Source organism: Callospermophilus lateralis, chromosome 5, assembly GCF_048772815.1.
Source record: "Callospermophilus lateralis isolate mCalLat2 chromosome 5, mCalLat2.hap1, whole genome shotgun sequence".
Classification (NCBI taxonomy): domain Eukaryota; kingdom Metazoa; phylum Chordata; class Mammalia; order Rodentia; family Sciuridae; genus Callospermophilus; species Callospermophilus lateralis.
Genome location: NC_135309.1, coordinates 48,346,987 through 48,491,165, shown reverse-complemented (window position 1 = coordinate 48,491,165; position 144,179 = coordinate 48,346,987). Strand labels below are relative to the sequence as shown.

The window sequence follows — 144,179 nt, the reverse complement described above, 5'->3', positions numbered from 1 at the left end:
CATCCTTACTGTGTAATAGCACTCCAGAACTTCTTACCCTAACCATAATTTAGTCCCCATCCCCACCCCTCTCCATTCTCCGCAGCCTCTGTTAATCTCCATTCTACTCTCAACTTCTATGAGATCAACTGTTTTAGATTCCACAAATGAGATCATGTAATAATTATCTTTCTGTGCGTGGCTTATTTCACTAAGCACAATGATCTCCACAAAGGACAGGACTTCATCCTTTTTTTTTTTTTTACGTCTGAACAGTATACCATGATGTTAGGGACTGAATTTGGGGGGTTGATCTACTCCTTTTAAAAAACTTTTGGAAAATACAAAATCTTGATGATCTTTGCATGCTGGTATAGGATACTTAATACATGCCACATAATATTCACTGTTATGAATGTATCACATGATTATACCATAATTCAATCACTCTCATGATGAATATCTTATCTATATTCTTTGTGGATGTATGTATTTTCTTCCCTAGGGAAGATATATGAAATAGAATTCTTGGTTGAAGACCATGCATATAAAGCTGTTGATGCATTGCCTCAAATAAGTCAGAAATTCCCAATAGTCAGTATGTCTCATTTTCCTGGATCTGGATCCAAGGTGTCTAAGCTTAGACCACCTAACAGAACATCTCCCATCTCTGCAGCAGTACTTTGCAATAGTGTCTTGAGCTGTGGTTTCCTCTATAATCTAATCTTATTCTCTTTCTATTGAAGAATTTTCAAAATTTCTACAAAATTAATGGCAATCATTATGTTTTCCAGCAGTATTATATATTTATTTAGCTTAAAAACATGTATCTTAAGCTGGTATGGTGTCACATAACTACAGACCCAGCTACAGGGGAGGATGAGGCAGGAGGATCACTTGACCTCAAGAGTTCAAGACCAGTCTAGACAATGAAATCCTATCTCAAAAAAATACACATACAAAGCTGGGGTTGTAGCTCAATGGTAGAACGCTTGCCTAACACATATGAGGCACTGGGTTCAAACCTCAGCACCACATAAAAATAAACAAATAAAATAAAGGTATTGTACCTATCTACATCTTAAAAATTGTTTAAAAATACATATATATATATATATATATATATATATATATATGTATATATATATATATATATATGTCTCCTGGTAATTGAAAGGCTTTGGAGAGGAAGGCAGATGTGTTCAGTCTGACATTCTCTTCTAATCTCTTTCAGCTCTACAAAAAAGAAAAGGGAAGATGAGTGTTACAGAATAGTCCAAAGAGAGATACTGACCAAGAATCTTTATATAGAGACTCTCTAGGAAATTTTCCTCTTTAGGGAATTTCTGACCCTGAATTCTGCCTGTGGGTTCTTGTGAAACATCATCTATGATGTTAGTTTTTCTATTGAATGCCTCCTATTATAGGTCAAGGGGCAGAAGCCATAGATTTTTATATAGTTTTAATGGATTAATGGCTCAAAATCAAATCTTGGCAGAATATCAAAGACTCACATCAGAAACACAAGGGTGAAAGTTCCCTCTCTTGAAAATGTATAACTCGGGTTTTTTCGTGTTGAATATATTTATCATAATCTTTTAATCTATATAACCAAAAGAAAACTACATGGTGCCAAAGAAAGCAAGCTTGCAAAGAACACAAACTGGTTTTGAAAGCAATAAAATCTATTTTAAATGATTTGCCTGTTTTAAGAAGTGGATAGATGTCCTAGGCTCCCTAGCAAATTCTCTGATCTGAGCATTCCCGTTGTGTTTTCTATTTAAAGTCCTGTCCAAGAGCTCAGACAAATGCTTTGTCTCCTGGTTTGTGCCTTGAGCTGCCTCTGCTCTGACAAGCTTTCACTTGGCTTGAATCAAACATGAAGGTTTCTGGCCACAAAATCGACACCAGAGGCTGGAGCTCAGAGATGTTGTGAAGTTGCGAGTTTAATTTAATTTATTTGCCCCCTGGTTGCCTCAAATGGGCAAACTTTTGCTTATTTCTCCACAGTTTCTTCTTTCTCCCCACTATTAAATGAATGTTTCAGGATCCTTAGATCTTGGTGCAAATGACTTATGACAGCTTAAACTTTAATTTTTTTAAAATGTACCTGCATTTTAACATAGACTCTGTCTGGAATCCTAGTGTTAGTAAGCAATGGGGACAAGTGAGGTGGGACTGTTTGGGCACCTGAGCTTACCAAGAACTCTTCTCGTTGGGGCACTGATTTTGTCTTCTCAGGACAACTCTCCAGGAGGATAACTGTTGTGTGCCTCTTTGGATCAGAGCCAAGATAAGAGTGAGCAGGGCTTCATGCAGGCACTGCATACCTGTCAGTCTCCCAGGGCCTCCAGGAGTGGGACTGACTCCTCCCCACCCTGTCCTATCAAAACAATTTATTGTTTTTTTTTTTCCACTTGTTTAGTATAAAATGTTTGAAAAAAATAAAGGAGAGAAGGGTTGTGGCCAAAATGAATATGGAAAACAATGGCGACAGATATAAAACTTTCTAGAGTGTCCAAGATCTTGCTTCTAATTTCTGCTTCCTGAGGCTCTGGTAACTCAATATGTAGTGGCTTGCTAAGCCTCAGTGCCACACCTGCCAGAGAGCATTGGATCCTACAGCTGCCTCCTAGCTTGGGATGCACATTTGTAAGAGACAGACCTGTCCATTCCATCCTCAAGACAAGAAAGGTAATGTAAATGAGAGAGGCTTTTTCAGTGAACAGGGAAAATCAGACTGTTGCAAATGACATGGTGTATTCTAACTATGCCTCAGTTTTCTGGTCTGTGAAATGGAAATGCTGACAGTAACCTCATAAGGTTATAGTGAGGATTGAATGAGTAACGTGTGCAAGCCTCTCTACCCAGTGACTCACCCAGAATCAGTAAGTGCCACCCATTTTCATTAAACACATGCCCTTCTGTCCACTCTCTAGGCTTTTCATGTATAATTCACTTATTTCCCAGATGGACAGGAAGCGCTTGGAAGGCATTTTAAATTCTAATCTTCCACAGCACCCACTACAGTGTCTGGCATATGTAAGTTTTCAGCAAATACTTATTAATTAAGTCATAAATACTGCAGCTGATTATGGACCTTTTCTGTAGTCCATGAAACTATGTCACCCGTTGTCCTCATTTCTGTTTGCTCTTTATATAGACACTTCCTTTACTTCTAAGCATGTTTTGATTTTTTTAAAAAAAAAGATATTTCTGAGATCAATCTTTTTAGCTTCCTACATAAAAAATGTAAAGGAAAAGAAAGGACAAAAACCCACTTGCTTTGTGGGTTTTCAGATTTTCTTTTGAGACAACCCAGTTAGAGCCCTTATTTTTATGCTCTTCACTAGTGGACATTGAAAGAATCTTTTGGTTTCACTTTGCTTTTTATTTTCTATTTATGAAAGTATTCTGAATACCCCTAGAATGTTATGAAGACCATATTGTTTTTGTAAAATTAAAGAGGTAAATCAGGATTTCTACTATTAAAAAAAAAAAAAAAAAAAGCTGTTCCTTAACCTGAATGTAAAAAGCTCAAGTTGGAAATTACATGGGACAGTGCTTGATTTCAATATATGATGCTGTCTCTGTGACTTTGTTAAGCCAATTATTTTGTTAAATTCTCTCTGAAGCCCTGAAGAATATGAAGTCCATCTCTGTTTAAAAGTTTCTTTAAAAATAACAAGATCATGGCAGGGAAATGGGTGGCATTAGAGCAGATTATGCTAAGTGAAGTTAGCCAATCCCTAAAAAAACAGAGGCCAAATGTCTTCTCTGATATAAGGGCGGTGACTCAAAATGGGATAGAGAGGAAGAGCATGAGAAGAAGACTACCACTAAATAGGGCAGAGAGGTGGGAGGGAAAGGGAAGGAGAAGGGGAATTGCACGGAAGAAGGAAGGAGACCCTCATCGTTATACAGAATATATGTATGATGATGTGAGGGGAAAAAAAAAAAGAGGTGTGTCACATTAGATTGGGTAGAGAGAAGTGATGGGAGGGGAGGGAAGGGGAAGGAGGGATAGAAAGGCAGCAGAATAAAATAGACACTAGTATTGCTGTTTGTATATACGTGTCTGTATGACCAATGTGATTCTGCAACCTGTACACTCAGAATAATGAGAAATTATACCCCATTTGATTCAAATATATAATATGTCAAGATCATTGTACTGGCATGTATAACTAATTAAAACAAATTTTTTTAAAAAAAGTTTAAAAAATAAATAAATAAAATTAAAGAGGTAAAAAATCAATAAAGATCAAGCACATGAAGTGTGTTCCAGAGTGGAGGAACATAAAAAGAATTAATTCTCTTACAACACTCAGTTGATTTAAACTTAAAAATAGACCCCAGCTTGGTTGTTAAAGAACACACACAAACTCATATTTTTAGAAAAAGAAAACAAGGCATAAATTGCTCACTGTATGTACACTATGTGCTACAGAATTTTTGTTATCCCAGAAATTCTTAATTCTCTACACTTTTCTGTATCTTTCCCATTCCATTGGATCCTCACAATAATTACGTGAAGCATGTAGGGAAAACAAAAAAATTCTTAGCCTGACAATGCTATCACTCTCGTATGAAAAGTCAAGGCCATCCCTCATGCCCAGTCACAGATGTCTCCACTAGCCCAAAGACTCTCAAATATGCCACAAGGACTTTAAAATGTGGAGTGATGTGACAACGCCTCCAAAGCACCCTGCTGACAATAGCACCGTATGGTTGTTTCATTTCATTCCCCAACATTTGATTCTCCCCCAACAATCCTCTAAGGTAGGCATTTTTAGAGCATAAAAATCAAAACAAAACAAAACAGAAAAACCTATAAAATCGTATTGGCGTGGCCTTGGCCCAGGCATCCTTTCAGCGAGTCTGTGCTCAGCTCTGAGAGCCACACTGTGTGGGTGGAACCTCAGCTCTACGCGTCTAGGTTACACCATTCAGAGCCAATTACAAGATCATTCTCTGTCACAGGTTCCTCCCCTGCAATTCAAGGTGATTTGGAGGATCAAATAAATTAACACTTGTCAGTTATAGAGATCAAGAGTCATCAGAATATGTCTTGTGGACCAAATCTAGCCCACTGTCTATTTTGGGAAATAAAGTTTCAATGGAACACAGCCTTACTCATTATATATATATATATATATATTATATGTAGCTGCTTTCTCACTACAACAGCAGAGTTGAATACTTGTCATAGAGACCATATGGCCCACAGCACTGAAAATATTTACTATCTGGTCCTTTGCAGAAAAAGTTTGCCAAGGCCTGATTTAGATGAGTGCTTGGCAAAACCGAAGTGCTCAGCAAGTGTTGAGTATGGTTGTTATTGTTATTATTAAAGTTTGCTCTGATGTCTTGAAGAACAGATCTGTTCCATCCACTAAAAACCTAATACAGTTTGTGCTTAAAATAGTTTATGCTTCAATTATAATTCCAAAGTCCATAAAATTGGTCAATGAGGCCTGTGGCAAGAGGTCAGTAGCCTCACAGAATAAACTTTCTACTTTCAGAGAAAACAAGCCACTATAATTAATCATGTACAGCTTACCTGTCCAAAAGTCTTGGCTTTTGGCATAATTGCAACATGGCTTTTCCAGGTCAGAAAAACAAATGTGTTCATCAGGAAAGAAGGAAGCAATGGTCTGATTTTCTCTGTATCCTAGGTCATTATGAGCATATTCTCTGGGGATGGGAAAGATTATTATCTAAAAAGACCCTGCTATTTCTGTAGGTCAAATCTAAAGAGGAGGAAAAATAATGAAAGAGATCTTACTCATCTGAATTTTCAAAAAATTGAAAATAATATTTCTTGCATGGACCTAGGTAGAACTTCTGGATGAATTGATGATGGCCCAAAGTATAAGGCTAAAATGAACCCATTGTCCAGACAGCATACAGAGTGATCTTTGAAAACACCAATCAGATGATGCTCTTCCTTTGACTAAAATATTCCAATAGCCTATCACTTTAACATAAAAATCAAAATTCCACAATCCTACTCTGTCTACTTCTCTGACCTTAATCTGCTGCCATCTCTCCCTTACTCACTTGGGCCAACCACATAAATCTTCTTTCATTCTGAGTGTGTGCCAAGTGTGCTTCAGCCTTTGGGTGTTTGCACTTGTGTTCTTCTCGGCCTCGAACACTGTTTCCCCACATCGTTACAGGTTCCTTCACAGGTTCCCCACATCTTCATGGTTCCTGCTTATGTACTCAATCTTGACTTACATGGTACTTCCCCAACCAACTTTTACCCAAAGTTACCTATTCACATTCTCCATCACATCTTCCTGTTTTACTTCATTCATGGCCCCCATCATTAACTAAAATTATCTTGCTTCTTTATTTGCTTATTTGATAATTGTCTATCTGCCTTCTTAGAACATAAGTTCTGATAAAGCTTGGAATTTCCCCTTGTATATAATAGAGAGTCAATAAACTGCTGAACAGAAAATGAATGAACTAGCAATATTTGTAACCTACAACTAAAAAAATTTTTTTGCTAAGGTTGAGGAAAAAAATAACTCTTTAGTTTCAGTCAAGGAGCAATGTGTAGTTGTAGTGCAATAAGGTGACAAAACAATTAGTAGAACTATCCAGAATGTACTTCCCAAATGCATTCTTCCACCTGGGTAGAAGCAAAATCTATGGAGGTGTATTTTAACTAGAAATTGTGTTCTTCCTTGTACAGTAGCTAGAAGGTCAGTGGGAGAGCTCAATTTGAATTTAGTTTGACTCTGGAGTCCATAAGCAGTCAACCACCACACTAAGTAAGTCCTCTTTTGATTGAGACATGTCATTTCAATTTGAATCAAGAAGGTGTTATGGTCCATTTGGCTCTTTCCTAAAGAGAAGTGTTTGACTCTTTTGGACAAACTCCAGGGCATTTGAAGATCTCATTTTGAGAGTGCCCAGCAAAGATATTTGTTTAGTGTTTGTTTGTTTGTTTTTGTTGTTGTTTTACTGTGACTCTTAATGCAAATGAAGTAATTGAAGAATGCTTTCTGCATCGAAGGAGGGCTTTTAAGCAAAGTTTTGAGGAATTTAGGCTAAGGAATTGTCTAATTTAAAAGTTTAATAAATAAAAAAATAAAAAGATTTGAGAAATAATATAACACATGCCTATAACCACCTCCAAAATTAAGGAGATGCTAACTGTTGAGGTGAAGTGGGGTTTCATTGCATGTACTCCTGAGATTTCCTTCCCTGTAAAGGGACCTCAGCTATGAATACAGTCCTGTCTTTTGGAGCTGTGTAATTCACTGTGCTCATAGAAGATAGTAGGTCTTCCGTTACTGGCAAGTACGGAAACAGGATCTACTCATGCTTCAGGCTGTCGCCTGATCTCCTCTTCCTCTGAGAGCAAGTTTTAAAAAAAAATTTTTTTTTTTTAGTTGTTGATCGATCTTTATTTTATTTATTTATATGTGGTGCTGAGAATGGGACACAGTGCCTCACACATGCCAGTCAAGTGAGCTATTGCTGAGCCACAGCCTCAGCCTCTCTGAGAGCAAGTTTGCCTGCAGGAAATATATGCTCCAGATTGCTTTCTGCCATGTGACAAGCTAAGTTTCGAAGCTCTTATAGGAGAGGACCATGGGAAGCCTAGTCCTGTTTGTGACTGGACGAGCAGTCCTGTCTTTCTATATCTCCAGGATTTGAAATTCCAGATTTGAGTCATATTTTTTTTTATCTCTAGAATTTGTGTATTGGTATTTTATTACCCATATTTCTGATTCTGACTTCATTTGTTCCAGAACCTAGAAGGGAAGAGGGGTGCTATTTTGAGACACTCCTCAAACCCTAACATTAAAATTTAACCATGCCCAGAGCCTGCCTCTAAAAAATGAACAAAAGTTACGATTTTGCTAACTTTTCCCCTCACTCACCACCCCACCCATTTTCTTCCCTAGTGTCAACAACTAGCTAGAATATATCTTTACCATATGTGTTTCGGTAATTTTACTATGTAGGTATATGTATATAAACAATATTATATGGTTTCAGGTATTTTAAAACATTTAAATGGCATCAGCCTGTGCATATCCTTTTTAACCCACCTGTTTCTCTCAGTTATTTTTGAGACTTTTCCATTTTGATACATTGTAGACCTACACATTTTCTGCATAGTATTTCATTATTTGAATAAACCATATTCCATTTTTCCCTCAGAATGAACAATACTATCTATCATTGGTTTTCTTATATTGTATGTTTCTTTATACCAGAGTTATTCTATGATAGATACCTATATGAGTTAACAAATGCTAGCTGATATAACAGATAAACCCTAAAGTCTTTGTGGCTTAACATAGTGAAAGTTTAGTTCTTGCTTATATAAAGTTCCAGTAGATGGGAGAGGGAGCAACAGCTCTGTTCCACAGATCTATTCAGAGACCCAGGCAAAAGGAGGTTTTGCCTTTTCTCAGAATCAGCCTGTTTGTTGGAGTCTAGTCAGAAGTTGGAGAAAAAGTGAAGGAGAAACACCAGCCTTATAATCTCTCTGGCTCACATACATTACCTCCACTCAACTACTACTGATAAGAATCAGTATACCTAAATGCAACCAGTTAAGAAATATTGATGCTAATTGGGCAGCCTCTGCCCCCAAACTATTCTACCTATGGAAGGGAAAGATACATTTTGGAAGGCAATTGACCATCTCTGCCACAATGCCTAAAAGTGATATTGTTGGTTCTTTCAAGGAAGAGTTATTCGTGGTTAAGATTTTTATCCTTTTGGCTCACTCTTTTGTGAAGGATGGTGTTACAAGCTTGTGAGGTTTGGTAGTAGCAGAAACGAGTAGAATTTCTACTAGTTTCTCCTTCTTGCCATCATATCTAGCGGTAAGATGAGAGTGAGCCATTGTAGGTTGTTGATTGGTGGTGGTGGGATGGAACTCAGGGCCTCACCCTTGCTCTGTAGGGGCAACACAGCAGATTCCATTTGTTGTCACTTTGTGACTTTAACAGAGCTCTCAATTGCTGCAATGCCTAGTGACCCCATTAGGAAAAAATCTTATCAACTTTAAAGGAATGACCAGAAGATAAGATTGGTTTACCTATATGTGATGCCAACAGAGATTCCAAGCTTAGATTTTATGAGGGAAAGACGCTCTTAGAGCAGGATGAAGATACAGCTTGGCTTCTACTTAGTCTACCTTCAGACCTTTGTGTTTTCCTTGTCACCTAGCCCTGACTGAGACTAGGAAACAGAATTCCATCAAAAGAACTTGGGAATAATGTAAAACCACCCCTTACAGATTGACATGTAGAAAGTATCAGTGCCAAGCGGACAAAAAGTATTTGAGGGAAGTAGGGTATTAAGTCTTCCTTTAAAAAAAAATGGTCTTAAGAATAGGGTAGAACCTCAAGAAAACAAAACTATTTTTGCTTTTTGCAAAGTACCCTTCAGTCCCCTAAGTGGAATTTTCAATGGAAAGGTAAAGCTATCTGTGTAATATTAAATACTATCCCATCCTCATAATTACTTTTTAGTTGACAATTATATGAGACTAGGGAAAACTACAGTAATTAGAATTTAGTTGAGAGATTATCAATTTCTCTAATACAAACATTACACATTCACTAAAAAAGAATAATTGTATGCTGATGTAGAATTATCTCTAAGATATTTGTTAAACTTTTAAAATCCAGGCATCATGGTGCAACCCTGTAAACCCAGCTACTTGTGAGGTTGAGACAAGAAGATGGCAATTTTGAGGCTGGTATGGGTAATGGAGTGAGGTGCTATCTCAAAAGAAAATGTAAAGGGTTAGATAGGTAGAGCACTTCCAGAGCAAGGGTGAAGCCCTGAGTTCCATCCCTAGAACTGTTTAAAAAATATGAGTAAACAATGTACATAATACAGAAATATTTGTAAAGAGAGAATACACAAACACACACACACACACACACACACACACACAATAACAATACTTATAATAGCTGCTCTATAGAGCAGGAATGAGGGATTAAGAGAGTGGGTACCAAGAGTGGGATGCCAACTGACTCATCACCACATGCTCTTTGATGTTTGGATTTGCTATATGAATGTTTGTGTTTAAGTGGGAGAAAAAGAAAGATACAGTAGTCGGTTCCACTACCCACTGAAAATGAGGTTTTAAATTAAGGCTTAGATTCCAGTGAAAGTAGACTTGCAATATCATTCAATATTAAATAAAAAAAAAAGTAAAGCCAGATACTACAAGACCTATCCTGTTTTTTTCAGACTGAATTTTTTTTAAGCATTAGATCAGAACATTAAGGAATAGATCTATCCAATTAAAGAACAGCCATGCCTCCTAAAGATGTTTCCCAGTGGGGCGGGGGAGGGGAGGAGCTCGTCTCTATAGACCAGGACAAGTAGCCTTGATCTTGTTCAAGGCACCATTGACAGAGTGGGATGGGAGAAACAATGGGAGGAGCAGAGCATTCCAGAAATGAAATAGTTAGCTTTAAAGAAACAAATCCTTATAAAACTATTAAACATGAATTTACAAGTATGATTAGCTTATATTACCCTTTTGTGATGAATAAAGGTTATTTTTAAAATAAATATTTCTACATGTTCTGTTTGGGGCAGATTTTGGAACTACTTAGGACCATCTTTCCAGCTAATGCATTTTGCATTAAATTGTTTCTGATCAGCTACACCTAAACCTAACACAGAGCTCTGTTTCTTTGCTAGCCTCACCTAAAGGGTAGCATATGATGAATCTGGAGGAGGATAGTAGTAGTGCTGATACCAAACACCACTTAGCACCCACCTTCACTCAGTAACTTACTCATTGGCTCACTCAGCCATCCTTGGTGAATAAATAGTTCCAAATCAAAAATCAAATTGGTGGCCCATTGACCATTATGACCTTCCACTCTAGGGAAATTACAATGAGTGAAAGGAAAGTTCCACCAGATTCTTTTTAATTGCTGAAAGGAAAAAAAAAAAAAACATAAACATTTCAGTAATTTGCGGTCCTGGTATAATAATACATTTGCTACAAACCAGGAACATAAATGGACCCTTTAAGGAGTTACATTTTCTGAAGATTCTTATGGGCTTTGACTTAAATATTTGGTGTTTCCTACAAATTTGCTAATTAATCTTATCACGAGGAACTTCGTGACATAGCTCAATGCTAAGAGATCAGAGAGTAAAATAAGGGCTGGAAATAGTGACCTCATTTCCCTTGAAATTGCGAGAAAGTACTGGTTTATAGGTCACTGTTTTTTTTGTACCAGAAGTGTCTGACTAAATTAGGTTATAGCCTGCAGGTCCTTCACCTGTCTCTCACATAAATAAAATTTCCCAAAAGTGCCCTTTTGGCCCTACTCATTGAATGACTGACACAAAGACATCTCAGCCCAAATAAATGACTTCTTTTTCTAGTTTCAGTAGAAACTTGGTTCCCTCAAAAAGATGTAATATGAAAATTTGCTCAAAGACAAAGGAAGTGATAAAATAAAACGGGCTCTGAAGGGATACTCCTTTGATTAAGATATTAGAACCCCATGATTCTAGGAATGTGGTATAGAAATTAATGTGTGTTTCACATAGACAAACAGATCGAGGATTAGAAATATGGCATAATTTGAAAACAACTCAAAATTTATTTTTAGATTATGTGAATCTTTCAGAGTTCTTGATTAAAGATCCCCCCCTCAAAAAAATAAAACGTACTCTAGTTAGTTTAAGCAGAAAAATAATTTTACTACAGGTTGTCAGTAGTTATCAGAATCTCATCAAAAGGTAGAAAGCAAACCATGGATGCTCTGAGACCAGGAGCCAGGTGTGAGTCACACAACTGGACGGCTCCAGGGGCAAATGAGTAAGTTAGTGAGTGAATGTGGGTGCTAACTATTACCATCCCTGAGCATATGCAGCTCAGCCCTTGTCCTCCCTCCCCCATACCAGGATAGACACTAAAGGCTACTCATAGAACCTCTGACCATAGTCTGGGGGCGGGGGCACTGCTCTCTCTACCTGTCATGATGGATTCTGTGAGATGCCACATACATGTCCATAAGGAAATCTCAATCCAGTGGGACTGATTGGCAGCACCTGGACTATATACCTTCACATATAAGATGTTAAGAGAGCTTTTGACTTCCTCTCTGGAGAGCAAACTCTGAGAAATTAGAACATTGACCAAATATAAAATGGGCTTGAAGGTAATGAATGGTCCAAAAATATGACATGTTCATTTCGCCTAGATTGCCTTGAGAATTTGGGTCACACTTTTCCAGGGAAGTTAATATGCCCTATAGGCTGACTCTTGACCAGTGAGATACAGGAAATGGGAGGGAGAGGCAGATAAATTGGCTTTCCTTTCCTTTCTCCCTTTGGTCTGCCTTGAGATGCAATAGTTCATTTTGCCTTGCTGATCATATCCATGAGATAGAGTACTAAAATTATATTCATACAACCCAGAGGCTGATTTAAGCCTCCCTCATATTTGGCCATGTGTCACTTGCCGGTCCCCTACTCTTGCTTCCCTGGGATTGCACCTTCCCTCCAAAGTGGCAGCACAGATGCTTTTCCCTTAGGCTCTGGTTTCTAAGGGAAACAGGCGACAATAGCATCATATTGCAGATTCAATGTTTCCTTGCTAGCATCTTTGTCTGGTCTCTATGACCAGCTTCACTTAATTTCCTTTGGAAACTGGAAATAGAAGTTCATGCTGATTTGTAAGACTGTTTTTGCCGTAACTGTCACTCATGCTGGGAACTTCTTTCCTACTATCTCTAAATTATTTTTGCCTATGTGCAAAAAAGGAATTATTCATTGGGGGATTGGGTTTTGAGAGTGGGGGTGGATAAATTAAGTTGTCAGCTCTGTCAGATTCACTGTGACTCTCCAGCTTCCACATCAAATGACTTCATGCTTTGCTTTAGCCAGGCTGAATTTTCTCTAGTTCCTTAAACAAGTTATTCTGTCTTGTTTCTCTGTGTTGTCCCTCCGGTTATTTTCTAAGAAGCTATTTTCTCTTCCCTTATTACTACAATGAATTGTTTCTGGTCTTTGAAAAAAAGCTTGAATGTCACACACCTCTTTAAGGAAGCTCTACGGAGGACTCTCTACCTCAACTCTACTTTATGTCTAGCTGTATATTTCTGTAATACCCTGTGAATCATATTTATACAAACCACCCTGGATTTCAGCTGTTGGCTCTGTTGGCCTGTCTTTCCAACTAAGATAGTAAGCTTCCTGAGGGCAAGGATCATATCTCATTTTGCTTTGCAGCCCTAGCATTTAGAATTTAACTAGCACATAATGATCATTCAACATAAAAACTATTAAATGAATGAATGAAGTTTGTGGTCCCTTTGCCTTGTTGTGGCAGTACTTGGAAAAATCCCCTACCCAAGCCCCTTCCCTGGGTGGAAGAGCTAATCCATGCTTCCACCCACCTGTGAAAACTGTCAATAATGCTACTGTAGGGCTGGGGATGTGGCTCAAGCGGTAGCGCCTTCGCCTGGCATGCGTGCGGCCCGGGTTCGATCCTCAGCACCACATACAAAGATGTTGTGTGCGCCAAGAACTAAAAAATAAATATTAAAAAACTCTCTCTCTCTCTCTCTCTCTCTCTCTAAAATAATAATAATAATAATAATAATGCTACTGTATCATCCCAGATAAAATCCCTAAGAAGGATGAACACCGTATGAAAGGGTTCAAGATCATGTTTTTATTGGTTCCTGAACGAGTGAATAAGGGTGATAAGAAAATAAATTGCCACTTTTAAAAAAGAGTGAAATGTCATTTCTCCTAGGACTTGCCTAATAGATAAGCAGTGTTCTTGTCATTTCCATTCCCCTTCCCCAGTGGACAAAGGTAGTTAAGACATTTAACTGCTGCCATGTTTGGAGCTTCTGTATTTGAAGCTATCCTCTATCTGACATTTCTAAAGTTAGTTCCCATTTCAAATACTTGTCCAAATATGAAAATATATACTCATTTATTTATTCATGCATTTATCTAACAAATATTAATTGGTGACTAGGATGAGCCTGTTTCAGGCATGGAGATGCAACAGTGAACAGACCAAATCTCATCCCTTGCTGAGCCTGCACTCTAATAGAGGGAGGAGCATAAACATTACAATCTGTGTTCAGTAGTATTTTCCTTCAACAAACATTTATTGGGCCTTATGATGGACTAAGTGCTGGGTAGTAGAGACATGGAAGTGCACCATGGAGGTTACTCTTGAAGGGAATGGACATGAATGAAATCATCACACAAAGAGATAACAAAAGGTAACAAGGATTGTGAAGGAAAAAAAAAAGTAGAGTAGAAGGGATACAAATCTAGATGGGGGTGGAGATGACTAAAGAAGTCTTCTTCCCTGCGAACTAACTTTCAACTGTCTCTAAAAGATCAAGATCATGATGATTAAGATAAAGAAAGGGCTAAAGGCTCATTCCTGATAAAGCTCTAACAAAGGAGAACTGACACATTCTGGAGGCTGGAAGAAGTATAGAGTAGCTGGAGGATCAGGAGAGAAAGATAAGGAGGTAGAAAACATGGTCAGGAACCAGACCATGCAATTTACAGGTATTCAGACATATTAGGGGATAAATGATTACAGAACACCAATGTTGCTAGTCTCTGTTCTTTTGGATTACATTCTGGTATAAATAATAGAGCTTTTTTTAAAAAAAATTTTTTTAGCTGTAGATGGACACAATACCTTTATTTTATTTGCGTATTTTTATGTGATGCCGGGGATCAAACTCAGTGCCTCATGCATGCTAGGCAAGCGCTCTGAGCCACAACTCTGGCCCCTAGAGTTTTTTTTTTTTAACTCTTTGTATAATGTAAAAATTTATATAATTGAAAACTATTTTATTAGTTTATATTAAAAACTATTCTATTAGTCTCACCCTGATGCCCAAACTTGTCTTAAACTCACAGTCCTCCTGCCTTTGACATCTGAGTATCTAGAATTACAGGTGGGCTGGGATATAGGTATAAAAAATAATTCTTAGATTAAGTATCAAATTTTGGAAACTGAACCTATTTAAGAGACTGTCAGTAGATTGTATTTGGGAATCTAAATACAAGAGTAAATGTTTTTTATTTATCTTCCAGGGTTTTAACCTTTATGTTTCTTCCTATTTATATTACTGATATAACAAGAACATTCTATTTTTTTTTTTCATAAAAGATGAAAAAAAAGTCTTTAATTTGCCAAAAAAAAAAAAAAAAAAAAAAAGCATATAGTCCATACTTTTTAAAAAACTATTTCTCAGGCGACATCTGGTGGATAAAAACTGAAATGCAATTTTATATAGTTAAAGAAAGGATTCTCAGAGAAATCTTTAGACTAGGAGCTGAATTGGTTTAAGATTAATTTTGCTCATATTTTTGACATTCTATTATTCACAGTAAATAGGCATCATGGAACAAAATTTGACAGAGAGAATATCCTAGTGCTCAAGTAGATTTGGCAGGCTCTGAGTCCTGCTCAAGCCTCTGGCAGTAAGTTGTTAAATGACTTGATTTTATTTTGTTTTTCACAGAACTTCCAAAATGAAGAAAGATTAGCCAAAGCTGGATAAGAATCAGATTCACACTGGATTTCTTGGTGGCAATAATAGAAGAAACAAGCAAACAATATCTTCAGTGTTCTAAGCAGAATTTTCTTTCTGTATAACGTTCACAATTGAGCCAAACTCTCCTGGTCTAAGTTAAATAAAAGCATTTTTAGACATGCATGGATATGAAAATTAACCTTTCAGATGTCTTTGCTGAAAAAAGTAACTAACTTAAAATAATTTTTTAAAGAATAACTTACTTAAAGTATCATCTTTAGCATATATTAAATTTGTATTTGTTTCCATTTATGATATGTGTGTGTGTTCCAATGAATATTTGGTAGAATGTGTTCCTATCATCATTAATTTTCTTCCTGAAAATTTCTGAGTATTTTTGTTTATTTTTTCATACAAGTTACAGATCTGCTGTTCTATTTAAAATTTGTATTTTGGGCTGGGATATAGGTCAGCGGTAGAGTGTTTGCCTAGCATGTGGGAAGTCTTGAGTTCATTATCCAGCACTACAATAAATAAATAAGTAAATAAATAAATTTAATGTTTATATTTTCATTATATTCTTTTATTTATTCTAAAAAAATAGTGAACAGGCATACAAGTTCCTTTCTAGAATGGAGGTTATGTTTTAATTTATTTTTAGGCATTTTCTTTTTTGCTACGTCAAATTGGACCTTGAGTCTCATTATTTTCTAACTGGTTATTTGTATAGGTAAAAGTAATGGATTTGGGGGCTGGGGATGTGGCTGAAGCGGTAGCACACTTGCCTGGCATGTGTGGGGCACTGGGTTTGATCCTCAACACCACATAAAAATAAAGAATAAAGAAATTGTGTCCACCTAAAAAAAAAAAAAAAAACTAAAAAATAAATATAAAAAAAAGTAACGGATTTTTTTTTTTTAAGGTAGGTAGATTTGATTGACAAATAGAATTTACATTGAGGACCCCAGCAGCAAGGGAACCTGGGAAATAAAGATCCTGAACATTCCCACCTCTATAGCATAGCATGGTACACTAATAAGACTGTAATAGATGCTGAGTAAGCCAGTTAGCCTCATTAACCTCTTACTCAAAGTGCTAAATCATTGTGCAGATCCTGGGCCGGGGATGATGACACATTTTCTCAATTCTTTTAAGGTGCTGCTGCATTTAGTTTGCTAAAACTTTAGTAAACATTTTTTACATCAATACTGGGAAGTGATTTTTGTCAATAATTTTCTATCTTTTTTTGCTATTGCTGTCAGTATTGGTTAACAAGAATATGTTGCTTTATTATAATTTGGAAGTTTTCCTCTTTTGCTTCTGCTCTGGAAAAATTTAAAAAGCATCAGAGCCTATTTATCTCATAAAGATCTGGTAAGATTAGCCTGTGAAGCCCTCTAAATTGGATATTCTTTGGGAATCTACCTCTTTGACAACTTTTTCTTAGGTTTTTAATAGCTTATATTTAGATTTTTAATTTATTAATTTTAGTAAATTGGACTTTCCTAGAAAAATTATTTATTTCATCTGGACATTAGAATTTATTTACAGATGATTGAGCAAAATCGTGTCCTATGATTCCATTATTTTCCTTTGTATTTTTGATTATGTAGATTTATTCTCTCTTAATTTTAATTCTTGATCAGGTTAACTAGTAGTTTACCTTCATTGGGACCATCATTTTTAACTTTTATTTTATTATTTTCTTTCACATTTCTTAATATATTTTTTCTTCTCTACTTTTTAACTGTGAAGCTCTGGAGCTCAGTTTCCTTTTTGGTTGTTGATTTTTTTTTCCTTATATTTTTGAGCTGGGTGGTTAATTCACTTATTCTTTTTTAACATAATTATTGAAAAGTGATTAATTTCTTCTGAGCATTAATTTAGATATATCCCATGAATACTAGTATGTAATGTTATCAATGTCTCCAAATTAAACTATAATTTTAGTTTTTTACATTCTCTTTGACTCTAGAGTTTAAAAATTCCAGGTAATAGTATTTTTTATTTTCAGTTGATATGCTTTGTGATCAGAAAATTATATATGTATTTTTCCTGCCTTTTGGCATTTATTGATGGGTTTGTGGCCTAAATATAAGGTCAGTTTGGGTAAATACTTCATATTAAGAAGAAGGAAGATTATACTAAGTGAAATAAGCCAAACTCAGAAACTCCCAGTTCAAATGTTTTTTCTCATATGTGGAAGTTAGAGAAAAATTAAGGAGCAGGGGGAAGGATAGGATAACATAAAGAACCAATCAAATATAAATTAATAGATGAGTGAAAGGAAATCAAGTAGACTAGAGGAATGAGAATGGGAGAGGGGAAGGAAGATGGGAAGGAAAGGGAAGAATCATGAACTGAAGTAGAATTGCATGCATAAGTGAATTTGTCAAAATGAACCCAATTACTATGCATAACTAAAGTTTTAATGAAGAGAGGGACGAGTAGGAGGAGGAAGAAAAAGAAGAGGAAGAGGAGGAGGGAGTGGAGGAGGAAGAAAGGAGGCAGTCTCAATTTGAATGCATAGAGTCAGTATTCATCAGTCCACTTTCTACGACAGTTACTAATAGGGCATTATGTAAAATTGTGGATGTGTAACTGATGTGATTCTGCAATCTGTATGGGGTAAAAATGGGAGTTCATAACCCACTTGAATCTAATGTATGAAATATGATATGTCAAGAGCTTTGTAATGTTTTGAACAACCAATAAAAAAAAGAACTGAAAAAAAAAAAGAAACCACAAAAAAATAAAAATAAAAAATAAAACACAGGTTGAGTATCCCTTATCCAAAATGCTTGGGACCAGAAGTCTTTCAGATTTGGAGTTTTTCAGATTTGGGAATATTTGCATAGACTTTACCAGTTGAGCATCCCTAAAAAAAAAATAAAACAAAAACAAACAAACAAAAAAAACCTAAAATACTCGGAAATCTGAAGTTTTTTGGAGTATTTCATGTTTTGGGTTTTCAGATGGGGTACTCAATCTGTATAATATTTAGTCTATACTGAAAACCTCTATTCTTTACACATTTATCTAATTAGCCCCTCCTCCCACTATGTGACAGTCTTAAAGGAGAAAAACAGCAATTCTGTTATAGATCTCTGATAGCTACAGTTTCAAACTCTGCCATGGTAGTGAACACCATTTCCTCCCATATTAAAAACCAGTCCTTGCAGAAATATTGATAGGGAAAGGAAGTAAATAAACAGGAACCTTTCATTATCTTTCATTCATTTACACTGACCAGCAGTCAGATCAAACACATGCTAGTATTTACATATTTGTAGCAATACCAAAAAACCTTTCCCATTGATTCCACTAAGGTTTTGCGTTAGTCAGCTTTTTGTCACTGTGACCAAACTACATGACCAGAACAACCTAGAGGAGGAAAAGTATATTTTGAGCTCACAGTTTCAGAGGTTCAGTCCATGGTTGTCTGAGTCCAAGACTCTGGGCCCAAATGAGGCAAAGTATCATGGCAGAAGGATGTTGCGGAGGAAAGCTGCTCATCTCATGGTATCCAGGAAGGAGAGAGAGAGAGAGAGGAGAAAACAGTCAGGGACCCACAGGCAGCCCCCAGTGATCTACTTCCTCCAGCTACCTCATTGGTCCATTCAAAATACTAATCCATCAAGAGGATTAATCCACTAGTTAAGTTACAGCTAACCTAACCATCTCCCTTCCTTCATTAACACAGGAGCTTTAGTTGGGGGTACCTCATTTCCAAACCATAACAGGTTTTTACCAGGTACTTTCCTCAGACTCATCTATAACACCTCCTGAGTAATGTATCTATACTGGCTCCTTGCATGTCCAAATCAGGTGGGACATCCACTTCCACTTTCCTTCTCTTGATTCTCTGTCTCAGCAACCTGTTTTGGTATCTGCAGTCTTTCCCTGGTGAACAAAACTCACAATTGCTGATTTCCTACCAATGACAGTAAGCCCTATAATGTTTCTGGGCTCCAAATTATGTCCATCACTATATGTTTACTTTCTGTCGTATTTTATAGACCTAGTTAGTATTAAATGAACAGTATCTGTAAGCATTATCTGAGTTTATACGTAACAAAAATCCAAAAGTAGTGATTTTTAAAATAATTGATTGTTTTTTTCCTAATCAAAAGAAGCTCATACCAAAGAGGAATTTCAGGATGAATGGAATGCTCCAGCTCCTGAATTCACTGCTACACAACCTAAGGTCACGGGCCAGTCTGAAGGCAGGCAGGTGGGCTCCTTGCCTATGCATTGTGTCCCTACTCAAGACCCATCTATAGCTCCCACTGATGAGGATACTTTGTGGGAACAACAACTGGATGAGATTAAGGTGTTCTTGCACAGGCTCCTAAGCAAAGTGAGAATAAGGTTGTCTGACAATAAACATTTCTTTCTTAAAAGGAGAAGCAGCTAGTATAGCCACTCATATAAATAAACAATAATTATAAAAAATTTCCTTCATTACTGAAGTCCCTACAGCTCTCTAGTGTTTTGTCATTTCCTTGATATATGATTTCTTAACTTCTACATTTCTATACAGATCTGGTTTTGATTTAAAATTCTCAAACAAGAATAAATATTTAATTAGAAAATTCTTTGGTACGTAAGAGTTAGACGTTTCTGAGAAATTTCCCCTAAATCCAGGGAACAATATAGATGATATATGAGTTTAATTTTCTATCTAACTATAAAATAAAATGACCCTACAATAACTTTTCTGAAATTAATTTTGAAATGATGGGTTCATGTTCATCATATGGGAAAAGTACTATATTGGAATTGAGTGATGTAGTCATAAAACTATCATCCACCCTGAAGATTTTTCATTTTTCTAAGTCTGATCTGAGGAATATAAACTTGGAACTAACAGAAAAGAGTAACCAACAACCTTCAAACACACTTTATTGTCTTCTTTTATTTCTACTGGTTTCCAATGAATTATTATTTTTCAAAAGAAGGAAAATAGACTTGGAGGTTTTGTAGTTGAGAAAAATAAGTATTAACCATAAAATCACATTCGGGCTTGATTTTTGGTTTTGCCCTGTGCTAGCTATTTGAGCTTAGAAAGTTTACTAACAAAGGCCCTCAAACTTAGTATATTAATTTATACCAAATATGATTTATTAACACTGATAAAAATGTTTGCACAATATGAACAATGAGATGGTAGAGATTATTATTTTTTAAATAAATGTGCATTTTTTCCCTTTGTTCAGACCTGCCTTCAAACTGTTTTGTCAGCTACTTTTGGAGCAAAGATTCCCTATTGTTGCTGTGGCTGTTGTAGTTGTTATTGAACAATAAATCTCTTTGGCCCACCCTGGGGGAACTTTAGTCTGTTAGAGTGTCTGGTTAGAAAACTCTGACTTTACCAAGGATCTATAAAATCAAAGTTGAAAGAATGGCAACTCTCTAAATTACTTTCTCTTTTTAGTGTTCAGAAATATAGTTTGGCCTAAACAATTAAATGCCTTGTATGGAAACAGTGAGTAAAAGGTTGATAGAGGAGCTCAATTGTCCTTATTTGAGAGAGAAAATTGCAGAGGGGGTTATTGCCTCATATGTAAGTAATATTGATTAACTTGTAGTCTGTCCTCAAAAGTCAGTATAAAGCAATTTATTACTGCCTTGACAATTTATAATGGTGAATTCTGGAGGGCACGACAAAATCATTCATTAATTGGTGTATATGCAAGAGTAATACAAATATTTTGTTGAAAATTAAGACTTATTCTAAAAAATAGACCCAGTGTCCAGGCATAAGAATATATCTGATTTTTGCATAACTCTCTAGAACAATATCACCCATTTCAGCATATTATTTTGTGACCTTGTTGGATTGATCCTTCAGTAAAACACTTCAAGTCACTACTTAACAACACTATGTAACAGATTCATTAATTGGACTAAGCTTATTTGGTTATAATTGGAAATAGCCTTTTTTTCTCCTCCTCCTGATGGTTCTTTAAGCTTCATTAGTTGGCCATCTCTTTCCTGTCCCTAGATAATATCTTTGATGGAGCTCATACATTTTCTGGTTATTTTGGGTATTACTTGTTTTCAGGTATTGAAAAATCAATGTTGCCCAAATTGAAATGATCATATCTGATTTGAAAGCTTTTCTTCATTCCTGGATCAAAAACAGTAACCAGCAGTAGAGAAAATGGTTAAAGTTTCTTCTTTCACTTTCCTTGACCTACCTCCCTGCTGCACTCATTACCCTCCTACTGGATACTTCAGCTCCAAGGCAGGTTTGAGGAGCTAAGGGAAAGTCAGGGATTGGTGACAGTACATATGGAATTGTTTGTTTTTCAAAAAAAATTGACAGTAAGCCAGATGTATAATTTTTTATTTAAAATTATATTCAAGTCAAGGCTATGACTTGACAAACACATTGGTCATGAAGCAACGTTCAATAATACGCTCCATATGAGAGACAGGCCAAGCAAAGTGATTTTAAAATGTTGAGGTGGTTGGAAAAGGTGTGCCAGAAATATGCAGTTAAGGGGCTGGGGATGTGGCTCAATCAGTAGCATGCTAGCCTGGCACGCGCGGGGTGCTGGATTCAATCCTCAGCACCACATTAAAATAAAATAAAGATGTTGTGTCCACCAAAAACTAAAAAATAAATATTAAAGAATTCTCTCTCTCTAAAAAAAAAAAAAAAAGAAGAGATATATGCAGATAAAAAGGGTCATCAGTTAACTACCAGATCTATTCAGATAAGGGGACATTCAGAGCAAACAACAGACAAAAAACAAACCCAAAAGAACAGTTACCATCCACAATGAAGATCCAAGTTATAAATTCTATACACTAAATAACAGAGCATCAACATACATAAGAATTACAGGAGATACATGAAAAAAAGACAAAGAAACATAAATAGAAGGAGACAATGACAGATCAAAAATCAAAAAAATAAGTAAGGATTGGTAAGAAATACACTGATGGGGAGTAAAATTGGCTATAAAATAAACTATTATTTTCAAATAATATTTTAGTGAAAAGTAGACTTGATCAGAGGAAAAACAGGCTTGTACTTAAAGACCAAGCCAAGGAACATAAGAACAATTAAAAAGACCAACAGGCAATGCTGGCACCCATTCATCCTCCTTACATTCTAGAGAAATTTTCAGGATGCCTTGAGCTAGGGGTGGCCATGTGACTCAGCTACAGTTAATAATATCTAAGTGGAAGACACTGGGGAGAACTCCTAGGAAAGCTTTTAAGGGGGACAGATTAGCTGTCACACTCCTTTTGCTCTCTGCTTTTTTAGCAGACACTATAGGTGTCCTGCCTCCACCTGTACCCAAGCTTCTTTCCCTACTTCTTGATCTAACAGCTTTCCCTGGGAGCCTGTTTGGCCATGTGTGGAACAGCCTGTAAATGCTGTGCTTAATGTCCCCACAGCAACCTTTGATCAAGGAGGCTTGGAATTTGACAGGTAAATCGTTCAGCTTCCCATCTCTTAGGGGGACTGTTATGAGGAATGTTCTGTAAGATTCCCCAGAATATCTGCAGCCAGAGTGAGCCCTAGTTGCCCACCCCTCTCTTTATTGATTTTTTCCCTCTTTGCTATTTCCTTTTCCTTCTCTATCATTTATTCGGCTTCCTGAGATCACTTTCCAAATAATTTACCCCCTCTAACCAATCCTTGTCTCATGATCCAATCTCAGGGCTACCCAAAGTTTGACAGCCTTCTTTCTGTCTAGAATGTAATAATGGAATTGGATAGAAAAAGATAACATGATCTCCATTTGCAGATAATATATAACCCTAAAAGAATTATTATAGAAATAATACCATAATTAAGACAATTTATTTAATAACAATTTATAGAATAACAATACAACAATTTAATAAATAAAAAACAATTGTCTTAATGTAGTCAAAGAATAACCAGATAGAAGATATAAGGGAAGGAGAAAACACACTTAGAGCTGCAATACAAAAGATTTTTAAAATTTAATAATAAATGAAATGTTTAATATTTGAAAAATGCAAAAGTAGATTTAAAAAAATGTACAAGGCATGCCTTGCTTATCAATAGAACAACTGTACCTCATACATACATGTTAAATATTTCCAAGTTAACAAATAAATTTAATGAGAATCTAATCAAAAGTGTCCATTTTTTCCCCTGAAGTTGACTATGGATTATGAAGTTCTTATGAAATATGATCAAACAGGAAAAGTAGTAAAACCTGGAAAAGCAGAACAATGAGAGGAACTAGTCTTATAAACTATTAGAACATTTATAAAATCCCTATAATTTTAAAATGTATGCATTCATCAATACATAGACACAAAGAATGATAGACTAGAAAATTCAGAAGTAAAACAATTATATGTGACAACTTCAATGAAACCAAAAATGATAAATGAACATAAATGAACATTTTTTAATAAATGTTGTTGGGATATCCATTTGGGAAAAAGTAAAATTGGATCAATATTTCACAATGGATACCAGAATGTAATCCAAATAATCTAGATATGTAAATATTATGGCTTGGATCTAGGAAGCTTCCCCAAAGAGTTCATGTGTTAGGCAATGCAACAATGTTCACAAGGGAGAAAATTTGAATGATGAGAACTATAACCTCATCAATGGATGAATCCATTTGTTGGGTTAATACTTTGAATGGACTACTGTAGGCAGGCAGGGTGTGGCTGGAGGGCATGGCTTCAGAGACTGTAAATACGTCCCCAGACCCTCCCTCCCTCTCTGTCTCTCTCTCTCCTTCCTGGCTGCCATGAGCTGAGCAATTTTCCTCTACCATACCCTTCTGCCATGTTATTCTGCTTCACCTCAGACCCAGAGCAATGAAGTCAACTGATCATGGACTGAGACCTCTGAAACCATGAGTCAAAATAAACTTTTCCTCCTCTAAGTTATTATTGACAGGTATTTTGTTCACGGCAATGAAAAGCTGACCAATACAATAAATGTGAAAAGTGAAACCCACAAGAAAACAAAAATTCATTAAGAATACATAATAATACACGTTGGAGAGAATGTGGAGAAAAAGGAACACTTTGACACGGTTTATGGGATTGTAAATTAGTACAACCACTATGGAAATTAGTATAGAAGTTCCTCATAAGACTAGGCATGGAATCACCATATGATTCAGCTGTACCACTCCGTGGTATTTATCCTAAAGAATTAAAGTCATCTTATTACGGAGATATGTGCATACCCATGTTTATAGCAACACAATTCACAATAGTCAAACTATGGAACCAACCTAAGTGTCCATCAATAGGTGAATGGATAAAGAAAACATAGCATACATACACAATGGAGTTTTATTCAGCCAAAATAAATAAATAAATAAAATTATGTCATTTGCAGGTAAATGGTTGGAACTAGAGACCATTATATTAAATGAAATAAGTGAAACTCAAAAAGTAAAGAGTCATATGTTTTCTGTCATATGTGGAAGCTAGAGAGGAAAAGGAAAAGAAAGGTGGAGGGTTGGGGATCCCATGAAAATTGAAGAGAGATGAGTAGAAGAAAGGGAGCAAGGGGGAGGAGGTGGGAAGGGAGGGGGAAAGACTGAGGAGTGATATTAGCCAAATTACATTGCTATATTGTATACATGTATGAATATGTAACAACAACAAGTACCATCATTATGTACAACTATAATGTACCAATAAAAAATATGGAAAAAGAGAAAAATTTCCTGCCTTAAAATTTTTTTAAAATAGTTCAGCACCTATGGAGAGGAGTTTAGCAGTATCTGACCTGTTGCATTTACAGTCATCCTTTGACCGGCAATTCCACCAAAGACAAATTTTTCCAAATATAAAATACTTATGAATTGCAACAGCAAACGGTTGGAAATAGCCCTAACATCTATTAGAAAACTAATTGAAAAAAAAAAGAATATTACACTTCTGTTTTTTAAAAAATTGAGGAAAAGTTCTGTGAAAGATAGTAAATGAGCTCCAGGATACATTGTTAAATAAAAAATGTAAGATGTGGCACATTTTATATATAATAAGTGCTCTTGGTTGAATTGTGTCCCCCAAAGAACTGTGCTGAAGACCTAACCCCTGATACCTATAAGTGTGACCTTAATGGCAGGCATAATCAAGTTAAATTCATATTGGATAATAATGGTGTCATTATAAGAAGAAGAAAATATGAACAGAAAGACACACAAAGAGAAGTCATGCAAAAATGGAGACAGAGATTGCAGTGATTGCTCCACAAGCCAAGTAACATCTAGGATTGTTGGCAATCTTCAGAAGCTGGGACACAAACATGGCACAGATCTTCCTTCTAAGCCTCCAGGAAGAAATCATATGGCTGACACCTTGGTTTTGGACTTCTGGCCCCATGAGTTATGGGGTGTTGAGAGCCACAGCCGAAGGGGCCCCAGCAAACTTTCAGACTGCCAGCTGATGATTGGCTCACAGCCGCCCCAGCAACATCTAGCTGATTGGCTCCTCTGCGGTGATGCTCATTGGGCTGTTTCCCTGCCCTTTCAGACCACGGAGCTGCTCATTGGGGAACTTTTTTGGCTCCGCCCATGCGACCCAGCCAATCGGCCTCAAGAGCAGGAGGATTGTGGGAGGAAGAGGTTGTTGGGGTGTGTGGCTTGTGGGAAGCCGGTGGTGGCAGTTGGGCTCTGAGGGTTTTTTCCTGAGGAGCTGTTTTGTTTATCGTGTGTGGTTCTAAAAATAAAGTTAGTTTCTTTTGACAAGTGGCTCCTGAATTGTGCCCAGCCAGACTGCGGCAATGGGGATCAATGTCTTCTGTTCTAAGCCACCTGGTTTATGGTACTTTATTACAGCATCACTAGGAAATTAACACAACGGGCTACTTTTTCCCCTCATCTCTTTTGTATGGCAAATTGAACCCAGGGCCACTGAGTTACATCCCCAGGATTTTTTATTTTTTGAGACAGGTTACCCAGGCTAGTCTTGAACCTTTAATCCACTTGCTCCAGCCTCCTGAGTCACTGGGATTGTAGGTGTGCACCACTGAGCCTGGCTATGCTACATTTTTGTAAGAAAAATAAGAAAATTTTTTTTTTTTTTTGCAAAAAGAAGTCTAACAGAATGAGCCAGAAATGAATAAAAATGGTTACTCATAGAGAATTAGCTTAAGTGATGTGGAGAGAATGAGTTTAGGAGCAAGACTTCTTTAAACATAGTATCTTTTGGGGCTTTTGGGGCTGGGGCTCAGTGGTAGTGCACTTGCCTGGCGTGAGAGAGGCACTGGTTCTGATTCTCAATAACTTAAAAACAAAATGATACCTTGTTGTATAGTTTTGACTTTATATATGTGATATATTTTTATTTATTTTAAAGGTAAATAAAAAAGAAAACAACAACAAAAAAAGATAAATCACTGAAATCAAACAAAAACATAATCAAAAGAACTGAGCTGCTTATCTAATTGGTTCCCTAGCTATGTAAAGAGAAGACCAGTATCAAAAAACGTTAAAACACAATACTTGGACTGCCCATCCTGTACAGGATACATCCTAAGGACAAAAAGAACTGTGAACAGATCTTAAGGTTCACTTAGTAGATTTAGTAGTGGTAATATTCATCTGAAACTACATGATTGTTGCAAGATAAAGGGAACAAATGTACTTGTTGATATTCTAAGTAATCAGAATTTTCAGTGTAAGAAGAAAAGAATGCAAATCTATAAACAGTCAGGGAAGCCGGGTGTGGTGGTGAATGCCTGTAATCCCAGTGGATCAAGAGGCTGAGGCAGGAGGACTGCAAGTTCAAAACCAGCCTCAGCAATTTAGAGAGGCCCTAAGCAACTTAGTGAGACCTGTCTCTAAATAATATAAAAAAGGGCTGAGGGTATGGCTAGTGGTTAAGCACCCCTGGATTCAATCCCTGGTACAAAAAACAACAAAAGACTTCAAAGCATGAGAGTTCAAACAGGTGCCATGTATATAGGCAGATTACCGAAGGCTAATGTATTCATGAGAGGCCTGTAGGTAAAGATGTTCAGTAACAAGTGACCTACATATACCTTATGGCTTTTCTTCCAAATATCAAATATAAGAGAAAGTCCATTTTAAAAGTCTTTTAGGTATTTTCAACAAAGTTTCTGAATTATCTGTAGGAAGCTCTGACTTAGTTGTATATAGTTTGATGTATGTGTCTACCGTTAAATCCAGATCATGTTTTATATCAAAATTTATGTTAAGCAAAGCCAAGTTACTTGACCTTTGGTCTGTCAAAGTGTTCCTCAAGTATGCTTTAAGATGCTTTCGTCCACTTTCATAGCATTCATTATCAATCTTCATTACAAGAAGAATACGCAGGACCTTCAGCAAGGCATATACATTAGGAAAAAAAACTTGATACCAGGCAAATGGAGGTCTTCATAAATGGTGGATGGAAGCTCTATATCTTTCCCTCAGTGTTTCCATTTGATTCTCCAACAGTGAAGCTCTGCTGAAAGTGTGTGGGGATTAGGCAAGTCACTTCTGTACATGTCAGCGTGCTGCTCCTCTGATGTATTGAATTTGAGCTGTCCTATGACTGAGGGTACCAGAGATAAGCATTTAAGACCTTTGAGGTGCTGTTCTGAATATATATCTTTAAGTCCCTCAATGATGTGCTCCACTGTTGGAACACTGAGGGTTTCTTTATAGTAACTTTCAGAGGTTAGTTGAGATTCCAGGTTACCCTGCTGAGCCCTACGAAATTTCCCAGGGAGTTTCATCTGAATATCAAGTTTTGTTGCCAATTTGTTGCTTCCTCAAACCAAAACTCATGATAAACTTCAATATTTTCCATTACTTTATTGAGTGAATGCAATACTGCAGTTAAGCTGCTGATGGCAAATAAGACATTAGAAGTTTGTCCCTGGAGATTTTTCCCAAAGGCTCTTGTAAAAGATAAGACATTTTTAAGAACAACAATTGTAACAATGAAATCAAAATCTATTACTGTATTACAGAGTACAAATGCTCAACCAGATATACAACTACTCCATCTAACAGTTGTGTCACTATTTATTCCATCTAAACCTAAAACAAGTGCTTGCAGGAGATCCTCCAAAATTTCAAAAGCATCATGCCTGCCTGACCCCTGAGAATGGTAAATTTCCTTCAGTTCTTTACCAATTTCTCCTCTGTTCTGAAAAAGAAGAGAAATTACATTGTTAAGTTCTAATAGCAGTTGTGGTGCTTGATGGAAAAAAGAATAAACTTTCTTAATTGTTCCTAATGCAATAGACACCCTAAACACAGGCACTGATTCTGCCAATGATTTAAGGCACAGGAAGAGCAGAGGGTGTAGATAGCTTGGGGATGTTTCTCTAAAAGTCTAGAAGCAACAACTTTCATTTTGGAAGAGAATCCGCTAGACAAAATGTAAGCCTGGCCACAACAATATTCTATATTTAGTCCCCACTTCTCAGTTATGGTAGTGTGAAATTTCACAGCCAAAATTTCTGCATCAGCTTCATAAAGCAGGAAGCCCACAAATTCCTCTCTCAGGTTTGAGATTCATCTACAAACCTCACCAACAGGGGAAGGTGCTCCTCCCCTGCTATATCCACCCCATCATCAGTGATAATGGAAAAGAAGTGCAAGTCTCTCACTTCCCTGAGAATTTCTTCCCAAAAGCAACTATCACAGATCTCCAGCATCTGCTTCTGCTGTGTTTTTGAACAGAACAATGTGTTAACTGCTGTGGTCTCAAAGCGTTTTCTCGGGACCTCTTCACCAGAATGTATCCGGCACTCCAACAGGGCCTGAAAGTTTTCAGGAGTGAAGATACCTTCTGGGATTTCATCAGCCTCATGCCCATCCAGTGGTATATTTTGTTTTCCCATAAGAATCAAAATTTCAAATAAATACTTTAAATATTCTTTGTTTTCCTTCTCTTCAAGGGTTAAAGGCAAAATATCTTCATCTTGTTCATCACCCCTTCTTCTGCACTGGGGTTCTCAGCATTGCTATTATTTATTTCTTTATGTTTTTGTTCCTGTTCAGAAGTTTTGTCAATTTTTTTCTGTTTCAGTGTCCTGATTCCATCTTCACTCAATTCTTTTATTCCTTTTCTGTGTCTATTATGTGGATTGTTCAAATGACTGGTAAGATCAAATATTATTGGTATTGCATTATCTTGAAGAACTATCCTATGAAGATGCACCCAATGACTTCACAAGTATCTTCTACAATTAATTTTGAGAAATAAAATAACCCAGTCATTCTTTAGTTTTATGATACTTCTGCAAAATGTTTAGTTCTACAGATCATAGAGGTCTCGAAGTGCTTGGCACATAATCGATAATGTTTATTTAGTTGATCAGCCTCTCATGAATACATTAGCCATTGGTAATCTACCTATGTACACGGCACCTGTTTGAGCTCTCATGTTTTGAAAACTTGTCTGTTCTTCTAGAAGACCCCATTGGAAGTACCACATTTCTTCCAGAAGACCCCATTGAAAGTACCTCTGCTAGTAGTACTCTGGAATTGTTTCAGTTAAGTCTTTTAGATTATAAAATGTATTATTACCATGGATCCAGTTGTCAGGCATTATTATCAATTTTGAAGAAGTAAATTTTGAGGAGGTATAAGAAAAGAATGCATTTTATGAAATGTTACGATGAAGCCTATTGTTGACCTTTAACTATTAGGAGTTTTAAGTGTGTTAAAATCTGTAATGGACAATTAAGGGAATTAACCAGAGTTGTGAGCTCACCAAACAGATTTCAGTATAGATTCTGTCTTTATCAAGAACTTAAAGAACACATTACAGTTAAAGTTTGAATGGAAGAGCTTGCCGTGGTTGTTGCACATCTGGTTGTTGCTATTTACGTTCCTTTATTGAGCCTACATCTTCATCAGCCTACACTTTCATTTTAGCAAGTAAATAAATGTTGAGCACTTCTGCTTCATGGTCAAGACAGAATCAGAGGATGTTGATAAGGGCAACTTGTCTGTTTTCTTTTTCCATGATTACATCTACTGCATCATCTTGATTTATAAGCAAAACCTATAAAATAAATGTTTTGCAGTTTATCTAGAAATAATACAGAAAATATTGCTATTATTTTGGTGAAGAAAATCAATTTTGTATAGTTTATTTTAATCTAAGTAAAATGTGAATTTTGTTTTAAAAAAAATCAAACAAACAACAAACCTGTCATGTGAAATTAGAATTTGGTACAAAATGCAAAAAAAAAAAAAAGGAACTATACAGTAAAAATATATTTATAGCTATGACCACTGAGAGGATCTGCAAGTGAGGACACAGGAAGCTGTCTAGTCTGCTCGTCACAAAAGCCTGCTCTGGTTTTCTGCGTAGGAGATTCATTAATTTTTAAAATTTTACATCTTAATATATCATTAATAACCTTAAACTCAGAGAGTATCTTCGAGTTTTTTTCTGTTTTCCTTATACTATCCAGTTCAATGTTGTCCTCACAAACATCACTTGATTCAAATTGCTGATTGATTTATTTTCCCCTAAGGTTGCAAGATTTTCTGGACTAACAAATACAGAAATTTGGACAGTGTACAAAGCTCTCTTCCCTAACCACTATCAGGAAGAGTCCCTGACCCTATCAAAAATCAAAACTTTTGCTTGTGCTCTAGACTTGTCTTGGAGAGGTCTAAATCACCTTTCTTTTCTGTGGCATCAAATTTTTGTTCCCTGCTGGGTCATTCCCAACAGCAGAAAAATACACTGAACCAATCCCCTACATGGGAGTACAAAAATAGCCACAACAAAGACCCTCCTCTGATTGCACATCTTCTTCCAGCTATTACCTCATTAAAAAAAATATTTTATTTATTTATTCTTTTTAGATTTACATGACAATAGAGGATATTTTGACATACATACATGGAACATAACTACTCATTCTTGTGGTTGTAAATGTTGTGGAGTTACAGTGGTCACGTATTCATATGTGAGCATAGGAAAGTTATGTCGAATTCATTCACTGTCTTTCCTATTCCCCTCCCCTGCCCTTCATTCCCCTTTGTCTAATTCAGTGAACTTCTGTTCTTTCCTACCCTCCTTATTGTATATTAGCATCTGCATACCAGAGATATTTGGCCTTTGGTTTAGGGGGAACATTGGCTTATTTCACTTAGTATGACAGTCTCCAGTTCCATCCATTTACTGGCAAATGCCATAATTTCATTCTTCTTTATGACTGAGTAATATTTCATTGTTTATATATACCACATTGTCTTTAGCCACTCATCTATTGAAGAGTACCTAGGTTGGTTCCATAGTTTAGCTATTGTGGATTGAGCTGCTATAAACATTCATGTGGCTGCGTCATGGTAGTACGCTGATTTTAAGTCCTTTGGGTGTATAACAAGAGTGAAATAACTGAATCAAACGATGGTTCCATTCCAAGTTTTCTGAGGAATCTCCACACTGCTTTCCATAGTGGTTGGACTAATTTGCAGTCCCATCAGCAATATATGAGTGTACCTTTTTTTTTTCCAGATCCTCACCAACATTCTTATATTCTTTTTTTATTTTTTATTTTCAGTTGTAGATGGACATAATACCTTTATTTTATTTATTTTATAGATGGTGATGAGGATTGAACCTAGTGACTCAAATGTGCTAGGCAAGTGCTTTACCACTGAGCCACAAGCCCAGCCCCTGCTATGTATATTCTTGATAATTGCCATTTTGATTGGAGTGAGATGGAATCTCAGTTTTTGTTTGGTTTGATACTGGGGATTGAACCCAGAGACACTGTACCACTGAGTGAGCTGCATCCCCAGCACTTTTTTTTTTTTTTTTGTAATTGTAGGTGGACAGTCTGCCTTTATTATATTTGTTCATTTTTATGAGGTGCTAAGGATCTAATCCAGGCAAGTGCTCTGCCACTGAGCTACAGTCCCAGCTCCTCAGTGTAGTTTTAATTTGCATTTCTCTAATTGAGAGAGGTTGAACTTTTTTTTTCATATATTTATTGACCGTATTTCTTCTTCTGTGAAGTATCTGTTCAGTTCCTTTTTTCCATTTATTGATTGGGTTATTTGTTTTGGGGGTGTTAAAATTTTAGTTCTTTGTACATTCTGAAGATTAATGCTGCACCTGGGTGCAGGTGGCAAAGATTTTCTCCCATTTTGTAGGCTCTCTCTTCATATTCTTGATTATTTCCTTTGCTGTGAAGAAGCTTTTTAGTTTAATACCATTCCATTTATTGATTCTTGACTTTACTTCTTCTGCTTTAGGAATATTGTTAGGGAAGTCAGTTCCTAAGCAGGCATGATGAAGAGTTGGGCCTACATTTTCTTCTAGTAGGCACAGTGTTTGTGGTCAAATGCCTAGGTCTTTGATCCACTTGGTGTTGAATTTTGGGCAGGGCAAAAGACAGGGGTTTAATTCAATTTTGTTATGAATGGATTTCCAGTTTTCACAGCACCATTTGTTGAAGAGGTTATTTTTTTCTCCAATGTATGTTGATAGTGCCTTTGTCTAGCATGAGATAACTGTGTTTAGGTGGGTTTGTCTCCTATAACCTAATTTCTCTGATCCCCTATACCTCAAATCCATCAAAACAGTTGTCAATACACAACATTTCTACCACCTCTCCTCCACTATTTCCTCAACCCACTCAGCCAGGCCTTGGTCCTCATCACCCAGTGGGCCCTGCTCTTGGCACACCAAACAATGGCCTCTTTATTGCCAACCCCAACTCTTATTTCTCTGTTCTCTTCTCAGAGAAGTAGACCACACAGTTGACCCTTCTCTCCTTGAAACACTTTCTTCCAGAGACAGGTTTCCTTCTTCCTCACAGGCTTCTTCTAGATCTTCTCCTCCAGCCTGTCGACATCTACACTAGATGGACCTAGATTCAGTTATCAGATTTTAGTTTATATACTCCTTGGAGTACTCTCTATCTTATTTTAAGTATCTCCTATATGAAGATGAAGGCCAAATTCATATCTGGCTTAATCTCTCTCCTGGGATCCAGAAGTATTTATATAACTGCTATAATATGTATAAAAGGGTTCTCTGGAGTCAGGCTAACTTCCTCCTGTGTGGTCTTGATTATCCACTTATTTGTGAAAAAGATAATCAACATTATATAACTAGGTTATTTGTGAGGATTAAATGGGAAAGCACTCGAAGCATTTATAACAGGCTGGCTCAAAATAACTGCTCAGCAAAGACCCAATTTGTTTACTTGTTTCAAATTTTTTCCTAGAAGTCATGACAGAAGAAATCTTGTATGTGTCATTGAGGAATGAATTCCCAAGGCCTGGAACCATTGATAAATGGATTCATTTAAACCAGGAAAAGGTAGAACCTATAGAAACTAGATGCACTGCCACAGGTTGCCTTAATTAAAGGAGTCATTCAGGACTTCTTTTTTTTCAGCTTCCCAGTACAGTGTCTTTGGAATCTCTTTTCATTGACCAACTCCGAGAAATGCAACATAGCATTTCTGCCTCTGATATCTGCTCTGAGGGGCATTCTTTATTTTTGCTTAGAAAATGTAAAATATATTGCTAGAACCCATCTGCAGTGTTTTTTCATTTGCATTCATTTTCATCAGCATTTATTGTAGTAGAAAACTAAAAAGCAGCTTTGCCTTGTGAAAAAAATATATATTGGGCATGGCATGAATAAAATTCAAGGAATACAATGCAATACAATAGACTTTCTTGGCAGGTATAGGGTTGAACGGGCACTGCCAGATACCAGCATCTGAAAAGGTTATACAAACCGCAAGAGGGCAGAACGATCCCACCCCCACAGTATACTACACTCTGGCCCCACCTCTCCACGGTCCCCGCCCTTCACCCCGCCCCTTCTACCATAAACCACGCCCACACTCCCGCCCCACACCTCGGCCCCGCCCTACACCGCTCCTCCGCCCCGTGTCTCGCCCCACCCTGCCCCGGGCCCTGCCCAGCGCCTCGGCCCCGCACTGAATTCCGCCCATCCCAGTGGCTGCTCTAGGAAAAGTCTGCGGAGACTAGAACCCCCAGCCCCCAGCAGCTCCGGGAGGAAATATGGCGGCCCTGACTACGGTCGTGGCGGCTGCGGCGGCCACCGCGGTAGCTGGGGCGGTTGCGGGGGCGGGCGCGGCCACCGGGACCAGCGTGGGAGCGGCTCCCGCGCCGCAACAGGTAAATTGAGGACGGCTGGAAGCCGCTCTGGTGGCGGGCGTGGGGCTCTGGGATGTAGGCCCCGGGGGCGGACCACGTCTCTGGCCCCGGCAGAACAGGTGTCCTCTGCAGCGCCACCCGGGAGGTGCCGTGTTCACGTCCCTTGGTGGAGGCCTGGTACGCCCGGCGGCGTTGCTCTTTGTTGTTATGGGCGTCTAACAGCCTTTATAAGCCGCCTCCCTGCAGTTTTGAAGTCGAGGAACACCGGGTTGGAAGCCCAGGGCTTTGCCGCTTCCTAGATGTATGATAGGAAAATGTCTGGGCTGCTCAGTTTTCTCTCTAAAAATGGGTACTAATAAATAATACGCTTCTCCCTGAGCTGTGGGCATTCTGTCTGGGGAGACCCTGACATGAAGCTTGGTTGGAGGGAGACTCGGCATCCAGTAATCATCGCCAGCTCTTACTGTGCAGGTGCTAGGAACACAAAAGAGGAATAAAATGTGGGAGGATAAGAGACAGAGGTGTTTCCTAGAATGGGCTTAAGGACCATTTTCTCCACAGCGAAGACAACCGTACCTTTCAATTGCCATCAGCTTAACGAGACTATTCCTTATCCCTCTAAACTAGATATCCCCCTTATACCCACTACACCCAACGTCCTTTCCCGGTTTTATGTTTTTCTCTGTAGCACTGATTACCATATGATGTATATTTTTTCATTCTCTCCCCCCGCCCGCCTCCTTGAGAATGTAAGCTCCATGAAGGCAGAAATTTTTGAAATCACTATTATATTCCCAGCACCTAAAACGTGCTCACTTTATAGTGCCTAGGACATAGTAGGCGCTTCCCAAATATTTGTAGATCAGTGCAAACCTGGAGGAAAGCTGTTGTGAACTGAGGACAGGCTCTATAGTTTTAATCCTCAAAGGAAATACGGTGTCTTTTCAGCTTTGCAATTCAGGAAATCCACCTCAGGCAAATTTTCTCCCATGTTCTATGTGATTCTATTATTCTAACTCCGGATCAAGTGCATCAGGAAAAATATAAAAATGCAAAATAGAGCAAATGTTTTTAAATATGGACTAAAACATGTATGGTCCTGTTAGTTTGTCTATGTTGCTGGCTTTCTCCATGAAAACTTTTCAGTTCAATGTGATTTGTTCTCTAAATTCTCATAGCTTGTTTTACCTCCTGATTTACATTTTTTACAAGCTACCTAATATCCTTGTTGACAAAGCCCATGAGTCTACTATAGTGATTCTCAGAGGTGGTGTTTGTTTGCCCCAGAGACTACATCAGAATCATATAACCTATAGAGTTATTTCAAACATTATATTAGTTCTCAGAGAGCACTTAGCAATTTCTGGAGACTTAGTTGTGACAAAAGGGAAGAAGTTTTGAGGTGCTGCTAACATATAATAGGTAGAGGCCAGAAGACATCCTCCCCCCCCAACAGTTATCTGGTTCAAAATGTTAGTAGTACTGAGGTTGAAAAACCTTGCTTTATAAACCTTTCCACCACTTTATTAGGGAAGGCAGAGTTTCATAACTGAGAATCATAGCAGGAATATAGAAATCGTCAAGTATGTTTGGCTTAAAAAAATTAGAATCACTGCTGTACTAATTCCAAACTTGAATATTTGTCATTAATGAATATTCCTGCTCACTAATACTGACACCAATTAATGTTTCTTGAGATTTTTTTTTCTGATAATCTTATGATATTAGAAGTATCTAAAAGATATCTGAAACCTAGGGTTTCCATAACAGAGTATCACAGATTGTGTGACAAAAACAACAGAAATTGTCTCACAGTTCTAGAGGCTAGAAGTCTAAGAACAAGGTGTATTAAGATTGAATTCTGGTGAGGCATCTTGTCCTAACTTGTGGACAACTGTCTTCCTGCAGTATCCTCACAGGGCCTTTCCTCTGTGGGCCTGCAGAGGGAGAGAGGAAGGGAGAGAAAAAGAGTGAGAGAGAGATATATCTGAGGTCTCTTCCTCTTAAAAGGGTATGGGTCCTTTTGGACTAGGGTTCTCTTTTATCACCTCATTTAACTAATTATCTCTGGAAAGTTGCTCTCCAAATATAGTCACTGTGGAGCTAGAAGTTCAACATTTAAATTTTGGGAGGAAATAATTCAGTCTATCACAGTTCTCTTAAATTATTCTGGAATAATTATCTCTGAAGTTTCAGAACTATTGTATCTTGTATTTTGTAATCTCCTTGGTGTGTGGAATGTCATAAATTTCTCACCTATTATGAAAAGTAATAAGGTACCCTATCTATGCTTTTTGATGCTTGCATATGATTCAGCCACTGCCTTTCAAGACTGAAGGCCACAAATCTTTTAACCTTCTCTTAAGTGCCATTTCTCTCTTAATCCTGGAACTTGTTCACTTGATCATTTTAGTTTTGAATTATGAGTTTTTTGGAAGTACCTCTAACTACGATGTTGCTGGTTTTATACCAAGATAGGTATAAAATGAATCACTTTATTTCTAGTGATCTTTTCTCTAATGACCTGAATCTTTGCCTAGATTAGGCTTTCAATAATAACTACATTTCTTCTCAAACTTTAAATGGTCATTCAAAACGGACTTTCTCTAAAAGGTCATGCGTATGCATTGGGCTATGTGTATGTTCAGGTGTAGTAGGCTGAATAATGTTTCCCCAGGGCATACATCATAAGGGTCTTTGCTGATGTGATTAATATCTTAAAATAGGGAGATTTTCATGGACCTTCTGATAGGACCCATTGCGATCACATAGGTCTTTCTAAGATGGAGGCAGGGGAATCGGTCAGTAATAGGAGATGTGATAATGGAAGCAAGGGGATAAGGTGATTTGAGGAAGGGGTCATGAGCCAAGGAGTAAAGGTAGACCCAAGAAGTTTAAAAAAAAAAAAAACGGTAAGGAAATAGGTCCTCCCTTAAAGCCTCCAGAAGAAATGTAGCCTTGCCCATACCTTGATTTTATTTATCTTTTATTAAGATTATTTTTAATGAACAAATCATTATGTTGTAGACTTACAGTATACATTGTGATGTTTTGATATGTGTATACAATCTGGAAGTAAATCTGGATTAAATTGAGCCCATTTACATATGACCTCACTTCATTTTTTGTGGCAATACATTTGAAAATGTATTCTTTTTTTAAAAAAATATGTATTTATTTTTAGTTGTAGATGGGCACAATACTTTTATGTTACTCATTTTTATGTGGTGCTGAGGATTGAATCCAGGGTCTCACACGTGCTAGGCAAGCAGTCTACCACTGAGCTACAACCCAGCCCTGAAAAATGCATTCTTAATAGTTATTTTGAAGTATACATTTTTATTGACTGAAATTACTTTGCTGTGTAATAGGTCTCAAAACTTATTTCTCATTTTCCCTCCTGACTTTGTACCTTTTGACCAACCACTTCTCATGCCTTTCTCCCCAGTTCCTTCCAATCTGTGGTAACCATTATTTTGCTCTTTACTTCCATGAGATCAACTCTTTTTTTTAAGATTATACATTTGAGTAAAATCATGAGGTGTTTTTCTTTCTGTCTGGTTTATGTCACTTAGCATAATGTCCTCTAGTTTCACATCATGAAATTGAAAGAGAATAAATTTGTAATGTTTAAACTAGTAAATTGGTGGTAGATATGATAAATTTATTATAGAGGCAAAGGAAGCATAAGGATAGATCTGAGATTTTCTGTTTCTTTAGAGGGTATCGGGGATTGAACTTAGGGGCGCTTGACCACTGAGCCACATCTCAGCCCTATTTTGTATTTTATTTAAAGACAGAGTCTGACTGAGTTGCTTAGTGACTCATTTTTGCTGAGGCTGACTTTGAACTCATGATCCTCCTGCCTGTGCCTCCCGAGCCACTGGGATTATAGGCCTGCACCATCACACTGGGAAGGATAGACCTGAGAAAGTCCTGGTCCTCATCTTTAACTGACCTTGAAGTTCTATGTAGAAAGAAAGTAAAGGCTGAGGTAAAGTTGTAAACTTCCTGCCTGAGTATTGAAGGTGTGCCCCAGAATGCAAACAGATCCCCTCACCCAAAGATAGCAAAGACTAGGACTTATTGTTTAAAAGCATTTCAGGAAATTTATGACCACTTATTATTGACAACTCGCTAACCAAACAAATTTAAGTGCTATACCCAACAAAGAATATATAATTCAGAATAGTGAGTAAACAAACAGAAACAAAACAAATCCTAGGAATCTTGTTTTCAGAGTTGCCACATTTAATTATTGTAAATGTCCAATTTTTAACAACAACAAAAATATGAAACATGCAAAGAAATAAGGAAGTATAGTTCACACAGGGGAATAAAGCAGAAAAGTGGAGGACTAAATGCTGGATATACTAGATAAAGACTTCATATCAATTTCTTTATTATTTTTCCATATTTAGTTATTTTATCTTTTTATTAATTTGTTTATTTAGATAGCATTTCAGTGTTCAGTGTTGCCTAGGCTCATCTCAAACTATGGCTCCAGTGATTCTTCACCTTAGCATCCCAAGTAGCTGGGACTTCAGGTGGTGTGCCAATGCACCTGACTCAAATAATTTATTTTAAATTTATTCACAGAACTAAAGGAAACTAAAAGAAAATATGAGAATAATATGTCACCAAATACAAAATATCTATAAAGAGATAAAAATTACAAAGAAAAATCATATAGAAATCTTGGGGTTAAAGTACAAGAACTTGAATGAAAACGACTAGAGAAACTCAACACCAGGTTTACTTGGCAAATAAAAGAATCAGCAAACTTGAAGATAGGTCAGTTCAGATTATCCAGACTGAAGAATAGGAAAAATAAATAAATAGATAGATAGATAGATAGAAGAAGAAAAATAAAGACTCAGAGATCTGTGGAATACCATTAAGCATACTAATATGAATAATGAGAATTTTGGAAACAGAGAAGCAAAATATACACAAAGAAATGGATATTTGGGTGATGTCAGAAAACTTCCCAGATTTGATGAAAAACATTAACCAACACATTGTTGGAGCTCATCAAAACTTTCAAATATAAACAAGAAAAATTTTGAAAACTCCAAGAAGCAATTGAATACTTAAAGGGATCCTCAATAAGATAACATCAAAAACCCCAGGCATATTATTCTGTTTCTGTTGCCATTAACAAAATGCCTGAGGCTAGGTACTTATTGAATAAAATATTTATAATTAATTCACTATTTTGGAGGCTGAAAGTTCAAGATAAGTCATCCCCAGCCTCTCCTAAGGGCCTGCCAGCCTGTGTCACAGTGTGGTAGATGGCATCATGACAGCATGTATGAGAGGGAGAGAACAGTCACATATTGAGACAGGAAGTAAGGGAATGACCGAAAATACAATAATATCACAAAGAGTAAAATACACAAAAATGAATTTAATGAAAGAAGTATAAACTTTAAACATTTTTGAAAGAAATTAAAGGAGACCTACATAAAGAGATATTTCATGTTTATGAATCTGAAGACTTTATTCTGTTAAGAATGGTATAGTCTCCAGAGAATCCAACCCATCTGCCCTTTTTTTGCAAAAAAAAAAAAAAAAAAAAAAAAAAAATTTACAAGTTGATCCTAAATTTCATACAGAAAATGCAGGATATTATTTACCAAATAGTAAAAACAGCTTAGAAGAAAGAACAGAGTTGGAGTGCTCACACTTTGTAGTTTTGAAACTTATTTCAAAGCTACAGTAACCAATGTGTACTGCATAGACATAAAGATCAGTGAGAGTCAAGAAATAAACCTACCTTTGTGGGCATGAAAAATGATTTTCAACAACACAATTCAGTAAGAAAAGAATAGTCTTTTCAACAAATGATACTAGGACAATTGGATATCTGCATACATAAGTAGAGCTCCTACCTCACACCATACATGAAAAATAACCCAAAATAGAGACCAACATGTGAGATATAACTCTTAGGAGAAAACATAGGCATGAATCTTCATGACCTTTGAATAGGCAGTGGTTTCTTCTATAGAAATCTGAAGCACAAACCAAACTTAAGTAAGATAAATTGTACTTCATTAAAATTTTAAAATTGGTGCCTTAAAGGACATTATCAGGAAAGTGAAGAGGCATGGGGGTGCAGCTCAATGATAGAGCGTGTGCTCAGCATGCACATGGTCCTTAGTTTAGTTTCTAGTACCAAAAAAGAAAAGACAAATCAGAGAATGTGAGAAAATACTTGCAAATTTGTAAAGGTTTTATGTCTACAATATAGGTTTAAAAACAAAATTGCACAACTAGTTTAAAGATCATATTGACTTATTTGCAATTCATGAATTGGAGCAGTATCTTGTTCTATAAAACAAAATAAGAACTCTTACAGGGCTTCACAGAACAGTGTTCCATTGTTGTTGTTATTGTTTTTCTTTTAAGGTGGGAACTAGAAAACAAGAGAAAAAAAGCATATTAGTTAACATCAGGTTGCTTCAGTTTACTTTTCTTGTGAGAGTTAAAGAGGACTCACTTATTTGACTCCCTGAAGACTGGTAAAGCCTTTCTGATTGGTTGCTGTGAATATTAGGAAAAAATAGTCTGTTTGAGGATCTACTGCCTTCCTTAGAATTTCAGTTTGATTATGCAGCACTTAGCATAAATGACTCCATTTTGTTTTGGTCTGGTCTTTGGGGACTTAGTGTAGGAGCTCAATCTAAAATAGTGCCCTCCCATAAAAATGAACATACATAAGCAGCTCTAACAGTTCAACAATAAAATGACATGTAGCCTATTTTTTTTAAAACGAGAAAAGGCAGAAGCCATTAGATTCTTTGTTTTTTTTTTTTAGACTCTATGCCACTATTTATTTATTTATTTATTTAAGTTGTAGTTGGGCACAATACCTTTATTTAATTTATTTATTTTTATGTGGTGCTGAGGATCGAACCAGGGCCTTGCATGTGCTAGGTGAGTGCTCTACCTCTGAGCCACAACCCAGGCTCCCCACCCCCCCCCACCCCGCCACTTTGCATATGTAATGCTGCATGAAAGCCAAAGTCACACTTCTCATGTGGCCCTTCAGCCAGGGGACCCCTCAGAAGAGAGCTGCTCCCTAGGTGGCACCAGCAGCTTTGCTACCAGCAACATTGACTTCCCAGCTGCTGCACCTCCCGGCAAAGTCTGATGCCATCTGGTAACTGCAGCTTGGTGAGGCCATGTACATTGCTGTCCAGCACACATAGGGCCAACCATCATTAAGGACTATAGTGGAAGAAATAATGCTGGGCCCTCAGAGTGTGACCTTATTTACCAGGAGTCCAGGGAACTGAGCAAGCACAACAGCAACAATTTGGTGGCATTTGCTTTTATGAGATAAAATAGTTAGGGAATTATTCCTAGAACCAAGGTAATGTTAAGCCATTGTAATGATTTCAGTGAGGTATTGAGGCAGTGCAGACTTGCAATAGACTAATCTAATCGAGATTCAAATTGAAGAGATAGAAAATCAGCTCTGATGACCAAATTACTTTAGCTTAAAAATGTAACTGGTAGTGAAAATATGAAGTTTTCAGAATGGCAATGGAAGAGGATGTTCCAAATGTATAGAGCTCATTGAGATGGTATAAAATTGGGGACTGGGCAAATGTTTGTGTGGCCTCAAACCAATCATGATATTATTGTTTATGAGTTAGTTAAAGTTATTTTCTTCTAAAACAATGAGAAAAGATTTAAGAAGATAGATATTCCTCAAGAGCAGTGACCCATAAGCATATGAAAAAGATGTGAAACATCATTAGTCATTAGGAACTAATCAAAGATTAACCACTGTGAAATGCTATTTCACAGGCATTAAAATGGCTAAAATAAAACAGACAGATAATAGCAAGAGTTAGTGAGGGTACAGAGAAATTGGAACCCTTATGCCGTGTTAGTGGGAATGTAAAAGATACAGCCATTGTGGAAAACAGTTTGGCAGTTTTTCAGAAAACTAAAACCTTGTGCATCAGAGGCATTTCTAAAGACATGAATAGATAACTCAGAGAAAAATATCTGCCAATTACATATATAGTAAGATATACATTCAGAAATAAAAATAATGCTTCCAACTCAACAATAAAAGGGCAACCTGTTTGTTGTCGTTGTTGTTGTCTTTTTGTGGTGCTGGGGATTGAACCCAGGGCCTTGTGCGTGCAAGGCAAGCACTCTGCCAACTGAGCTATATCCCCAGCCTTCAACCCAGACTTTTAAATGGGAAATTAAAAAATAGAGCTACCTTATGAGCCAGAAATCCTGCTATTTACCCAAGAGAATTGAAAGGGTTGGTTGTGTAGCTCAGTGATAGAGTGCTTACCTAGCATGATTGAGGCCCTGGGATTAATCCCCGGTACTACAAAAATAGGCAAGTTAAATTCACATACAGATGGTCATGGTCCCATTATTTGTATTGGCCAAATATTAGAAAGAAACCAATTGTCCATCAGCTGATGTCCAATGAGTTGGTAAACAAAATATGGTGGATCTGTATAAAGCATCACATTTCAGCCACAAAAAGGAATGGAGCACAGATTCATGGTACCACATGGATGAATCTTGAAAACAATGTGCTAAGCGAAAGAAGCCAGACAGAAAAGGCTACATGTTGTATGAGTCCATTTAGCCAGAATAGGTAAATTCATAGTTAGAAAATAAGTTAATGCTTGCCTGGAGCTGGGAGAAGGGAGATGGGGAGTGACTGTTAATGGGTATAGTACTTCATTTTGGCATGATGAAAATATCTCAGAACCACATAGTGATAATGGTTGCACAACTTTGTGAATATACTAAAAACCACCGAATTGTATGTCTTAAATGGATATTTATGGCATGTGAATTATATCTCAACTTTTAAAATATTTCCTAAATTCTTTACTTTGTTCTTGCTCTTAGAGATATAGAACCTATATTTCCCTTTTTCTTCATCTCTCACATCCCATTATTCAACAATCCCTTTTGGTTATACTTCAAAATAAATCTAAGGTTCTTAATTTCTTTTAATTTCTGTCACCTGGGTAGTCCTGGACACTCATTCCAAGCCTGTGTTGCTTTAACAGCTACTCCACTGGTCTTGCTTCCATTCATGCCTCACCCACCCTCACACTTCCCACCGATTTATTCCCCCAAAACAGCCAGAATTTTTTTCTTAAAGAATTAAATTTACCATGCATTTCTTTGTTTAAAACCCTGCAGTAAAATCCACTCAGTGACCTAACCCATCTGTGTGTTTGGCGTGTACCTCCCTGTTGACTTTCATCTCCTATCAAGCCCCCTACCTTTACTAATCTCATGTCATATTGCCTTTTCTGTGCTTGAACTGCCCAAAGTCTTTACTGCTCTTGCAAGTTTGTACAGCTGATCTGTAGACCTGGCACACCATTCCATGCTGCTTCTGGCATGGCTGATTCCATTCTTTCTTAAATGTCACCCCCTCAAATAGAACCCTGCAGCTATTCTAACTGAAAAGCAAGCCTAGGTTAATTTTTTTCCATGTTAACACTAGTTCCTTAACAGCACTTATCACAGTTGGTGCATTTTTATTTGTTTTTATTGCTTGTTTCATATTTTCTCTATAAATCTGTTTCCCTTCAATAGACTTTAAGGAGGGGCCATATTAGGATGGATCATTATTGTCTCCCTAGTGTCTAATGCTGCCCCTGTCATAGCATACATAGTGTTCAGTCTATAGGTGACAAATGACTGGTAAATGAATTAGATCTTTTTTGTAAATAATCTCTGGATGATGATGATGATGATGATGATGATGATGATGATTAATTTATCATTTTAAGATAAAAATTCCTTTTTCCACAAAATATATTTTTTTTAAAAAATTAGATTAGCCTTAAAACGAACTCAGTAAACCCCAGTATTTGATGTTTTAGTGTCGAAAAATAATTTCACGTTATTTCTTACTACTTTCATTATGGATGATAACTTCTTGTTATTTTTTATACAGAATGATGGCTGTTTTAGTACTTCGGGTGGGATTCGTCCTTTTCAGCTTCAAAATTGGAAGCAGAAAGTTAGTCGGACTAAGAAAGCAGAGTTCATACGCACAGCAGAAAAATTTAAAAATCAGTAAGTATGTTTTGTCCAAATAACAGTACTAGTCAATTTATTATGAACAATATAAAATTAATTCAATTTCACCTACTAAATCCCATATTATTAGAAAATTTTAGTCACTCACCAGTTAAATAGAACAAAGAAAGTGGCAGATATGAATGGACAAATGGTAATACAATATTTAACATAAAAATTATAAGTGGAAATGTTTTATCTTTTTTTACCACTTTCAATTTTTATTTTAATGAAAACAAAACAGCTGCTTCTTTAAATTTTGCATATTAGATAAACAGATTGAGTACCTTTTCAATTTACAACTGCAGGTAAACATTCAGTAAACATTTTTGAATAAGTGAATAATTTGAGGGGGTTTAAAATATATATGTATGAAAGTGCTTTATAAATAAACATCATGTATTTAAATTGCTATTTTTCCTATTTTGCAAACAAGGGTGATTATAGAGAGTAAATATCTTCCCATAGGTTATCTAGTAGGTAAATGTTTGATTTAGTGACTCTTATGGGTGGCTTCAGCCACTCTGAAAGCCACTGTTCTTTTTACTAACCAGTGCCGTTCTTCAGGAAAACCTGTTTGAGTTGTCAATGTATCTCACTGAGGAAAGTAGTGGCTAGTTTTCATGAAAAATCTAAACTCTTCAGTTAACTTTTTTTAAAAAAATAACTTGTGTTCTCTGTTCCTCTCAGATCTATTCTGTACATTATGATGAAATTGAGAAGTTTCTGTTTATGTTTCTTTTTAAATGTTAGTATATACTATATGTATTTATTCTTTGAAGAAGCAGTGATATTCATTGAATATTCATTGTTGTCTGCAGCATCATGATGTAACTATGAAGAATGGTAATAATTAGAACTCAAAGTGCCCCATTCTACCCTATTATTTTTTATAAACATACTGCTTTGAATTTAGACACTATCCATTTACCAAAGAACTCAAGAAAAGGAAACTATTGTAAGGAATAGACTCTGGAACAGAATTAGTGACAGTTCTCTTCAGAAATTCTACCAGTGAAAAAAATGTACTATTTGAATTTTGAAAAGTTACACCATCTGTAGCTTTGGAAGATTGAATTCTTACTACCCTTATATAATACTTGTCTGCCCCCCAGCTTTATAATTGACAAAAATAGTATATGTTTAACGTATACAACATGATGTTTTGATATATGTATACATTGTGAAATGATTATCACCATCAAGCTAATTAACATATTCCTCACCTCACATAGTTACTGTGCACTTGCATGTAAGATCTGTTCTTTCAGCATATTATACTAAATGAAACAAGTCAAATTCTGAAAGATGTACATGGCATGATCTCGTTTATGTGTGGAATCTAAAAGAGTTGAACTTATAAAAACACAGACCAGAGGGGTAGATAACAGAGGTGGGCGTGAAGGTTAGGGGTAAAGATAATGGGAAAATGTTGTTCAAACACTATGTGTGTCAGATGGATATGTTCTGAAAACCTAATATATAGCATGTTCACATTGGTTAATGATAATATAATTTATTATTATACTATAAAATAAAATATATTTGAAAAATGTAAATACCATCTCTGTAATGCCAAGAATTCAAGAAAATACAATTTATTTATTTATTTATATTTTTTTTCTAAAATGCATTACTCTAGGTAGAATTGGACTCTAGTTAGAGTCTCTGGTTTGTATTTATCTCTAGATGGCATAATGTCCACTAAAAGGTTAAGGTCTATAATACAGCAACTCAATGTATTTCTATTCAATTCTTCTTGAATACTGAGGAAAAACAATTTGTTTCATCATTCTGTTATTTTTAGAGTAAGAAATAAACTCACATGTCTCAGAACTCTAAACAATATCAAAAGGTACTCAATAGAAAGTCTCAGTTGCACCCCTAGTTCCTCTCCCCTCAGACAACCAGTAGTACTAGTTTTTTTGTTTATTCTTCCACAGATTTTATGTGTTTATTAGGAAATGTAAATATATATTCACATTTGTCCCTTTTTATGTAAATGGTAGCATACTCTACATACTGATTTGCATCTTGGTTTTTTTAACTTCAAAGTATATCTTAGACACAAAGTAGTTGTTGATTTTGTCAGGTTCTGTAATGGCATGGTAGTTATATATATCAAATATCCTTAATTTATAGAGATGCACATGGTAGTATGTTGGAGAAAAACTGCATAGAGGATTTACTTCAAAATACTTGAGCAAAGGAAAGAAAGAATAGATGAAAGGAGAGGTAAAATTACTGAGTCAGAGTGCTATGAGGGGCACATCATGAGTGTAAATGAGGGATCAATTTACTCTTCTCTACTTGTGGGCATGTTTGACATTTTTATATAAAAACATTGTTATAAAGAGTGTCTTCTTGGAGAGGTTTCCTATTCTGTACATGGGACATCTGCAGCATTATATACTGTCATTTGAGTGTAACATGACTTATTTAGCCTGTCCTAAATTTTTGGATGTGTAAGTTGTAACAAACAATGCCGCAATTAATTGCAGCATCCTCATAGTTCCACATTATTTTGCACATGTGTGAGTATATCTTCAGGATAAATTCCTAGGAGAAAATGCTGGGTCAAAGGTATATGAATTCATGAATGTGGTAAATATTGTTGCATTGCCATCCATAGGCAATTTACAATGTATGAGAAGATCTGTCTCCCCACAGTTTTAACCATTAGAATATATTATTTAAACTTGTGATTTTTTTGGCCAATCTGATAGATATGCAGTGTTCTTATGATACAGTTTTAATTGCATTTCTCCTAATTTGAGTTTAAACATCTTTTCATATGTTTAGCAATCTGTCGCCATTACTACATTACACGGTAGTATTTCTAGTCTAGCAATAGCAACATGTAACTCACTATCATATTGTATCCTATGTCCTTGGCAGACGTTTCTATTTGATCATAATATTATCCCTGCTCCCCATCCAGAGCTTTCATGGGATTCCCAGTTCTTAACACACAGGACTTCAGTAGTTACCCTCAATCTGTTAGAAATGCCATGTGGAATGAGTCTGTTCAACTTCTCTGTTCCACCTCTTGCCTCCTCTCACAAACAGCACAAGCTTCCTAAACACACATGCTGAGATATAATCCCCTCTGCCTTTAGGGCCTGGGGCAGTCTCCTGTTGTGCCCCATAAATAGTAAATTTTTCTCTGTGTAGCAAGGTGGAAAAGACTGATAGTTGCCCCTCAAGTTATATGAAATTAGTCAATGGCCAGAGATACCCCAACATTCATTAAATCCAGGATTAAGGAAGAGATATTCATATTCCACTTTGTAAGAAAGAAAACTAACATTAACAAAATTCATTTTTTTGCCCAATCAAAAAAAAATTTCTTAATAGTATATCTTTTGTTTTGTTTTATCCAAGGGCTCAAATTAGCAATTAGAACTCCTTACTGATAGATGGACTAAGTCCAAAGAGCAATAATGAGATGAAAGAAGCTTTGTGATGAATGAAGACAATATCCTTGAAATATACTAAATTTCCTGTCTTTGTAGATTGTTTACCTCTTGAAGTTTAGTATTAATATCAGTAACTTGAATTTCCATAGTACATATTTATGTATTGTTCAAAAATCCCTCACATTATCTCATTTGATGTTAATTATAGCCCTGTTAGGTAGTAAAGAGCTGTTATTAATCCTGTTAGCCATGAGATGAGTCACATCAAATGAGGTTAATGACTTGGCTAAGGTTACAGAGTTAACAGTATCTACTACTAAAAGCAGTAACAGCCCTTTTCAGACCCCAGGAAGATTGAAATGGAATCCATAGCCAAAGTCTTGTGTATTTTCAAAGGAAATTCATATATCCACATTTTCTTAAATTATCATTTTTTATAATTTAAGTAACAATTCAATACAGTTGATTTTGGTTGAACTTATTTCTATCTACTCTTTTGACTCCTTAATCTCATTAATCTAAGTAATTACATTCTTTTTAAATGAATTAATCTATTTTGAGTGTCTTCATATTTTAAACAGTTAAAATATATTTAAATCATATTTATACCATTTGTTTCTTTTCCTAAAGAGTTATTATCATAGAAAAAGATAAACACAGTCATTTCTACAACCAGAGAAGTGACTTCAGAATTGAGCATAGTATGCTGGAAGAATTGGAAAATAAATTGATTAACAGCAGGAAAACAGAAAGTAAGTTGAGTTCATGATAAACTAAAGACTGTTGAGTGAAATAAAGTTATAGTTTTTCCCTGTCTTTGTCTTTGTGCATTGACTGTATTGGTAGTAAGTTTGTCTTTTTAAGGACGTGTTTATTCTCTGAGGTCACTGTTTAGTCATTCTAATCGGATTGTTTTCTAAGCATATTTCTTCAATTTGATAGGAAAGAGAGGGTTTTGGTGTTTTGGTTGACAAATTAGTAAATGCTATTAAAATTTCCTGAAAAGAAAAAAAAAATTGGTTCCTGAGCTATCTGATCTTAGCTCATCACCCTGGCATTATAATCTGACCTCTGGACTCAGTAAGTATTAGCAAATTTACAATCTGTACTTTATGAGGAGAGCATGTCACATAGTTATTTAAACCTGAGTTTCCTCATCTGCACTTTGAAACCTACCATTTCTACCTTGATAGAGATAATATGTAAGAAAGTGCCTTATAGATTATGGTGAATATGTTCTATTGTTGGTTATGAAAATTAATCATTTCAACTGTATAGTAAATGCTAGGCTTAAAGAATTATATGAGAATACCCTGTAAAGTTAAATTTTTTATGTTGAGAAATCTATTTAATAGAAAAGCTATTTAGCATTGCTTATAGGAAAAATAATGGTTATCAATCAATTAGCTAAGATTTATAACATGTTAACTTACTATGTAGAGATTAGATTATTCATGGTACTCTCTTATCACCAATTAAAATAAATTCCCAATAACTAACTTTTCTCTTCCACAATACAAAATTATACTATTTTTAGAAGTCATCTTTTGTCAGGTAGTGACAAATCATTCCCTTTCTTCTATTGGAATGACAACAGAATCTAATATTGAGAGCACTTTTCCAGTTCTCTCTTCTTTGAGTCATACAGAAATTTAGACTTTGCTGATTTAATATTCATTAATATTTCTTAGTTTTTTTTGCAGGCAAGTGGGAAGCTAATCTTTCATGTCTTGGTTATATTCTTTTTTAAAAAATTTATTTTATTCATTTTAGTTATTGATGGACCTTTATTTTTTATTTATATGTGGTGCTGAGAATTGAACCCAGTGCCTCACACATTCGAGGCAAGCACTGTACCGCTGAGCCACAACCCCAGCCCCTTGATTATGTTCTTAAGTAGAGTATCTCAATTTGTGCATTTTAAAAGGCCACTTGGTTTTCTCTTTTTAAAGACAACTTTGTTTTTATCTTTTTATTTTCCCTTTTTCTATAGTTTTGCCTTTTGTTATTAAGACTTTATACATACCTAAGAGAGGAAGGAATGGGTTGTTTTAGTATAAAGATTTAGAAACTTCCACTTTATAGATCATAGCTCAGAAATACCTGTTCCTTATTACAAATATCCATGCCTCAGTTTTAGCCTGAATTTATATTTTGTTGTTTTTTGGCTATGCAGAGTATCAGTTCCAAATGGATAAATAAAATAAAGTTGTTTGCCCTGTAATGATTTTTGCTATAGTTGATCAAGCTAATAAAACAACAAAAAATTCTTTTCTAATTATTTAAACTTACTAGAGAAGTTTCTTGACTTAAAGTTTCAATAGTGATCAAGACTATATAAAATAAATTCGATAAGATGTCTTTTATGGAACACTCAAATGTTAACTAAAAAATAGAACAAAGCCATATAAATATTCGGAGCCTTGTTCTGGATATTGGCCCTGGCTCTAAGACTGTAGATAAACTTAAAAATTAATAATATTAATAATAATAATAATTGCCAGGGCTAGGGGCATAGCTCAATTATAGTGTGCTTGCCTTGCATATATAAGTCCTGAGTTCCATCCCAACATTGCAAATATATAAAATAGAGTGCCTTTAAGGACAGAGCCTTTTGATATTTCATGCTCATTTATCAAAAGTTGCAAAAACAGCTAGGCACAATGGTGCACACCTATAATCCCAGTGGCCATGGAGGCTGAGGCAGGAGGATCACGAGTTCAAAACCAGTCTCAGCAAAAGTGAGACTCGGAGCAATTCAGTGAGACCCTTTCTCTAAATAAAATACAAAATAGGGCTGGGATGTTGCTCACTGGTCGAGTGTCCCTGAATTTAATCCCTGGTACCCACCCCCCCAAAAGTTGTAAAAACAAAAAGAGGAGGGTGCATAAAGTACCCAATGCTGATAAAATAATAATATTACTGTTATATGAATATGTACCCATGAATATGAATATTTACAACATAAACCTACTAAAAAATAAGTATTAAAGAAAATTACTACTTCAGAAAAGAATATGAAAAAAGAATCTAGTCTTTCTACTACTGATCAAGACCATTTGAAAATGGTCTTAACCTGTTTTCCAGACTTTTATTCTGGGCCTAACATTTTACTTCAGAATATTCCTTTGGTTGAGCTTGGCACCTGAATCATAGATACCACTTAATGGCACCTGAGGGACCTCTTCAGGGGCATGACAGTGACACCACTAGGTATCACTCACCTTTGTCTTAGAAAATGCATTTAGATGAATTTAAACCTCAATGGGGAGTTTGTCAGTATCCATAGAATTAATACTGGCTAGACAGTTTTAATATTCCCACAGTATAATTAAGAGCAAATTCTATTTCCATAAATTACAATAAGTTAAAAAAATGCTTTTAGCCAGGCCCAGTGGTGTTGTCTGTAATCCCAGCAACTTGGGAGACTGAGGCAAGAGTATTGCAAGTTTGAGGCCAGCCTCAGCAATTTAGGCCCTCAGCAACTGAGCAAGACACTATCTCAAAATAAAAAATAGAAAGGACTAGACATATAGCTCAGTGGTAAAGTGCCCTTAGGTTCAATCACCACTACCAAAAAAAGAAAGAAAGAAAAATTATTTTAAAGGACAAAACATGCTAAGCTTAAGCTTCTAATCTTGCATTTAAAACAATGTGCAATAACTCAGTCTCCACAGAAGGAAAAAAAAAAGACATTTCCTTGGCACACGTGTATAATAAAATGTAACACACTATGCTTTTAAATATTGGAGAAAATTAAGAGATACTTTATTTAGAGAAAAGGTATCTAAAGTATTCAGATGACTTTGATATAAACATCTTTTATTCTTTAATTGTTCTTCACTATCTTTTGCTAAATGATTATGATCAGTCTTATGTGTAGAATCCTAATGCAACTACATTTGTCACAAAGTAATTTTGCAATATGTATTTCTTCCTTACAGGAGCAAAAATCCAGCAACAATTGGCCAAAATACATAACAATGTGAAGAAACTTCAGTATCAGTTAAAAGATGTGAAGCCTACACCTGATTGTAAGTAAATTCAAATGTTAGAGGTTTTTACATATTAATATTTTCCTCTTGCTCATTAGAAAAATTTATACTTTTCTAATATGAAATGTCTATTTTCCTACTTGGCATTAATGAAGCTATACCTACTTTATTGGTTGGGAATTGATAAGGCCATTTTGGAGAACTGTAGTATCTGGCATTTATATAGGCTTTTTATTTTTTTAATCCTTAGAGTGCTATCAAATCCTTAAAAATTATAAGGTAGAATACCTTATATTATTGTCATTTGTAAGGTAGAGAACTTATAGTACAGATAGTTTAGATTGAGTTAATTAAGGGGGAAAAATAAAGCTGACTTCTGATTTCTGGTTTAGTGCTTTTTCTGTCATTTGCTTTTTGAAATAATTACCTTTCAGAGGCATTTCAAATATGTAAGAAAAGGTTCAATTGTATTGGAGCAAATGCTAGTTTTAGGGGAAAAAGTTGTATCCTTGTCTCTTTCTTTATATCAACATTGATTTCCAAAGGTTCAAAGCAATAAAGGAAAGTGCTCAAGATTATGGACTAAGACAGATGTTGATCAAACCCTTGATCTGTTATCTGTTAAGTAATTTTAAATTTTAGGAAAATTACTCAAACTTTCATTTTTTTCAGTTCTTATGGTGTTATGAAGAGTGTAACTATTATTCATTAAATTTAATAAAACCAAAAATATTAGAATAGAACATGGTTTAACATATTTATAATCATATTATGTTTAGAAGGATAAGAACAGAATATAAAGAAAAAAGTACTTAAAAAAAACTTAAACCTATAAGCAAATGTGATAAACAAATTAGAAAATTATTAACAATATATAATTTAAAAAGCCAACATCCATAATGTAGAATGCCAGAATTAGAGCAACCAGGATAAACAACCTAATAGAAAAATTAGCATAAGATTATAAGGTATACAGGAATTCAAAATACATATAAAAATGCTCAGGCTTATTAATGATCACAAAAATGACAGCTAAATGAGTGATGATAAATTTTTGCTTCATTTTGGAAATGGCTAAAAGTATATAGGAAGGGGCTCTCTCAGAAACAATGAATTGGTATAGCATCTTTGAAGAACAAGATGACAGTATCTAGCATATTGTAAACTTTTCTGTTTAGCATTTCAAGTTTTATCAGTTGTTCTCTAAGAGCACTTATTTGAGCGTGCTAAAATATATATGCAAGGATTTTTACTATGGGATTGTATATATTTAAAAGAATATCAATTGTAGAGTGGATTAAATGAATTACAATAGATGTAGCCATATATAGACACAGAAAAAATGAGATAGTAATGTGTGTGAAAAGTTAATCACAATATTTTGTTAACTGAAAAATTTTATTAAATGAAAACTGCAAGTCAAACAACAGTATGTTTTGAAATTTTTTTGTAAAAACTAATATTAATTACAACATTTAATGCTATGGATGCATAGGAAAATTATTTGTAATAAAAAATTGCAATCATAAAAGTTTACTTTTAAGCAAAGGTTTATTAATGCCTTAGGCTAAAAAGTATCTTTAAATTAGGGAAACACTCTACTTTTTTGTCTTAATTTTTAAGACAAAATTCTTAATTTTTAGCTAAACTGAAATATAACAAAATAATTTGTTCATGGCTTTATTTTGTTTTTCTTTTCACAGTTGTTGAAAAGCTCAGAGAAATGATGGAAGAAATTGAAAATGCAATTAATACTTTTAAAGAAGAACAGAGACTTATGTATGTTTTAAGCTCATTTTAATATAAAATCACGGACCTTTAGTTTACAGTAACTCACCACTAGTTTGTTGTATACAACCATATTATTGTTTGTATTTGAATCTTACACAAAAGCAATATAACACCTCTCTTTTTGTCTTAGGGTTTATTTAGGAAATTTTCATTCATATTTAGACACTATAAAATGTCAAATAAGAATCGAAAGATTGTTTTTATCTTTGAGGAAACTTAAGGCTTAGATTTGTAAATGTTAAGTCAATTAGGGAAGACGATATGAAGAATCAGGAATAATTGAATTTGAGGGAAACTGGAATATTAAAATGGTTTGATTTTTATCTTCAAACTTTTTAAAATTTTAGATATGAAGAGCTTATTAAAGAAGAGAAAACAACGAATAATGAGTTGAATGCCATATCAAGAAAAATTGACTTATGGGCTTTGGGTAATTCAGAAACAGAGAAAGCTTTCAGAGCAATCTCAAGCAAAGTTCCTGTAGACAAAGTGATACCAAGTACTCTTCCAGAAGAAGTGGTAGATTTTGAAAAATTCCTTCAGCAAACAGGAGGGCGACAAGGGGGTTGGGATGTCTATGATCACCAAAACTTTGTAAAGGTGAGAAACAAACATAAAGGGAAGCCAACATTTGTGGAAGAGGTTCTTGAATACCTTCCAGGAAGAACACAGGATGAAGTTCAACAGCATGAGAATTGGTATCAAAAATTTCTGGCTTTAGAGGAAAGAAAAAAAGAGGTAATAATAATAGCTGTTATTCATTGTATGTTTCTCTGTTCTAGGCACTGTTCTAAACTTAACTGTCATTAACTATTATTAACTTTATAGCAACCCTGTTAAGTATGTTTGTAGTTGTTTTTACCCTATCTTACAGAAGATGAAACTGAGCCAATAAGAAGTAATTTTACCTAAGTAATGGAACTACAGTTGGGCTTCCTCAAGGCCAAACATTTCTACCCCTAAGAAACTACACAAGGGGCATTAAAACTAATAACTGTAGGCAAAACACTTTGTGTCCATTTCCTAGAACTGTATAATTCAGATCTACCCAGACTTTTGAAAATCATCTTACCAGCAAAGGCCACATTATCTTGGATAGAAAGTCAAGAAGCAGAGGAGAAAGTACTTTTAAGTATTAAAAGTTTCTTTGAAGTTTTTTGTTTGTTTTTGCAGCCTTCAGCTCTGATGAACATTAACTTGTTTTGTTTAACAAAAAAATGCATGTCTGTTCAACAGATGACACACCTAAGGAGCAGCAAGGAAATATTGATTCATATAGCTACATTTTTCATTGTTGTTGTCATTGTCCCCCCACCCTTTAAATTAAATGCATGTAGGGAGATAGATTCAGGGAGTTTAAGAAATATTTTTGAATTGTAAGTCATTTTTAGAGACTCAAGAGAAGATTAACCCTTCTATCTTCCACTTCCTTTAGTATAGCCTGTGTTTTGTGTGAATGAAGATAACTTACCATTTTCAGACATGCTCTGAACTTTTTCAGTGCCCTCCAGTACCTTGTTCTTACTTTATGTGCCTCTATTCTTTTGTCCTCAATGCTCAGCTTATCAAAATCTGCGCAGAGCAGATGCTGCTTTCTCCTTGTCCACCCAAACATAGTCATCCTCCTCACACTTTCACTAATACGGTGTTTATACTTTTTTTTTTTTTAATGATGTGCTTTGGCATGCTCATGTTGTATCTCCCCAAGAATAATGCTGCTCAAACTTGGTCCATGAACTGGATATTAGTTTGTAAACTTACTGGTTTACAATGAGATAAGGTGATTGCATGAAAATCAGTTACCCAGTAAGCACATTATTTAATTTAGTTGATTTTTTTTCCATAAAAAAATTTGCTCGTTGAAGACAGAAGTGAATTGATTTACATTGTCATGAATCCTGGATATTTTTTTGGATTGTCACTTTGAGTGCATTGTACTAAATGGTATTTGGTATTGTCTAATCATCTATGGATACTGTCCCATTGCCTTGTATATAATATACATTCCATATGGATTTAATGAATGAATGGTACATGATGAGATGACAATGGTTTCCTGACTTGGGGGGAAGGTAATGCAGCAGTTATGTCCTATGTGGCATTGAGAAGGCCATTAGAATTTTAAATAATCTTTCCATAACCAATATGTACAGATATTGAACTATTTTATTATTTGTTTTTTTACACTTATGAGGCACTGTGGTTCCAGATACTGCCTTATTTAGTCTACACGATAGCCATGCATAATAAATACCATCTGCTACTTTACTGATGAGCAAAATGAAAACAGAGTAGTTTAGTGATTTATCCAAGGTCACATCTAGTAAATGGCAAAGACAAGATTTGATTCCAGGTAGTCTGACTTCATGGCTCTTTACTCTTAAACTACCTCATTTTTATTCCTCTTCTGATATTTGACCAGGGAAAAAATCACTCAGAATGTAGGCTAATTCTAGAAAAAAGAATTTGTAAGCAGAAGTGAAATGATTAGCGGAAAGGGATGTTGCCCATGAAAACAGAGCAGGTAAAGAGGAGAATAAGTACAGTCCTTGTGAACCTAAGGATACAGACAGGAAAAGGAAGGCCAAAAGAATGACCTACTAGTCAGAGTTTTAAAATGGTAATATTTTTAAATGGAAGTAGAAAAAAATTTTTATTGGTTCAAATAAAACAGAACTTAAAACCCTAAGCACTCAGCATCCTATAATTGTTATTCTTTCTAGGAAGATGGAATTGTAGTTGTATTTTAAATTACTTTAAACATTTTTCTTTTGCTGTCTTTTTTTTTTTTTATCTAGTCTATTCAGAATTGGAAAAGTAAAAAGCAGCAAAAAAAGGAGGAAATTTTCAAGTTAAAAGAAAAGGTAGACAACATACCTGTGCCTTTTCATAATAAACCAGACGATAATCAAAAGCAAAAAGAAGAACAAAGAAAGAAACAGAAATTGGCAGTTGAAGCTTGGAAAAAACAGAAAAGTATAGAAATGTCAATGAAATGTGCTTCTTCCCAATTAAAAGAAGAGGAAGAGAAAGAGAAAAAGCAGCTGAAAGAACGCCAACGCCAGTTTAAACTAAAATTACTACTAGAAAGTTATACCCAGCAGAAGAAAGAACAGGAAGAAGTTTTGAAGCTTGAAAAGGAGATAAGAGAAAAGGCAGAAAAGGCAGAAAAAAGGAAAACTGCTGCTGATGAAATTTCCAGGTTTCAAGAAAGAGTGAGTATATTTCCTAAATAATACATGGAAGTATTATTTCAAGATTCAATTAAGCAAAAGTTGAGAAAGTCTTATATATCAAACCTGTGCTTCACATTACCATTCTAAAATAAGTAAGCCATGCTACCTAACATCTAGTGAGTTAGGAGATTCCACTATCAAGTGATAAATAGTGCAATGATTGAGGTGTGGACAGAGAACTTTAGGAGGTGGATACAGGGATGTTTCCCACAGCTATGAAAGAAGGTGATGCTTGGGTTGATTCTAGAGGGCGAAATCTTTCCTAGTAGAGGGAATACCATGAATAGCATTTTGGAAGAGTGTAACAGCATGGTGTACTAGAGATACTTGATATATACTTATTCTATTTTGTCTCATCATCCCAGATGTGAAACGCCTATAAAACTTAAATTAAGCAGCAAATATACCACTTATGGTAACTTTGAAATTATATTTGCAGAATTGAAACCTTGGGACTTAATGGGTTAAAGTACTCTTAGGTTATTGCTAGTTAATAGGACTGTAGGTAGTTTTCAACAAATATATACCAGAAAAAATGTTAGTAAAGACAAAGTAGAATTCAGTCCAAAAAGTATGAAGACAAAGCAGGGTTTTTAAAATGCAAAAGGGTGCAAGTAAGGTACAACTTATGCATGTAACTTATGCATTATTATGTGCATCAAAATATATAGCAGCAACATTAATAAAGCAAAAAATAGTGGAAGTATAAAGATAAATAATAGACAAATACATTCATATTAGAAATTTTAGTTCATTTTTTTAGTCTACCTATAAAATTCTTTCTGAATAATAAAAGATTTCATGCCTTCTCACTCCCCAAAAAGTTAAGTAGGGCACATAATGAAAGACTTAGAAAAAAGAAAACTAATAATCTAAAACTAGACATATCTGTATCGATAAATGAAAATGGGCTTAACTTATGTATTATAAGAAAAGGAATTTGAGCTGGGGTTGTAGCTCAATTGGTAGAGCATTTTGCCTTGCATGTGTGTGAGAGGCACTGGGTTCCATCCTCAGCACCACATAAAAACAAATAAAATAAAGGTATTGTGTTTGTCTCCAACTAAATATGTGTGTGTGTGTGTGTGTGTGTGTGTGTGTGTGTGTATAGAGAGAGAGAGAGAAGGAATTTTAGGTTGAACCTTAAAGTGAAACAAGTTAAAGTGACACCTAAAAATATACGTAAAGGATGTACATGTTACAGTTATGTTTAGAACAAATAAAGTTTTTAGCCTTTGTTGGAAAAGGTTAATATTGAAAGAGTATTGATAGTTAAGGTAATTTATTTTTATTTTCCAACAACTAAATTGTAAACAAATTCAGGTTAATTTCATTTTCTTAATATAATCTTTTTTTTTTAGGATTTACATAAACTTGAATTGAAAATTCTAGACAGACAGGCAAAGGAAAATGAAAAGGCAGAAAAACAAAGAAGAATGGCAAAATTAAAAGAAAAGGTACTCTGTACTGAGGTTAATTTCTTTTTAAAGAAACTACATGAAAATGTAAAAATTATACGTATTAATGGGGTGCCACGTGCTATTTCAGTACATATATACATTCTGTAAAGTTAAATCAGGTTAAACAGCGATCTCAAGCATTTTCATTTCTTTATTACAAAACTACTGAAAAATTCGAAAACAGTGCCTCATATGTTAGGCAAGTGCTGTGTCACTGAGCAACAACCCCAGCCTGAAAATCCTTTCTTTTAACTTTTTGAAATGTACAGTTATTAACAGTTACTCTACTGTGCACAGAGCTTGCTCCTAACTATAACTTGGCATTCATTGATCAATCTTTCCCCTCCCACTCCTATCTTAATTCCTTGGTTTATAAGCATACTGACATCATATGTATTTTCTTCTTATGGTTTTTATACTTAAATATTTTAAATTTCCTGTTTATATATTAGAAAACATAGGCATATGATTTTAAAACTATCATTTGAATTCTATCATTTTACATTCTTTTTAAAAAAATATTTATTTATTTTAGTTTTAGGTGGATACAATATTTTTATTGTATCCACCTAAAACTGAGGATCGAACCCAGTGCCTCACATGTGCTAGGCGAGCACTCTACCATTTGAGCCTCAACCCCAGCCCTCTAAGTAACCTTTTCTTTCACCCTGAAATCTCTCTCTTCCTACTTGCTGTTCTTTTAATCCTTTCTATATGAACCTGTTTTTTATACTTGTGGCAGCTGTGAGCATTTTGAATCTCAATGGTAATACTCAGGACTAAAGACATTGATGACCCCTAAGGATTAAGCAGAGGATTCACTTTATCATAAATTTATTGTCTGGCTATATCAATATTAAACTTAGCTATATAAAAATTATATTTTTTCTCATAGTAGAAAGAGAAAAAATAGAAAAAGAACAAAATAATAGAACTAAAAAAATAGACTAATGTTTTATTAGTAAATTGCTGTAGTCTAAATTTTATTTTAGAAGTTTAAATTAGAAGTTTACTGAACAGGTTAACAGTTTTATTACCATTTAGCTGATATCAAGTATGTTTTTTAAAACTGCTTTATGTTATGTTACTAAGGATCTTACTCATTGAAATACAAACTTAGTTCATGTAAGTTAACTGGCATTATTTTGCTTTTGATTACAGGTTGAAAATAATGTTAGTAGAGATCCCTCTAGACTTTACAAACCTACCAAAGGTTGGAAAGAACGAACCAAAAAGATAGGACCAACAGGCTCTGGGCCACTTCTACATATCCCACATAGGTAAAAAGGAGTTAGAAGGGATGGTCACTTTAGAGAAATTTCATAGCTGCATGTTTATATTTTATACAATTTCTATATTATATTTAGTTACGAGGTTGATAAAATAAACTATACACATTTTTAGCAATTAACATATAATTAGATGTGTTTAGGTCTTTAAATTTTTTTCTTGTATTTGTAATTGCTTTTCTCTTTTTTTTTCATAGGGCTATTCCAACCTGGAGACAAGGAATATAGAAAATGTGAGATAACTGAATTGCTATTTATGTTTTGAGGATATTAGCATATTCAGTTATACTAAGAGAATAACTAACCATATTCTTTAAATATTACTAGCTTAGCCAGATTGATTATTGTGCTGTACGTGAATTGAGAGATATTTTTAAGTTTCATGCAGCATTGTCAATAGTATTTCGTTCTTCTACTAAGAGGACGTTTAAGGTGTATGTTGGCCTATTATTGATGTAAAAGTTATTTAAATTAGTTTATGTTCAATCTTTATTCCATTTAAATACTCAAAACATTTCAAAGATATTTTGTTTTTTTGTCATGTGTAGCAAAATAAATTGGGGGTAATCATAGAAAGACATTTTTTAAACCAAAATTTTGTAATTTTTATAACTTTGAAGTAAGTTAGCTTAAGTAACAAAAATATAAAGTGTCTTTTTTAAGAGTTATGAAATAACTTAGTATTTTTTTCTAAGTTTAACAGATTGGTAGTTTGTCAGTTATTACATTTTTGTGTAATAAACATTTTGTATTTGTTTGAAGCATGCATTGTTTTATATAGAGAATACTTTTAAAATATACCTTGCACCTCAAATTCCCTATTAATTGTATTATTGCTATCATCCTTTTGATTTCCTTTAGCTATTTCCAATTGCCATTCACTCTTTCTGGACTTCATATGTTTATAAAATCTTTGTGTCTTTCACATCTTACTGGTTAATGCAGTTTTATTTCTGTTCTGTTTGCCTCAAAATAGAAACTTTTTGTTCTGAAATATCATCTGAAATAAGCCAGCTTTAAAATACTTTTTTTCCCTTAGGTAGCTTTTAAAATGTTTCAAAATTGCTAGGCAAATATATTGGTCCAAAGAGTTTATTTTTAAATTTCTAAGCTTTTATAAATGAAAACACAATTTTACTGAATTCAACTTTTCATATTATAAAATCTTAGATCCTAACCCTAATTAGTTTTCATCTTATAGGAAACCTACTGTATTCATAAAACTACCAAAAATTTGTTTCTTATAATTTTATCTTAAGGTATCTTTTTTTTTTAATATTTATTTTTTTAGTTTTAGGTGGACACAATATCTTTATTTTATTTTTATGTGGTGTTGAGGTTGGAACCCAGCACCCCGTGCATGCCAGACGAGCGTGCCCCCTCTTGAGCTACATCCCCAGCCCTTAAAGTATCTTTTAATTTTAATTTATTACAGATGGGCTAAATGACTCATAGTGGTCAAAATCTTTTCCACTATAACAGTTAATATTTCAAAGTATGTAGATTCCAAATTTTAGAAATAGAATTCTAATTGTATAGTTATTGGTATTTATGAGAAAACCAATTCAAACAATCTTTAATTGGAAATGTCCATTGTACTTATATTATTTGTTCCACATAAGTCTTTGAGATGATTTGAAGTAGTTCAAAAATAAAATGTGAAAGATAGGGAATTTAACAACAGAACTGAACCAGCTACAAGATACATAAAAGTAAATCTTTCTTCCATTGTTTTTTGTTGTACACAAATGCAGCATTCAGTTTCCTACATCTAAGCTAAGCATTCTGATTGATGTGTTTCTTGTGGCTTTTGTTTATTTTGGGGTGTTTTGTTTCAGCGCTGGAGATTGAACTCAAGGCCTCAACCATGCTAAGCACATGCTTCCCTACTGAGCTATACTCCCAACCTGTTCTATTTTATTTACCTATTTATTTACTTATTTTTAATAAAGTATGGATGTTTCTCTGAAGAAAATCAGTCTTTCTGACTGAATTTGAAGTAAATGAGGAATTTGTTACATAGATCCCTTCGTAAAGAACGTAGGATGGCAGAGTGCTTGCCTAGCACACACAAGGCTCTGAGTTCAGTCCTCAGACTGGGGAAAAAAAGAATGTAGATAAACATAATCTAAAATGTATTTAGTTATAGGTTCATTGATGAGATGTCAAATATACATTTCTTACACTGGTTTAAAAGTATATTAATAATAAATGGATGGAGTTAGAATATCATGCTAAGCAAAGTAAGCCAATCCCAAAAAAACAAAGGGCGAATGTTTTCTCTGATGAGTGGATGCTAATCCATAATGGGGGGTGGAGCATGGGATGAGTGGAGGAATTTTGGATGGGGCAAAGGGGAGCAAGAGAGAGGCATGGGAATAGGAAGGATGGTGGAATGAGACTGATTGCACGAATGGTGTGACTCTACTTTGGGTACAACCAGAGAAGTGAAAAATTCTCCATTTGTGTACAACGAATTGAAGAGCATTCTGCTGTCATGTATAACTGATTAGAATAAATAAATAAATAGTATATTAATAAGAAGTTTAGAAAGAAAACACTAATGAAATGTTACAAAGCATCTATAATTCCAAGACAACAGTTTTCTAAACTATGTATTTTACAACAGATACATGGAGGCACATATCACTTAATACATTATACATATTTTCCACATAATTTTAACTTTTTTTTTTTGGTGCTGGGATTTTTGAACCCAGGGACGTTCTGCCACTTAGCTACATTCCTAGCCCTTTTTTATTTTTAATTTTGAAACAGGGTCTCTCTTAGTCATCTAGGCCAGCCTCAAACTTGTGATCCTTCTGCCTCAGACTACCAACTCTCTGGGTATGCACTGACACCCTACCAGACTTCAACATTATCATTTAATGGCTAAATAATTTGATTTATAGATACTGTGTCATAAGATTTGGGCTATCTATACTTAGCTAATTATGTACAGTGGCATTTTATGTGGAAGTTAAATTCTGTCGTGCATATACCAAACATTTTGTATAGTCAGAGTCACTCATGAAAAGGCTTTTACTTACTTAGGAGATGTATTATATCTTTCAGTGAGTCCAGCATAGCAACCTTTTACTTCAGTTTCATACTAAATTGCTAGCTCTTGAGCTTAAGAACAAGATGAAATATTTGGCTTCCCTAAATTAAGGACTATATTGATGAGAATTGCCAATCATGTATAGAGCATGCACAGTTGATTCTGTTATGATTCAGTTTTTAACATCTTCAGGTATCTATGTATGTGTTGTATGTCATGTGTGTGAGAGATCTTAATTGTAATACCAGTGAAAACTCCTGTCATAACTGAAGGACAAGGACTGTGAGCTCTATATTTGTAGCAAAGCACCAAGGTCAACACTGGGACCATCATGCTGTTTGTCAATGCATTATTTATTAAAGAAATGCAGGAATGCCTGTGAATAAGTAGTTAATAGTAGCAAAAATCATTCAAGGAGCCTTCAATTGTTGAATAAATAAAACACCAGCCATTAGGCACATTTTTTAAATAAAATATTTTCTAAGAAAGCAAACAAAAGTATACCCAAATTTCTAATAAGAAAGTTAATTTTAAAGAAGCTGTTTAGACTTGATCCTTCTCTTCCCCAAGAATGTCTCATGAATGAATCATATATATATATATATATATATATATACATATACATATATATATAAAATATATATATATTAGGAGGACACAATACCTTTATTTAATTTTTATGTGGTGCTCAAGACCAAACCCAGTGCCTTACACATGCTAGGTGAGCACTCTACCACTGAGCCAACAACCCCAGCCTCTGCCTCATGAATCTTTAAAGGAAAAAGTACATAGTAGAGGTAACTTAAACCCCCATTTTTTTGAAAAATGAACCACCTTATTTCTGTCTTTAGTATATGGTTGATTGGAGAATATGTTAAGTTTATTTTGCTCTTGGGAATTGATGCAACAATGACTCCTGATGACACTTGGACACAGGTGTTAAATATGTAAGATTTGTGAAAGAAAAAAGCAGTCTCACAAATGATTATGTAAGTTATGTGTAAGGTATGTATAATGCATATATATAAGTGCTCTATGATAGGATTACATTCCAATAAACCTTTTTTAATGCAATTAATACACCCAATTTGATACATACAAGCTTGGCACTACTATGAATATTACACTATGTATTTTAATACCCTAAGAGTGTTGGTTGGTCCTGACTGACTATGCTTCCCAACCCTAGGCCCAGCCTTAGGAGAGTATCCTATTACATATTGCTAAGCTGGGTTGTGGAGAGGTGGTGTCAGAATTTAAAGTATGATTTCTATTGAAAAATCACTACGTCAGACTTTGGTAAGTTGAAGATTATACATTTACTTATTTTTTTTTTTTTTTTTAGTTGTAGATGGACACAATATTCATTTATTTTTAAATGATTCTGGTCATTCCAAAGAAAGTTAGGTAAATCTGAACTTCTGTAGTGCTCACAATTACATAAAAAGCAAGTTTATATCCACCATTTTAATTAGGTTTAGTTTCCCTATTAAGCTTAAAAATGTGTTAACCCCCACCCTGCACCCCCCAAAAACGACTCTATTAGCAAATTTATGCTGATCCATCCCTATTTTCAGATCTACCTCTTAACATTCTCTAGGGCCTGTACCTTGGCAAAACGAACTTGAAGCTCTTGTACTTGCCCTTCCTCCCAAATGTCCCACTAGGACCACAGTTTTAACGAATTTACAGGCTGGATTCTACAAGACCTAACTATTTGGGAACCTCTGGGCGCTCAAAGTAGAAAATGCTGTACATTTGCAGTCAAAAGTATATGGCTCCCATCATCTAGTTGGTCTGCGACCCAGTACATCCGGGTCATTAGTGAGGGTTTGATAACCCTTTACGAATATTGCTTCCTGGTCGCGGTGGACATCACTTCCGGGGCAGCATGGCGGCCACGGAGGATGAGCGGCTTCCTGGTAGCGGTGAGGGAGAGCGGCTGGATTTCCTGCGGGACAGGCACGTGCGGTTCTTCCAGCGCTGCCTTCAGGTCTTGCCGGAGCGCTACTCTTCGCTGGAGACCAGCAGGTAATTCGTGGTCACAGTCTGGAGGGCGTACAGCGCAGCCCGGCCCCTTCGGAAAGACGCAGAGGAGGGGCTGGAATGAGAACTAGGCGTCTGCAGGGGGCTGCACTGCAGTCCAGCGACTCTGACCGCTCCCACCAGTCTCAGGCGGAATTGCAGTCATCCTTGCACCCCGAAGTATGGCTGAAAGATTTGGAAAGCTCTAAGTGGAAGGTTTTTTGGGAATCCTAAATTTCCGTCTTGTTACACAGCCATTTTTTGTTTATTCTGAGCTTCCTTCTCACTCGTTTCCCAGATCCCTTGATTCAGTTTGCTTCGTTATTTATGGTATAAAAGGAAAACACAAAGCTCCTATGCTTCTCTTTCTTCTATAGTCAGTAACGCGTAATTGAAAGTAAATGTAGTTTTGGTGTGTAGGAGCAGTGGCGAGCCTATAAGGTATGAGTAGAAATTTACTTTCCAGGAATTGTAAATCCAATGGTAAACAAAAGAGGTGCAGTGTTGCGTAAAACATTTCGTTAAAGTGAATTTGCAATTGCCTTTGGTAAAGTTAGAGTTAGCTAAGGAATGTGATTCATAGTAAAGCTGGGGTTGAGAAAGCGAAAGGAAGAGGTGATACTTGGCTCCGCATTGCTGCGTTTTAAAGTGAGGCTTCAGAACTGCATGGGACTGGATGAGAAGAAACAGATTGATATTTTGAGTACTGTACTACTAGGTTAGTTTGGGGAATTACAGATTGCTTCTGCACACGTGGTCAAAAATATATTTATTATGGTAGGTATTGTAATACAGCTAAATAAGACAAGTTCCAGTAAAATTGTATATTAGTGTAGAGTTCATGGGAGCATATAGAAGGGCATGTTATCTAATCCATGTTTTCTTAAGAGAGGCCTCTGTGATCACCACTTGACATGTATTTATTAGTTGATTTATTTACTAACTTTGGGTCACACCAAATTGTAAATTCATGAAGGCAGGATTTTTTTCTATCTTGTTTACCTCTGTAACACTTTGGGACTGCCCTGTCCCATAAGGGATCCACTAGACACATTTTACTGTTTTGTTTTGAGTCAGTTAAGTCAAAGTTAAAAATCAGTTCCCCTATTCCAGTAACCACCACATTTCAAGTGCTCGGTCACCATATTTGCCATTGGCTGTTGTTTCTTTCTGTTTGAGCAATTTGCATAGTCTTACCAAGACCTGTGAGACTGCATTGCACTGGTGCCTTGAATGGTGTCTGACATATAATAAGCAGTAAAGAAATATTTGTTGAATATGTGAGCTGAGCCTAGAAGGATAAACACATTCTTGAAAAGGTATAATGTCATTTATGTTATTTTCTCCATCTGCAGGACTGGCTAGCAGAGCCCATATCTACACCTTAAAAATTAAGATTTCAAGGGCTGGGTTCAATGGTAAGGGTGCTTGCCTAGCATGCATAGGACTCTGGATTCAATCCCCAACACCATGCACAAAAGGAAAGAAATCCAAAACTTAGTCCATTTGGTAGTGATATGAAATGTTTTAAAATGTTAATAGATCAAATTTATGGGGATTGATCTTATGAAAACTCTAGAGAATTTGGATAAAAAAATTATATCCTTTTGTTACATTGTGACTTAAATAGTCCAGCTTTGCTTACATTTTCAAGATGCCACTATGTTTGAGCTATAAAATTCCACCTTATCCAAAACCATGCATGTTGGCATTAAGTTGTGTAATTCTGCTCACAACATAAGTAAAACAGCAAAAATTGCCAGACTTAATAAATTTTACAGTTTATTTAATAATTTTTAAGTAGGTTCTACACCAAACGTATGTTAGAGAATAGATACCACTGTTGCAATGGTTAAGAGGGATTAATTGTATTCTTTTTATGTTTAGTGTTTTGTCACTTGCATAGAATTTTTTAAGTCATTTTTAGTTTTCCTATGCTCACTCAGTAGCCACATTTAAAGGTAACAATGTATCAGATTTTGTAGTTAGTTTTGGTTTTTTAGTTTCTCTTTCCTTGTATACTGTTTTTACCTTCATTTATCATTAAGGTCTTTTTGTGATGTGTGTGATTCATAATTGACTTTAAGATGGTTATGAAGAAACTTTACCCTTTTAAGCAAAGGTGACTGATCACAAAATTTCTACTATGTTAGAGTTTTAAGATGAAAACAATGCATTGGGGGGCTCACAATTCTTACCTAGTATTGCACTTCAATTCCACAAGCATTAATTGAATGATTACTAGGTATCTAGTAACAGGAATACAGTGTTAAGCCAATGACTCAGGTGTTCTCTATTCAGTTATTTTTTTGCAGATAAATATGAAACATTGACTTGTAAGGCAAATATTGGACCAGATATTTAGACATTATTTTCTGCCCCTGTATTTTGGAAAAATTATTCCATTTCCTATTTCATTTAGTATGACAATGACATTTGCTTCATGAAAATAAGTATAGTGTTTGCTGTTTCATCTGAGGTTTTTCTTTTAACCTTGGAAAAGTGGTAGTTTCTAGTTAAGTGACTAACCTCAGATGGTAAATGTTGTCAATTAACAGCTCTTTTTTGTGACTGTAGTTTAGAGTTTTTTGTTGTTTATTACCATTTGTACTGGAATAATAAAAATTTTTATAGATAAAGCTTTTTTGACCTAGCTGTTCTAGAAGAAAAGTTTAGGCAGTTTTTATTCTATGACACATTTACAGTCTACCTACTTTTTGTGTATCTTGTGTTTAACCTCTCTGCTGCCTACCATTCTGCAACTACAATATCCTTTCAATTCCTCTCTTATATCCATTATATTACAGTCTAACAGTGTTTCTTTCAAAGCATAATTGTGGGAAGCTCTTTTTTAGTGCCCTAGGGTGCTTATAAAAATTCTGGTTCCTGGTCCCCTCCCCAGATCTACTGTGTTAGACATGGGCCTGGGAGTTTGCATCATAACAAGCATCCCAAGTAGTTCTGATGTATGCTGAAGTTTGAGACTATCTGATAGGAGAAAAATGTATTCAGTAGATTATTACAACTGTGCTTCCCAATTCTCATGTGCATATGAGACTCACCTGAGATGTTGTTAAAATGCAGATTCTAATTGCATAGGTCTGGGTGGTGTCCGAGATGCTGCATTTCCAACAAATTCCCAAGTGCTGCTGATGTTGTTGATCCCTTGACCACACTTTTGAGTTTTTATATACAATGATGGCAATATTCACAGGGCATAATGGAAGCACCTAACTAGCTCAAGCTGAAAAAGAGAGGAACTCAGAGAAGGCTTCCTTCTAAATTTTGTTAGAGTGTATTCCAGAGTTTTTTGGTGTTTTTGTGATTTGCTTGTGGGTTCCCCCCACCAAAAGATATATTGCAAATGGACAGTAAGAGTTAAGGCAGATAACTGGGTGTTGAGTAGATAACTAATGTTGGTTCAAAATGTAAGGCAAGTGTAGTAGGAGTTGAGCCTAAAGAGGTAAACGTAGACCAAATCATTGAAGGCTTTGTGTGCCCTGTCCAGAAATTTGATATCACATGTGAGTAATGGAAACTCACCAAACAGTGGATCTTAATGATTAGAAATGTGCACTTCAGAGTGATCATGTGATTTGAGAATGATAAGTATTTTGGGTGAAACAGGACCAGAACCAGGGATATCAATTGGGAAGCTGTTGCAGTAGTCCAGGAGAGAAGGTGCTGAAATGTGAAGTAGGAATAGAAAGTAAGGGATGAAGAAGGAATTGTCATCTCAGGATTCCAGTATTGGAACTATCACCTGGTTTGGAGAAAGGCAGAAAAGAGCAAGTTTAGAAAGGAATGATTTCTATATATGTATCATAAAACTTGCTTAAGTTAGGAAGCTTTATTCATTTTTGTGATGAAATCTAGTTCTATACTAGTTTTTAGTAACTTTCTTCTGGAGTAATTAAGATATTTTGCATGTTAAGTAATTTTAACGTTGTGTGACTATACTTAAACATATTTAATGAGTCAGCCATTATAAAGTATGAATGAATAATGCATACAATTTTAGAAATCATGCACTATTACAGTAATTCATTTCAAAGTATTGGGGCATCTATGTGCTAGTATTTTAACTTCATGATTGATTTTAATGTGTCCTCTAAAGGCTTTCTACGGACACTGTTATCAGTTTAATGTATGTTTCTTAATGTAGCTGCTTATTTATAATTTTGGAACTCTGCAGTATGACTTAACCGTAGCCCTACCCTGAGACCTATGTCCATCTTGGAGATACCAGTAAAGGAAAGTTAAGGGGTTGTACCAGAAAGGAACAAAGCAAGTGATCCAAAGTTTGGGAAGCTAATCAACGTCTATAAATCAGTATTTTCAATATATTTCCAAATTGTCACTCACTGCGCTGGCCTGGCAGCACACTGCTTATATCACTGTGACTAAATTCTTTTTTCCATTGCCCAGACTTAATCTTGAAAAATGAGGTCTTTTGGAAATGTTTGGTTCATCTATCCCATCTTTGAATTGATTCAGTGGTGAAGCAGATTTTATTTAGGGTGGGAAATACTACTTTGCTGCCCAGGTAAGATAAACTGTGTGTGTGTGTGTGTGTGTGTGTGTGTGTGCGCGTAAAAATTTCCCAGTAGGAGTAGGGGATAGATGAAATGTGGCTTACTTGCTTCAGCTTTTGAAGCTACAAACTCAGAGATTCAATTATAGGAAAAGAAAGGAAGGAAACAAATGTTCTCCAGAAAAAGTAATAAAGTAAAAATAATGTAGTTGACCTGATTTGGGGTGCATGTATTGGCAAGTATTACTCCTCTATACATCCGGACAGAATTAGGTTAACCAGCAGATTTTATGCCAAGTAGCACTCATTTGGGTACCATTAACCCTATGTTATTTCTCTCAGAGGCCTACAGTCAAAAATTAATTTGTATTTCTTACAACTTGTTTAATTTTTTCTCTCACAAAGACTTAGGGCTACTTGAGAATTCTGAGATTATCAGAAAAGGAATGTTTTACCAGCTTGTCTCAGAGGGAGGCTGGGCGTTTGCTCCAAAGCACCTTCTTGGTTCTGTGTACCAGTCATTAACTGAACATTTCTGATGGGGCCTTACTTCATTTATTTATTCATTTATTTATTTTAATGGTACATTATAGCTATACCTAATAGTGGAATTCATTGCTAAATACTGGTACATGCATATAACATAATTATAAATTTCATATCTTGCTACTCCCCTTTCTCTCCTCCTCCTTCCACCTGGTGATGGGGACTTAATTTATAAACATAAGCAATTCACTGTAGTTATGTTAATCCCAAAAACTTTAGAGTTTCTACTTAAACCTTCAACCTTGAGTTAAAAATACTGGATTTTTAGGAGCCTTTAATAATTAAGTATGCAAGATTTTAAGATTCCTTACTACCATATGACTGATTTATTATATTTGATACTTGAATATCAATGAAATGCATCCAGAAACAAGTAAAACAAAAGATCATTTAACCCTTCAGATAACAGTGTGAATAGAATTTCTCATCCTCAGCATTGTTCACATTTAGGGGTCAGAGAATTCTTTGGGCCTGTCCTGGGTGTTGGAGGTCTTCAGCAGCATCCATGGCCTTTACCCAAAAGATGACAGTAGCATCCCCCTGTAGTTGCTTGATTAGCAGTCTTGCTCTAATAAAGAACCACTGTGAAACCTGTTAGCACATTCAAATCATCTGGGAAGTTTGAAAACAAAAATGTGCCCAAACCTTAACTTCTACCCTGAGATTCTGATTTAGTTGTGAAGTGAGGCCTGGACTTTTAGGTTATGTTGTGGTGTTTCAGCCTTTTTTGTTTGTTTAAGCTGATTCTAATGTTCAAAAGGTTTGAGAAGCACCTCTTTGGGGAAGAATACTGCACTGAGACTCAGATTTCCTTTTAATTGATTAACCAAAGCATAGAAATCTAATTTAATCCTTTGGATTTTGTTGTCTTCAGTATAAAAATAAAGAAATGGTCTTGATAATTTCTGAAGTTTTTAACTTAGAAAAGAATACCAAGTTGTTTTTATAGCCTTTTGTTTTTTTTTCAAGATGCTATGGTTGGAACCCAGGGTCTGCAGCATGCAGAGCAAACACTAACCATTTAACTATACCCCCTTACCCTAGCCTTTTGGATGTTTTCTTACTATATAGCTTTTACTGACTAAAAGATCTTTGTTTTATTCATTTCCAACCTCAAGTCCTTCATGGTTTTTCAACTTTTATGTCTCTTCTCCTTTTGCTTTTCTCTATAATAATGCTTTAATAAACTATATTATTCAATATCAATTTTATCTAATCATGATTATTTACTTTATGGGTTATACCAAATCTGAAAACCCTGTTAAAACTGTCAGAGAACATTAATAATATTTCAGGTCTTTTATTTGTTAACAATAAATATTTTAAGAAATATCACCAGAAAAGTAGACCTTTTCACATAAAACACTTACGTGATTTTCAAACTCAGTTGCTGTTATGTTAGAGGTTTCCCCAGTGTCTAAAGAATCATTTTGTTTTGGAAAAGAGCCTGCCTTTAGGGGAAAAGGTTGCCAATCAAGGACCTGGAGAAAAGGCTTGTAACACAGTGTGATTAAATCTTAAGGTCATTATTATTTCTTTCCCTCCATGTTAGGATAGATATCAATAATGATGGTTTCTATTTATTGAGTGCTTGTTGTAGACAGGTAAGCCCAATAACTCTGTGATGTTTAATGATGATTTATATCATTACTGGAAGCTAAAACTTAGGAAAGGTAAAGTATCCTGCCGAGAGTCATGTGACTAGCTATTGGCCAAGTTAGAATTTGAATGTATCTCATTTGACACCAGAGTTTGATCTCTGAATTATAGCATAGCACTGTTTCCTACACAAAAGGGATCCACTTCCCTTAATTTAATCCTGATCTTATGCAGGTAAATAACCTTAATTAGATGGATCTCAATGGGTTGTTAGATTCAAATTGATACATTAACAATTTTCTAGTTCGGTATCCAATATATGCTAATAGTTTCTAAATAATATTAGTTTTCCCAAATGTGTATTTTTCTTGAGTATGTCAGTATCCTTGGTTTTAGTTTTTGCCTGTTAGGTTTAGTTGGAATTAAATTATTGTGATTTCTTCTCTTACCTAGTAGATGCCAGCCTTTTTTTTTTTTTTTTTAAACCAGGGATCAGAGAGAGAATTACGCTCTAAAAAAAGATGAATGTTTTCTCATTTCTCTTAAAGTTGGTAATACCATTCTAGATAATTCTATCCTAGATGCATAGTTAATGTATTACATACAGATGGCTATGGCATGAAGGCTTAATTTTCTCTTGGGACCTTCCCAAATGTTACAGCATGCATCAGATGGCTTTGGTATACAATATTATACCAGATAATTTGAAATAAACTTTTATAGAGATATTAAACTGTGGAAATGAGTTAATGGTGCTCAATCAAGCAACATTATAGACTTTCTCAACTTCAAAGGGATTATGTTAAAAGTAAACACTAATATGCTGACTTTTATACAAAAGCACAAGTTTTAGAGTTCTGATTTAGTGTACAATCTTGGAGGAGAATGGCGTTGCCATATAGTTTTTTTATTCTATCAAATAATGTTCCTTGCTGGAAAAATGGAGTTGAAATGCATTTGTATTTAAAGTATTTCTTCTTTTCCAAAATTCATATTTTTTCACAAGGAATCACATGTATAATTGATATATTCCTTAAGAAGTAAGCCTAAGTTATAAAGCACATTTCCGCTTGGCAAATTAGTAGAAATTGACCTTTTTATACACTTTCCTAACGTTTTTGGCTTATTCATACTAAATCTGCTTAGTCTTTGTCCTGTTTATATACTAGATTCACTTGTGCTTCAATTGAGGATTGGTTTCTTTAGCCCATAAATGGTCCCTTTTTTAAAAAAACTAAAGATTTGACTGATACTATTTAATTATTAAAGGTAAACTATGTGGAGGGGAATTTATCTTATTATTTTACTTTAACAAAGTGAGAGTACTGCTTAAATTGTTTAAATGTTAAATGAGTTCTTTTTTTTTTTTTTTTTTTTAAGCCATAAAGAGTTCAGTTGTTTGATAGTTAAGGTGGAATCTTACATTTTTTTCTTTTAGGTTGACAATTGCATTTTTTGCACTCTCCGGGCTGGATATGTTGGACTCCTTAGATGTGGTGAACAAAGATGATATAATAGAGTGGATTTACTCCCTTCAGGTCCTTCCCACAGAAGACAGTGAGTGAGTTTTTAGCATTTTATTTTTAGTGTGACTAGTTGTACCTGACATAACACGTGTTGAACTAGTAAATTTTATATTCACTCATATAATATTAACATATTTTATAAACCTGTTTCCCTTGTAATGTGGCATTCCCATTCTGTTGAGATACAACACCTAACAAGTCTAATCAGTAATCTCTAGAGAGAACAATTTAGAGTCGTCAGAGATTAGAGAGTCATAGTTGTAGCTCTGCATTATTTTGTACACTTCCATACTGATGACTGCTTGCCGATTATTTGTATTCAGTGTTTATGTATGATTAATTCTGTAGCATTTACTGTCTTCATTTACTGTCTTCATTCCTAACCATTCGTTTTGTCTCTTCAGTGAAAAACTCTGCAAGCAAAAAGTTTTATTTCAGTCTCTGGTCATGTTTAACTAGCATTTTTAAATGGTTTCTTAGAGTTCTTACTTATATGTCATTCATTTTTATACTTCTTAAAACAAAAAAAAATTGATTATCTTTTCAAAATTCCTAAATTACATGATCAACTAAATATACCCATTTTATAAACTCTATTAGATACTCTCTTAAGTATAAAAGAAAAACCCTAACAGATGTAACTTATACATTTTAGAAAATGTAACCTTAAAATGATCCAACAGGGTTGGTAATGTAACTCAGTGGCAGAATGCATGCTTAGCTTTTGTGATCTCCAGCACCATATGTGTACCAAAAAAGATTAAGCAAATAAACTTTCAGGAAATCATGCAGTTTGTCAGTGGTCACCACTTTACTTGTGAAAGTCAGCATTTATCAATTCAAAATATGATTCATTGATTGAAGTACTTGTATAAATCTCATCCAATGATCTTTGGAGAAGTAAGCTAAAATTTTATTTAGAAAGAGGTTCGGAGTGGAAATGTGATTCAGTAATAGATTGCTTGCCTAGCATTTGTGAGGCCCTGAGTTTGATCACAATACTGACCAAAAAAGAGAGAGAGAGAGAGAGAGAGAGATGACCTTGAACGTAGCTTGTGGCTTTCTACTCTGTTCTAGAAGTTCATGGCTTTTGTTTTTACATAATTTAAAAAAATTAATACATATTTACCAGTTCTTGTTAAAAAATTAAGCATTTAGAATTAGATCTTTCAGAATAATATATACTTCACTTTCCACCAACTACATGAAGAAGTATACATGATAATTTGGTCAGTAGTTATAGATTTCAACATGTTGGTTAGTTAGATTTACTGAATTTTTTGTTAAGAATACTCAGCTAAATCTATAGAAGAGTTTTGTGATAAATTACAAGATATAGTCCTTAGTTTCTAGGAACCTGTGGCTGAGACCGGTCATACTTAGTCTTAGTAACTTGCATAAAGAAGTAACTTATGGATTTCCATTTTTGCCAGGATTCTTTTTTTTTCTACATAGTTTTAAGTGAAAGTCTAGAATTTTTTTTTTTTTTTAAGTTCAGTGTTACACAGATGTAAGATAATATTACAAATTCAGCTTGGTTTTTTTCCCCCTAAAATTACATGCCATAATTATAGACTACAGTTTCTTTAATGTATTTTATGTAGTGAAGATAAGTAGTTACACTGTAGCACATAAAAAAGCTATTCTGTGACTTTTTATTGAAACATACTTTAGTATTGCTTTTATTTAAAAATCAGCTGATTCATTCTCTTGAAATAAAGTGACAGTTGTCTCTGTAGCATAATATGGATCATAACATTTTAGTGAGAGAATTTATACCATCCGTTAGTTTCCAGATAATTAGTCACTTACTTGTCATGTTTCCTATCTTCTGAATTTATATTTTCCTCTGATTTTAAAGATTATTTGGTGACTCCAAATTGACCTGGTTTTTGATCTGTTATTTAGTATGTGTTTATTTCCCCCTAGCATTTTATTAGTGAAATGTTTTTTGTTGTTGTTAATATAACACTTTAATACCCATTTTTTAAAGACTGCATTTTTTTTCATTTATTTAATCTTTGTTCTAAGAGATTTACTATTATTTAGGTTTGACATCTGTAGTAATTTTGTTTGTTCCATTTCTATTAGAATAGCTTAAAAAGGGAAAGATGAAAAGTGTTAACAAGAACACCACAAACTGGAACTCTTAGATTGTTGTCGGAGTTTTATAATTACTTTGGAAAACTAGGGCTAGAATGTAGCTCAGTTGTAGAGCTCTTGCCTACCATGTACAAAGACTTGGGTTCAATCACTAGTACTATCAAAAAAGAAAAAAGAAAGGAAACTATTTGGCAGTAGTTATGAACATTATACATCCTGTGACCCAAAATTCCACTCCTAGTATATTCTCAAAGAAATGAAAATGTGTTTACCAAAAGGATATGTGCTAGATTGTTTATAGCAGTATTTTTCATAAAATCCCTGAGCTAGGAACCATATAAACAACTATCATTGGTGTAATGATAAACTGGCCTCTTCACATAATGCAGTAAGGGAATGAACAACTATAAGCAGTTCTTGAAATGAGTGTCACAAATGTGTTTTGAGAGAAAGTGCATGGTTTTCTTTTGAATGCTTAAAATCTTTTGAAGTTAGAGTTGCAATTTACTGTGACTTAGAAGACCTATTAGAGAAATTCTGTTTCCTATTGTATTGTCATTTTCATCTGTTCCATCAGTTTGAAGCTCTTTGATAATTTTTTTCCTTTAAGCATTGCTACTTAAAATATTTGTTATTTCTATCTGAATTATAAATGCCCAGAGCATTATCTGGCTCCTCAAATATTTTCTCATTCATAAAACATTTGCAAACTGAGTAAATGCTGCAATTTATAGTCCTTTATTTGTCCTACTCTGTGATGTCACCAAAAAAAAAAAAAAAAAAATCAGGGAATTTAAAAACATAAATGTTACACAAAACCTGGAAATCCCAAAGGAAATTTTGGTCGATTTGACTAAATAAATATTTAGAAATTTTCTGTAGTGAAAATTAATAATTTATGTAAGTGACAGACATGGAGGAGATTGTGGCTATAACAAAATTAGTAGCCATACCAGGAGGAATTCTTAAAGACCAAAGAGAAAAAGGCACACCATCCTTTAGAAAATGACAAAACTTACAGCTTGTTAACAGAAGAAGTACAGATAATCAGTAAATACATGAAAAGATGATTAATATTGCTAGAAATTGGGGGTATGCAGATGAAATAATGGTATTACATTATTTTTTTACCTACATCAGTTTAGCAAAAGTTTTTAAGAGTTGTCAAAGATGTGGGGCGGAGGCACTTTAATGTTCAGTTGGTGGAAATAAAAATTATTACAGAATTTTGAAATGCAATTTAGCAGTTTAATTCTTTTTTATCCCATTTGACATATTCTCATGTATAGTGGATTGAACGTTGGCCTGATAAGTTCTGTTCACCCAGAACTTCACAATGTAACCTTATTTGGAATAAAAATCTTTGCAGACATAATTATGGTAAAGATCTGGAAATGAGACTAGTGTCTTTACAAGAGAAAGAAAAGGGAGATGAAACCAGAGGGGGAGGCTATTTAAGACAGGTGGTTTAGAGTGATGCATCAACAGCCTAAGGAATGCCCCCAGCCACTAGTCAGAAAACATGAAACGATTTCTCCCTCAAAGTCTCCAGAAGGAAGCAACACTTGATCTTGGATTTCTGAGCTCCACATCCATGAGAGAATAAATCTTTGTTGCTTAAATCACCAAATTTGTGAGAATTTGTTACTAACTTTGGGGAAACTAAGAAGAGTGTTTATTTGATATTTTGTTACAGTAACAAATAGCAAAATAAATGTTCATCAAAGCAGAACAGTTAGCCAGACATGGAGGTGCATTCCTATAATCCCAGCAGCTCAGGAGGCTGAAAGAGGATTGCAAGTTAAAGCCAGCCTTAGCAATTTACGGGGACCAAGACCCTATCTCAAAAAATAACAAGGGCTAGGTATGTGGCTCAGTGATTAAGTGCCCTGGGGTTCAGTCCCTGGTACAAAAAAAGGTGGGGGGGGCGAACCATTAAACCATAACTCAGTGAAGAATACTGCATAATAGTAAAATAATTGAGATAAATCTGTATATGTACTGGTAAAATTCTGTCCATCATATATAGTCAAATCCTAATTTAAAACATGCACTAGAGCAGGGGGTGGTGGTCAATACATGAAGGATCATGTGAGCCTAGGTGTTTAAGGTCATCCTGGGCAATATAGAGACCCTGTTTTTTTTTTAAAAAAAAAAAAAAAAGAGAGAAAGGTGTTTTTTTAATAATCTATGAGTATAAATGTATAGGAAAACAAAAAAGTATACGTAGAAAAATTTTGTGGATGGTAGGAAGATGGGCGCAGAGCCAGGATATAGCAAGAGAAGATACTTTAATTTTTTCTATATATTTGCATTGTTTGTGTACAGTGTCTTTTTGTATTTAAAATTTTAAGTTAGAAAAAGCCTTAGCCTGACCTCTCTTCAAAACAACGAAAATTAAACAGGTAGAAACTAAAAAATTATGTGGTTATAGACAAATTCTGATTATTTTGCTAATGGCAGAAATGATGTACATTTTAAAATATTTTATCATTTTCATAGCGCTGAAATAGATTTGTTCTTTCACTCACCCAAAAGAGGAAATTAAGAAGCTAAGTAGATAGATAACTGCCTAAGACCTTTCTTAAACAAATGTTGAGATAGACTTGAACTGATATCTCAGACTCTTGACTCGAAGTCTCAGTGCTGTTTTAGTTACTATTTAAGCATGTAGGGCCTTAGTTGAGACTATTATGTATGACACCTTCAGACATTGTCAATATTTAATCAAAATGAACCCCGGTTTTCACTTAACTCCAGGATTATAAAGATCTTTCTAGCAACCTGGTAATAAGTGTGTGGTTAGACCATTAGAGCATCGGGCCTTCTTATCAACTTCAGGAGAAAGTTTTAGGAAACACAAGGGATCAGGCTAGGAATTGTGTGTTCCCATTAGTATATCTTCACAAATAAAAATATTTTACAGAGGAAAATAAAGATATTATCCACAGTAACACAGCTAATTAATGTCAGAAGCAAGACTGGAATGAAATTTCTATTTTCTAGTCCTTTGGTATTTTTATTAAATGCAGTAGATGCTGTTTATTTTTCTGAGATGCGGATTTTATCATGAGAACTCAGTGACTTACGGCTTTAAAAGAAAATAAATCTGATATCTTTTATTAGGAAATCCCATAATATATTAGTATTAAGTGATTGGAAATAATAGATAAGAAGGTTGAATATTAAAAGGTAAATGTTCGGTTTTTCTAGTCATGTCTGATGGGACATCCCACAGATCCTTCACAGCCCACATGCAATTCTAAATTCTCAATGTGCTATTTTGTTGAAGGAAATACTTTTAAGTTTTGTCACCTACCTTCTCTTTAATTGATCTGATCCTAAAATTAATCTTTGAATATCTAGAAAATAAGATATGGAAAAATATCATTTTTTAAAATTAATTACCTTATCTGAGTCTGTCTTGCCTTTCTTAAACAAGGAGTTGAGTAAGATGTGTCCTCTTACTAAGAAATCTTGGGGCTGTAGCTCAGTGGTAAAGCACTTGCCTCACGTATGTGAGGCACTGGGTTCAAACCTCAGCACCACATAAAAATAAATAAAGATACTGTGTGTTCATCTACAACTAAAAAAAAATTTTTTTTTAAAGAAATCTTATGTTTCTGGGGATGTGAAGAATTATTTATATATTCATAAAACATTAATGTCCATTTTTATATTACATTGCCACATTCCCCACTTGAATTCTTTTTGCTTAATGCTAACTTTTAAAATAGAAATCAGAAAGTTAAGGACATGATCAAATCAGGTTTCGAATTACATTTAAACAGCACAACCACCATTTTTAATAGTGTGGTGATATTTTCTTTATTTATTTATTTTTAATTTTTATTGTTGGTTGTTCAAAATATTACATAGTTCTTGACATATCATATTTCACACTTTGATTCAAGTGGGTTATGAACTCCCATTTTTACCCTGTATACAGATTGCAGCATCACATCGATTACACATCTACTGTTTTACATATTGCCATACTAGTGTCTGTTGTATTCTGCTGCCTTTCCTATCTTCTACTATCCCCCCCCTCCCCTCCCCTCCTCTCCCCTCCCCTCCCCTCCCATCTTCTCTCTCTACCCCATCTACTGTAATTAATTTCTCCCCCTTGTTTTTTTTTTTTTTGCCCCTTTCCCCTCACTTCCTCTTGTATGTAATTTTGTATAACCATGAGGGTATCCTTCCATTTCCATGCAATTTCCCTTCTCTCTCCCTTTCCCTCCCACCTCTCGTCCCTGTTTAATGTTTATCTTCTTATGCTCTTCCTCGTGTGGTGATATTTTAGACCAAGAGTTCCCCTTTATTTATTGAAATACCTAAGTATAATTTGAATGTGTTTTTATTTTATCTTTCATAGAACAGTTGTAAGAGGGTAAATACACTACTTTTTAAGAAAAGCAACTCCTTTGATTGAAATAAATCTTGTTTAACTCTCATTAATTTTTTATTCTATAAGTGTATAACCATTTTCTTTTTTTTTAAGAATATATACATGTACTACCTTATAATGCATGATATACAGTGGAGGTTATTATTTAAAACTCTTAAGTTTTAAAGTGAGATATGACATCAGGCAGGAGTCGGCTTAATAATTGTCCTTCATGTGCAGACTTGATAGCTAAAATCATATTCTTCAATAATATACCCCTCTACTTATTTACACAGGAGTACACATACTCATTTACATCCATGCATAAATTCTCAATTTTGTTGCTTCTTCCATTTACCCAACTTTCACTTTTCTTAAATCACTTGGATTATTTTATTTTGTTTTATTTATTGTACCAGGGATTGAACCCCGGGACACTTAACCACCGAGCCACATCCTCAACCCTTTTTATTTATTTATTTATTTTTGAGATGAGGTCTCCCTAAGTTGCTTAGGACCTCAGTAAGTTGCTGAGGCTGGCTTTGAATTCATGACTCTCCTGCCTCAGCTTCTGGAGCCACTGGGATTACAGGTATATGCCACTGTATATTACAAGTGTCTGGCAAGTCACTTAATGATGGATTGCCACGAGAACAACTTCCATGTTGCATGAACTAGTTTATAAAGACTGGAAAGTAGAGAATGCATTCATTAAATCAGTGGTTATTGATTGTTTCTTAAAATATGATTCTCCAGGCCCCACATTTGTAAATAGAACCCAAAAATCTATTTTTTTTTTTTTTTTTTAAATCTATCATTGATTCTGGTGGGGAAACAGATCCAACAGAAAAGAACTTTGTTTTGCTGCTGTTGAGTAGGAACACTAGATGGTGCTATTAATAACCTCCAAAGAAGTTTAAACTTAACCTGGAGTATGCATTCATTTAAAAATTAGAATGAATTGCTTTTATACCTTACTCAATATCATGAAAAGGTAAGATTACTAGAATTATTGCTAGCCCAGTAGCCGACAGAGATTGACAGGAATCAGGAGTGCCTAATGATATTGAAGTAGCAAAAATGTCACCTCTTGGGCTGGGACTGGGGCTCAGTGGTAGTGCACTTGCCTGGCATGTGTGAGGCACTGGGTTCAATTCTCAGCACCACATATAAATAAATAAAATAAAGGTCTGTCAACAACTAAAATATATATATGTATAATATTAATTAATGTGACCTCTTAATGAGCACCATTACAAAAATATTTAATTAGAATTAATTAGGAGTAATCAATAATTTTTCTTGGGTTCTTAGGTATTTAGTCAAATTCCCTAAGTGTTAAGATCTCTTTTTGTTGCTGTTATTTATACTGAAATAAACAATTTCATTTTTCTAGCATTGTAGTCCAAATACAGTTTAGAAGAAGGCAAGAAATATACATTTTTCCCATGTACCGTGACTGGTGCTTAAGATTATAAATGCTTTTTTCATAGTGTTAGTGTGTACTCTCCTTTTTTGAAAAGAAAAGGCATTTTTTCTTTCAAGATATTTTCCTTGATAAATTGTGATAAAAGATGTTAATTCCCATTGGCTCAGAACGCTGAGACCGGAGGATTGGGAGTTCCAAGCCAGCCTCAGCAAAGTGAAGCACTAAACAACTCAGTGAGACCCTGTCTCTAAATAAATTACAAAATAGGGCTGGGGATGTGACTCAGTGGTTGAGTGTCCCTGAGTTCAATCCCTGGCACTCACGTGCGCGCGCACACAAACAGGCACACGCACACACACACACACACAAGCTGTTAATTCTTCCTGTTTCAGTTTTGATAAAATATAATTGATATTAAATGGTTGCTGTTTATTAATCCTTGGTCACTGCTGAAGTACAATCTAAACATGTTCTTTTAACCCTTCCAAGAACCTTGCAAGAGTTATATTTGCAATGTTCCTAGCTCAAAATGGAAGAAACTAACTCAAAGAGGTTGTTCTACATGCCCATAGAACATAGTGCTAGGAAAAACAAGATTATGAGTTTGATTCCAAGGGTCCACACCATAGTCTCTTACCCTTATGATGGCATTGTGAACATTACCATTTCTGCTTTTCACAAATGTTATTAGTGTAAGCAAGCTCAAATTCAGAAATGAGCAAGCAAATGCCACTATTTATTTACATCTAAAGAAGTGATATTTTACTCAGAAATATTTTATTGAACTCTTATTGTATGTCTGCCTCTAAAACACCTTGCAGAATTGTCAAAATCAGAAGGGAAATCAATATAAGCTTGCTAATGAGAGCATAAACTCAGACCCAAAAGATGGAATTAGAGATTTCTTCCATCAAAAGTAGAAATGGGATCAGATTTTTATGAAGAAATTTGAACAGGTTGGTAGCTTGAAAGGAGAATCTTTACAAAGGCAATTCTAAGTGGCATGAGGTAGGGGGGACTGACTTTATTTTGTATAGGAAAATACACTTTTTGACACTGCCCCTCATTCAACTTGAGAGTGATTAAAACAGAAGTATAAAGGGACTCAACCTGGGAGCTGTGTTAGACTACATTCTAAAGATACCAACCCCACAAGATTCTTTTTCCCGGTTATTCAGTCAAACTAATCTAGGAACTGCTGTGAAGGAACTTCGCAGATGGGAATTAAGGTAATACTAATTAGCTGACCTTGAAATGTGGAGATTATTCATGGATGATGAATATATACAGATGGGCTCAGTATAATCCCATGAGCACCTGAGGAGTCAGTCATAGAAAATGTAGTGAAAGGGAGAAGAGAAAGTCTAACCATGGAAAGGATTTGAGTTTTATTGCTGACTCTGGTAAGGATTCATTTGCAAGAAATGGGAAGAGGGTCTCTAGGCACTACGGTCCCTAGTCCATAGCCAGAGACCTTAATTCCACATCTGCTAGGAACTTTCTTCTGCTAACAACCTGAATGAGCTTGAAGGCAGATTGTTCCTACAGAGCCTCCAGTAAGTAGTTTAGCCCTGCCAGCACTTTGATTTTAACCTGGTGAAACCTATGTTGGACTTCTACCCTTCCAGAACTGTGAGACAGTAAATGCTTACAGTTGCTGAGTTTGCACTGATTATGGAAACAGTGAATAATACAGAGGACAAAATACATCCTTGTTCATATCATCCTACGCAGTTAAATTGTGTTGTTTATTCCCTTCCAGGCTTTGTTGAAAAATTTTATCATTTGCTACATTATAAAAATAATAATGCAGACACAGTTTTGTATCCTGCTTTTTCTCTTACTTTGATCATAGACATTTCTCCATGTTGCTGTATAGTTTTATTAATAATTGTTTTTAATAGGAACATAATGTTCCTTTTAGTAGATAACAGCATGATAGACTTGATATGTTGGACTTTTATGTCATTTTTAGATTATCACCATTATTACACTACATCAAGCATTTCTGGGCTTATGATCTTATATTTGAAGTAGGTTCTCAGATATAAATCATGACTTGGTCAGAGTGTATAGTTGTTTTTTAAGACTTAGTTACACACTGGAAAGTCTTATGGTTTACCAGTTTGAGTCATCAGCAAAATAAGAGAACCATGTTTACTTAAGTCATTATCACTATAAATATCTTATATAAATAAAAAGACTGATGGGGAAGATAGTTGATGTAGAGTTTTAAATTTAGTGGTTCCTAATTTGTCCAAAGAATTTATAAGTGACTAGAAAGCTGGATCAAGTACAGTACCTGATTTGAAGAAGCAGGAGAATGAAAAACAGTTATTCTGAATTAGGTACTAGTTATAAGAGATACGAAAGCAGTTTCTCACATCAGAGTTTATTTTAAAATCAGCTTAGTTTTTTTATTATTAGTTCTTAATTATCTGCTGATACATTTTGTCAGAATTATTTTCTAATAGCTGTCAAAACCATAATTATTATGGATGCAATTGTTTTGTTAAATTCCCAACTTATATTCCATTGATATCTTGAAAATGTTTAGTCAGGAAAAAAATTGTAAATAACTATACCTTGAATGAGTAGAGACTTAAGTGTTAACTTATAGTATCTTATATGCTTCAAAGCCATAACCTAGAACAGTGGCCTATACTAAAATACATAGTACATATTTTTCCTCTGTGGCTCTAGAGCAGTTTGTACCTTTAGCTTATTCTTATGTAAATAAACAGTTAAAGTAAAAGACACTGAGCTGGATGTAGTGGCTCATACCTATAATCCCAGTGTCTCAGAGGGTTATTACAAGTGGATCACAATTTGAGTCTAGCCTCAGCAGCTTACTGAAGCCCTGAGCAACTTAGTGAGGTCCTGTCTCAAAATAAAAAAAGGACTGGGGCTAAAAGTAAAAGACATCAAGTGCAAAGTTAGGATTCTAGACCCGTTGTGTTGATCTTGAATATGTCTTAACCTTTGGTCTTCTGTTTTCTTTTTCTATATATAGTGGGATTGAATATGTTGAGAAAATGAAAAAATGGTCATACAGAAGTATGAAAGTATTTTGTATGCAGTGAGATAGGCTATAAATAAATGGCACATACTAGGAAATCACTATTTTGTCTCTAAGTGGTATTTAATAGAATGTCTTTAATGCATTCCCATAAAGCACCTAGAAGGGACAAGGCATATGGTAAACATTTAGCTAGCATGAAAATGGAGACAGTGACAAAGATTGGTATTAAAACACTCTTCTACTAAAAGATGGTATAATTAAACTGCTTTAGATTCTACCAAAATAAAGTGTATTTAAAATATGTTTTATTTTCTAGGATCAAATCTAAATCGCTGTGGTTTCCGAGGCTCTTCATACCTGGGTATTCCGTTCAATCCATCAAAGGTTAGTTCCCTTTGGGTCAGAAGATAGGAGAAGGGATGTAGGAAGATTTTAGTGAGAAAGAAGACTAAGAAATTATTCAGAAAGAACCAGGCTTCCAGGTTTTAATCAGGCTAAATGCTATTTAATAATGTATATTATAAACTGAAACCTCTTAAAGGAAAACAGTATCCCCCTTCCTGTAAGAATTACATAAACACAGAAATGTCTTTTGTTTTTTTTTTTTTTTAAAAAGCCTCTCTTATTATTGTGACTAATTTGTGACCACTTGGATTTAAAGTTCATTAAACACTATACCGACTTATTCTGTGTGGAAACCATAGGAAGTTGTTATACAAGAAAGTCATCTAATTAAGTCATGGTGTTAATTTTCTAGTATTTGAAGCAGTACTAACAAACAAAAAGGAGACTATGGGAAGGTGAATTAAGAATATACTTTCATTCTACCAAAGCATAAACCTTTTTTCCTCATCTCCTGCTTTTTTTGGGTCCTGGGGATCAAGCCCAGAGTCTGAAACTTGAAAGACAAGCTCTCTATAAATGATTTATACCACCACCCTTCACCCAGACTCAAAGGAAAACTTTCTTAAATTGAGAAATCAATGGGAAACTTTACATTTTTCAAGTGAAGTGTTCTTTTTAAAATAACCAATTAGTAGGATCAGCTGAATATTTGAAATTAATTATAAAACTATATGTGTATTATGGCATATAGAATTATTTGACATAACTTTTTAGGGTTGGGGTGTACCAGGGTTTGAACTCAGGGGCACTCAACCACTGAGCCACATCCCCAGCCCTGTTAGTGCTTTGCTGTTCCTGAGGATGGCTTTGAATTTGAAATCCTCCTGTCTCAGCCTCCCAAGTTGCTAGGATTATAGGCATACTGCACCTGGCAATATAACTGTTTTTTAATTCAGATTTTATCTATCACAATACCAAGTCTCAAGGTCTTTATAGGATTTCTTATAAGGAGTCACGCATTTTGTATTTGATAACTGTTCATAGTTATTTTTATTGAAACAGTTCAATCAGGTCAAATTAATTCCACCCATATTGTGGTAATAAGTCTCTTAAGCCTTATTTCTTATCTTTGTCCAATTATTAGTCTAATAATTGTCCTGTGTAAGAACGTAGGCTTCATAAAATGCTCTTTGCAAGCAATACCCATTTGAACTCTAAATATCTACATACTTCAAGTTAACACTATTTTCAGTTTTTCAATTGTAGTACTTTGAGTTTCTATTTGCATTTCTTTGTTTTTTGCTATTCAAAGTGCTAGTGTTTTAGTAGAGATTCAAATAATTAAACTTTATATAGGAACAGAATGATTTAGTTTTTCAGGTGTATTTTTAAAAAATATTTATATGATTACACTTTAGTATTTAATTTACATTTGTGTTATTTAAAATTTTTATTTCATTTATAAATCTTTTCTGTTTAAAAGACTATGTGCAAGCCTGGTATGGATCATTGGTTTGAGGCCAGCTGGTGCAACTTAGCAAGACCTTGTCTCAAAATGAAATAAAAAGGGCTGTTGATATAGCTCAGTGGTAGGCTCTTGCCTGGCATGTGGGAGGCCCGGGTTCAATCCCCTTCCCATAAAGACTTAAATTATAAGTAATAAAATTGATTAAATATGAAGTTCAAATAATTTGGGTTATTCAGAATCATAACTACTTCCATAAAGCTTTTGAGAGGTCTAAGATAAATTTAAATTTGCATTGCCTGAAATGTATGTGATCATATTTATACTGAGACTTATATAAAAATGGAGGTTTGCTGGGCACAGTGACACACACCTGTAATTCTAGTGACTCAGAGGTCCTGGACAGAAGGATTACAAATTTAAGGTCAGCCTTGGCAATTTTGTTAGGATCTAGTCTTGACCCTGCCTCAATATAAAAAATAAAGTGGGTTGGGGATATAGGTCAGTGGTAGAGTGTCCCTAGGTTCAATCCCCAGTACTGAAGGGGGAAGATTAATGGAAGTTTATTTTTCTCAGTTGTGTTTACAAATTGGTATATATAACATTCAATTTTACTGTTTATTAATACCTCATGTCAAACTAATTAAATATGTTTTAATTTCAATTTATTAATTAATATATTTTTAATTTAGAATCCTGGAACAGCTCATCCTTATGATAGTGGCCACATAGCAATGACCTACACTGGCCTTTCATGTTTAGTTATTCTTGGAGATGACTTAAGCAGAGTAAATAAAGAAGCTTGCTTAGCAGGCTTGAGAGCCCTTCAGCTGGAAGATGGAAGGTATGAGTCATTTCTTGTTATTTTTTTGTTTGTTTTGGAATTTAAAAAGACATAATACTAACTAGACCTTTAGAGGATCGTGTACTATTCTTAGAACTACTTAAAATTTATTGAATACATTGTTAAGTGCTTAATCAAAAAAGTAATCCAGAAATTTTTTTTTGTGAATGAAAATAAAAGTAATTTTATAATAGCATAACTCTTTTATCTCTTTATTTTTAATTAATTTACCTGTTAAAGGGAAAAATTGATATTTGGAGGCAAGTATACATTTATCTGAATATTTCTTAAAAATATTGATATAGGAGAAATGGATGAACATGATATTTTCAAAGGCTAGAAAAAATAGTGTACTATTATTTGGTAGGTTATATAGTGTATCTAAAGAATTTTCCAAGAGTTTTAAATCAAAACAGTTTTTTAAGTCTGCAAAAGTGACAAAGTGATGCAGTTTAAGGAAGACTTTGCAAACAAATCCTGATGTATTGTTACATCTTTATGCTCATCTACTGATATTTCTTTTCCTGTCAGTATTTTTTAAAACACTGCTCCTTATGAAGGAAAAAATTAATGTAGACCTATAGAATAAAGTGAAATTTGTTGGAAATACTAAAATACTTCAGCCAGAATGTATGATTAATATTTCGCTATAGAACTCAATTACTGATACCTTATCTTTGTTTATAACACATATTATTACATGTCAGAAACTAATTAGCTGTGTAACAGTTAAAACAATATGATCAATCAGTTAATAATTATCTGTATATACATTTAGAAGAAATTTCCCAAAGCAAAATATGGACTTGGAAATAGGACTCAGGTTTTCCCTTCTACTTTTTTTGCCATTAATTCTCAAAATAGTGTATTACAGCTTGCCTCCTATAGGAGTAAATAAGTTTATTCTGAATGGTGGCATCTGGGAAAAAGGTAATATGGTAGTGTATAATACTACCCAGGAACCAGAACTTTGAGTAGAATGTTGATTTTAGAGATCATTTTATTTTATTCAGGTTAATAATCCTGTTATGTAATACAAGTAGAACATGGTTTCTGAATGAGTGATAGATATTTCTGTAAGACACAAGAGTAGGTGTTTCTAACTCCCTTGCAAAAAAAAAAAAAAAAAAATTGTAGTCCAGCATTAATAGAATATCACTTTACCGGATTTTATTTTCAGTTTTTGTGCTGTACCTGAAGGCAGTGAAAATGACATGCGATTTGTGTATTGTGCTTCCTGTATTTGCTATATGCTGAATAACTGGTCAGGCATGGATATGAAAAAGGCCATCACCTATATTAGAAGAAGTATGGTGAGTTATATTGATGACACTGACTAGATTATTGTTGGTAGTGTATGAGAACTTCCGTAATAATGTATGCCTCATCTCTTCCATCAAGAATTTGGAAATAAGGGCAGTAAGATTGATTTCTTGGTACTTCATGGACTCTAGATTCTTATTTTATTTAGTGAAATATAATTGCTACTACCATTATTTACTTTAATGCTCGGATTATCTCAGATTTGACTAATGAGAACCTTTCAGGCTAACTCATTTTCGATGCCCTTTTGACATGTGTCCTCATTCTTCAAGGACCTTTTGCTTTCTGACACAGTTATTCCAAGTTTACTTTCCCAGTCTTAGCCCTGAAATCAGTAATTTCTTCGTGGACCCCTGGTTTGTATTGGGGGGTAATATTTAGGGATATGGATACCAAGTATGCTCATTAGTATTTGGATATCGTTGCTTTTAGGCCCTCTCTCACCATGCAGAGTTCAGACATGTATACATTTAGTTAAGCATATGTAGATACCCTCTGTATACACATTCTGTGTCTTTTTATCAGTTTATTAAAAATCACAAGTTCATATAAATACTTCAGATTCTAATCTAATACCAGTTAAGTTTGTTTCTGTTTGGATTCCTCCCATTCTGCACCCTGCCCTCCAATTTGTTGGTTTTTGTTTATTAACATGAAGCATTAATTTGGTTCTGAATGTCACAGCAAAAAAGGTGCAGTCATAGAAGTTTGACTCATTATTTCCGTCTTCCAAACCCGTCTTAACTCCCAGATTTAACATCTTATTCCCATTTACTATAGGTAACCATTCTCATTAATATTTGGATTTTCTTTTCTCTCTCTGCCTTTGATGAAAAGACATGTATATTTTCTTTCTTTCTTTTTTTTTTTTTTTTTTTTTTTTTTAACTGGAAGTATAGTATACTGTAGTTTGTTTGTTTTGGTAGTTTATTTTTTGTAGACTGAACAGTACACCTTAAAAATCATTTGTTAGTTCATCGAGATTTTCCTCATTCTTAACAATTTTATATTACTCCAGTGGGTAAATATGTCATAGTTTTTTCAAATGATCTACATATAGAGCACTGAACAGTGCTATAATTAATAACTTCATTCTTGTATGTTTATGTATTTTGTTAGGGGTGTATTTTTCAGGATCAATTTGTGATTGTGGAATTGCTTGATCAAAAGCTAAATACAAACTGGGTGCAGTAGTACATGCCTATAATCCCAGCAGCTTTGGAGGCTGAGGCAGGAGGATCACAGGTCCAAAGCCATCCTCAGCAATTTAGCAAGACCCTGTCTCAAAATAAAAAATAAAACAGGGCTGAGAATGTGGCTCACTGGTTACACATCTTTGCATTTAATCCCTGATATCAAAAACAAACAAAAAAAAGCTAAACAAATATATGTGTAATTTTATTAGATATATCTCATTTTCTCTCCAAAGCAGATGGACCAGTTTGTATTCCTACCAATGTAGACAAATGCCTGTTTTCATACAGCCTTGCCAATAGAATGTATTTTTATCTTTGTATCCTGGTGGTTGAAAATGATGTCAGTGTATTTTTAATTTGCATTTCTTTTATTATGAGTGAAATGGACCATTTTTTTAAGATCTATACAAAATCAGGCTGAAGGCCTGGTTTGGGATGTTTCTTTTTCCCCATTGTTCTCATTTTTTGGAAAAAAAAGAAAAAGTGAGGGATTTCAGTTTTATGTATGTTCTTTTGTGTTTAGTAATTTCATGGATTATTTTTCTTAAAAGAATTTCTACTTTAAGGCTGCATGCTTTTTAATGCAACTAAGTATGATTTCTGAAGTGGATGACTCATTTTAGTAGCAGGGAAAGGGTTGTGTGTTTTGTGCTCTTTCTGGCAGAAAAGAGGTTCTCTCTTGTTTCTCAGTTCTTTTGCGTTTTCCTTATTACCTGATCTTCAGAGGGCCTCTCTTCCTTTTTGACTTTCTTCACCAAAAATCATGCCCTTTGAGAACTGCCACCTTGACTTGTGAACCATTTTAATTCCCTTCGCTATATTCAGTGCTGCATTTTACCAGGCCTCTTTCAGATTAGGCTCTCCGTGATTTGCATAGAAGTACCAAACCATAATGATAACCATGCAAGCTGAAATTATGCAAAGTGATTTTAATCATCAGTAGAGAAAATGGTAATTGTTCTATGACCTTTAAAATTTTTTGCCAAAACATGAAAATCTTACTGTCAGGAACAAATGTATGCAGAATTTTTAATAATAAAATTAATATTTAGTACACTGTAATTTTAAAACATTAGAAATATGAGAATTAAAGTGTTCTCTTTGAACAACACTTTGCCTTCTCATTACATAAGTAATTATAAGAAGTGAGCAATTTTTAATTTGTCTAGGCCAACACTCATACTCCCTTCCACGTTTCAGACAGTTTTATGTATGTTCTTTGTGTTTTCGGTGTTGTGAAATATCTCTGAGATTGTTGCATTTTTTCCAGCAGCAATTCTCTAGAACATCTTTATCCTTTTCATCCTTACTCATCTTGATATTTCACTTTCACTTGTTTCTTGTGATTGCATATCTAGAACCTGTCAAGCAGCAGCATTTTCAAATTTTGAGTGACAACTATTTCTTCTATAACTATTTGATTTCATGTTTATTTACAATGTTATTGCTTTTTACTTCTTTGCTGTATTTTTCATCTTTTTGTGGCTAATCCTTTCTTTTCATTATGCATTTTTGTAAAACAGCATGTGAGTTTGTCATTGAAGGACAAAAAAACAGTACAGCCATATGCTCACTATGTGAACTGAACAGTATGCAATGACCAATTACTAACAGACTTCAAAAAGGAGGATGTATTTTGTCACTGGTTATGATATATATCTGTTATTTATATAATGACATGTGGACTAAAAAATTTATAATTTATGCAGTTATAGTTAATACGCTTATTGAAGTTGAATTATTTTTAGTTTTAAAGGTATGGTAATTGGAATTTGTACATATTGGAACTATGCAAAGCAAGAATTGTTGTGTTTTTGGTATTAGGTGACCCTTCTCTTTTAGGCAGTGATTTTTTTTTTTTTTTAGGCGAATTTCAGGCCTATCATAATCCTCCTCCACCCTCCCCCTCTTATTTTTATTGTGATTTTTCACAAATCACTCTTGCTTTGTAAAAAGTACAGTGCAAGAATTAATAGCAAGAATCAATAAATGGGATGAATTCAAACTAAAAAGTTTCTTCTCAGCAAAAGAAAAATCTGTGAGGTGAATAGAGAGCCTACATTTTGAGAGCAAATTTTTACCCCTCCCACATCAGATACAGCACCAATCTCTAGGGTATATAAAGAACTCAAAAGGTAAACATCAAAAAACCCCAAATAACCCAATCAATAAATGGGCCACAGACCTGCACAGACACTTCTCAGAAGAGGACATACAATCAGTCAATACATATATAAAAAATGTTCATCATTCTCTAGCAATTAGAGAAATGCAAATCAAAACTACTCTAAGATTTCATCTCACTCCTGTCAGAATGGCAGCTATTATGAAGACAAACAATAATAAGTGTTGGTGAGAATGTGGGGAAAAAGGTACACTCATACATTGCTGGTGGGACTGCAAATTGGTGCAGCCCATATGGAAAGCAGTATGGAGATTTCTTGGAAAACTGGGAATGGAACCACCATTTGACCCAACTATCCCTCTCCTCTGTCTATACCCAAAGGACTTAAAAGCAGCATACTACAAGGACACAGGCACATCAGTGTTTATAACAGCACAATTTGTAGTAGCTAAACTGTGGAAACAAACTAAATGCCCTTCAATAGATGAATGGATTAAAAAAATGTGGCACATATACACAATGGAATATTACTCAACAATAAAAGGGAATAAAATCATGGCATTTGGAGGTAAATGGATGGAGTTAGAGAAGATAATGCTAAGTGGAGTTAGCCAATCAAAAAAAAAAATGAATATTTCTCTGATATAAGGTGACTGATTTATAGTGGGGTAGGGAGGAGGAGCATGGGAAGAATAGACAAACTCTAAATAGGGCAGAGGGGTAGGAAGGGAAGGGAGGGGCAGGGGTTAGCAATTATGGTGGAATGTGATGGACATCATTATCCAAAGTACATGTATGAAGACACAAATTGGTGTGAACATACAACCAGAAATATGAAAAATTATGCTCTATGTGTGTAATATGAATTTTAATGCATTTTGCTCTCATTTTTTTAAAAATCAAAAAATAAATAAATTTTTTTTAAAAAGTATATCAGGGATTTGACAGGTGGGTTGCTGAAATTTGATATTTCTTTTTCTATAGACAATTGGTAATCTGTAACTTAAGAATTTCTTGTTGCTTTGCTAAGGTTTGAGTTTTGTAATTTTATTCTTATTCTGTTTTGATTTTTGTAACAATATGGGGAGATTGAAATTTAGGCAGTTCTTATCCTTCAGCAAGTCCAAACTGTCCCAACAGATTTGTTTCATGCTTATAAAGTTTTATGACTCTAAAATCCTTATATTTTCATTCAACTCTTATGTAGTTGCTAATGGGAGAGAAGGAGGGGTTTGAGCTTTATTAGGTAAAAACTGAATGTGTAAGTACTATCTTTGAACAATCTAGTCTCAGAATTGTATGCATTTAGTGATTTGACTTAGTGAATAAAAGATCAGTTACTTGGAAAATGCCTACTTCTACTTCTCTGTGGAGAAAAGTGCAAATTTTGAAAGTTATAAAGGAAAAGCGAGGATAAAAGATTTTTAAAACAAAACCCACAGTGGCAACTTTTAGTCATTTATTATTCCATATTTTTTTCCTATTAAACTAAATAATATTTTTCTTTTTCAGTCCTATGACAATGGGCTGGCACAGGGAGCTGGACTTGAATCTCATGGTAAGACATCTTAAATGAATGTGCAGTTTCTTTTGTTTCTTTAAACAGCATCGTGTTATAGCTAATATGAAAGGTACTATCTTTGAACAATCTGAAATTTGTCTCAGACCTTGATGTAGCCTTATTATCTTCTTTGTCGCTTTCCTGCTTCTTTCTTTAGATACAATTGTACCTATTTGAAGCCTCTTAGGTCAACATTCATTAAGGGATCATTCAAACTAGTGTTCATACAATATTTTCTAGTGACTTATTCAAGTGTTAGCTGCACGAAAATATCTTGGGATTATTTCTTGACCTTTGTTAGAAAACAGCAGGTTATTTTTTCGGGCATAATGTTAAAAGACCAGACCAAAGAACATGAATCAAATTCAATGAAAAGGTGAAAATTTTGTTCCTTAATATAATTATCCATAGACATAGCCATAAAACATTTTGCTATTAATAACAACATAAATTGTCTCTCAAATTTTCCTCACTTTTGGCAGAAGTCAAATAGTGAGATGATAGTCATTAAGTTCATCAGCACATCAATAGTTTTAACTCTCTGAAATTGAAGTTGCCATTCAGAAGTAAATAAACTTGCATTTTTCTTTTCTAAAAAGGAGTCTTCCAGATTTCTCTTCATCACAGCAGGTTTTTGGGTTTTTTAATTTGTTTTGTTTTTAAATATGCTCATTTGTTGTCTCCATCCCTCTGCTAGCATAATAGAAGAGGAAGAACAGATCAGTCTTTGGGCCATGATCCTGGCACCAGCTGTGTGACCTTGGCTCCTCTCTTCAACTCAACAGAGTGGAAATAATTGTCTTTCTTTGCTGGGAGCCATCAGCCAAGTAGGTATGACAATTTCCTTGCCAGCGTACCCCCATGTTTCTTTAGTGGAAGGACTCGTGGAAATAGGACATTTTGCAGCGACATTGCATGTAAGGTGACCTTGCTCAAGGACCAGGGCGAATCCGTGTTTAGGGTGTTCCCGGTTTAGGATAATCCGAGTTTAGGGCATTCCCCGTTTAGAATAGGGCGTATCCTGCTGCCTGAGTTCCCCTTGAGTTCTCACGGGATTCAGAATATATTTGGGAGACAGAAGCCCAGTGTGGTGTGGATTTGGGCAGAGAACGTGGATTTCCCTAGAACGTGTTTGTAGAGTGCTGGTGACAGTTCGGGAATAAAGAATTGCTGTTTGAATCTACAAAGCTGTGAGTGGCTCGTGATTTGTGCCCAGCCAGACTGTGGCATCTGGTGGCTCGTACTCGGAACGCCTGAAGTTTGGGGGTAAGTGAAATTGCTCGCCCCTGAGGGAAGGTGAGAGAATGGGTGACCATTTCAAAAAACAGCAATTCTTTATTCCCAAACTGTCACCAGCACTCTACAAACACGTTCTGGGGAAATCCACGTTCTCTGCCCAAATCCACACCACACTGGGCTTCTGTCTCCCAAATATATTCTGAATCCCGTGAGAACTCAAGGGGAACTCAGGCAGCAGGATACGCCCTATTCTAAACGGGGAACGCCCTAAACACGGATCCGCCCTGGTCCTTAAGCAAGGTCACCTTACATGCAATGTCACTGCAAAATGTCCTATTTCCACGAGTCCTTCCACTAAAGAAACATGGGGGTACGCTGGCAAGGAAATTGTCATACCTACTTGGCTGATGGCTCCCAGCATTTCTTTAGATTATAAAAAATAAAGGGGAAAGTTTCTTGTAAACTGTAAAACATATATAAAAATTTTATATTCCTTGACCCCATATCTTTACATATCTCCCAGGATGTTGTGCTATCAGATATCTCCTCCTTCTCTTGCATCTTTACTCCTTCCTTCAACTTAGATATTTGTAGGTGTGTGTTACTAGGGGTATGTGGAGGACTATCTTGGATTTTCCTCTGAAATCATACTGTAATTTTGGCACCATAATTCTTGTGTGTATTGAAGTTATACACGATTGCTTGTAGGTGGAACTGGTGATAGATATACTAAGCGGCAAAGGCTCACTGGCCTAAGCACATAGAATCCCATCTGATGGCACTAGTTATTGCAAAAAGAGTGTTATTGCACCACCAACAGGGAGATCAGGAGCGATAAGCTCAAATCTGCTTCCCTGGTCAGGTGGTAGGTATCAGAGAAATTTATAGGAAGGGAAAGGGAAGAAGCTGCTTACGATAGAATATCAAGGGGGAGTTTTAGGGTGCTTTGCACAGGTATAGATGTCATCATGTCTCTTTATAGGTCACATGTTTCTTTTCTGGAGGGAATTATCTTGAGCTTGTGATGTCAAAGGTCATAACTAGAGAGCTGATTTCTTCAGCACATGATCATTCTTGACAAGCTGATATCATACTGTCCTTGAGACTTACCTACATGAGAGAGCTTTGTTATTTTAAGACTTAACTACTTAAGTTATTTTTAACAAAATTAAGTCTTTAATTTAAAGACTCTGTCCAGCTGGCACGTTGGTGCATGTCTGTAATCCCAGCAGCTTAGGAGGCCGAGGCAGGAGGATCATGAGTTCAAAGCCAGTCTCAGCAATTTAGCAAGGCTCTTAACAACTCAATGAGACCCTATCTCTACATAATATATTAAAAAGGGCTGGGGATGTGGCTCAGTGATTAAGCATACCTGGGTACAATCTTTAGCACCAAAAAAAAAAAAAAAAAAAGACTTTGTCCAGGAGGTCTTAACCAGTTTTCTTAACAGTTACATTGCTGGTTCATCCATATGATTTGTAGTGATACTAAGAGAAAATAGGCTGACTCTAAAAATTTCTGAAAAGATAGCTCACAGCTGTAATGCTCTTTGTAACACTCTAGCTGGGCAAACATTTTACCAGCACAGGAGACCTGTGGGATAGACACTTTTATTTCCAAGAAATTGGAATTATGTCTTCTGGGATATGAAAGAGGGGCTGCTTAAACATGATACTCTTGGAAGGCTCCTGTCAGGATAAAAATCTTCATGAGGCATATAAGTCATTTTTTTGAGTTGGTTTGACCAGAGTAGGTTGTAGCCATCAGGATCATCAATGATATGCTGCAGTTCATGCCAAAAAACTAATATCTGCCTTTTATCTATATGTTTGTCTTGGTAGGTTCGAGACTTAAATCCCTAGAAAAAGAGTTTCCTAATCAGAATGCCACAGTATCCTGATATATCTCCATAAATTGTAGGTATTTTCAAATACTTTATATATTGTGAGGTGAGTGAGGCTGAAAAGAGTACTACCCTAGAGGGCTTTGGCGTAGCCTTTCTTCCCTCTTTCAGCACTAACTATGCTAGCAAATGAAACTTTTTCCTAAAACGAAGCCCTGCAATTTGCCAGACCCATCAGGTGATTGCTTTCTCCCATTTTTTTCTTATTGTTAATCTTTTTTTGGAAAAGTGATCCAAAAATACTATTTGCTCATCTTTGCAAATGGCACTTATTTATTTATTTATTTAGGTGCCAGGGATTGAACCCAGGAGCACTTAACCACTGAGCCACATCCCTAGTCCTTTTTTATTATTTTGAAACAGGATCTTGCTAAGTGCTTAGGGCCTTGCTAAGTTGCCGAAGCTAGCCTTAAACTTGTGATCCTCCTGCCTCAGCCTCCAGAGTTGCTGGGATTTCGGGCATGTGCCATCACATCTAACTTACTCTTTAATTTTCCATGTAAGCCTTCAACAACTTAAAAAGTTTCTCTTTTAAAGTTTACTTTTCAAATCCAGTATGTCTTGCTTATTTCTCATCTTCTGTTCTTTGAAGCATTGGAAGATGTTTATCTCCCTGCTTCTTTCTTGAAATATTATCTTCTGTTTGTACAACTTTCTAATTAATTGTATGTGGTTTCTTCACCATCTTTGTTTTTTCCTCATACCTGTTAATTTCAGTTCATCTTTCCTTTTTTCTTTTTTAACTTCCTTTCTTTAATAGATTGATGGGATTTATTGCAATATATCCATACACACACACACACACACACACACAGTAAATTGATCATATCCATCCACCCTTCTACTTTCTCCTAGCCTGCATCTCGTGTCCCCCATACACTTGCCAGTCACCAGTAATCCCTTTTCTTTCAGGAATTTTAAAGTGAATTTATCTTTTTTTTTTTTTTTCAGTTTCCATATGAGAGAGACAAAATACAATACTTGTCTTTCTGTGCCTGACCTATTTTGCTTAATAGTGAAATAATGTCCTCCATTTCCATTTATTTTCCTGCAAATGACAGAATTTCATTCTTTCCTATGGCTGAATAATACTCTCTGTGTTATACACACACATTACATTTTCTGTATCTGTTAATGAGTACCTGAGCTGCTTCCCTTCATAGCTATCACGAAAAGTACCACTATAAACATGGGCATGCAGGTGTCTGCTTTATATGCCCTCTTCATTTGCATAGTAGCTACTAGTTCACATTCCCTCTAGCAGTGTTATAAGGGTTCCTTTCTCTCCACATCCTTGCCAGCATTTATTATTTTTTGTTGTTAATAATAGCCATTCTAACTTGATGAGATGGGTATCTTATTGTAGTTTTGATTTGCATTTCCCTGATGGCTAATAATATTGGGCATTTTTCATTTATTTTATTGGCCTTTTGTACTTTTTTTTTTTTAGAGATTGAGAGAAATTTTTTTTAATATTTATTTATTTATTTTTTTAGTTTTCGGCAGACAAAACATCTTTGTATGTGGTGCTGAGGGTCAAACCCCGGGCCGCGTGCATGCCAGGCGAGCGCGCTATTGCTTAAGCCACATCTCCAGCCCCTTTTGTACTTCTTCTTTTGTAAAGAGTTTGTTCAGATCATTTGCCCATATTTTTAATTTGATTACTCATTTTTTTTGTCGTTTTTGAGTTCTTTATTCTAATATAAGCCTTATGTCAGATGAATAACTGGCAAATATTTTTTCCCATTCTGTAGGTTCTCTCTTCACTCTTGTTTCTTTGCTGGGCAGAAACTTTTTAGTCTGATGTAATCCTATTTGTTAATGTTTGCTTTTGTTTCCTGAGCTTTGGAAGTTCTGTTCAAAAAATCATTGCTTCTACCAGTATCTTTTAAGTTTTTCCCTTGTGTTCCTTCTAGTAGTTTCAGAGTTTCAGGTCATACATTAAGGACTTTGATTCAGTTTGAGTTGACTTTTGAATAGGGTAAGAGATAGAGGTCAAGTTTCAGTCTTCTGCTTGTGGAAATCCAGTTTTTCTAGCACCGTTAAAAGAGACTATTCTTTCTTCAGTATATGTTTTTGGCATCTTTGTGAAGATTCAATTAGGGATAGATGTGTGGATTTATTTCTGGGTTCTCTATTCTGTTCCATTGGTCTGTTTTTATGCCAATACCATACCATTTTTGTTATTGTGACTCTGTAGTATGTCTTGAAGTCAGGTATTGTGATGCCTCTATCTTTGCTCTTTTAGCTCAAGCTATTTGAGGTCTTTTGTACTTCCATATGAATTTAGGGTTTTTTTTTTTTCCTAATTAGGTAAAGAATGTCATCAGTATTTTGATGGGGACTGCATTCAGTGTGCAAATTGCTTTGGGTAGTGTGAACATTTTAAACAATATCTTTTCTTTTCATGAGCATGGGAGGTCTTTTCACCTTTGAGTATCTTCAGTTTCTTTCTTCCTTGTTTTCCATTTTTCATTGCATAGGTCTTTCACTTCCTTAGGTTTATTCCTAGGTATTTTGTGTGTGTGAGGTTATTGTAAATGGGATCACTGTCATGGTTTCTTCTTGCTCAGCCAGTATTGGTATATAGTAAAGCTGTTGTTTGGGTGGTTTTTTGGAGGGAGTTGGGGGATGATGGGTATTGGGAATTGAACCCAGGGCACTTTGCCACTGAGCTACATCCCTAGCCCTTTTTAATTTTTTGAGACAAGGTCTCACTAAGTTGCTGTGGCTGGCCTTAAACTTGCATTCCTCTTGCCTCAGCCTTTAAAATTGCTGGGATTTCAGGTGTGTACTACCATAACCAGCAGCTGCCAGAAAAATGATTAAACAAAAGGGGGAAATGTTAAGGTCTGTAAACAAGTCAGATTGGCACCTGTTATTTTGCCAGAGAAATGTTAAAGTCTGTAAACAAGTCTGGATGGCGCCTGGCCAAATGTCAGAGGGAGTGGTTTGTGAAGTAACAAAAGTGAGCCATTAAGTGTGGGGATTCCTTATTGGTTGACTGCTGTATCTATTTTATGCTAATCAGATAAGCTGTGTAAAATGTTTAAATACCGCTCTTATCCTACAATAAACGGCTTCCATTCCTGCTGCATCAACATACACAAGTCATTCATCACCCCCCGGATATTCTGCTGCAGCCGGACTGCGGCAGATGGTGGCCCGTTACGGGGAGCCCCGGGACACTCAGGGGTAAGTGACGAAAAAAGCTGCCTGTCCACAGATAGGACGGGAGCAATCTGCTCGTCCCTAGGCAGATAGGGCGAGAGGAAAAATGGCCATTTCGAGAAAATGGAGAAGATTGATACAGTATGTTTGTGTCTTGTTTTTTCTTGAAATGTTGTATTGTCTTTGCTCTCTTGATCATTATATAGTAAACTTTGTTTCTTTCTGCTGTTTTTGTCTTAATGTCTATTTTATTGGGTAGAAGTATAACTGGTCTTGCTAACTTTGGGATTCCACTTGCTTGGATATCTTTTTTCTTTCTTTCTTTTTTTTTTTTTTTTTTTGGTCCTTTGTCTTCAGTCTGTATATTTCCTCACAAGTGAGTAGAGTTTCTTATAGGCATCATATTTGTTTTGCCTTATTTTTTTAATCCATTAGCCAGCTTGTCTTTAATTGGAGATTTAAAGCTATTATTCAGGGTAACTGAAAGGTATGGACTTGTTATTGACTTTTTTTTTTTTATTTTCTTCTATTTATTTATTTTTTTATTAAAATCTGTGGTTTGATGGTTTACTGTGTCAGTGTAAGATTTCCGAGTTCTTTCTCATTTGTGTATCTACTCTTCCAATGGGATTTATTCTTTCATATACTCTCATAATGGTAGTTACCTTTCTTCCACTTCTGGGTGTAAGAATCTCTTAAGCATCTTTTGTAATACTGATCATGAATGTCCATAGTTTATGATTATATTAGAAAGTATTTCTTCTTTAATTTTGAAAGGTAATGTTGCTAGATATAGTAAAGTTGGTTGGTAGTTATTTTCTTTCAGGACTTGAAATTCATCATGACCTGCCCGCTGGCCTTTAAGAAATCTGCTCTTCGTCTAATGGGTTTGTCTTTAAATGTGACTTGGCACTTTTCTCTTGCAGATTTTAGAATTCTTTTTTCTGTAATTTTGAAAGTTTGACTTTAATATGTTATAATGAGGTTCTTTTCTGGTCATGTTTATTTTGGATACGAAAGACCTCCTCTACCAGGTATCTGTGTCTTTCTCATGATATAAGAGATTTTCTGCTATTATACCATTCTGCTATTACATCATGAACAGATTTTCTATACCCTTAAACTTTATTTCTTCCTTTTCAGGTATGCTGATAATTAGATATTTCATCTTTTAATGGTTTCCTACAAATCTTGAATGCTTTCTTCATTTTTTTTTATTCTTTGTGTCTTAATGCAATATTTTAAAAGGTCTGTCTTCAAGTTTTGATATTCTTTTTCTCCACTTCATCTGTTGTTGAGGTTTTCAATTAATTTTTTCTTTTAACCAGGACTTCATTTCCAAGATTGTGATTGGCTTTTTTTAGAATCTCTCTTTGACCGAATTTTTTATTTATCGACTGCATTATCTTCCTTCTGCTGTCATGTATTAAAAAAATAAAGTAAAATCAATTTAAAAAATTATTAAAAAATTATTTAACTTTTTATCTGTGTTGGATATCATTGAGTTATCTATGAACTGTTATTAGTGAGCTGTAAACCATAGGAAGTGTCATATTACCTTTTTTTTCATATCTTTTGTGTTTCTGTGTTGAGATCTGTGCACCTATTCAGATGAATTTCACTACTACTTTTACAGGATGTCCTCCTTAATAAACAGCTCTCTTCAGAAGATGTTACCTGGGATATTGGTTTATTGTGTAATGTTGAGTTATTTCTAGCTTTTTTGGTTGTGATTAGTGAGTTTGGTCACAATATTGTATCAAAGTCATAGAGACCCACTGTCTTTGCAGGTTTTGCAAGAGTGGGAACCCTCAAGGAATTCAGGCAGGTATTTGTTGGCAGCAGTGTGTATGAGGTGGTTAGTCTCACAATAGGAGTGGTGGCCCCATCAGGTGATTGGGGTTTCTTCAAGGCACTCCTGGTACTGGTTCTGTTACTTAAAAAGGTTTCTGTTACGGGATGCTCCAGTTGTGGTTAAAGTGTTTGTCTTCTGACATTGGCATGGGTCAGGTGCTTCACAAGAGAGGGCAGGAGTCAGAACAACAGCCCCCTTCTGTGGTACTCATTCTCAGTGGTGTCAGCAAGGCATGATCAAACAAGGTACAGGTCAACCAATGCAGAGGACCCATGTAGGTATAGTATTAGCAAAATGTGTGTTATTCCACTTTGCTACTACTGAGCACATGTGTGCATCAGACCTCAGAACCCTCCTAATTATGTAGGCCTGAGGATGGCATGGGCTTTTCTCCTCCAAATTCTTTTTTTTTTTTTTTTTTTTGGTGGGGGGTGGCGGGTACAGAGAATTGAACTCAGGGGTGCTCAACCACTGAGCCACATCCCCAGCCCTGTTTTATATTTTATTTAGAGACAGGGTCTCACTAAGTTGCTTAGCACCTGGTTTTTGCTGAGACTGGCTTTGAACTCATGATCCTCCTACTTCAACCTCCCAAGCTGCTGGGATTACAGGTGTACTTCACTACGCCCAGCTCCCCCCAATTCTTTACATTGAAGTGCCCACCAAGGCTTTGTGTGAATGTGGGTCAGAGCTGGAGCTGGGCAGAAATGCTCTCAGCTAGACTGGGAATGTAGCTTAATAGCAGAGCACCCACCTAGCATGTGTGAGGTCTTAGGCTTGATCCTCAGCACTGCCAAAAAAATAAAAAACATAACTAGATCCTCTACCAACAAAATGACAACAGGGGAAAAAAATTCTTTCAGCTGAGAGTATCCATGTTTAAATTAAATAAAATTTCTCTCTGGATTTGCTTGGGATAGCATCTTGTGGGTGGGGGCATTGGTCACCCCTCTCCCCCCCCCCCGCCCCACATACCTTTCAGTTGTAGTGTCCACTAGGTGTAGAATGGTAGTGAGTCATGGCTGAAGCCCATTGAAATTCCTCTCAGCCAGGTGTCTGCTGAACCATTTAAGGTAGAATAAAGACAGTTCCTGGCAATTTTCTCTACTAATCTTCTCAGTCTCTGTACCCCAAGAGTTATTATGTATGGTTTATTTGTGATTGCCATAGCAATCTTCTGTGGGTGTCCAAGTAGAGGACAATAGTGGACCTCACAGAGTTCTGTGCTGGGAGAGGGATAGCAGGATCTGTGGGGGCACACGTGCCCTCAATCCTGGCACCTGTGGGAAACCAAGTGTGACTGTGCTGTCTGATCTTCTGTTTCTAGAGGGTGGCACCCTCCACTGTTTTCTGAGTTGTAGCTCCTATTCCTCACCATTTGTCACTTTCAGCAGGTTTGTATCATTTACTCCACTGAGCCAGGTCTGTCTCATAATCACCTGCTGGGGCAGTGTAGTGGGGTGATCACAGGGTCCCAAAGATAGAAATATGTAGGAATTTCTGACTTCCAGAGCAGCCCTAACTTAAACAGAGGTCTTTTCTCTATATGGCAAACATCAATGGCACCCTGGGAATTCCCAGGGAAATATAATAGTGAATTCCTTCTCCAAAGTCAACCCAGTGTGTAGACACCATACCTCTTTGTGTCTTTAGGCTATAAACCTGCCTTGTACCAGCTGCTGCAGTAACAGAACTTGCTGGGACTGTCTTTCATCTTTATTTCTGGAAGGGGGAGATTCCTTTCCCCCATGGAGCCAGGTTGCTAGTGCTGTGGTATTTTGTTTCTCTTAGCTCTTGTCGCCAGTCTCTGGATTTTACAAAGTTTCTACTCTTCTGATGTTGGATTCCAATAATTAGTATCCCACAGTCACTGAACTCAGTCAGTATACAGCTACACACCTGTTACATTGGTTCTACTCCACAGAGGAACCAGGGAATGGTGGGTATCTCTGTCTTGCCATCTTACCCCTCCCTGTCCTCATCTTTCTTATCTCAGTGCTTTTGTTCTTGCTCTTCCTTGTATACATTATCTTCCAATCCCATCCCATATACCCAGCATATACCTGGCCTGCCTTCACATCCTTCAGATCTTGGTTTAAACTATATTTGTTATAAGCCCCTTATTTAAAATTGTTAACTACCTACATACACATGGTCTATTTAGAATTGCAAGCCAATTATGTATACCCCATTCATTCTTTTTTTTTAATGTTTTTATTTATTTAGTTAGTTAGTTTTTGGCGGACACAACATCTTTGTTTGTATGTGGTACTGAGGATCGAACGCAGGCCGCACGCATGCCAGGCAAGTGTGCTACCGCTTGAGCCACATCCCCAGCCCTACCCCATTCTTTAATCATTTTTCTGGCTTTATTTTTCTCCATATCAATATTTTATTTTATTTCAATATTTTATGACTGACCTGTATTTAACTGTTTATTGTCTGCCTTTTGCCTCTTAATTTGAGCCTTAGCAAAACGGATTTTTGCCTGTTTTTTCTACTCATACATTCACCCAGCCTATAGCATGCTGGGCACATAGTGAAGGAGGTACCTTCATCAATCCTTTGCATTCATGACACCCAAAACTGTTTCCAAATCTGCATTTGTTGCCTCTATGCTGCATGGTCCCCCTTCCATCTGCTCACCAGGCATGTCTTCTATACTACCATTTTAGCATCTTACACTGGACACTTTGAATTATTAACTTATATTAATTGTACAGATTATTGGGTTTGACCGAAATTTCCATACATGCATACTTTGATTGTATCTACCTTCCCTGCCACCCTTTCTACCTGTCCCTTTCCCTTCCCTAATAATGCCTCTTAATTACTTTCAGGTTTGTTTGTTTCAGGACTAGTTGGAGGATAAGAGAAAAGTCACCTACAAGTAGTTTTCATAAAAAACAGAAAACGTGTACTTATTTTTCTGTGTCTGACTTATTTTACTTAACACAATGACCTCCATTTTGCATTTTTTCTTTATGATTGAATAATACTCCATATGTGTGTGTGTGTGTGTGTGTGTGTGTGTGTGTACACACATGCACACACTATCTCTTCTCCATCCATTTTTCTGCTGTCAGGTACCTCAACTGATTTCGTAACTTGTCAATTGTGAATAGTGCCACAATGAACATGTTGGTATATGGTATACTATGGAACACTATGGTATCTCTTTTGTATATTGACTTCATTCTCTTCTGGTGTGTAGCTAGGAGTGGTATAACTGGAACCATTATGCACTATTGATGGACTTATAAATTGATAAAGCCACTATGGAAAACTGGGGAGGTGACATTTATAATCACCATCATTCTTCTCTTCCTCACAAGCCTGTTAGTGCTAGGCAGGAATGTGGAATAACTAACCACCAGATCTATTGATTTTTTTCAGAGAAGCAAGCAGTCCAGGATTTGGGGTATTTATTTTCTAGACTTTTTGTTTTCAATTTGCTGGCTAAGCCAGTTGTCACCCCCATAGGTCACTAATTTACAATCTCAGATCTATAGATTAAGAGCAATATTATTTATTAAGCAGGCAGTTACTGTTCTGTATTTTCCATTCGTAATCCTCACACCAGCTTTCTAAGAGTAGGTATTTCAAGAATGAGTTCAATCAGAGAAACAAAACCACTATTAGTATTAAAATATAAAGGAGGGCTGGGGTTGTAGCTCAGTGACAGAGCACTTACCTAGCACGTGTGAAACACTGGGTTCAATCCTCAGCATCTCATAAAAATGAATAAATAAAATAAAGGTATTGTGTCCATCTACAACTTTAAATTTTAAAAAATAATAAGGGATATATTATAGGAATACAATTTTACACAATTATGGAAGAAGTTGGAGAAAAGCATACAAGGGGTAGTTAAGAGTCTGGATTAGAGAAAAGTTACCTACAAGCCATCATGAACACTGGCAGAGGTGGACAAGCCAGACCACACAGGGGAACCTAGAAAGCCAGATATCTCCACTGCCAGGGTATGAATGTAAGTAGAGAGGAGTGGAGGGCTATTACTCCTGTAACTGGCCCTGGAATCACCAGGGCAAAGAAAGAAGAATTTGGAAAAATAAAGCCAGCACCTCTGCCTCTGTTGTTATCTCCTTCATCTACAACTTGTGTAATGACTGCTGCTTCATTTCTGCTTTACATATCTCACTCAGATTTTTCTAACTTCAGATCATACAGTGAAGTGGTTTCTGGAAAAATAATTCGTGCTTAACAAAGTTGAAAAACCACCACAGTAATTATAGTCAGTTTTCTTAGAGATTTTGCTATTCCAGAGTGTCATAACCCACTTAATAAATCCATACTTTCCCATCAGCACTGTCCTACCTGTGTTCAGGTCCCTTAGTTTAGTCCAGAACTCATTTTCCTTCTAGCTTTACAGACCCATGTATGAATGATCCCTCCAGGCACTCTAGGCTTAGAGAAAATGTATTCTTTAAACATTTGCACATTTTTCAACTTTGCTAATATTCTTTTTCCTTTACTTCTCCTTGTTTTTTTTTTTCCTTAATATTCAAAGAGTTTAACGTTTCTATGCCTTATTCCAGTGTCGCCTTTATAAAATTCCAATTGTCTTTTGTCCCCAACTGCTCCTGAGCAATTATTCCCTTTTTCACATCTGTAGCACTTGGTCCATATCATGTTTATGGTACTTTCATTTGCCTCATCTTTGCTGCTAGATTGTAAGGTAATCATGTTTTATTCGTGTCTTTCTTTGTGTACCCCTGTACATTATAGTTATCCAATTGGCATTCGATGACTTGATCATCCTGTATTCCACTTTGCATCACTAGCCTGGAATGTCAAATTCAGAAATTATCTGCTACAGTTTAATAATAACCTAATTTCTTCATGTGCTTTTCTTCCTTGTTCCCCAATAATTATTTATGTTTGTTTATTTTGTTTTCCTCTTCAGCTTCTCTTGTCCAACTCACTTAGCTATAGTTTGTCAGAAAAACTTAAGAGAGCTGGTGTGGTGGTGCATGTCTGTGATCCCAGCAACTCAGTAGGTTAAGTACTGGAGGATTTCAAGTTCAAGGCCAGCCTCAACTTAGTGAGACCCCTCTCTCAAAATTTTAAATAAAATAAAAAGGGCTGGGAATGTGGCTCAATTTTTAAGCACTCCTATGTTCAGTCCCCAGTAACCCCTTCCCCCAAAATGGAACAAAATAAAAAACTAAACAGACATAACCTAGACCATGATCATCAAATCTGGTGATTCTAAATGATGTTCCTATGGTAGAATAGTTTTAGAATTCCTTGATGTGCTTTGAAAGAATTGGATTTAACTACTTTCTTAGGGATAAAATTGGTTTTTTTCTTTCAAGATTTATAACAGAAAAGTTCAGATAAATTAATTCCTGGATTTTTTATTTTTTATTTATTTATTTTAAACATTTATTTTTTAGTTGTAAGTGGACACAATACCTTTCTTTATTTTGTCTTTATATGGTCCTGAGGATCGAACCCAGTGCCTCATGCATGCTAGGCGAGTGTACTTCCTCTGAGCCACAACCCCAGCCCTGATTTTTTTTTTTAATCTCTGCTTTTTAAGCTAGAATAGAAATGTGGAATCTCTTTGTTTTTAATTTTATCTCAACATTCAATTCCCTTGAATTTATTTCACTTTACATTTTTCATGTGGTGTTTAAGTACAAAATGATGTACTTGTTTATGTGTCTTATTTATTTCATTTTCTCTAGCCATTTGATTGTTGACTACCCTAAATGACACATTTCAGAGAACATGGTTTCTTTTCAATATCTTAGTATATGCAAATGCTATAAGAATGCTTAAAACTGAGCTGTAAAACCTTATGCCAGCAAGTTAACCTGTAACTGTTAACATTGTTAAAATGTCAGTAAACCATAGAATGCAGAACTAAGGTCTGTAGGTCCTACTTCACCCTGCACCTGGAAGAACTGGACTAGATGTTTGTTAGGAGAAAACCTGTGGTTCCTTCCAACTGAAATATTTTATTACTGTGGTATTCTTCAAATTCTCCACAACTGCAGCATATCACTTCAGATGGCAAATTTTTAAATTATTTCACTTGGAGAAGTTTCTTTTATTATTCGTTTATTTATGCATTCTTTAATATTCTCTTATTGTTATGTGCCTTAAAGAAGTAATTTTTAATGTCTTCAACTAAGGCAAAATGAATGAACAGAGCATAACCTTTCCTTAATGATTAAGATCATTGTTATGAGACATACTGTAGTATTACACTTTTAATGATAGTATTATACTCTTAATGATATAATCTTGAAGTATTGTGAAGTATGCAGAATTTATTGACCTATGTAAGTTCTTATGCTTATTTTTAATAATATTTCTTAATCTACTTATTAATGAGATGTTACTAGTTTTTGGTTTTTTTCTCTACCATTTTCTAATGTTCTACTTTTAAACTACCACTTTAGAACTAGTTTTTCAGAATTTTATGTGAAGTGAGACTTTTTAAATTATTGGTTTATAATTGTACATATTAGTGGGATTCATTATGCCATATTCATACATTTCTTAACATAATTTGATCAGTCTCATTCCCTAGTACCTTCTCTTTCCTCTCCTTCCTTTCTCCCCGATTCCACTTGCACTTCTTTCCTGATTGATCTTCCTTCTAGTAGTAGTAATAGTAGTTGTTGTAATGCATTATGATTATATGTATAAGCAGGGTTCATTGTGGTATATTCATACATGGACATAGCATAATTTTGTTCACCATTACTTCAGTACACGCACCATCACTATCGCTTTTCTCTACCAAATTGGTCTTGCTTATTATCTCACAAAAACAAGAAACCCTTTTTAAGGGAATGTGGCTTACCTATTGGTAAATGAATTTTAGCTTGAAGCATAGACTTTGTAATAATTGCATCTGGACACTTAAAGCCCAGATTTACTTCTAGAGTTACCATTTCCAAAAACTGAGAAAAATAAAGTGTTCTTATTTTGAATTGTGACTGTTTTCATTAAAGAATCCTAAAAAGTAGTTTAGAGAGTAATACTTAACGTGCCTCTTTTTTCCTTTTGTTTAAAGACCATACACTGTCATTTAGAGGCTTTATCTTTAATAATAATACTTGAAGAAATTAAAATTAGTCATTGAAAAGGAAATATGATTGTTGGTTGTTTAATAGAAATTATTCTAAAGTCTTATGATAAATTTGTTTTGCTTTTCTGTTTTAATTCACTCAAGACCAGAATAGATCTCTCAACTAATTGGGGAAAATTCTAAAGATTAAATAATTGTTACTGTCAGTTATTATCGTATAAGCAAGATTCATTGTGGTATATTCATTCATGGACATAGCACAATGTGGCAGATTTTGTTCCCCATTATTTCAACACACACACCATCACTATCACCTTGGATTTTCTAGAGGTGATACTCACTTTTCCTTAGAGAATACATCCAAGATTTGAAAGTTAAGAGATGAGACATATTATCTATTTAAATTTTTGAAATTAATAAAAAATCACTAGGTGAAATTAGAATAAATTGGAAAATAAGTATTTTCAAATTGTTTGGAGTTAACAAGAGATAATGCCAATGGAAAGTGTTGTGTCTTTTCTAGAAAAGAACTGACTTCATTTCCTAAGTACAGTCATCCTTAGTACAAATAGGGGATTGTTCCAGGATCTCTGCAAATGCTGATGCTCAAGTCTCTTATATAAAATGATGTTGTAATTGCATATAATGCTTTCCTGTATACTTTAAATAGTCTACACTATAATACCTAGTGCAATGTAAATGGCTATGTAGTTTTCGTATTGTTTAGGGAATAATGACAAGGGAAAAAAATCTGTTCTGTACAGGTACAATATTTTTTCAAATATTTTTGATCTTCATTTGGTTACATTCATGGATAAAGAACTCACAAATATAGAAGGTTAGACTCAGGTGAGTAGTTGGACAGGGACTTTGTAGCTCCAGATTTTAGTTCCAAACTTGCCATAACCATGTAATTTTGAACAAATTTTTTAGTCTTATTCTGAGTCTTACTTTTTTTCATAATCAGAATGATTCTTGTAGCTTTAAATTATTTTAATTCTCTCTGTTTCATCAAATTAACACTAAAGACTTTAGTGTTTAGTGATTATTTTGAAATCAATTGTCACTTAAATTTTATTTCACTGTTTTCTAGAATTATTTAACCCTTCCCCCATCCCCAGGCATTTTGTACTGTTTTTATAGGTATCTAATTTGAAGTTTTTAGCATTGTGTGGTTTTGATTAACAGGAGGATCTACTTTTTGTGGCATTGCATCACTATGTCTAATGGGAAAACTAGAAGAAGTTTTTTCAGAAAAAGAATTGAACAGAATAAAGAGGTGGTGCATAATGAGGCAACAAAATGGTTATCATGGGAGACCTAATAAACCCGTGGACACCTGTTATTCTTTTTGGGTAGGAGCAACTCTAAAGGTAAGAAAAATAATAAAAATGAGAAACCTGGACTTCATGTTAATTTAAAAATGTTTGATCTTAGTCATGTGCATTAAATGCTATTAAATTTAGACTACTGTTTTACTTGAAATTTTTCCATCTTAATAAAATTCAAGTGATAACAACTTGAGTCTATTACCTACTTAAAATTTAGTAGCATTTGTTATTTATCACCTTTCTAGTAATTACAGTGTCATAAAAAGACTTGTTATTGAAACTGACTAGAGGTCCACGTAGTCCAAGCATCTGTCTGAAAGTGCTATCAGTAAAGATTGTATGGAAAGTTACTAATCTTAAATGGTTTTTCAAGGAATGAGCTGTGATTTATCTTTTCAAAATTTTTCTGTTATTATTTTTGTCTAAGTCTTCCAAAACTCATTGACATGCCTCTTTTTACTGTTTGTTATTTAAAGACTGTATACTGTCATATATCCCCATCTTTACTACCTTTTAGTATATTTAGTGTTATATATTAGTTTAATATATTAATTCCATGAAGCTGTTGAGCCAATAAATATCTGTAAGTTTTATGTATCTTAAAAATAGCTTTTTACTTTTAAGAAGTATCACCTAGTTCCGATAGTCTAGAATCTAAATAGTCTGTATTCATCTTCTATGTAATATCCTAATTTTTTCCCTTAAACAAAATTTATGTATATCATTAAAACAAATTTAGAACAGAAAATTATTTAAAATGAAAGAAATAATGTCTGTTTCTCCTTCTAGTGCTATTTCTCACATGTGCTAGTTTTATTTATTTTTTAATCATGGGAAATTTTAAAAGTACTCAAAAGTAGGGAGAATGTTTTACTTGAAATTTTTCCATCTTAATAAAATTCAAGTGATAACAACTTGGTATGGTATTTGCATATAATGCTTTCCTGTATACTTTGTATAAATATCCATCAACCATTATTAATATTTATCCCTAAACTAGTCTTTCTTTATCCATACTTGTTCTATTTCTCTCCCATTCACCATATTATTTGAAAGAAAATCTGAGATATATTATCTGGGAATTCTTCAGTATAATCTCTGAATGAAAACAGCTTTTTAAAAAAACAGAACCTTAGGGCTGGGAATATAGCTCAGTTGGTCGAGAGCTTGCCTCGCATGCACAAGACCCTAAATTCAATCCCCAGCACTATGAAAGAAAGAAAAAAAAAAAACCCAAACACAGAACCTTAGTAGCATCACATCCAAAAAATTAGCCACAATTGCTTATTATCATTAAATATCCAATCCATGATGGTATATATTTCCCATTACATTATATCAAGAAGCACATATCTGGTGGTTTCTCCTTTTATCAGAGGGCTTCAAAATTGCCATCCTGATTTCTCCCATTAAGTTTCCATCAATTTTTTTTTTGTTTTTCTACTTCTTTTATTGTAAAATATATATACTTGTCAGTTTAACAATTTGTAAGTATGTAAATCAGTGGTATTTATATTCACAATGTTGTAAAACCATCACCACCGTGTTGACTTTTTCATTACCCACAACATAAATTTTGTATTCATTAAATCATTAAACAATAACTTCCTCTTCTCTTCTCCCAGCCCCTGCTAACATCTGTTCAACTGATTTTGTGAATTTGTCTGTTTAGTTACTTCATAAAAGTGGAGTCATACTACTTGTCCTTCTGTTATCTGCCTTATTTCACTTAGCATATATTTTTCATGTTTTATAGCTTATATCAAATTGTTTTTCCTTTTTATGACTGGATAATATTCCATTATATGTCTATGCCACATTTTGCTTATTTTTTATGATCACTTGGGTTGTTACCATTTACTGGTTGTGTGAATAAGGCTGCTATGAACATGCTGTACAATATATGATCGAGTCCTTGTTTTCATATTTGGGAATGTTGGAGGAGTTGAATTGCTGGGTCATACTTTTTGAGGACCCACCAAACTGTATCCCACAGCAACTGCCCTGTTTTGTATTCCACAATCCTCACCAACATTTTCTTCTATTTTGTGGTGGTTGTTGTCATTCATTTGGGTTTTTGTGGGTCTGATGTGGTTATCTCATTGTGGTTTTGATTTATTTTTCCTGAGTAATTACTGATGTTGAACATTATCATTGTTACTGAGTTACAGTAGTTGTTTATTCTACATATTAGTCCTTTAGCAGATAACATGGTTTGAAATTTTTTTCTTCCATTTCTCAACTTGCCTTTTTACTCTGTTCATAATATCCTTTAATGAACAAAAATTTTTAATTTTGATGCAGTCCAGTTTAATCTGTTTTTTAATTTGACATCTATAAAATTGTTGTCCAATCGAAGTCATAAAGATTTTTCTTAGTGTTTTTTTCCTAATAGTTTTATAGTTGTAGTTGTTTATAAATAGTCTTTTTGTCAATTTTGAGGTAATTTTTATACATTACATAAAGTAAGATCCAATGTCATTCTTTTACATGTCAGTTTTCCCAGCACCTCTTTGATAGTCTTGGCATCTGTGTCAAATCAATTAACCATATAGGTGAGGATTATTAAAACTTTGTAATAAGTTTTAAAATCAAGAAATGTACCCTTTCTAACTTCCATTGTTTTTAGGATTGTTTTGGCTGTTGGGGCCCTTTGCAATTTCATATGAATTTGGTGATAGAGTCCCATTTATTAAAAAAGAAAAAAAAAGCTTCTGGAATTTTGATAGGGATTGTGTATATATATAGATATCCAAGGGTTGTATTGACATCTTGACAATGTTAATGAGCATGGGATGTCTTTCTATTTATATAGGTGGTCTTTAATTTCTTCCAGAAATGTTTTATGGTTTTTAGTGCATAGGTTTTTCATCTCCTTGGCTAGATCTATTTCTAAGTACTATTTAATTATTTTAGATGCTTATAAATAGAATCGCTCTTAAAATTTGCATTTGGATATTTATTGTTAATGTTTAGAAACCCATCAACTCTTATGGAGTGGTTTCAGCAGCTGTTGAATATATCACATCACTTGTGTCAGTAAGGGATTATAAACAGTGATAGTCTTATCATTCCTTCTAAATTTATTAACATTCCTTTATAAATAATTTTACCTTAACATGAGTATAGTTTGTACAGAGAAAGGCAGATTATTTCTTTATAATTTTAATAGTGTATGGCATAGTAGGTTGGTTCCCTAGTATCCCCTCAAGTTTTCCAATGAAATGGAATGGGATTTTTTTCTCTTTTTTTTTTTTTTTTTTGTAATATCTTTATGAACTCATATATTTTAATGTTTTCATTCTTTATGTTTTTCAATGTTTCAGTTGTCCCATCTGTGGTCTCTTGAAGATTTTTGCTGTGTCTTCAGCAACCACTTTTAAACATTTCTTTTGTAGTTTTTGTGGACATTGCTGTAACTTTATAAGCTGGTTTTATTTATTTCTTGTTTTGGTACCAGGGGTTGAACTCAGAGGCACTTTACCACTGAGCCACATCCCCAGCCTTTTTTGTAAATATTTTATTTAGAGATATGGTCTCACTAAATTGCTTAGGGCCTAATCTTATAAAAGTTGCTGAGGCTGGATTTGAACTTGTGATCCTCCTGCTTCAGCTTCCTGAGCCACTGGGATTAGAGGCATACACAACCATGTTCATCCTATGCTGATTTCTTAACAGCTTTAAACATTTTCTTTTAGCTATGAAATATTTAGGATTTAGGCTCCCTTTTTTTTTCCAGCATATTGTTATTGACTACATTATATTTACTTCTGAAACTTTTCTCCTACCCTCTAAAACGGTCACGTTCAGTAACTATTCATATGGTGTGATTACTATCGGATCTTTTGTGTTTTCCCTATAAGTAAAATTCTACACTTTGGAAACCAGTAATAAACACCTATTATGACAATGTAAATATTGTTCATTGTTGAAGCAAGTACTGTATTGGATTATAATTTCTTGGACTGGAGATGTAGCTCAATGCTACAGCACTTGTCTAACATGCACAGGCCCAATCCCCAATGGTATAAATTTCTTCTTTTAGGTAATAATGGGAAATTATCTTATGCCACTGAATGAGAAATGTGTCAGTCTCTTTGCTTATATTCTATTCATTGAATCAAAGTATGTAAGTTTGTTTCTTATTTGAATTATCATTTTCTTAAAGGTAATTTTTTGAGAAATAATCCTTGTTCATCAATCACTAATATCTTTCCTGGTTCTCTGATTTATGAGTATACTTTACACTTGAAACTACTTGCATCTTCAGAAATTTCTTGAACCCTTACCTACTGTCTACCACTTTTTTGTGCCTGTCACAGTGTTTTTTTTCTTTTTAATGGTTCTTCAGAGAGAAGATAAATACATGACATAAATCATTAAGCTACAAAGTTTTTTATGTTGCAGTCATATTTGTCTCACTTTTATCTTTCCTAACTATAGAGCTGTAATTTTTACTTTTCTCATATAAAACTATCTCTAGCATCTGGTTAATGATTTTGCTTTCTTTTTTTTTTAATATTTTGAGTTCTAGTTACTATTTGCAACCAATAGATCAAAAGCCTATCAGAAAAGTTAAAATAGGATTAGATAAAATAGTTCTTTTTTAAATGGCTGATTATGTTGAGTAGATTGAGGAAGTTATGTTTTGAATGTAGCTTAATGTGGTACAAAGAGCCTAGTTGCACCTGTTCAGAGAAGGAAATAGCAAATCAATAAAAGGAGAGTAGACTTTGCAAAGAAGATTAAAAAAAAAAAAAAAAGATCATGTAGTTAACTAATTTTAAGTGCTGAAAAGTCCTGAGATTTCCTCTGTGAGCCTTAGCTAGAGAAAAGCATATCTAAATGATGCAAACCTGAAATGTGAACCAAAGACCAATATAAAAGTTTTATATCAATTAATTTTGTCATTTCAGCTTCTGAAAATTTTTCAATACACTAACTTTGAGAAAAATAGAAATTACATCTTATCAACTCAAGATCGCCTTGTAGGGGGATTTGCCAAATGGCCAGATAGTCATCCAGGTAATTATTTTCTGTATGAATACAGAATAGTATTAATTTTTTGTGTAGATCTTTAACTTCTTTTCTACAAAGATCAGTTGTTAACTTGGACATTTGTGTAAATATTTAAAAATTTGTAAAACTATTGAGTTTTTTACAGATAGATTACCGTGTCTCTGATTACAGTTTCTCTGGAGCCTATACACTAGAGAGTTCTAATAAGTCTGGTAGCAGATTTGACATGAGGAGATTTTTATATACTTTTATGGAAGGAACTTTTGTAAAAAGTGACTTTTATTATGAAGTAAATACATCTTTACCATATTAAGTTAAAGTAGGTAGTGTCATCACCTACAGATAAGATTTTTTTTAAGAAACTATTTGAAATTTGAAACAAGTTCTGTTCTTTTTGACTTAAAAATTTTTTTGAGGGGGGGAAAAAAGCATTACTTCATCTTTAAAGATTTTAATTTAATTAATATAAGATTCTATTTTTTATTATTCTATATGTATATTATGCCTCTTCCCTTACTCCTCCTTTCTGTGGTACTTGGAATAGAACCCCAAAGTACTCTACACTCTACTACTGAGCTATAACCCCTAGCCATTTTTATTTTGAGACTGGGTCTCCTTAAGTTCCCCAGGCTGGCCTCAAGCTTGAAATTCTCCTGCCTCAGCCTACAGCATAGCTGGAATTACAGGAATATGAAGCTGAGCCTGACACTTATGCTTTCTTTTTCACCTTTTTTCCTGGAACAGTTTTCTAGTTTGTAAAAAATGAACCTCAATGTTGCTTTGTGCTCCTTATAATTTTAAAATAACTCTATGAAATAACATAACAGTACAAAGGAAATTAAGCTTAATATTTCTAGTCTGAAAATTATAGGAAAGAAAGCCAGAATAAAACTAAGCAGTAACGCTTAATGAAGTTTGATTTGGTAAGATGTTTTGAAGTTTAATAGATCTTGATGTCATACATGCTGGCCAGTTCAAAAATAAGAAAAAATCTTGGCCACTGCAAAACTGTTCTTTTATAATGTTCCCACAACAACACAGTTCTGAGCTTTTCAGAATTTTTTTTTTAAAAAGAGAGAGAGAATTTTTTTTTTTAATATTTATTTTTTAGTTATCGGCGGACACAACATCTTTGTATGTGGTGCTGAGGATCGAACCCGGGCCGCACGCATGCCAGGCGAGCGTGCTACCGCTTGAGCCACATCCCCAGCCCCAGAATTTTTTAAAAAAGGCTCCTCGAGTCAAATGATTTCAGTCTCTACACTTTTTTTTTTTTTTTTTTTTTTTAGAAGATTAGCTGTCCCCTTAAAGATGGGAAAGTGTAGTGAGGCCACTACAAAAGAATTGTTATTGTAACCAAATAGAATGTGAGTTTGCTTGTTTGTTTGTGGTCAGGTCAGATATTTTTAGAATGGCTGACATTATCCTAAATAGAAGAACCAAATATGAGACAACATTCCAGAATGCATTATTTTTAGATTTAGCACAATATTAGTATATGGTTTAAGAATTGCCATACTTAAAACTTAAAGGTAGGAGGGTAAGCTGTATTGCTTAGATTCAGAGGTAGGTTTATTTTCTTTTCTAATATAGATTGACAGCATTTGTTTCCATTTTTTGTAATAAGCAAAAGGAAAAACCCACTAAAGTGAGAGGTCTTTTATATTACTGCTATTCTTTCTTTGTCCTCAGAGAATATTGGTAGTTGCATCTTCTCTTGTTGTAACTGTTCTTCTTAGTTATTAATAATTTCATTAATAAAATATTTTAATATCTGATTTGTTTTAATTGGTTTTTGAAACTGAGAAAGTAAGCATTTCAAAAACTGTATTTTGCCTTTCTTAAAATTTAATTTTAATGTAGATTTTTTGTAGCTAAAATATTTTGTAGCATGTACAGATGCCTGTTAGGATTTTTAAAATGTCTTCTTTTCAGATGCTTTGCATGCATACTTTGGGATCTGTGGCCTGTCACTAATGGAGGAAAGTGGAATTTGTAAAGTTCATCCTGCTCTGAATGTAAGCACACGGACTTCTGAACGCCTTAGAGATCTTCATCAAAGCTGGAAAAACAAGGACTCTAAACAGTGCTCAGAGAATGTACATATCTCCACATGACTGATTTTAGATTAGGGGGGTGGGATTTGTAGCCTAACTGTAGCTCAAGGTTAAAAGCCATGTATAACCAAGTGTGCTCTTTTTTTAAGGGATAGAGTCTTACAATCAAAACTCATACTGATATCACTTTGGAAAATGGTCTTGAGCCAGTAACCTTTGTACTAGGTTTCAAGAAAATCTTTGTTGAGGTTTGAACCACATTGGATTCTGTTGTGGTTCTTAAATGTTTATACAATATTTCTAAGAAGTTCTTTGACGTAAATTAACTGTATGTATGTAGGTTATCTTTTTAAAAACTCTTAGTACAAATTGTATCTTATATAAAGTGAACACAAATCTTCAAAACAATTTTATACTTCATATAACATTGATAATCTTCAGTTGAGGACTTAGTGATCATTTAAAAATCTTGACTGCTGATGTTAAAAAAATTGCTTTAATGAATTAAGTATCTGGGATTAGTCTTTGAAAACAGATGATCCCCAATTTTTTTTTTTTAACAGAATGGCTTATTTTATCTTATTCTGAAGTGTGCCAATTAAACGTATGTGGCCAATATAAATGAAATTAATGACTGGAAAAAATAAGTAGTAAATAAACCTAACTAATAAGATAGTTTTCTAAAGGGAGATTGTTTTAAGAAGACTATTATGTAACTGAGGAAAGAGTTATTTAATTGTGATTATGAAAGAGAAAGTTTTCTGCTATATGCATCTTTATGTATATGTAGACATTGCTGGTGTGACTACCAGTTATGTTTTATTTTAATCCCATATCATTAGTTGTCTTTTCTAGGGGTGGGGGAGAAAACATTCTTATATAGAAGGAAAAGCATTTAGTGTTTCTGTTTATATTTCTAAGATTCATGATACTGAAAATTATACTTTTCTAATAGTCACTTTTAGCCATTTAAAATTTTTGTTGACACCAGTGTGTTATTAGCTGTTCTTATTTCAAACTATCTGGTTGCGCATCCCTAATCCAACAATCTGAAATCTAGAATAGTTCAAAATCCAAACTTTTTGAGTGCCAGCATGATACTCAAATAGAAAATTATCTGACCTCTTACAACAGATTACAGTGAAAATGTAATAAACACAGTAAAAAGTATAAAATTAGCTTCAGCTATTTATGTAAGGTATATATGAAACAAATTCATTGTGTTCTGACTTAGGTCTCATTCACAAGATATTATGTGTATGCACATATTCTAAAATCTGGGGAAAAAATGAAAATCTAAATCACTACTGATCTAAGCATTTTGGATAAGGAATACTCAACCTGAAATAATTTTCTAGCTTTTTCAAATTAAATAAAAAATTTAAATGCAAAAACAGAACCTCCCAAATAAATTCAATGGTGCAGCTCCATACATAGTCATAGTAGTTTATATTTTTATATTTTCAGGTAAGTGGCAGGGGAATGTAACCATTTAGAGGGTAAGAATTAGTTGCACTTTTGTTCATTACTTCGTATTAATTCAGTGAACTAGCTAATCACAAAGGTGATGTTGTAAAGACTCTACATTAGTAGTCAACCTGTCAATAAATCACATCTATCACTTAGTCACTTTCAGAGATATGAGTCTGATACTGATATGGAGAAGGAAATTTCACTAAAGGAGCTAGATTTAAGTTAATCTTGGTAATGATAAAAGCTGAATCATTAGTTCTACAGACATCAATATAAAAACTAAGTTGTGTTACTCTTTAAGAATTACAAATATTTTCAATTTATTTAATTTCTTGCCTAATTTCAAGAATATTCTAAAATTACCCTTCCCAAGGGAAACCTAGCATGTACTTGGAAAAATGATTTGTTTATTAGAATCAATGGTATGTTTAGTTTTAAACTGGAATTTGCAAAATCAGATGTATTTTATTAGAGATAAAATAGTGCTGGGGGTAGCTCAGTGATTCAGTGTTTGTCTAGCATTTGTGATGCCCTGAGTTCAGTCCCCAGCTTCAGAAACAAAAGGAAGAAAAAAATCTTCCAGTGGTAGGGAAAAAAATAGACTTATAAAAAGATATTATTCTTCCATGAGTTATTCAAATTGCTTTTAAATCCTCACAATTTAAGATATCCCTGTCTCAAAGTCAGTCATCTATTAGAGGTTGAGAGTTAAAATAACATGTATATAATGGCTTTATGAGTATGTAGAAATCCCACATTTTTCCTGAGTCACTAACAAGGTTAGAAGATAAGAAAAGTACTAATAGTAGTTATATTCATAAATGAAAGTTAAGTGAATTCTAATGTAAAAGTCATTCATAAAACTGTTAGATATTTTCTAACTCCTTGAATAATTTAATAGCAAAAGAATATTAATAATAGAATGATTCAAATTGATACACACTAAGAGACAAAGTTTCTAGTGAAACTTTAGAGGCCAGTGAATGTTCACTTTTCACCAAAACATACTGACCAAAAAATACTGGGCTGTTGTGAGTTTTGGAAAGACTATTTCTAACTTTTTAAAAATAATTCACAAGAAAAGTATTGAGTAATAAAGTAAATTATATACAATATGTTACAAATATACTTGGTTCTTTAGAAGTAGTGGTGTAATGAGAAGAAAACTATGAAGATCAAACTCAAATAACTCTTCCCAGGGTCTAAATTTTCTCCTCTCTAGCAGTTTTTGGTTTGGTGGGTTTTTTTTTTTTTTTTTTTTTTTTTTTTAAGAAGATAGTAGAAGTTACTGTTAACCTGTTTACTATCTATAGTGTGTTAAATTTGATTTGTAATATGTATTGAGGATTTTTTTAGACTCTTATTCATAAGTAACCTAAATTCAAGTAGAAATTTTGCTAATAGAGGTATGTAGTTTGAAAATTATTGGACCTTATCATATTGGATTGTTAATGAGAAGATGCTCTGGAATCAGGTGGTTGGGGTTTATATCTCAAATCTGCCAGTTCAGCATTATCTTGGACCCCAGGTACCCCATTAGTAAAATGAGGAAAATATTAAAACTTAATTTACAGGATTGGTTAAGGATTAAATGAGGTGTTACATGTAAACATTTAGCATAGTGCCTGAAATCCAGCATATTCTTAATTATAGTGTCATAATCACAAAATTATTTTTAAAGCCTCTAATCTACAATAAAGGTCTTAACAGAATGTAAACTCAGGGAAGATGATGGCAGCAGTGTAGTTTTCAATCTCTCCATAAGAAGACAGAGTTATTGGGGTAGCCACAGACACAGTCTACAAAACTAGATGGCAGGGAATTCCTATGAACCTGAAAATACAAGTAAAAGAACAAAACGGTGACTCACGTGGTTTCACCATCTGTGAGGAAGGCAGCTGGTTTCTGAGCCTTGCAAGTTAGAGAACTATGACAGTATGCAGAGCTGCTCACTACAAAGTGCAGTGGGCCTCCTGAGAATAGATGCTGAAATGGGGAAGAATTCCACAGAGTCCCATCTGTAGGTGAGTCTTAAAGCAATATGATAAGGTCTGATGGTTACACTAGAGCAGCCTGGGTTTTATACTGTGTACTTTTTGAAAGTAATAAAACAACACTGCGAAAAACTGCTGAAATTAGAATCCAGGGTGGACAAGACAGGTACAATAGGATAAAAAAAAAAAGAGAGAGAGAAGTAGTCAAGAAGGCCAGTAGATAAAAATATATAAACATAGAAGCACAATCATTTAAATCAATGTGGGGTGGAGAGGGGAAGGAGTTCTGGGTTTGTGAAGCTGTAAAAGTTAACCTAGAGTACCCCTTCTTCCCAAAAGCATAGGAAAACTCACTTTTTTAAAAAACTAAACAAGATTGCTGCCCATTGACATTCAAAGTTAGTATAAGAAATAGTAAATAAGTACATCAACATCCCATAGACAATGAAAACACACCAGAGAGACATGATTTCAAGACAAATAGAAACCTAATGCTTCAAAACAAAAAGCAGTTATGAGAGCAATTATAGTGTCTGTATGGTATCAGTAGTCTTAAAAGCTGAAGTAAACACAATTAAGGAATTAGTAAAGATTAAAGCAAAAAGTATTGATCCCAGCATTGCAGAGAAAACCAAAAGTAATTGGTAGAAAACCAGAATAGTAGAGCCAATAAACTGACAAGCTGATTCTTTGGGTTGGGGGATGAAGCTCAATTAAATAGACAAACTATCAACTGATTTATTTTTTAAAAAGGAGGCGGGAGAGGAAGCACAAATAAGAAAAATTTAAAATGACAAGGGAGAATAACCATAAAACAAGATTTTTTTAACTGATTTTTTTATACAAGTTAGAAAGCTTTATAAAGAAAAATGCAAATTGCCAAAATTTAATACATACAGAAAACCAAACAAACTAGGCATAGAAGAAACAAGTAATTAAAGGATCTCCTACCAAAAATAAGCATTTAGACCCAGATTGTCATTCTTACCATACATTTAAGATCAGATATTCCCAGTGTTGCTTAAACAAGTCCAAGGAGTAGACAGAAGAATCTTGAACCTTAAATTGCAAAAAAAAAAAAAAACTTTCCAAGTTCATTTTGTTAATGAGTATAATAGCACTTATTAGAAAACCTGACAAATAGTGTACCAAAAATAAAATACTAGTCCAATGAATATCAGTGCATAAAGTTTAATGATTTACTAGCAAACAATCCAATAGCACTTTGAAAAAGTATTAATCATGATTGAGTTCAGTATATATTAGGAAATGCAAGGATAATCCAATATTAGAAAATATATTACAAGCAAAAGAAAAAATTATGGTTATCTTTGCAGAAGACATCTGATAGAATTAAGTACTCAAGGTGTAGAAACTGATTAATATCTCATTAACATTGTATTTATGCCCCAGAGTGGCATTCCAACCAAACTCAGGAACAAGACATGCCCACTGTCTCCTCTACTGTTTAACACTGTGTTCATAATTTAAACAAAGGAAGTTAAACAAAACAAAGACATGAACTAATAAAAAGGTAAAGCTGTTTACAGATATGATTATATGTATTTGGAAACCCCAAAGCAATTTTTATATAAATTATATATGCTATAAAAGAACTTAATGATAGCTATTAAGTACAGTTAACAAATAATCAGTAGCCTTCACCAGTCGCAGAGTGTATACTATGATTCCATTAAGTTCAGAACAGGCAAAGTTCATGTGTGTTTTAAGAAATCATTTCTTTCAGCTTCTACCTCTCTTCTGAAAGGTAAGTGCTACCGAGACTTAATCATCAATTAATTTTGCCTGGTTTTGAACTTTATATAAGTGGACCCATGTTGTATACTATATTTTTTTACCTGGCTTCTTTGGCTCTGGAAGAGAATACAAGGAGGCTCTATGGTGCTGGTAATGTTTTGTTTTATGATCCTAGGTGCTGGTTACATAGGTGCATTCATTTTATGAATATTAAGCTGTACACATGATTTCAGCACTGTTCTGTATGTATAATTATAGATAAATAAAAATATCTTAAAAAGAATAAAAGACTATATGTGTGTATATGTATATATACACACAAACCTAAATTAGATTCAGTTCAAGAGAAGACCCCCGTTGTGATTGCAAAAAAAAAAAAAAAGTATAAACCTGATGTCTAAAACCTATATGAGAAATCTTTTTGTTCAAAACAGTAAGACTTGAAATACCTTCTCCCAAAAAAATAGACTTGAACAAGTAAAAAACTATACCATATTCTTAGATACGAACATTCAATATCAAAACAGGATTTTCTCCTTAGCTTAATTTGTAAATTTAATGACATCCCATTAATGTTATGCATGTTTTCATTTGAGATAACATATTAGAATAACCTGGAGGAAAAAAGAATGAGAGGGCACCAACTCTACCAGACATTAAAATATACTCTGAATTCTCCTTTGTAAAAAGCATCGGAATTTAACATGTGCACTCTTTGTATTTGTAAATTAGCTTAAACATGCAAATGGACAATGTTACATTTTCAAGGATATTACAGCAATATTTTGTAAGTTGTGAGAATTGCACTGAAGATGATGCATTTATGCAGTGCAATACTGTGCAATAAAGTATGAACATAAAGACATATGGCTGAATGAATTACATTTGGTATAATGTGTTACACCAGATATATCAACAGACAGTCCGTGGAACAGAAGAATATCCCAGGAAAGTCTCAATAGCATGTTATAATGCAGTAAGAGACAAAACTCAGATCAGTGAGGAAAATGAACTTTTAAGTGATACTGGAATGACTAGTGCTTAATTACTCAGTTTTTTTTTTTTTTTAATATATAGCTTAATTCACTTAAAACCATTGCTTTTTACACTGGAGTCTTAGTTTTATAATTAAAAAAAAGAAACTGATAGTCCTCTTTATCCTCATCCCAGCCTGTACTTCCTAAAACAAATCCTGCAGATCTCTTGTGTGTATACAGAGGGAGAATATGTTAAGTGACTGTGTTTAAGCATTACTCATCCAATACTTCTTCATACATACTAGACAAATACACAGATGTATCGATGCATACACACAAAGATCTGAGATTAGATTATGAGTCTGTAAGATAACTTCCATTCAAATTATTATAATTGCCTTATAATATCCATATTTTTAATATTTTTGTAGTATTGCATTTCATAAATATCAGTGCCTTATTTTCACAATTACAAATACGTTGCTATTAAGATCCTTGAAAATATGTCATTACCTGTGTATTTTTAAATTTATAAATATGGAATTGCTGGAGCAAAAAAATGTACATTTTAAATTCTGATAGTTTTTCCCATGCTGCTTCCTAAGAAAGGCATACTAGTGCTTGTGTGCCTTGACATTGAGAGCTTAAAAATGTCAAAAATAGTCATCTAGTAATAAAACTGCATCTACTTGAAACTCAGAATTGTGGCTTTATAAAATATTTTAATGGCTTAATTTCTCACTTTTTTTTGATTATTTATAAATCTGAGCCCCAAGTATGAAGTGACTTACAAGGTGTGTGTGTGTGTGTGTGTGTGTGTGTGTGTGTGTGAGAGAGAGAGAGAGAGAGAGAGAGATTAGTAACCATGCTACAACTTGAGTGTGCATTTTCTTTCTCCAGCACAGGGTACTTTTGGTTTTTTGTTTTTGTTTGTTTGTTTGTTTTCTTGCCACATCTCTGTCATGTGTTTAGAGTTCCTTTCATGCCACATTTCTTTGAGGTGTATCCTCATCCTCTGCATTTTTTTTTCACATTTTTCCTGATGTTCTACTAATTTTTATTAAAGCCCTAACTAAATTAAGGGTTGCCAGTAAAAGTGTTTGTGTGATTTCCTGAAGTGAATAAGTGGTTGATATTGTACTACAGCTTTTTGTTGTTGTTGTTGTTGTTGTTAATGTGTGGGTTTTTTTTTTTTAATAGATTGAACCTAGGGGCACCCAACCATTGAGCACATCCCTAGCCTTTTTTTAGATTTTATTTAGAAAGAGGATCTTGCTAAGTTGCTTAGAATATGCAACTTTGGAGGATGTATTTATTGAAGAACACATGTGAGAGGTGTGTCTGCAACTTTTAAGTATGTCAGAGGTTTTATAAAAGTGTATGCTGGGGATATAATTCAGTGGTAGAGCACTTGCTTAGTAAATATGAATCCCTATATTCAATCCCCAGAACTGGTGGGGGGAATCATAAAATGGTATGCAGGGCTGGGGATGCAGCTGAGTGGTAGAGCTCTTGCCTAGCATGTGTGGAGCCCTGGTTTCCATTTCTAGCACCACCAAAAAAAAAAAAAATTGCAAAAGTTTATGTGGGGACATGAAAATCATGTAAAGCTCACTGGAGAAACTATGAAGTGAAAGTAAAAGAGACTCATCACAAGCTTTGGCGCAAATTCAATTTCGAACTCAATCCTACATGAGTTAAGTCAGGAGTTTGGTAGAGCTTTATTAAATATCAAAGGAATGAAGGAAAATATGACAAATAATCAAATTGATAAAGTGCATGTGAGTATCAGGTTTCTAGAATGTTAATATATTTTTTAATTTAAATTTCAGCAATTGAATAACATTAGAATATTCACTTTTTTTTTGTTTGTTTATTTTGTTTTGTTTAAATGGGGACATGGGGCACTTTACCAGCTACATCCCCAACCCTTTTTTGTTTTGAGACAAAGTTTCGCTAAGTTGCTGAGGCTAGCCTCTTGCAAACTTTCTGCCTCCTTCCAGGTTACTGGGATTACAGACATGCACCACCAAACGTAATCACAGATGAGATTTTATTGCAGGATATCCTTTTTTGCTCCAGAACATACTGTAGGAAATCAGTAGTTAAATTATGGAAATAGTCATATGATTTTTGAGGCAATACCTTTTGCTTTTATTACTCTTAATACTCATTTTAATAGTTCTATATTAAGGGATTCTTAGGTTGTTTCCAACTCACAAATGTTGCTGTGAACATCATTTATTTCATTTCTGTGGAGTTCCTAAAAGAAAATGGACTAAAGGATATCTGCTTTTAAAATATTGGTAGTTACTGCCAAATTGCCATCCAGAAACATTAAAGCCATTTCTTAACTCACCAATAAGGTAATAGAATATAGTACCACTGGATTTTATCAATCTTGAAGTGTTTTCATTCTGAGTAAAGGAAAAATGTATTTATTTGTTGATAATGTGTAGAAAACAAGTTCTATTAAGTTTGAGGGAAAGTTCGTTTTTTCGTATGTGTTATATGTGCCAGTTGTATGTTGAAAGAGTGAAATCAGACTATTTTCTGTGCATTAGCTTAGGACTTACAACATTAGTTTTCTTTCTTTTTATATTATTAGTTATACATGACAGAATATATTTTGAGATATATATATATGCAGTTTAACTCCCCATTCTTGTTCTACATGATGTGAAATTACACTGGTCTTGTATTCATTCACATATGCATATAGGAAAGTAATATCCGATTCATTCTACTATCTTTCCTATTCCCATTCCCCCTCCTTTCCCTTCATTCCCCTTTGTCTAATCCAAAATACTTCTAACTGCCACCACCCCCATTGTGATTTTAGCATCTATAATATCAGAGAAAACATTCAGCATTTGGTTGTTTGGAATTGGCTCTTTTTTGCTTAGCATGATAATCTACAAATTCTATCCATTTACTGGCTGATGCCATATTTCATTTCAGTTGTGTAAATGTACCATATTTTCTTTTTCCATTCATCTGTTGAAGGGCACCTAGGCTGATCCCATAGTTCAGCTCTTGTGAATCGAGCTACTGTAAACAGTGATGTGGCAGCATCACTCTAGTATGCTGATTTTAAGTCTTGGGTATAATCCAAGGAGTGGGATAACTGGGTCAGATGGTGGCTCCATTCCGATGCACATTCAAATTTGAGAATAGTCACTGATAAAAGGTAGCTTGGGTAGGAAAAAGAAAACACTCTATTTGAAAATAAAGATAGGATATTTACTCAACGGTGAACTGAGTATAATTCAATAATGCAATTTTTACCCCACCCCCAAAAATGCTGCAATGATCTTAGCCTGTAGTGTTGAAATTTTAATATATAACATTTATTTTTTCAAATATACCAATTGTCTTCATTTACCCATGTCTCTGGACATCAAAGGATGGGGGAGGCTACAGAGGTGGCACATGGGGATTGTGAATATGTCAACTAACAATCTCAGCCTCCACAGAAATCAAAGAAGCCATTCCCTCTCCCCACCCCCCTTCTTGCTGTCTTATTATAATAAGTGACTCCACGTCCGGAGTGGGGAGCCTCTGTTGCAGGTTTCTGCTGTGATCTGATCCCTGATTAGTGCCTTCTGAAGTATCTGCTGCAGATCCAGTGTGGCTTTTCAAGGTGGGCTTCTGGCTATTTGCTTCTGGTTTTACAGTACCAACATTATGACTTCATATGAATCCAAGACCTCATTGTATCTAATTGATGTTAGTGACTTGATCTCTTTATCCTCCGCCTACCCCACATAAACACATTCACTGCTTTCAGCAATATGCAGAAATTGCTATATGATCGTCATGCCTGAAGCACTCTTATCTTTCTCATATATATAGTTGCTATAACCTCAGTGCTACCGAACCACCCTGGATATCAGGTGAGCCTTACTGAATGACGCTGTACTGAAGGTAAGCCTGTTTCTCTTGGCCTATACTTCTGTATGCTAAACCTGGAAAAGATCACTGAGTCACCCAACCCACTGAGCCACATCCTCAGCCCTTTGAGACAGAGTCTCACTAAGTTGCTTAGGTCCTTGCTAAATTGCTATCGCTGTCCTCAAACTTGAGATTCTCCAGCCTCTGCCTCCCAAGCTGCTGGTATTACAGGCATGCACCACTGCACTTGGCACAAGTCTTCATGTTTATAAGTTACAAATCAGACTATCAAATTATTAAGTTCTGTTTTCCTAGGTTGACAAGTACATCTTCAGAATTACAGAACTGAAAAAAGCAAGTCATACCAAATGACTAAATAGCACAAATCTAAAGTTAACTCCATTTTCCACCCCAGGCTGCTGCTGTCTGGAGCAAGGGGAAAGGAAAGAATTTCTCTCTGACTCACTTAGTTTGCTAGCTCTGGCTCCCTGTAATCACTAGGGATAATCACAGGATAAACATCCAGTTTCTCCTCTTGGAATGTGGGGGAAGTTGTGGTTCTTTCATGCCTACCCAGTCTCTTCTCTTTGCCCACCTATATGTACTCTTTATTGGAGCATAAATTTTCTTTCAAAAGAAAGCAAACTTCACCCAGCCTGAGTCAGACGTGCACAGTAGATATCCAGCCTCCTGGATTACCCTTTCAGTTTCCTCAAAGAAATTTGAAGCTGTAAGGCCATGTTCAAATTTGAAATCTCAGCTTCAGGGTTCCCAACCCATAGTCTGCCCCCCCCCCCGTTTTTTTGTTTTGTTTTGTTTTGTTTTTTTCCTTATAACTTGAGGAATCCAATTACCCTTGTGGAAGATTCCCTGCCCCCTTTTCCAAGTTTCCTATGACCCTTAGCTCCACACATAGCTGCTTATCACATCTTGGGTCTAGGGCTATATAACCTGGTAGTACAGTCTGAAGAGGACACAGGGAAGAAAAGTCCATGAAGGCCCTGGGAGTAGGCTGGGACAGGGAAGTACAGAATTTCTCATACCTAGGCCATGGCCAAAAAAGTGGCCTCACAGGTTTCTCTAATGTGTGGGGGTCCCCCTTGCCCGGATCTAAGGGCAGTACTGAAAGGCTGCCAACCTCTCTGTACTTAATTTCTTTCATATCTATCTAGATCTTGCTATTTCCACACATTTCTTCTGTTCACCTTTTTATCCTTTCTGCACATTCTCAGGGCTGGGAGTTATAGGGTTTCCTTGCTTCATCTGTGGCAAGGACTTACTTTCTTCCTTTCCTTAGACTTTAATAATTGGAACTTAAGAAAATTAGGAAATCAGGTGATAAAGTCAAACTATAATTTTGTGCTGTAAATTCAAAAGCTGCATATTTCCTCCCTTTACCTTTGCTGTAGTGGTCTAAACCCCTCAAGGTAAATGGGTGCCTCTGGTCGAATAGGAAAAGCAAAGGGAAAAAAAATGTACATTTTTCAATTTTATTTTCCCTATATAACCTGGCAAAACAGTCTGAAAAGGACACAGGGAAGAAAAGCCCAAATTACTTTAATAGAAGTAGGATGGCTGAGACAGATCCTTAGCTGAGTTCTAGAAGATGAGAACTAACACCAGTCTCTCAGATTATTCCATGAAATTGAAAAGGAAGGAACACTTCCATATTCTATGAAGCCAGTATAATCTTGGTGCCAAAACCACACAGAGACACATCTAGAAAACTACAAACCAATATCCTTGATGAACACAGATGCAAAAATTCTCAATATATTCTTAGCAAATTTTATTCAAAAACATATCAAGATAATATACTGTGATCAAGTGGCCTTTGTTCCAGGAATACAAGGTTGGTAGTATGTGCAAATCAATAAATATAATTCATCACTTAAATAGAATTAAGAACAAGAATCACATGATTATTTCAATAGATACAGACAAGGCCATTGATAAAATACAACCACCATTCTTAAAACTGAAAGCTTTTCCTCTAAAATCAGGAACAAGACAAGGATGTCCACTCACCACTTTTTTACAATGTAATTCTCAAAATTCTAGCCAGAGAAATCAGGCAAGAGCAGGAAATAAAGGGATACAAATCAGAAGTCAAAACTACTACTGTTTGCTGATGACATGATACTATATTTAGGAGACTCAAAAAAACTTCTGCCAGTAGACTTCTAGAGCTGATTAAATGAATAAGACCTAGAGTACACAAAGCAATTCTGAACAAGAAAAGTGATACAGATGGACATCAGAATATCCAATCTCAAATATTACAGAGATAGAGTAGCAGAAACAAAATGGTACTAGAATCAAAATAGACATGAAGACCAATAAAATAGAAGACACACAGAAACCCAAGTACAGTTATCTGATAGCTGTATGTAGAAGAATGAAACTAGACCCTTATCTCAACCAACACAAAAATCAACTCCAAGTGGATCAAAGACTTAGGAATTAGACCAGAAACAATGCAACTTCTAGAAGAAAATGTAGGTTCAACATTCCAGCATATAGGTACTGGCAATGACTTTCTCAATAGGACCCCTAAAGCTCAAGAAATAAAACCAAGAATCAACAAGTAGTATGCCATCAAATTAAAAAGTTTCTCCACAGCAAAGGAAAAGATTAAGAGTGAAGACAGACCCTACAAAATGGGGAAAAAAGCTTTGCCAGCCACTCCTGACAGGATTAATATCCAGAATAGATAAAGAACTGGGAGGGGGGGGGGACACCAAGAAAACAACCCCATCAATAAATATGCAAAAGAACTAAAATTTCCCAAAAAGAAGAAATGCAAGTAGGCAACAAATGTATTAAAAAAAAAAAAAGTTTAACATCCCTGTCAATCAAGGAAATACAAATCAAGACTAAGATTTCATCTGACTTCTGTCAGAATGGCAATTGCCAAGAACATAATAATACTGGTGAGAATGTGTGGGGGAAAGGTACACTCTTACATTGCTGGTGTTTTCAACAAGTCACGGGCATGAGGAAAAAAAGATACAATAAACTATTCAAGATTAAAAGAAAGGTAAGAGTCAGCAATCAAATGCAACATGTGGACCTTGGGTTCTAATTTGAACAATTTTTGAGACACCTTTGAACTAATTAGGAAATTTGAATATATACTAGCTATTAGATAATATTTAAGAATTATTTTTGTTATCTGTAATAATGGTTGTTAGATAAGAAAATTTCCTCATATTTTAAAGACATTAAGAATTCGGATGATGTCAAAACTTTGCTTTAGCCAGGCTTGGTGGTGCAAACCTGTAATCCCAGCAGCTCTGGAGGCTGGGGCAGGAGGATCACAAGTTCAAAGCTAGTCTCAGCAACTTAGCAAGGCCCTTGGCAACTGAGTGAGAACTTGTCTCAAAAAAATAAAAAGGGGTATACAATGAAAACTACAGAATACTACAGAGAGAAATCAAAGAACACCTTAGAAGATGGAAAGATCTACCTTGCTCTTGGATAGGCAGAATTAATATTGTCAAAATGGCCATACTACCAAAAGCACTATACAGATTTAACGCAACTCCGATCAAAATCCCAATGGCATTCCTCATAGAAATAGAAAAAGCAATCCCATGAAATTCATCTGGATAAATAAGAGACCCAGAATATCTAAATCAGTCCTTAGCAGGAAGAGTGAAACAGGTAGCATCTATATACCAGACCTTAAACTATTCTACAGAGCAATAGTAACAAAAACAGCATGGTATTGGCACCAAAACAGGCTGGTAGACCAATGGTACAGAATAGAGGACACAGAGACTAACCCAAAAACTACAATTATATTAGACAAAGGTGCCAAAAACATGCACTGGAGAAAAGATGGCATCTTCGACAAATGGTGCTGGGAAAACTGGAAATCCATATGCAACAAAATGAAATTAAACCCCTATTTCTCACCATGCACAAAACTTAACTCAAAATGGATCAAGGACTAGGAATTATACCAGAGACTCTGCATCTAATAGAAGAAAAAGTAGGCCCCAATCTCCATCATGTGGGATTAGGCCCCAACTTCCTTAATAAGACTCTATAGCTCAAGAATTAAAACCAAGAATCAATAAATGGGATGGAATCAAACTAAAAAGTTTCTTCTCAGCAAAAGAAACAATCTGTGAGGTGAACGGAGCCCACATCTTGGGAGCAAATTTTTACCCCTCATACATCAGAGCACTAATCTCTAGGATATATATAAAGAACTCAAAAAGCTAAGCATCAAAAAACAAATAACCCAATCAACAAATGAGCCAAGGACCTGAACAGATACTTCTCAGAATAGGATATACAATCAATCAACAAATATATGAAAAAATGCTCATTATCTCTAGAAATCAGAGAAATGCAAATCAAAACTACTCTAAGATATCATCTCACTCCCGTCAGAATGGCAGTTATGAAGATAAACAAAGCAAATTGTTCAGCCAATATGAAAAGCAGTATGGAGATTCCTTGGAAATCTGGGAATGGGACCACCATTTGACCCAGCTATCCCTCTCCTTGGTCTATACTACAGGGACATAGCCACATCAATGTTTATAGCAGCACAATTCACAATAGCTAAACTGTGGAGCCAACCTAGATGCCCTTCAGTGGATGAATGGATAAAAAAAAAAATGTAGCATATATACACAGTGGAATTTTACTCAGCATTAAAAGAGAATAAAATCATGGCATTTGCAGGTAAATGGATGGCATTGGAGAAGATAATGCTAAGCGAAGTTAGCCAATCCCAAAAAAACAAATGCTGAATGTTTTCTCTAATATAAAGAGGCTAACTCATATTTGGGTACGGAGGGGGAGCATGGGAGGATTCGATGAATTCTAGATAGAAAAGAGGGGTGGGAGGGAAAGAGAGGGGGCAGGGGATTAGCAAGGGTGGTGGAATGTGATAGACATCATTATCCAAAGTACATGTATGAAGACTTGAATTGTAAACATACTTTATATATAAACGATATGAAAAATTGTGGTATATATGTGTAATAAGAATTGTAATGCAAAAAATAAAAATAAAATACATGTATAAAGGCATGAATTGACATGAACATATATATATATACACACACACAAAGATATGAAAAATTGTACTCTATATGTGTAATAAGAACTATAATGCATTCCACTGTCATGTATTTTAAAAATAAATAAAATCAATAAAACTAAAAAAAATTGAAAAGGGGGGCTGGAGTTGTGGCTCAGTGGCAGAGCGCTTGCCTAGCATGTGTGAGGCACTGGGTTCGATTCTCAGCACCACATATCAATTAAAAACGGTCCATTGACAACTAAAAAAATATTTTTAAAAAATATTTAAAATATTTTTTAAAATATTTTAAATATAATAATATTTAAAATATTTGGGGATATGGCTCAGTGGTCTGCCTCTGGGTTTAATCCCTGGTACCAAAACAAAGTTGGCTTTAAAAAAGACTAGTGGCTGCTGGACACAGTAGCACATGTCTGTGATCCTAGCTATTCTGAGACTGAGGCAGGGGATCACAGGTTTGAAGCCAAACTCAACAACATAGCAAGACCCATCTCAAAAGGGGTTAAGGATTTAGCTAAGTGGTAGAGCACTTCCCAAGCATGTGCAAGGCTGTGGCTTCAATCCCCAGTGCTGCAAAAAACTTACAGTGGAATTTCCACTTCATACCAAGAGAGTAGCAGAGACTAGCTTTATGTTCCTCCTGAATAAACTAAAAACTTGGATGAAATAGATGAACCAGTGGTTATCTAAGACATTGGTCATCAGGCAATGGAAAGTAATCCCTGTGAAATGAACAAATTAGGTAAGCAGTTGCCCTAGTTTATTGCCTTGTTTATCTCTAGATTACCATACAGGGAAGAGGGAGCCAGATAGAGAAAGTAAAGAAGGTTTCTGGGAGATCAAGATGGCAAGAGTTTGGAGTCAAAGTGCCAGGAAAGAGCTGCACAGAGACCAAATATGAATATGTGCAGGGGGATTCTCTTCCAACTAGACTAAATAGAAGACTTCCAGACTTGGAGCATTGAATACAGAATTCAGAATGATTTTACCTCAGTGGTAATAGTAATTAGCTCTTCTTTACATGCTGCTGAAGTTGTACCTAACTAATCTTAAAAATTAAACCCCAAAGGATCAAACTCCTTCCAAGTAACTGTCCCAGAGCAAAGCCCAATAATAGTTGTAGAAATAAAGTAATATCCGGAATTCAACAGGGTGAAACAATGTCTCATTCAATCAAACTTATCAGGCATACAAATTATAAAAATATGACTCCAATTGAGAGAAATCAATCAACAGAAACTGGCATAGAAATAACAGATGTTAGGATAAGAAGAGTAGACCATAAACAGCTATTTTCATATATTCCATATGTTCAACAAGTTAGAAGTATTAAATATGTCAAGGAAAGACATGGGAAATATGAAAAGAAGCCAAATAAGCTTTTAGATAGAAAATCTATAGTCTAAAATGAAAAAAAAAAAAAACTGGATGATATTAGCAACAAAATAGACTTTGCAGGAAAAAAAAAAAGATCAGTGGACTTGAAGACATAACAGTAGAAACTATAAAATGAAATGCAATTTCATTTTTGAAAAATGAAGCATGAACTTCAGTAGACTGGGACAACTTCAAGCAGCCTAATAAATGTAGAAGCAGTTGGAATCTTAAAAGTGGTTAGAGGGGCTGGGATTGTAGCTCAGTGGTAGAGTGCTGGCCTAGTATGTGTGAGGTACTGGGTTTGATTCTCAGCACCACAAAAACTAAAGGTCCATTGACAACATTTTTTTTTAAGTGGATAGAAGGGGATGCAGGAAAGAAAACTTGAAGTGGCCAAAATCTCCTCATACATGATAAAAAGTCCTAAGTCCACAGATCTAAGAATCTCAAGCTCCAAATGCAAGAAACATATTGATTAAAACCAGTGGTAAAGAGAAAAATCTTAAAAACCAGAGGAAAAATACCTTAGGTATATAACAAAGATAAAAATATGACAGCAGATTTCTTACCAGTGAGAAAATAGGTGTAGCATCTTTAAGAAATAAATTGTCAGCCTAGAGTTCTATACTCAATAAAAAATATCTTTTTTAAAAAAGACCATAGAATTAGAAGAAGAGGAAAAGGGAGACAAAGTAAGTATGGCAAAATGTGTAAAGTTCTGAGGTCTGGGTTAATGGAAAATCATTATGCTATTATTATTGTTTGAAAACTTTGATACTACAGAGTTTTAAAAATGCTAATTTGAGTGTCTTAGACTGCAAGCTCATCATTCCCAGTTATACCACTTCCTTGGCTTTTTATTTGTTTTTGAACTCTTAGGGGAATTTTTTAAAACTTATTTTAGTATTTATTTTTTAGTTGTAGATGAACACAATACCTTTATTTTATTTATTTAACTTTATGTGGTGCTGAGGATCGAACCCAGGGCCTCACACGTACTAGGCAAGCGTTCTACCGCTGAGCCACAACCCCAGCCCCAGGGGAATTTTTAAAAAATTTCTTTCCACATCTTTATTGGTGCATTATAGTTGTACATAATGACGGGATTTCTTGTTACATATTCATACATGCATGCAATATAACTATATAATTTGGCCAATACCATTCCCTAGTATTTTCCCCCTCCTTCTACCTTCAGGCTTCCTTGGTTTTTATGCGAGGTTATGTCCCAATTCTGTTATCTAGCTAGCCCCAGAAGGTATTTAAATTTGTATGACATTTAATAGAGCTTGAAATAACTATTTCTAAACACACTGAAATTTACATTTCATTATAAAAACTAGTAGTCCTATAAAACATTTTGATTGCAAGTACTTAACCCTAAAGCTTTTTGTTTTTATTCAGAAGGTTATGGTGGAGACAGGCTTGCTTTTTGTTGTTTGCTTGCTTTTTTAAGTTTCCATGGATCATTATGATGATAAACCGGGTTTAGAAATCACTATATTAAATAACTCATAAAATTCTTTCTAAAATGAAGGGTATAAGTCTTAAGATGACAGACTAATTGTACTGTCTCTTAAGCAATGGTTTGGGGAAGTGTATTTAGCTAAATTTTTAGTAAAATATTTTTTGGGGAGGAGGTTCATCAGTAGTAGGAAGAGTGAAGAATAAAAAGAATAAAGACCAAGCAGCTCTTTACCTGTACTTTAGGCCTAGCCTCAGTAGGTCATGCCCAACACCAAAGAAGGAAGATTTTTTTTTTGAAACAATTATGAAGTAAGTTATTATTTTGAAAATGTATTTTATCTCTGTCTCTCATAGATGAAAGTTTAAAAAGTAAAGATTTCTAAAAGACCTACTAAATGTAAGTAGACAAATGAGTTTCGGGAAGCATTACTTTTTAAGTCTTTATGAACGAGATTGTACTATCCACTTGGAGAGGAAATAGTACAGAAAAATAGAGCCCCACACCAAATCATTCCCTCATTAGTACAATAGGCATATACCAACATAACTTTAGAGTCTAAATGAGTTCAGAGAGCTCAGTCCAATTTATTAAAATGAGGTTTTATGTAAGTCATCAGAGATTGCAGACTAGGTTATAACTGTTGAATGTTTAATACTGATTGTATTTATGGAAGATAATAATGCTTCTATGCTTATATAATAGCATAATGGAAGCCCTCCATTAAATGTTACTAGTCTCTATAGCACGTATCTGGAATGTGCTTTGTCCCAGAATTCTATGATATGGTGGGAGGAGAGAAAGTGAAGAGGGACATCAAAGACGATACTTGAACACTTGGAACATATGTCTTTTCCTCCACTTCCTTTGTATTTTGTAATGCTGCAACTCATCTCAGTTGTTTCACTATTATCTGAAAAGGGGACAGAAATTATCTACTGAGGAAACTATTGAAAAAATCGAACTTATGGGCAATATTTTATCTCAAAGACTGATTTTCTTAACATTCTAGGTAATTTAGCAACTTGGATTTAAACTTCAGGACACCTAAAATCATTAACCTTTTCCCCTTAAACACACACTATAAGATCACAAGTTCAAGGCCCGCCTCACCAACTAAGCAAGGCTCTAAAGCAACTTAGGGAGACCCCGTCTTAAAATAAAAAACAGCAGGAGATGTAGCTCAGTGATTAAGCACTCCTAGGTTCAATCCCATGTATCAAAAAAAAAAAAAGGTGGAAGGGGGTGGAGCTGAGATGTGACTCAGTGGAAAAGTGCATCTGGGTTCAATCTTTATTACCACCCCCCCGCAAGAAAAAAACCACTATACCTGCCTCAGCCAATTGAGGCCAAGTGAGATACTAGCCCATTTTCAAGTCTTACTTCCACCCTGTTGCTCCCTGACTGTGTACTTATTACAGTACTTATCACATTGTACCATAATTCTCTATTTACTGTCTGCTTTACCAAAAGAATGGAAATGCTTAAAATATATGACAGTATATGGCTTGTTAAACCTCTCATGGGAAAAAAAAAAAGTGCCAGGAAGTATCTCCCAGATCTGGTTCACAGAAAAAAAATGCCTCAGCCTTACTGTCAAAGGGTCTAAGAAAATGCCTTTGAGCTCTATTATCTCAATTCACTAACCAGTCCTAACAATGTATAATCAGTCCTAACAATGTAAACAAAAATTTAGGGCTATCCCCATTCTCCTGGGAGTGCCAACATATTTTACAGTCCAGAAAATCTTGCAAGTTTCCTTTCTCCATTCTCACCTCAGAGAGACAGGAGTAAGCCAAATTACCTGGACTGTGATTTTGGCTGTCCGTGTATACCAAAGTCCTTTCATGATCTCACAAAAACTGGGCCACTGAATATAAGATTTATGCCCTCACAAGAAAACTGGCTTTGGAGTTGTACCACTACTGGTACCAAGTAACTCTTCAAAAGAGCCCTTGAGTCTGTAAGAAAACAGACACACCAGAGTCCCTATAGAACTAAGACACATTTTCCCAAGCCAGGATTCACCTGCAAATCAGGCTTAGATTTTTACCTAGAACTAAACAACCATTTCCTGTCTTTGAGGTGCCTTCCTCTGAGCTCCCTCAACGTTGGCACACTTTGCTTCTCTATATTGAAATTGCCTATTGATAATTTTTGCCCTGCCAAACTGCACCATGTGGTTCCTGAGCAGCAGGGAACTGAATCATTTTCTGTTTTAGATTCCCAATGCTTACATTGTAGGTGCTAGCTAACATCTGTTGCATTGAACAGAACTGAATTCTTCTAAGCAGATTTCTCTGCCCAACCTCTCAAGGTACTGGAGAAGTAAACAATCAAGACTCCACACCCAGCAATGACCCTGTTCTGGTGAACTTTATCAAGCCATTCCCTATGCTGGATCTAATAACTATGTATCACAGGAATCATAAAATTTCCACTCAGATTAGCAGAAACAATAAAAACAATGTGTACCTTTCTATAAGTGTCCAAAGCTCTTCAGAAGAGAGGAAGGAATGTTCAAGCTTTCTATAAAAAGGGGGACAGTATATCAGACAGCTGAGCAGAATCTCACAAATAGGATAGGACTTTACTACATTGCTCAAGCTTGCTTTTTTAAAAAAGTAAACTTTTTACATTAGAACAGTTTTAGATTTACAGGAAAAAAAATGCAGAGTTCCCAAATACCCTGGGCCCAGTTTCTTCATTATTAATATCTAATATTAGTGTAGGACATTTACTGTTGAGAGCCACAGCCGAAAGGGGCCCCAGCAAACTTCCAGCTGCCAGCAAACTTCCAGCTGCCAACTGATGATTGGCTCACAGCGGCCACAGCAAACTTCTAGCTGCCAACTGATTGGCTCCTCTGCGGTGATGCTCATTGGGCTGTTTCCCTGCCCTTTCAGACCAAGGAGCTGCTCATTGGGGGACTTTTTTTTGGCTCTGCCCACAGGATCCAGCAATCAGCCTCAAGAGCAGGAGAAGTGGGGGAGGTTGAGAGGCTTGTGGGAAGCCGGTGGTGGCAGTTGGGCTCTGAAGGTTTTTCCTGAGGAGCTGTGTGGTTTGGTGTGTGTGTTCTAAAAATAAAGTTTGTTTCTTTTGACAAGTGGCTCCTGAATTGTGCCCAGCCAGACTGCAGCAATTTACTATAAGTAATGAACTCATATTGATACATCATGATTAACTATATTCATATTTCCTCAGGGTTTTTCCTGGTATTCTTTTTCTGTTCCAGGACTGCATCTAGGATACTAGCTGCTTTCAGTCATAATGTTTCCTCTTGGCTAGAAGAGTTTTTTGAGATTTTCCTTGTTTGGATGCCTTGGACAGTTTTGAAGAGTACTGGTCAGGTATTTTGTAGAATACACATCAACTGGGATTTGTCTGCTATTTTTCTCATGGTTAGATTGCAGTTATGGGTTTGAAGGAAGACAATGACAGAAGTAAAAGGGCATTTTCTTCCTTTCTGCTTACTAAAAGTCCTGTGTCAATCCCACCCCGTGCTTCCGTCCATTGCCCCAGAAGCTCTTATTATGTCAGTAGGGCCTGCTAGGATCCAGGGCAGAAGGCGTTATTGCAGTATATATTATGGAAAGTCATGCTTACCCTGTCGAATATCACTAGCAGCAAGGCAATCCTCAGGAAAACTTTCCTGAAGGGCTGACCTTAGACTCTCAGGCCAGAGGTTCTCCGTGGCTTTTGATAGTGAGCTGAGCTGACAGGCACCCCAACCAAAGGCAACAAGCCTCTGGCATGGAAGACCGAGCAATCCTGCTAACTAAAGTGGTAGAAGACAATCCTTTCTAAGTGATGCAAGACTGGAGTGTGGAGTAACAGGGACATTAATATGACCACAGTCAAAAGCACGTGGCAAAGAAATACACTCAGGTGCAGCAGAGTGGCAAAGCCTTGAAAAGTAAAGGCAGAAAATTTAAGGATATACAGGGGAAAACAGGTGGTGTCTAAGAACCTGGACTCTGACTTGGCTCTGCCACTGCTTTGTCCAGTTACTGAGTCAGTCACTTCACTGTTTGGGCCTCAGGTGACTAGCTCTGAATAGTGGGTATAATAGTACCTTTGCCTTGCAGAGTTTTATGAGGATCAAAGAGATAATAAGGAAGCACTGACAGGCTGCCTCATGCCAGTGCTCAATCCATATTAGTTGTTATCACGATTATATTAAGATTGGAGTAGAGCTAATCTCCAAGGCATGATAGAGTTAAAACTCTAAGATTCAGAAGTTTCTAGATAAACTAGTTGGGGGAAAGAATTCAGATCTCTTGAAAAAATTCAGGAAATTCATTTTAAAAAACAAAACACAATCAAACAAAAAACTTCAATTATAACCCCCACACACCTGCTGACACACGGACTCAGTCACTGGGAGAAGGCAGATGCTTGGCATTTCTTGGATGGCTGAGTCATACTTCCTCATGTCCCCTCCCACACAATTTCAATTTATAATCATATTTACAGGGCAATTAAACAGGAATAAGTATGCTGCACTGTCGAGGGACATGAAACAGATCCAAGCCAACTTGGCACTTCTTGAAACAGTGTACTTGGATTCAGACTGTAGAGCCAGCCAGCTAATGATTTGCCACTGCAAACAAGCTTCTTCATTTACTTTCATCCTGGAAAGGATTAGACCAATTCAGGTATATTAAAGTGCTTGTAATCTGTGAAGTAATTTTAATTGAGAAACACGGAAGGTTCTGTTAAGATCTCTGGCCAGGTCTGGGACTAAAGAAGGTGGTAAGAAATGCAGTGATTTTTTTTTCCCTCTTCATATGTCTTTTGCAAATTTGATAAAAATAGTAAAGAGGACTAACTGAGCCCTCAATTTGTGCTGGTTACAGTTCTATGCTCTTTACATGTATTAACTCATTTAATCCTTGTAATGACTCTGAGTCGATAGTGTTATAATGCCCCTTGTTAAAAATGTAAATAACCGGGGTGCAAAAAAGTTAAGTGAATTGTTAAAAATCAAACAGCTAAATGCAGCTATTTCAGCTGGAACTTCGATTTGGCTTAAACAACTTATAGTTTAATTTTCTCTTGAATAAAAGAAGGAGGGAGGTAGGAATCAAGAGTTAGAGTGGCAGCTCCACCAGTTACACTCAGACTCATGTCTTTCTTCTCTCATCTTCTTACTGCATGATGTCCTCAGTAGTCCAAGACCCTGGCCAAATAGCAGAACTGTATGTCAGTTGAAAGAAAAGAAAGAAGGGAAAAGAGGGCCTTTTGGCTTTTCCACAAGTCCCACCTTAGAACTTCCCATAACATCTCATTAACTACCCCTTCTGCAAAGAAGGCTGGAATATACATTTTTAAAAGTTGGGCACATTTGTCAAGGTTCTGTACCAAAGGAGGAAGATCCATGCACCATAAAACACTGCTTCTCAGACTATAACTGTGCTTTTGGTTGGAAGATGAAGAGAAAGCAATATTATTGTCTTTATTTCCCACTTGGAGTAGTCACTTTGAAAATACAAACAAGGTAGGGCATATAATTTAAAAAATTAGAACTTTCCCTTGTCCACAATTTACTCATAATTGATTAAATTCTGTAATTTCATAGAACTTAAATGGTCACTTTAGAGTCTTACAACCAAGATTAAAGGAAAGAAGTAATATAGCCAGATGTAGTGGTGAATTTGTATAATCCCAGCAACGCATGAGGCTCAGGCAAGACGATCTCAAGTTGTAGGCCAACCTCAGCAATTTAGGAAGAACTTATATCTCAAAATAGAAAATAAAAAAGCATTGAGAATGTAGCTCAGTGGTAAGTGCCCCTGGTTTCAATCCCTATTACTACAAAATAAATGTATTTGTGTAAAATAATTTTCCCCCATATTTTTATTCTGAAATTTTAATCTGAAGCGTACCACCCCTGCAGACATTAGTCTCAGATTTCTCTTTCAAAGAGTAATTGTCCAGTTTTCATTTGTCTTTCTAAGGGAGAAAAAGGAAAATAATATTTGGATTATATATTTAGAGAATTTCCAAATTGAGTTATACTAAATTATGGCTAAAACCTTTCTTTGACCTCAGTTTCTTCAGTTGTAAAGTACATATATTCATTTGTTCATTTGTTCATTCATTAATTGAATAAATACTTGTTTGAAACTTTATAGATATCAGATATTTTATATTTGATAGTCATTTTTATTTCACTGTTAACAACATAATGGGGTAATGTAAATAAAAGTTTGTTACTTCTATAAGTATTTTTATGGTTAAATAGAAAGTATTTCTTTTCATACAAGTAAACCAAACTGGTCTTGATGGTACATTGAAAAAAGAAATTTAAAATTTCTCTTGAAATTATATGACATAAATATTTCAACAAAATATTTTTACTGAGAAAAAGTATATTTTATATTATGAATATTTACATATTAGAAGATAAATATTAACAATTTTCTTTTTTAAGAGTTAACATACTGTGAAGTGCCTTTCTGAAACACAAAGTTCTCCCCTAGTGAGCTGATGCAACTCTAGAATAAATATATTTGCAGAAAACAGTTTTCTCATTTATACTATTATAGCCATATTGCTTCTCTAAGGAAATATAAATATTGCTACTATGTGCATAAATGTATTAGGAAGAAAATCATAGTAGAAGAGTTGCCTATGATGGAAAATATAATAAAAATGTTTCCCCTGATAGAATTAAAAACTATGCATGTCACTGTAAATGAAGAGAGAGAACTTCAGAATCAAGAGTTTGGGGCTATGGCTGGGGTGCTGTTGATTATTCTTAGTTTGTTACTAATTCTGATTACCTTCTGACACTAGGGTAGTCACGCAAATAATTGAATGAACCTTTCATTTGCAGAGTTCACAGTTCACAGTGACTGTGGGAAGAACTCAGAGCACCTGGATACTGTCATACTCCAGCCAGAGACCTATGACCTGGTGTCGGCATTGGGGGAATGGGTCCCATAAATGGTTGGTGTTCTTAAAATACAGTATGTTCGCTTCAATTCACAAAAATCAAACCCCTCATTTCAAATGTGGATTCAAAAAAGAAGCAAATATTGTAAAGCTGAGTTCATGAGGAGGAAAGCTTCAAGAACAAAGTCTTGTAGAAAGGGAATAAATATAGCAGTTATTTTTTAAAAAGCAGACACAGGTTAATACAATTTTCAACATGTCTTTCCTTTGTGTCCTTCATATTATTCAGAAAAAGGTTATTTAAAAAAAAACATACCATAGCTCTTTATCTTGCCTTGGCTGATCCACTTATAGTTTGTAAACAGGTGAAAATGTGCCTGGCCAAAAGCTTGTCCTTCCTGTTCCTCAAAGTCAGTATTATTTTTATGGTATGATGCTTACAGACTCCCTTTCTTAGCACTTTTTCTGCTTTGTGAATTTCTTCCCAAATATTTCCCCTTCCTATAATGAAAGAAAAGTCCCCAAGCCCTACCAAATACTTGGTTTAATCAATGAATCATTAGCCTGTATTGGTGGTGTTCTTAATTTTCACTTAATGGCAAGATGAACCATGTGCCCTTTGTTGGGGAGCTCTGCCACAAGAAGAAGGAATTTTTAAAAGTATGTCTCGGAAGTAAAATAGAAAAAATAGTCATGCTTAATAATGTTTGCGCCAACTAATGAATTCCATATTTAATAAGTAGACAGTAGCCAATCTTTTACTACTCAATACTTCCTAGTATATCCCATCTCCTTACTTAATGCCCACTAAAAGTATTACTAGATCTGAATCTGAGATACTGTAAATTATCCCTCTTCCTTCCTCTCCATAGCATCCTTCCACCAACACTTACAAAGCAAACAATATTCTAAAATAAATAAAGAACAACCATAAGTGGGCTCCTAAAATCAGCCCATCTGTCTGATTCCCAGCACTTGTAGGTAACTTCCTTTATCTCTGGTTTAGAACTCTCAAAGCAACAATGCCAAAATACTTCAGAATGATTTTTTTTTTTTAAATGATGCTTATCTATGAAGCAGCAGAAGTAAGAAGTAGACCAAGTAAGACTGTAGACCTTTGTTCCAGGAAGATGACTGAAGTTCTGCTGGAAGATTCTTCAGTCTTGTGGTGTGAACTTTTGTGGCAGTAACACAACCAGGCCTGATGAGAAAAGCAGATCAAAGAAACTAAAAGTGGAGTCTGTGGTTCAATTATTTATGATGATGCTGCAGCTGTATTGATCAGAGGCAGTTTTCTCTCTTGCCTTCCAGAAGCTGTCTACCCAGAGAATTGTGCCCCAGTCTGCAAATGCAGGTGGTAGCAGAGAGGTGTGAGTAGCTAACCAGGACCTTAGTTACAAGAAGACGGGTTACCCAATATAGTTCTACCATATCTAATGACAAACAAACTGAAGATCTCTCCACATATCTCATTTCCTAAGAAAGAAATGGTATATCATTTCACCTTGTACCCTGCAGGAAAAAAAGGTTCTGTCCTACCTGCCAAGATCATATTACCTCAGCATCAAAAAGCTCAATACAAAATGGAAGCTTTCAAAACACAGCATGGGGGCTGGGGTTGTGGCTCAGTGGTAGAGTGCTTGCCTAGCATGCATAGGCACTGTGTTTGATCCTCAGCACTGCGTAAAAATAAAGATACTGTGTCCACCCAAAACTAAAAAAAGAAAAGCCCACAGCTTGATATTAAAAGGACAGTAAGATTTTGCAAATTTTATTTATTGTATTCCCTGCTGAACCTCTACTGCCAGGCACACAGTAGATGGTCAGCCATGTTTAATTAACTATTTATTTAATGAACTATAAAGAAATGTTGTTGGAATATTGAGATTTTAGGCACTAAAGGCCTAAATTTTTGTCACACAGCTTGTCTTAGGAGGCCACTGGCTTAGCTACAAGTAAACCAAACTGCTCTTGATGGTACATTGAAAAAAGAAATTTAAAATTTTTCTTGAAATTATGACATAAATAATTTTTTATCCAGAAAAAAGGCATATTTTCTATTATGAATCTTTACATATTACAAGACAAAGGATAGCTGTCCTAGCCTTCCTCCTAGGCAAAGTCCTACTTGCCAGAGGAATAACTTACTCCTGCAGGCTGAGGATGAATATAGGATAAGTATACACAGTTTCCACTTTGCCATTTCAGAAACCTCTAAGGCAAGGATTGATCCTTTGCATTGATACAAACAGTCCCAAGGAATTTGCTATCCTCTTTGAGCCAAAGATTGGGATAAACCTCTGAAGAAAGGGAAGTATTAGAAGATACACTGTCCTTTTCATTTCAAGGGAAGGGGGTTTTGAAAACTTTGTTCTTAATGCTACTGAGGTGATTAGCATTCCATTATTCTATTTGGAAGGTGAGGTTGAGGGGAGTTCCTGTTCTGAAGTAGAAGAAAAAAAAAATGTTGGTAGCTGACCAAACTGATTTATTCCAATAGGGAATTCTAAGAATTTACCCCAAATGATTTTTGGAAAACCACCTAGGGAAAGGCATATTGTGACATATTTCTATCATAGACAACTTTGGCTAATGTACTGCCTTTCTTCCTAATAAAAAGCACCTTATGGAG

The 144,179-nt window shown here is 35.1% G+C and overlaps 2 protein-coding genes and 1 pseudogene across 5 annotated transcripts; 2 read left to right on the top strand and 1 right to left on the bottom strand.

Annotated features, from left to right (window-relative positions):
* Positions 1-27,568: 27,568 nt before the first annotated feature.
* On the bottom strand, positions 27,569-29,833 carry LOC143400373 (52 kDa repressor of the inhibitor of the protein kinase-like; annotated as a pseudogene).
* Positions 29,834-34,432: 4,599 nt separating this feature from the next.
* Positions 34,433-60,466, top strand: Ccdc112 (coiled-coil domain containing 112). 3 transcript variants are annotated; one of them, XM_076855878.1, is made up of 10 exons: positions 34,433-34,648; positions 44,595-44,716; positions 48,769-48,890; positions 52,083-52,172; positions 53,837-53,912; positions 54,272-54,662; positions 56,723-57,139; positions 58,522-58,617; positions 59,782-59,900; positions 60,107-60,466. In XM_076855878.1, the coding sequence occupies exons 1-10, from the start codon at positions 34,532-34,534 to the stop codon at positions 60,135-60,137; spliced, it is 1,581 nt and encodes a 526-aa protein (XP_076711993.1). In that variant the 5' UTR covers positions 34,433-34,531; the 3' UTR covers positions 60,138-60,466. The 3 variants fall into 3 exon arrangements, with proteins under 3 accessions (XP_076711993.1, XP_076711994.1, XP_076711995.1); XM_076855879.1 differs by lacking the exon at positions 58,522-58,617; XM_076855880.1 differs by lacking the exon at positions 59,782-59,900.
* A 4,395-nt stretch (positions 60,467-64,861) lies between these two features.
* On the top strand, positions 64,862-123,548 carry Pggt1b (protein geranylgeranyltransferase type I subunit beta). 2 transcript variants are annotated; one of them, XM_076856654.1, is made up of 9 exons: positions 64,862-65,001; positions 73,113-73,231; positions 84,458-84,525; positions 86,644-86,795; positions 87,976-88,108; positions 92,952-92,997; positions 109,426-109,610; positions 114,485-114,593; positions 116,523-123,548. In XM_076856654.1, exons 1-9 carry the CDS (start codon positions 64,862-64,864, stop codon positions 116,702-116,704), a joined length of 1,134 nt encoding a protein of 377 aa, XP_076712769.1. In that variant the 3' UTR covers positions 116,705-123,548. The 2 variants fall into 2 exon arrangements, with proteins under 2 accessions (XP_076712769.1, XP_076712770.1); XM_076856655.1 differs by lacking the exon at positions 64,862-65,001 and having other exon boundaries at positions 73,152-73,235.
* Positions 123,549-144,179: the final 20,631 nt, after the last annotated feature.

What these genes read in the sequence shown, in the direction of transcription:
- Ccdc112 (XM_076855878.1), top strand. Translation starts at nt 34,532, where the DNA reads ATGGCGGCCCTGACTACGGTCGTGGCGGCTGCGGCGGCCACCGCGGTA. An exon ending in TAACAGCAGGAAAACAGAAA is followed by an intron (nt 48,891 to 52,082) that starts GTAAGTTGAGTT and finishes TCTTCCTTACAG; the next exon opens with GAGCAAAAATCCAGCAACAA. An exon ending in AAAGAAGAACAGAGACTTAT is followed by an intron (nt 53,913 to 54,271) that starts GTATGTTTTAAG and finishes TTAAAATTTTAG; the next exon opens with ATATGAAGAGCTTATTAAAG.
- Pggt1b (XM_076856654.1), top strand. Translation starts at nt 64,862, where the DNA reads ATGGCGGCCACGGAGGATGAGCGGCTTCCTGGTAGCGGTGAGGGAGAG. An exon ending in AGCTGGACTTGAATCTCATG is followed by an intron (nt 92,998 to 109,425) that starts GTAAGACATCTT and finishes TTTGATTAACAG; the next exon opens with GAGGATCTACTTTTTGTGGC. An exon ending in ATGGCCAGATAGTCATCCAG is followed by an intron (nt 114,594 to 116,522) that starts GTAATTATTTTC and finishes TCTTCTTTTCAG; the next exon opens with ATGCTTTGCATGCATACTTT.